Here is a 102,028-nt window from a genome sequence, read left to right on the forward strand (position 1 = left end):
TAGAAAGATTGTGCAAAGAAGAATGGTCAAAGATCCCTCTCTCTGTGTTCTCCAATCTTGTGAAATGTTATAGGAGGAGATTAAGTGCTGTCTTGTTGGCAAAAGGGGGTTGTACAAAGAATTAACATCAGGGGTGCCAATAATTGTGGGACACATGATTTCAAGTTTTAGTTTTTTTCTAAATGTGTGATTTTTTTTTACCACCAAAGTAATGTAATAAAATGAAAGGTTGGATTTTTGTCTTTTTTTGCATTTGGGTTCTATGTTGTTTAAAAAAAAGGAGAATTTTTAGAAGTCCACGACCACATCTTAAACAGGGGTGCCAATAATTGTGGAGGGCACTGTATATCCGAGTGAGCTTCTCAATAGCTTCTCAACAGCTTGAAAAAATGTATTTTCAGTCGGAATTGAATGGATCATTGGATTGTGCTTTGCTATTGCTGTGATCTTGTGTAAGTGACAGGTTGTCCCATCCTCACGCCAGTAAACACGTCATCAGAGAAGAGAGAAAAAAACTATATACGGTATATAGTTGTGGTCAGAATGTTGATACCCCTCATAAATATGACTGAAAAAATAAATCTGTTTATCCCTTTGATATTTCATTCAAAAAAATTGCAAAAATCTAACCTTTCATTGAAGTAAAATAATTGCAAATTATTGTGAAAAGCGCTATAAAATAAATGTGAAATTGAATTGAGCTCATTTTAATGGATAGTTCACAAAACGTAAATTCTCATCAGTAGAAGTCAGTGGGCTTCAAAATATCCTCTTTTATGTTACACAGCAGAAAGTAAGTCACACAGGTTTGTAATAACATGATGGTGAGTAAACGATTACAGAATTTTCATTATTGGGTGAACTATCCTTTTAATTTTAAATTCTAATCCATGACCCTGATGTCAGCAGCACCCATCCGTATGCAGAAAAAGTGTTTTGTTTGTGTCCTCCCTCCCACATAGTTATGCATAATTTCTTTCATTTGGATATGTGCAACAATAAAAAAAAAAGTGTTCTGAAATAATCCGGGGGAAAAAAGTGTTTATATAAAACAAAGTTCTGATCATTAAAGAAAAAATCTTTATTAACATCAATTATCCAATATTAACCATTCTTATTTAAACATGGTCCCTGAGATGAGAACAGAAGTACATCATAAATAGAGGAGAACACAAGGGTGGAACCAAGAGAGTGCGAGAGAGACAGAAGGAGAGAGTAAAAGAAAAGAGGTGGGGGTGGATGCGAGTGGAGCGGAGTGTTTGGCTGTTGTCCATATGTGCAGCAGGGGAGTTAAAGCAGTCAGGAGGGGAGAGAGGGCTGGCACGTGGAAGGACAGTATTTCATAGAGCCGGTAGAGACAGAGAGAGAGAGAGAGGGGAAAGGGAAGAGGCTTCTTCTCATTAGAGGAGGTGTAAGCTCTCCAAGATCAGCGCGCTTGTTGTCTCACACACATAGTGTTATGAGTTTGAGGAATCATCGGCTGTGGTTAGAGTGACAGGAACAGTCAGCCAGGATTGAGTCACAGCCTTACACTCGGTTTAGACACTTTTCTTCACGCTGGAATCCACAGAAGCATCTCAAAGCCACACTCGCACACCCTAAGCGTCAATGAAGTGAAGTCAGCACACTTCTCTGATGACAGCTTACTAATTCTCTTCTTTAACCGGTAATTCAATCAGTCAGTGGATGGAGGCTGCTCGTGGTGGATCGTAAGGAGTCAGTGTGAAACATTTAAGAGGAGTGTGTGAGGATGGCATGGGGTGTGTGGACCTTCATGCTTTGCATGACACTATGGATCAGCACGGCAACTCAATCAGCAAAGAGTGTGTATCCAAGATTACGACTATCTCACAAAGGTAAGGCAACAGGTGTGTGGGTGGGTGTCTGTGCAATGCTTGCACATAAAGTTAACTTAAATTAAAGCTGAAACTAATTATTGGTCATCATTTTAGACTAAAGTTTTTAGATGAACATCCCAATATACAGCTCTTACTTTTTACAGGTTAATGCATGTTGATCTTTGGACTTTACCACTTTCCCCCCACAGTTAAAATGTACAATTATATAAATGTCATAACTATTTTTTAATTGCTGTAGTTATTACACCACACTCTCAAAGCAATTCATAAATTGGTCGTGAATTTATATGATATTTTTCAATCTCATTTGTACAATTTCTTTCGTGCAATCTCTTTTGTATGATATGCTTACCCCACTGATGGTTAGGTTTAGGAGTGAACCTTCATGGTTAGTTTTTCTTCTGTAAATCTCAATTAAAATCGTGCAAATTCACACACATTTGCCACCGATTTGTCAAAACGTAATATACATAAAACAATATTTTTTCAGCTTTTTTATTTTATTTTATTATTTTATTTTAGAGTCTAATTCACAGTTGATTATGGACGTGTGGATGATTTGGATGAAGTCACTTGCACTGCCATAAATACATCTGGATTCTCTTTTATTTGTGTTTTTCCTCACCGTTATGGTGGTTGAGTTTCTACAATGTGGTTTTCTGTCAGCTTAAGCGGTTCAGTGAAGGAATGTCAACTGTTCTTTTTACAATGCTGGTCTCTCATTGGCATGTTTACAATGAAATTCAGGGATAAATGGGGGCATCCTTTGTAGATGAACACCCTAGCCTGAAGGAAATAGCCCATGCCACTCTCAGTCTTCCTCTTTGATCAAAATGCTGTGGAAACTGTGTCATATAAAAATCCACACCCCAGCGTTGGTCATGGTTGAGAGTCCATGTGGAATTTCAGTTGACATAAATCAAACCAGTACCGTCTATGAGCTAACTGTAAAATCATGGAAACAACACTTTTTTTTCCTTTGACACCTTTTCCTTTGAGAAAGACATTGAAACTGTGAGCTGGCCAAAGGTTTTAGATTGAGTGGCTTTTCTCATCAAATGTGTCATAATATTGATTTGGACTGTCATATTCAGTGGGTTGTGTGCATAGCTGCTGGCAAACTCAAGCAAATTGTGATTGACGTATGGCGAAGAAACTGGCTGGCTCCAGAGGAAATGTCCCTAGGCAAAGATAAAATGTGGAATTTCTTTCCCAATGCTCTCATTGCCTCTTATTCTCCTTGTGCCTTGTTTTCTTTCTTTTTTTCTTATTTTTTTTTACTTGGTAGAATTATTATTTTATTTTTTTTACATTTATAGAGCTATTTCTACCTGATCTTACCTAAGATCGGGTTGATTTAGTTCATATAAATATATTTAAAGGTATTTCACCCCAAAATGAAAATGTCATCATTTACTCACCCTCAAGTTGCTCCAAACCTTTTATGAATTTCTTGCTTCTGTTGAACACAAAAGAAGATGGGGCCCATTGACTTCCATATAATTTTTTTCTCCGTACTATGGAAGTCAATGGGACCCATCAACTGTTTGGTTACCCATATTCTTCAAAATATCTTCCTTTGTGTTCAGCAGAAGAAATAAATTCATAAAGGTTTGGACTTGAAGGTGAGTAAATGATGACAGAATGTTCATTTTTGTATATCAGAGTAGAGATATGTTGAAGTATAACTTTAGATTGTGAAATTGTTTACAGTAAACTTATTTTTTATCAGTTTACTAGCTATTTACAGTTCCTCTCAATGTCCATCTCTGTCTTTCAGGGGGTTTTTTTTTCATTCTTGTGCTTTCTGTCATTCACTTGTGCTCTGCGTGTCTAGACTGATAACATTTTCTCTACTCAGCTGAAGAAGCATTTTTTTCTTGTATCCTATCATTATGGAATGAAAAACATGTACACTCTTTCAAATTTGAATAGCACGAAAACCTCAGAGGTAGCCAAGGCATTTATGTAGACCTTGGAGGCAATCACAGGAGGTTGACTTGTGGTTAAACCCATTGGGATTCTCTTCCTAAATTTGTAAGATGTCATAAATTACATCTGGAATCAAAACCAGGTTTTGATTTTATTTAATCCTGCCCTAATCTGTCAGCACGTGTTATGTCCTAAGTGGGATCTTTTTTGCCTACCAGAAACCGTTCTTGTCCAATTTACCAGATCCTTATTTTAAAAATGGAATACAATTGAATCTGAGCCACAGTTTTTTTTTTTAGGCCACAGTTCAAAGTTTTAGCCTAAATGGGTAATAGCTAGGTAAATAAGAGTAACAAAGTACAGCAAACTATTTGCGCTACAAACCAGTGTACTTATAATTATGACAATACATTAAATTAATAGATAAGAAATACCAGTTTTCTGTCACTTTAATCTCTAATGACAATAATACACTTACGATGCACGATAGGTTACGCACCCATATACTACAGTTATTGATTAATACAGTAAAATTGGGGTAACTTTGTGGTATTAGCCATTTTTTTCAAATGTAGTGTTTCTGGACTTGTGAATTATCTCAGCAATGGCTTGTAGCAACCTGTGTGTGCTTGAGTAAACATATTTGACATGCTTATCAATATCTATAGAGCTTGAGTTTGTCTCCTCTGTGGATTTTCTGAATGCTCCTTTGTTTCCTACTTTGACTAGAACATGTGGTTCTGGATATTACATTTGAGTTTAGCTAAATAGCAGCATAGTGCTCATTTTTTTAAATAGATCAGTTGTGTAAGCAGGAAAGTTTCAGTGGGATTTTCTTCAAGCTTCTAAATTAGTTTTAGTAAGCATATCAACCCTCGTTTAGGGCTTGACTCTAATAAAATGACAAATTTGAAGATTGAATTTATTATATTCCTGTGTTTTTCAGGTTTGCGTGAAGCTAACCAAGTGGAAAATGCTGTCCAAAGGGAAATAACCAATTAAAATTAGTTTAAGCACAAAGCTTGAAACTGCTGCTCTGCATGCTATCATTTAGCTAGGCCTTGCTTAAAGAAATGAATATTAGCTACAGCAAATGTTAATTACATGTAAAGGAAGCTTATTTCAAAATAAACTTGCGCCTTGAAATGTTTTGGCTTCATTGTCTAACAGCTGAAGCAACAACACGTTCAACTGGTTTGTAGGTGTTTGGGTGGAATTGTGTAGGTGGGTGCACATATTTGATATTTATTTTTAAGTGGCTTTGAAGGTTTAATGAGGGTAAAAACAACTAAAGTGAGAGTTAAGGGATTGCTGTTGAAATTGGCGTAATTTAATAGGAGCTGCAACTTGGCACAATTGTTTGTTTTTGAGGGAAAATAACGCTGCCGTGATTTCAGACATGAAAATTGCCACGTTTCTTAAGCAATATCCCAACTGTGCATTCTGAGCCTGACAGGCATCTTCATTATATGCAGGTATTTTTGAAAGTATCGTATAGTGAGGCTGAATTATTTAGCGGTGCGACTGTACATCCTTCACTACCGCAGGGTCCAGGGGGCAACACGTTGAGCACAAGATCTGCAAGAGTTGTATATTTATTCGAGAGTGAATTCAGTTTCAATCTACTCTAAACATTATTTCAAAACACTTCCAACTGGTTCTGGAGTGTCCGACCCCAGTTTGAGGTGATGTCACGCTGTTAAGACAGAGTTTGAGTTTCGTGCATTAACTTGTATAAATAAACCTTGCTGGTTTCGGAGTGGTATTACTGAACAGTTACCCCTTGCAAAATTTCAACAAGGAGCCCCCCAAAGGCTCTCCAGGGCTTTTAGCCCTTGTCCCAGCTACTTATAAAGAGTGTCAGTTTCTTATCCTGAATCTATAGACGTTCAAACATACAAATCCTCACGGACCTCCAGTTGGTCCCAGCTATCATCACGTAAATGGATGTTCGTGAACGTTTTTATGAGGTTTGTTGAAACAATCCAAACATATAACATGGTTACCCCCTACATCAATATGAATGTGAGAAAAGAGACATATTTGAGCTCTCTGACACGTCAGTACAGTCAAATAGGTAGCATACTTTAGTTTAGGCCAGTTACATGGTCTATAATAACAAGCTATCGTAGCTTTTCCATCGTCAGTCATCACTAAATGACTAATGACAGTTGAGCACTATAAATCGGTTTTTCATCACCCTGCCTTCAGTGGAGAACATTATCTTTAAAATTTGAATTCAGCCTTGGGATTTGTTTTACAGACCTTTCGGCTCTTAGTGAGGAAGACAAAAGTCTGTGTTTAATTTTTATATTCCATTTTAAATTGACAGTATAACAGCCCATTAGCCAGCTCATGTTGCATTTAGGCTCGGGTTATAATCACTAACGTGCTGCTCGAGTCTCTGCTGTAATTTTAAACCTACCTCTGTGCAGACAACAAGGCTCATCTATGATTCACATTACTTTAAAAGAGTCTGCCCAGGGTTATTTTCTTTTCGGTGAATAGGGGGATTTCAGTCCCACACAGCAGACTGTTTTTGTAACATTTAGAGTAAAATATAATTTTCAAATTTAATATTTTACCATCATACATTATTTCATGTGAAGGTTTTCATTGCTTTCATCTGGCCAAAAGTTTTGGCAGTGACACATTTTGTTTTGCAAAGTTTGCTGCTTCAGTATTTGTAGATTATATTCTCTCATCTTTCTATGGTATACTGGACAACAATGATAAGCATTTTTATGGCCTTTATTGGCAAAAACATTCAATACCCCATGTGGTTCGCTCTGGCATGCTGGATATCAGCTTTTGGGCCAAATCCTGACGGATGCTGATCTATTTTTGCCCTATTAGTGCTCAGAGTTGATCACAATTTGTGGGCTTCTGCTTCTCCACTCTGCCTTTGAGGATTGACCACAGGTTCTCTATGGCAGGGGTTTTCAAACTTTTTGTGTGTGTGGACCACTATTTGTAATCAAAAAAATTTGCGGACCACCTCATAACACACATAATAAAATATGTCTACACACAGACCTACCTGAATTAATCCGCACCTCTAAATAGGCGTACTAGCACTAAAACTATAACTAGTCATCACATCAGTACAACAGGCTTGTTAAAAGAAAGTTTACTGCACACAACGGCTGCCACATATTTAATTTATAAATATGATGCTCATAGAATCTGGCTCATAGATGCATCCGACTCACTGTCAATCTCTTCATTTTGTAACTTCTGCCTCTGTCTCTTTTCTCTTCAGAGAACCTGTTGCTATCCACCGATCCATAACAGCACTGAACTTGAACGTCACGGCCGAGCGCCACTAGCCTATTTTAGTAATCGCACAATAACTTGACAATTTAATATAAATGTTATATCAATATAGGCCTACATATTCTTTTTACTTTTTATTTTTTTATGGGAAATTTCCTGGTAAAATTAATGAAAATGATTTTATTATATTTTGCCTTTCCACGGACCACCTGCAGTACCCTCACGGACCACTAGTGGTCCGCGGACCACAGTTTGGGAATGACTGCTCTATGGGATTAAGTTCCGAAAAGTTGCCTGGCCACGTATCCAAAGTTTCAATGTAATGCTCTCCGAGCCACTTCATTATCACTCTTGCCTTGTTGACATAGTCCTCCATCATGCTGGAAAATTCATGGATCATCACCATATTGCTCATGGATCATTGGGAGAAGTTGCTTTTGCAGGACGTTTTGATACCATTCTTCATTCATGGCAGTGTTTTTGGGCAGAATTGTGAGAGAGCCCACGCCCTTGAATGAAAAGCAATCCCACACATAGATGATCTCAGGATGCTTTACTGTTGTCTTGACAATGGACTCATGATAACATTCAGCTTTTCTTCTCTGGACAATCGAATTTCCAGATGTCCCAAACAGTTGGAAGGGGGCTTCATCATCAGAGAAAATATCTTGCGCCAATCTTCTGCTGTTCAATCTTTTTATTTCCTACAGAATTTCAGTCTGTCCTTGATGTTTTTCTTGGAGAGAAGTGTCTTCTTTGCTGCCCTTCTTGACACCAGTCCAAAAGTCTTGGCCTCACTATGCGTGCAGATTCACTCACACCCACCTTCTACCAATATCGAACAAGCTCTGCAATGGTGGTGACACAGTTCTATTGATGACTCCCCAGGAGGAGATGGTTCTGGTGATGGCGGGAGACTCTAGGATGCCCTGAAGCCTTCTTAAATGTAGTTGAACCTATCTCCTTGAAGTTTTTGATGATCCAGTAAATGGTTTGTTTAGGTGCAATATTCTTTGCAGCAATTTCCTTGCATGCGAGGCCATTTTGATGCCATTTTTAGCTGGTCTTTTAGTGCCAGGGCCACAAAAAAAAAAAAACAGGAACATTTGTATTTTTATAATAGTTGGTTTGACCAATGATGTCTTTTGAAATTATTTAAAATGCAGCTAATCATGTATGTGAATTAACAACTGAAGTAGCAAACTTGTCTGGTCTGGGACAAATTCTGACCACATTTAAAGGGATTGTTCACCCCAAAATACAAATTCTGTCATAATGTACTCACCTTTATGTTGTTCCAAACCTGTATGACCTTCTGAATATTCTGTTCTGCTGAAGAAAGAAGATATTCTAAATATTTGAATAACATTGGGTCTTATTTAATATAATATCATAATATATAATATCTTTATGTTCCACAGAAGAAAATTGTTATGAAGCTTTGGAACAACTTGAGGGTCAGTAAATTACAGATTTTTTTAAAATGTCTCTCCCCAAAGAGAACCCTTTAAATGGATATATGTCAACTTTTTGGTTACTGACATTCTTTGAAATCTCTTCTTTTGTGTTCAACATAAGAAAGAAACTCAAACAGGGAACAACATGAGAGTAAGTAAAGGATGACAGAATTTAAATTTTTGGGTGAACTATCCCTTTAAAAAAATGTCTCTATACTTCTAGTCCCTATTACCATCATTTTATTGTGGGGATTTTTAATGGAAAATGACAGAAAGCATTTGAATATATATTTATTTATTCATTTAGATGATGGAACAATGTATGTGTGATCTGAATCAAATGTATTGGAATGAAAGTGTATATTCAATATGGCTACCACAAAAATATGCTATCCAAAACTATCCAAAATTCTATGCAATGTGAAACATGATGTTTAATTCCAGGCGTAATGACCTATTTGTCATTCTAAAGACAGGTTTAGCTTTGAGTCCACAGCACATGAAAGGAGAAGGACTTGTACAAGCAAACCTCCTGTTGTTTCATTACCCAGTCAATGTATCCAGATGTGATTAGTCGCAGCCCGCGGGTCATTGCGTAATTAATGATGTTCTTGGGAGAGTTCGTTACTGCTTCGGTCTGTTTCTGCCTCTTCCTACCTCTCACTGTGTCTTTCTCAGTATCTCTCTTGACAGTCCCGAAAGGTCTGTTTACCCAATAAACCCATAATTTACTTTGAAACGAGGCATCTGAAAGGTCGTCATGGAGACGGGTTCTTCAGAGACAGCAAGACGGGAAGGAAGAAATCCTGGTTTTTAATAAACTTCACAGTCAGTACAATCAGCGCAGGACAGCAGACCCACAAATGGTGTCCGAAAACAAGGGTTTCCTTGACTTACAGTGGCTTCAATGAATGCACATTGTTCTCTGGTCAGTGAAAGATCTCCAAGGTCAGGTAATTCACAATGTATCCATCAATCAGCTTGTTTCCCCACTTCAAACAACCATTTCAAATAAAACAATAGCCTGGAATTTCATCAAAGATCCAAGCGTTGAAGGATAGCGGTCCATGTGATGTCCTCTGTGATATATTGTACTCCAGTAAGGCAGTTGGTGGTTTTCTTATAGATGTTCTCTGTCCTCTACCTTCAGCTAATGATCGTAGCATTAATTTACTCGCTTTGTGTCCATGTGACGTTCATTTTAGAGGTCAAAGATTAATCATGCAACAGTCTACACAACACAATGGATTTGTAAAGGTGTAATTTTCTCTCATCTTGAAGAGATTTTAAACTAACCATAGGGTCGATAAATGGTTTTATACTCCTGAACTTTGGTTGAAAATTCTATAAATAATTTTTTGATACCCAGTATTTCTCTATAGACTTGTCTCCTGAGGTATTCATGGCAGTTCTTGTGGGAGGACGTTTGAGTAGAGCTAATCGTCTTATTCTTGTAAGTGAATTATGATGTGACATAACTCAAACAATATACCTAGTCAGGTTTAATCTACTCCGACTGACACTCCAAGAATTATGATGCATAAATGTCAAGGTTTATTTTTATTTAATTCAGTGAGTAGTAAATCTATATTTCTCTCTCACACTGTCCAAGGCTCTGTCAAGGTTAAATAAGAGAAAAAATGGGTAACACTTTAGTATGGGGAACACGTATTCACTAATATCTACGAATTTTGCCTCAACTCCTAAATTACTACTTATTATTAGTTAGTAAGGTTGTTTTTGTAGTGGGTAGGATTAAGGGATGTAGAATAAGGTCATGCAGAATAAGGCATTAATATGTGCTTTATAAGTACTAATAAACAGCCAAAATCCTAGTAATATGCATGCTAATAAGCAACTAGTAAATAGCGAGAATTTATGAACTAAATTATTTGTCATCTTTCAACCCATCTGATTTGTGTGTTGAAAGGCTGTTTTGTCCATGAGGTGAGAGTGCGACAGGCCTTACTGTATTCAACACTTGCGTGTTTTGAGACTTTTTCAGCTCTTAAACATGAGCGGTTATTCCAGGTGGGAGAAAATTATAGGGAATAAATCCATGGAAATCCCCTCAGTTCCTTTTCAAAGGATACCACTTAAAAATGTGTGTTTGTCTCTGTACATGCCAAGACATTGAACTGAAAGAATATCTTTATTCAGCATTCAGATGTTTGAGGTTGAAAAGTGAAAAAGCTCATAAATATAATATGATGAGCTGAGTGTTAAAATGCTGAGAGGGGTTTGTTATAATCACATACGTATTTTAATGTACCAAGGCTGATTCACCTAGAAGATTTTCTAAATGATTATTATTAGTTTTTTTTTTTTTGTATGTGTCTTCAAAATGTCCTAAAATTAAAACTTTAATAGCAGGTAATAATTATATAAACTTGCTCAATAATCATTTTGAGCATGTATACTGCATGGACAGTTATCTTGCTAGAAATTTCCAGTTCCACAAAGTTGAGTTCATGTTTTTATAAAGGACTTTTTTTCTGGCAAACTTGAATGCAGTATTAGGAACATTTTAAACTAAAAGGATGCTATTGGAATCAATCAGTCACCACAAAATAACACATGACAAGGAATATACTGTTTATAGCAATGCTTCCATGTGTCTCTCCTCGAGCCTCATGCAGTCCACAGCATGTTCCATCCGTAGGACCTGACCTCTGTCTCTCTAGCTCCGCCTCCTGAATGATTGACATGCATTCTGTGTTTGTGTATTTGGTAGTTTGCTATGATCTACACATCACTTGTCCTAGCTGGTAATTGAAGTTTATCTCATAGCCACTGTGGAATCGCCAGTAGCATGTTGTTTCAGTCAGCGCTCATGTTAGAAATCAAAATACCTGTCTGTCTTTGTTAACTTGATTGACAGCTCAGAAAGACCCTGGCCCATGAAAGGGGAGCAGATGGTTAGTAAGCTAGTTGTTAAGTTTAGGAATTGGGTAGGAATAAGAGATGTAGAATATGATCATGCTGAATAAGGCATTAATATGTGCTTTACAAGTACTAAAAAACAGCCAATCTCCTAGTAATATGCATGCTAATAAGCAACTAGTTAATAGTGAGAATTGTACCATAAATTAAAGTGTTGCCAACGTTTTTTATTTATTTTGGGGTCAGATTTTGGCATCACTGAAAGCTTCGACACAAGGGTATGCCGTTTTGGCTGCTCGCTCATGTTTTGCCCAAGCATCACTGAGATTGTTTATGGAAATAGTCTTTATCGAAGTTCTCCCCATCTCATATCTTCACCCTTAACTGAGCGTTGCATCTAAATGTGGAGACCCTTTCAAATCAATGTGCCACTGTTGCTTTAAATGCTTTAATCTTGACCTACGTGCTATAAAACACAGACAAAACACTTCTTTGCCATGTGCCATATCTCTGAAGAGCCATTGTTTCATCATAGAGATGAAATGAGAATATGGAATTATCTTGGATATTTCCCATAATATATTTAACTGATAAAAAGTCCAGATAAATTGCAATATTTGTAAACAAACAAACACATTATGTAAAAAGGTTCACATGTTAAAAAAAAAAAATCTAAATGTGTGTGTTCATGTTTTTCTATCCCGGTGGGGACTTCAACCTGACTGCACACTGACTTGTGTCACTAAATTGAGGTCCCCATGAGGAAACAAGCAAAACAAATTTTGGAAATGTAAAACTGCAGAAAGTTTTGTGTGATGGGTATCTTTTAGGGGTAGGGTTAGTGTAAGGAGATGGAATATACAGTTTGTACAGTATAAAAGCCCCCACAAAGATAGTGAACCTGTGTGTGTGTGTGTGTGTGTGTGTGTGCGCGTGTGTAAATGTTTCAGCTTTAGCCTGATATCGGTTTCAGTTGCATCACTTACTTAGGGTTCAGTTTTGATACCTAGTGCACCAGTATGATATCCGGGGATCTTGTGGTGTTGTGGTGCTTATATGGGCAAACAGAGTTTGAATCTGGCTTATTTCACTTCTATATTTCCTCATGCTTTCATGTTTTCAGTCTCCTGAGGGGAGGGGCAGGTTGATGTTAGCCAGCTTCACTTCCTCTGAACTGGTTCATTGAAGTATGACAGCTGCAATTTAGCATTGGTTGAAAGTACAAATAACATGAGTCAGAGCAAATCATACATGCACAATACACAATGCAGTCAGAACCCTCTTAATGTTATTTGAGGCCCCAGGTCGCACCACCTCTACAAGGCCACACCTAAATGTGGGCCCCAGGTCAGGCACATCTCCCTGCCAGCCCGCCCACAAGAAGCAAACCCCCCTGGGCTTCATATCTAAACTAAAAACCTTCACCATTCCAGATCAGCAGAGGCACATGTTTACCAAGCTGTCGAGATTGTTCAGGGAGAAATATTTCAAGGGTGGTGGATTGGATTATGTTCAGGCTGCAAACGTTTATATTGTTATGCCTTTGTGTTAATACAGGTGTTGTATAATAGCTATCTGGTACAAATGGCGAAACACAAAATTTAGGGCTATTTACTTTTTTTATTATTATTATTTCTGTGACAAGCTTCACTTCCAATGAGCACATTATTACATTAATTACTGTACATTACTGTAATTTTAAAATGCTAATACATGCTAAAATGGTGTAAAAATGATAAATATTGCACTGACAGAGCTGTACTTGTGAAGAATATGTAGCCTAACCCAGACATGTAGTCTGTCTGCAAGAAGGTGAAGATCATATTCCCAAATACACGATAACCCTTGCGATAATTACTAGGGTTAGCAGGTTAACACAGTCAATATGTCGTGTTAGAGGACAGAGTCTCTCTTAAACAAAGTCTCTCAGTCTTCTCTGCTCAGAATCAGATCTTTTATAGTAATTAGTTTTGGCTTCCTGCCTCCTTTAAAGTCTTGTTGATTGAAATAAAATGGACCCGTTCATAGAAACAAGCTTGCTTTATACTACAGTGAGAGAAATCTGATTTATGAGAAGTTCATCCATCAGGGGGTCTACAAAAAGATATTTCCTGTTAGACAAAAGATGGAGAACTCACAGTGACAGATGAAAGAAGGAAGTTCTTTTCCTTCCCAGGATGAAAGCGCTTCCCTATCTCCGATAGCCGATAGCCCCTCAGCAAAGGGAGTAGACATCCACATCCGCAATCAGCCTATTAGCGCTCTTTAAATCTGGAATCTTCAGCCCTCCACAGTCCTCTTTAGGGAGAACCGGCACTTCCTTAGACCTGCTCACCCCAGCTGAGGTTCAGATGCCTTAGGAAACAGGTCTTTAGTTTGGCTTATGGGGAAATACAGCCTGTTCAGCATATGGGGATTTGGATTAGAGAGGGGTTTGGGGTCATTTCCCTTTCAATAACCGCTTTTTCAATTTTATTAGCTGACAGGTCTGAGAATGGGATTGACAATGTTTCCTGTGAGCAAATGCAGTCACTTACTGTGTTACAAGCATTGGGGCGCCCATTAAAAAGTACTTTCACTTACAATTGGAATGAATAAATATGTTGCCCGTCGATACACAAGTTGTTCCAAACCTGTATGAGTTTCTTTGTTCTGCTGAACACAAAAGAAGCTATTTTGAAGAATGTTTGTAACCAAGCAGATAGAGCAACTATTGACTACCATAGTAGGGAAAACAAATACTGTGGTAGTCAATGGTTGCTCCATCTGCTTGGTTACAAACATTCTTCCAATTTTCTTCTTTTGTGTTCAGCAGAACAAAGAAACTCATACAGGTTTGGAACAACTTGAGGGTGAGTAAATGATGACAGAATTTTTATTTTTGGGTGAACTATCCCTTTAATTGGCCAATCAAGACCGAAACCTTGAACAGCCAATCAGAATCTTTTAGACTTAAAAGACCTTGGGCATTTAAGTCAGCAGATGAGACAACTACAATTTATAATTTATTTACGCATTTATAATATACAGAATGTTTGTGTGGATTGGTGTGGACACTATGTAGTTAATGCTACATTATTGTCTGAATGGGCCTTGGTCTATTTTTGCTCCATCAACAAACAAAATAAAGTCAAAGCTTGAGCAACCGCCGTGTGTCAAACGCTGTGTGAACAACACACAGTTGTAGCGTTATTGAATGAACAGGGATTTTTAATGAATTGGTTGCACAAATGATTCAATGACTCACTCGAAAGGACTTAAATATTTAAATATTTTAAGTAGTGGAAATGTAGCTAGCTAAAACTAGCTAATTAATTTTAGTTTACTGTGTAATTAGAATAATCATTTAGACTATAGTTATAGGCGACACTTGACTAATAGGGAAAACTGTGTCTAAAATGCCAAGTTACCCAGTATCATAATCACACTTACACATATTGTGTATAGTAGGAGTACATTACAGTACTGTTATTAAAGGGTAACTAAACCCTAAACCAACTTTTTTTAGTTAAAGGGTAACTTCAGTGATTTAGCATTAAGCTTTGTATTTAAACTGGGTCATTTATGCAGTAGAAATGTGAAATTATTTTTGAATTTGGTGCCTTCTAGACTGAGAAAAGACAGAAAATGTATTTTTGTCTCATGTGGATGAAAGACAACTCCCAGAATGCACTTGCTTCGCTGCCCTACGAGGCCACTATGTACACCGTCGTTTTGATCTTCATAGTAATAAAATAATTTCGTTCAGTTAGAGAATAAACACTACAATTAAAAACTGAACGTGTCTTTTCAATAAAGTGTGAGTGAACCGAACGAACGTCATGTCACAGACGCACCAGTGTCAGATTTCATTCTTCACGAAGAGCTGAGAGGAGCTGAGGTAAGCGCCAGTCTGGCACGTTTTCAGATCGCATATGGAAGCTAAACTATCACAGGAATTCATTAAAAAGTTGAAACACTCACTTTACTCTGCACCGCGCAATGAATGAAAATACATTGTATCTGATCTATTTTTAGTGGCATTCAGTGTAAGGATTTGACTGTTCATAGATTAGGTCAGTTCTCTTGCGCTGCTGCTTCACTAGCATCGTCGGCATCGGGAGTTAATGCAGTTTGAGCCAGCGGCTCGCATTGATAAGGCTCTGGGTCTGTGTCTACAGACAATTCACCCTCCTCCACTTCAGGTGAAGGTAGGAGAATGACCGCTCTGTTGCAAAGCTACTGCCGTCACTCCAGTCATTCTCCATCTTTGTGACTCGCGAGTCAGACAGCTGTCAATGAATCCGTCACTGCGGGTCTCAGGTGCACGCCCTCTGCTCAGTCCCGCCCTCGGTTCATCCCCTCTGTCTCCGCTGGGCTCTGCTCACTTTACCAGCATTTTTCAAATATTGCCAGTGGGTGGAGTTAAGCTCTGAGCTGAGGTTTAGTTACCCTTTAACTTATTATTTTTACAATCCACGCCTGTCCTGGACTGTTTCCCTTGATCCTCCTTGTCTCACACCTGAACTCACTCCGTCATCATCTCTCCCGCACTCCCCGGATTCCCTGCACCTGGTCTTCGTCGTTTGCACTCCCTTCATATTGGACTCACGTCCCTGCACTCCTTGTCCGTTGTTATGTTTGTTATTATTACTTATGGTGTTTGGTTGCTGTTTTTGTTCCCGTGTCTAATAAACCCGAAGTCCGATTCTGCCTCATCCCTGCTGCAACCTACATCTGTGACAATTATAGCAAACGGTTCTCTTTTTCACATGATTTCCTCCCCCGCCCCTCCACTGAAGAGACTAATAGTACGACCCTTGCCCGGTCAAGGGCACCGAGTTAGTAACGGTGAAGGGTTAAAATTCTCGTTGCCTCTGGGGGCATTCAGGATATTTTTTTTGGCATGTGTTGGGATATTTGCAATTTGCTGTTCGTTCTAGATACAAGGTCTCTCTATAAACATTATGATGCCATATGCCTTTTCATTGTGGTCTCCGCTAATAAATGCAGTATATTAAATAAATATTTAGTATATATAAGAGTGGACAAACCCTCCCTGTGAAACATCACATAGAGAGGCCAGCTAAATCATGAGCTAAGTCTGGTTTTATTTATTTCTTTTATCTTTCTCATTTATCTTCATGAACAAGAGGCCAAACATATAGATTTAGACCGAGACAGAAGCTCATAATCAAATCAAATGAAAGAGGCCTAGTGGAATTGATTTCATACATTGAACATAAATAAAACAAAATGACAGGTCAAATAAACATCAATAGGGTGGAGACCTTGAATTAATAAGAGTATGGTTAGGGAACTGGAAAATATTCCTGACTTTTAGACCCCACTATATCTGCAAAACAGCAGTGTGGTATTAGATTGACTTTCGAATGAACTTGAAAACTGCGGGTGTGTGTTTGTGTGTGAGTGTTAGTTGTTTTCATGTTTCTGAGTATCCCAAGGCAATTCTATTAACCGAAAGACTCATAAACATAATTAAAGACACATTGAGTGTCTTTCAGAAGAACTGCTCTCAGACACTAAAAATTGATCAAAGTCTGCCACTTTAAATGTCTGTCTTTTGACCTTGTCTTTCTCTTTCCACTTTCTTCATGTCTGTTTATCCCTCTCGCTTATCATTTCAGTAATCCAGTTTTATTCCTTATCTGTCTGTCTGCTTCCCTTATCTTCTTTCCATACATGCTTTTACCCTTCAACTTTCTAAGTAGCTCTTTTAAAGTATTACTATGTGCAAAATTGAGAATGGACTCCCCCTCATTTCATTCCAAACCTCTATGACAGAAATGTTGGTCTCTTTTTTTTCCCCCATGCAATTATAATAAATGGGGACTGAAGTTTTTAAGCTTCTAAAAGGACACAAAAAGCAGTGCATATGACTCAAACTATACTCTTCTGAAGTGATATGAAAGACTCAATAGTGATCTTCCCTTCCAATGAGCTACAGTATTAACTACTTATTAACTAATTCGCTTCTGCTATTAGCCTCAATTTCAGTATGTTTCATTATGGTTCATATGAACCCTTTTTATGACATTTTTAAGACTCTTTTATGGTGCTTTTTGGAGATGAAAGCCTCATGCATTTTCATTATATCAAAATAATGGTCAAGATATTCCCGAAAAATAAACATTTTAATGAAAACAAGAAAGTTATAAGGGTTTGGAAATTACAGTAAAGTGCCCCTATTATGCTATTTTAAAGGCTCCTGATTTTGTTCTGGAGGTCTCCAATAACAGGTTTACATGCATCAAAGGTCAAAAAATGAATTGGCTAATTAGCATCACCACAATGTTCAATGATTCTCAAACAACTCGTTGGATGAATCAGTCTCTCTAAATCGCTCCTTTCCGTGAGACTACTCTGTTCTGAATGGTCAGATGGCTCAGTCTGTTGGGATTGGTCTACCGCGTACAGCGCACGTCAGAAAAAAAACGGCCATTACTATGAACTTCAGCTCCGTGCGGAGGTTTCCTAAAGCTCAGCGATTGTACACACTGTAAAGACAGTAATTATGGCGTTGATTTTACCATATCAATTCGAGCGTGAGTCCGATAATGACTCACATTGGAAGAACTAGTTATTCAACCTGAACCCGACTTGAGCAGGACGTTTCTTAGTGATACGCTAGTCAGTTTGAGGGACATTATGAGATGTTGCAGCTGTAATTCCTCACCATCAGCATTAACATGTGTATGTCAATCAACAAACCTATGTGTGTATTTAATTTATTGCGGTGCACATTCGGGAACTGTTTCAATAACGGTGCATATGTTAGCCAAGCAACGTGAATGACTGCTGTAACATAAAAGTTTGCCAAACAAATCTTGCTCCATCCTTTATCTTTACTCAAAGTAGTAAGAACGACAGACAATCTGCATTAATAGACACAGTTTTAGGTAATAGTGGCCCACAGCTGATTTGCAGTAGTATTTCAGTAAGACACTAATAACATGAGTTAGCCAGTTAGCCGTTAACTTACACAATATAAAACACAAAACGACATATTTTGAACACCCGGTAAAAACTATATACATCAATAATTAATAATACTTACAGGTTGTGATTCTGAGGAGCAAGCCGGTCCAAATAAACTGGATACTGCGTTTTGCGAATCTCGCTTTGAATTCTGAGATTTGAGAAGCAGTCGTCACTAAAATTATGTATTTGAAGTTGGGACAAGTTGTTTGCGGGCAAGCATTATGTAAATATAATTTCTAGTGACGTAGAACTGTCACGCAGTAAGATTCAAACAAAAAACGACTTGTTAAGGCGGCTCAGAGTCGATTTTTTCTTTTGTGAGACAATAACTTTATTTATCGTGCACTTTCGATTTTACAACTTTGCAGAATGTTTACATTCACAAACAGCTATATTACACACTGCATGAAAGTCAATTTTCAAAAAAACATAATAGTTCTGCCAGAAAGACTCGGGAGAATAAATACTGTGACAATTATCCATTTATTAACAACCCAGCAAGCAATAAAGTATATTGGCATAGGCCCCGTCCGTAGCTCGCAATCTGAGGGTCCGGACTCTGCATATCCTGCCTGAAGACGAAGGCAGAGGCGCAGCCGACCCCCACGTGAGGTATGGAAGGGACCATCCTGGTGGTGGTGGGGTGGATGTAGGGAAGGATTTGACTTGGAGGTGGTGGGGAGGATGGCGGTGAATGGGAGCGTCAGCATCTGCGAACTCAGACATGAGTAAGTACCGATCTTTTATACCCAGGTATTTAGCATGTGATTGGATAGATAAAATTAAAGTGACATGACAATTAAGTCTTCCTGGCAGAACTTACGCTAAAGCTTCCATGGGCACTTTAAAGCGAGTAAATAATGACAGAATTATTAATTATTGGCTGAATTATTCCTATTAATATATTTAAAAATATTAAAAGGAACAATTCAGAAAAAAAGGAATAATGTTGTCATTATTCACTGACCTTTTTTAGATTTTTTTTTAGATTTATTGTCAAATGTGGTACTGAATTCAACCAGCATCCAGTGGTATATTTGTGTGTATCCACTTATTGAAGGATCTGCCTGCATCTGTGTGTGTTGGGACACTGCCATTTTTCAGCCTAAAGCAACCAGAGAGCATTTAAAATGAAAAACACATTTTGTCATTGGGTGTGTATGACTGGAGGGCCAACTCACACACGCTGAATAAATCAGAAGGTCAAGACCATTACGAGGGCAACTCCCCATGGAGCAACCCAACACACACGCAAACACACTCAGGATATCTGTCATAAGTCATTGACACTGCATACTTTGATTAATCATATAATCCAATTTCTCTCATATCACGATTCACTGAAGCAGTGCATCTTTCTCTGATTTTGGTTATATATGTGGTCTGTTTAATCCTGTTCCAGCTGCCTGACTTCACTCTGTGGTGGAAAGAATTCAACAGAGAGATTGGAGTCATGAGCTTTATAACGGTTCAACATACACTAGTTCAAAAGTTTGGCGTCAGACAGAGTTTTCTTTTTTAAGAAATAAATACGTTTATTCAGCAAGGATAGATTAATCTTAACTGTCACTGTCCGGCTGGCGGGACGTTTGGCGCTCTTTTTTTTAATTGCCATATATTTTAGTAATTATCATAAATTAGGTATCATTCATATCATATTTTTGGTATTACGTCTAAAGAAATCTCATGGGAACTTCAATTTTTGTGATATCAACTTCAAATTTGGAACACAACTCGGGTAGACATATGGCTTTGATTTTATAGTCATTTTAGAGAAAATGTTTTTGTAAAATATGTATTTTATATAAAATAATAAATATTTAGTACTGTACATTTAGTTTACAGTGAATTTAAACTTCCATAATTTTTTCATACTTAGTTTGAAGTGCTTCAAATATCTGCTGAGTGTCTTCTTAAAAACAAGATCAAACTTAGGTCTGTATTCCAAAGCATTCTTGAATTACCACCATTTAAGTTTGGATAGTGCATTTGTCACATCTATTCTCAAAAAGGGGAATGACAGTTAAGGGGTTACATTAATAAAAAAGTATGGTAGTGGAGATGTTTATAATGTTACAAAAAAAATTGTTTTAAATAAATGCCATTCTTTTATACTTTCTTTTCAAAGAATCCTGAAGAAAGGTAGTGTGGTTTCCACAAAATATCAAGCAGCACAACTGTTTTCAACATTGATAATAATAAAACATTTGTCTTGAGTACCAAATCATCATATCAGAATGGTTTCTGAAGGATCATGTGACACTAAAGACTGGAGTAATGATGCTGAAAATTCCACTTTGCCATCACATGTATGTAATAAATGTATTAAAATAGAAAGCAGTTATTTGAAATTGTAATAGTATTTCACAATATTGAGGGTTTATTTTATTGTTTATTCAAATAAATGCAACCTTGGTGAACATAAGAGGCTTCTTTAAAAAAAACATTACCAAATATATCGCTACTAAAAAAAACTCAAATCATTCAGGCTGGTTTGTGAACTTGATCGACAAATTCATTGAAAAATAATTTGAATGATTAATTCACAAAAGGGCTTTTGAGCTATAGGGCAAGTGTCTTGATTATTAGTAAATAATAAATAACCTTTTTTCTTATGGAAGTCTTGGATTCTCATGCACCAATAAATTCCTAAGTATTAAAGTTTCTAAGTATTAAAATCTTCCCACGCAGTTTGTGTTTTGGATATGAATGGTGTGTCAAATCATGTAGACTTTCTAATTGCTTGTGTGTTTGTAGAGTTATGGCAGCTGAACAGGACGTGGCTGTTCCAGGCCGAAGAGGGGCGTCTGCCACACTACAGTATATTACTGGACGAGACTCAGGAAAGGCTAATTGTTGGTGGAAAAGACATCCTGTACTCTCTCAATCTGGAGCGCATCACTGCCCCTCACAAAGAGGTACATGCATTTACGTACATGTTCTCAAGATTTGGGCAACATGTCTGTCCAGCGTTGTCATCTGAGAGTGTGTGTGTGTGTGTGCATGTGTGGTAAAGTTTATCAGCTCATCTGGCATTTGAGTGTCTGTTGCTAAATAAATCTTAGCAAAACTACACACATACTTATTAAATAATTAAAATAAGCACTCATGCAAATAGAACACAGAGATGGATTGCAACCATCTGCTCCCTTACAATTCACGGATATTTACTAATCCTTGTGCCTGTTTTTCAGTTGTTGCATTGAAACTGTTTGTTTATGTTGCACTTATTGTCGTGGATGCAGCCTCACACGAAAGTAGACATTTTTGGTTTTCAAATTCATTGTAAAAATACAAACATTTGTCAAGCAGTTGCATACAATCTGTAAACAATTCCTGTGTTCTGCAACTCTAAATGATCTTCAAAATAGCTTTGAATATTATCACTTGATACTATAACGTTTATATGCAAGTTGATGAGGCTACCAGGAACATACATCTGCATATAAAATATCAATAAGGGTCTTTCTCCTCTTCCTGTCTAGTTGGTTAACTATGCCTGTCTTTTGTGATCAGATTAAGTTAGGGGCCATATCTTCATTGTGATTGGTTGATCAGAGACCAATCAGTGACCAGGCATTACTCATATTATAAAAACATAATCTGAATGGGTTAAGTAGAGAAATACTTAGTGGACTTGGAAAAGCCCGTTTTATAATTATTATAATAAAGCTAGGATTATAATTAGTGGGTTGTAAAGAGTTATAATTAAACTGTAGTGGGCTTGCATTTGGAAGACGCTTTATCCAAAGTGACATTGCAATCAAGGGATAGCTACATTTTATCAGTTAATGCATTCCCTGGGAATCAAACCCATGACCCTGGAATGTAGGAATAAAGACAGCTTTTTCATGGAACCACAGGTCAAAAAATATAACTGTGACAGTTTTTTAGCCAAGGAGAGCAAAAGCATTTCTGTGCCAGAACAACATTACCAGAACTAATCTGCCCGTCTCTCTGTTTTAGATTCACTGGGCGAGCTCTGAGGAGCAGGTGGGGGATTGTTTAATGCAGGGCAGAGAGAAGGTAAATCTGTTATGCATCCTATATATGTGACAGTGTGGTATCCTGTTACATGACTACAATCTTTGATGAATTTAAAAACATTCTTAAAGCTTTTTTCCCTCTATCTCTTCATCTTCCTCTTTGTCCCTCTCTCTTAGCCGGAGTGTGCAAACTACATTAAGCTGGTGCAGCATTATAACAGCACCCACCTGTTAGCGTGTGGGACTGGAGCCTTCAGCCCAATGTGTGCCTATATCAGAGTGGGTCAGGGAACACAGGTAAATCTTATAGGAAGTTGGCATGTGCCGGTTTCATGTTGCGATTAATTGCTGAAGCTTTTATCACGTTAAACGGTATTAACACGATATTGAAATTTGTTGCAAAAAAAGTGTTGTCATACTATAACAGGTTTAAAGTTTATGTTTAAAAGGTTTATGTTAGTATGATTTTTACACTTATTTAGAAATAAAAGGCATTTTTCCTACCCTGATTTTAGCCTCTGATTTGAACGCTCTGTTTGAAGGGGCGTGTCTGCTGTGAGTGTTCTTTGATCGCTTTCTATATATAATTTAATCACAGTTTAAATAACATATAACTTTCATCCTCCTAAGAGAAACAATGTGGAATTGACCGTTGAGTCACTGGTTTGATTTACTGACACATAGAACATCTGACTGTACATGAATCATTAGTTATCAGAAATCACTGGTCACAGATCAAGCATTAGAATTAACACAGTTACTTCCATGTTGTTGTATTGCTCTTGAGTCCATATCATAAAAGTCTGTTTGCAAAGTCTGCGCCAAAATTGCGACTGATTCATCAAAGAATCCACAGTGAAATGTATCATACAAAAAAATAATGCTCAACTGAGACATTCATTGTTGAAAATAAATAACCACATTCCTAGCATTAGGATCCTTTGGATGGTAAAGTTATTTTTAGTCCAGTGATCCTGTGTCGCTCTTGTCTCCTCGTCATCTCACTAACACGCCAGTGGGCTGGGCCAAAGTTGCAATGACGCAGAAGAAATTTGTTAATGGCAGTTAAACTTTGTAATTTCTCTCTCTCTCTCTCTCTCTCTTTCCCCAACAATTTCCTGTCCTTCTCTCAGTATCTCTCTAATTAGGAGGGAAAATCCTATCATGTAAACGAATGTAAAAGTGACAGAAAGTAGTTCTGACAGCTCTTTCTTTCTGAGGCGACTTTAACACTCTCTTCAACTGCCTGGTCTCCAGAGAGACAGAGTTTGTTTTAGTGTGTATGACAGGAAGTTTTATCATTCTCATTCTGTTAGACTCTTTTCACAGCAAATCGTTCTCTGGGCTTCGTTACAATAAAAGTTGTTTTTGGACTTGCAAGGAAGTTTTCAGTTTTGAAACGTATAGGATATTCTTATAATATGATGACCTCTAATATGTCAAAAGCTCAAGGAAAATTCTATTTCTCAGTTCATGACCCCTTTAAAAAATATTGAAATGTGATTAATTGCAACACATTAAATCAATTGGCACATTGTGTGATTCATTTAACATTTTGAATTAACTTACATTGAAACATTGGGATTTATATTTAATCTTTAAGCTAATTTTTGGCAATGTGTTATGAATGATTTATTCTCCAATTACACAATTTTTAAATTAATCTTATTTTAAGGATGTTATCAGCATATTAGAATATTTCTGAAAGATCATGTGACACTGAAGACTGGAGTAATGGTGCTGAAAATTCAGCTTTACCATCACAGGGATAAATTACATTTTAAAATATATTCAAAATAGAACAGTTATTTTAATTAGTAATATTATTTCACAATATTACTGTGTTTACTGGATTTTTGATTAAATTAATGCAGACTTGATGGTGGGCATAAGAGAATGTTTGGACACATTGTAATTTATATTGTGGCCACGAATTAAGAATTAGTTCACTCATTTTACTAATTTGTTCCCTTGTTTTGCTTCAACTTTAAACAAGGGAACAAATTATTATAATGTGGCTAACGATGTAGTAATACAAGGGAATGAATTAGTAAATCGTGGCCATGGGGCTCTGTAGTTTGAAAAACACTCTGGCCTCTTTTATTGTTGAAACCTTTTTTGTTTTTCAAAGTTAGAAGGTGAATGAACACAATGACATTGGCATGTTTTAACCATAATGCGAGTCACAGTTGTTGACAACAAATGCCTCAGTGACCACAGCCTCTTTGAAGGTTTTTATTGTATCGGATGCAGACTGAGGTCGTCAAAAGTGCTCCGGTGTCGCCTTGTCCTTCTATACACTTTCTGACTTATATTCCAGAAAACATGTCTTGAGGAGGTCCTGTTTGCCTTCTGAGGAATGTGTTGTAGTGACTCACAGATGAATTGTGTCCAGTGTTGTGCTGTTGTTTGTCACTAGAGACTCTGGTGGAAACTACCCCTGTAGTCTGTGACTGTCACTCTCACTGTGTTCCACACATGAGGGAGTCATGCAGAGACTCTAACGATAATTGAAACCAGTCAGAGTGGTAACAAGTTAAAGCATTTAACATCTAAAGACACTAAAACATTGATCATGTTATGAGTTCTGAAATCTTTGATTGTAAAAAGATCCAGATGCTGTGTGTCACCGTGAGGTTTAGGAGCACATTTCAGTTTGGAGGGCTGTTTGATAACATGATGGCTGGTATTCAGCTTGCTGAAAGTTTGCATTTGAAAGGAAAGAAATACATAAAGCATATGGAATTGTATTATCGTTTAAGGAATGTTAAAAATCTGGTGGTTTAGAGAATAAGAATGTGACCTACAGCTTCACTGCTGTGTGGAAAAGTTGAAGGTTTTCATGCTTCGCATGAACCTGCTAATATTAATACATCATACACTCTAAAAAATGCTGGGTTAAAAATAACCCAAGTTGGGTTGAAAATGGACTAACCCAGCAAATGAATTGTTTTAACCCAGCATTTGGGTTGTTTTAACCCAGCGGTTGGGTTAAATGTTTGCTTAAAACAACCCAATTGCTGGGTTAAAACAACCCAATCCCTGGGTTAAAACAACCCAAATGCTGGGTTAGTCCATTTTCAACCCAACTTGGGTTATTTTTAACCCAGCATTTTTTAGAGTGTATATTGTTAATTTGTACTTTGTCTTTTTATTTTCAGATCTATTTTATGTCCACAGCAGTGTTAACTAAACAAACTACATTTGTTTTTAATGTTTTCGTTAATTTAAATAAAGCTGAAATAACAATATAAATATTATATTTATATTTATATATACTTTTTTAACTTACAAGACCTAAACTTAGAATTGCCTTAACAAATAGTTGAAGTACTGAAATGAATAAAAACTGAAATGGAAATAAATTAAACCTAAATTAAAATAAATAAAAAAAAAAGACAAAATTACTAAAACTAAAATTGAAAAGAAAACTGAAAATGAAATCTTCAAAATCTTAATGAATACTATAATCGTATAGAAGTAATACTAAAGTGACACTGGTCCAAAGATCCATAATTTAATAAAATATACTCTTTTTCTATACTATATTATATACTATATATCTCACTTATTATACTCTCTCTCTCTCTCTCTCTCTCTCTCTCTCTCTCTCTCTCTCTCTCTCTCTCTCTCCCCAACAATTTCCTGTCATTCTCTCCAGTATCTCTCTAATTAGGAGGCAAAATCCTTTCAATACTAATGTAAAAGTGACAGAAAGTAGTTCTGACAGTGCTTTCTTTCTGAAGCGACTTTAACACTCTCTTCAACTGTCTAGTCTCCAGAGAGACAGACAGAGTTTGTTTTAGTGTGTATTACAGGAAGTTTTATCATTCTCACTCTGTTAAAATCTCCAACCAAACATCCAGACAAGCGAAAACAAACATCTCCATCCTCCCAGGAGAGCCCCAGTCAAATTACAGAGCGGCTAATCATAGAGAAGTGAGGAACAGGCTAGAAGAAAAGAGCAAAGAGGAGACTTATATTTGAAGGAAACTGAGAATCTGGATTTTCTCCGGTGCCGCATTGTGGCAGTCAGCCTTCAGACTTTATTTCCCTCTACACAGTTTCTGGCAGGTTTCAGAACAGAGACTTATGAAATCCATTAAAATTTTTCCCAGGTTCCGTTATAATTTTTCTGGACACATTGGTTGCATTTAATTTTAAAAAAGCATTAATTGAAATCATGAAATGTATACAATTTAAAGGGGTGGTAAACCACGATTTCACTATTCTAACTTTAGCTAACGTGTAATGTTGCTGCTTGAGCATAAACAACATCTGCAAAGTTACAACGTTCAAAGTTTAAAGCAAAGGGAGATATTTGCTTTTAAAGAAATCAGTTTCTAAGAACTACAGCAAACGGCCAGTAGGCGACTACACACATTCCTCCAGGGTTGGTGACATCAACAGGCTCAATATTTACATAAACCCCTCCTCCGAGAATATTAAATAAGGGGGGGTGAGGCCATTTTGTATCGCGGCGCTGTTGTGGTATAACGTTAGTTAGGCTGGAGTGTTGTTGCCGCGATGCCAAGGAAACGCTGTTATTTTCATCCGGATTGCAGGTCTGGGGTACTTGCTCTGTTCAGCCTTCCTTGGGACGGGGGTGCGTTGCAGAGCGTTTAACATACAGCATGTTATATGCACGTGTGTTTGAGTCAGCGGGGAATCAGGCACGCGCAGGGCTCCCTGCAGCACATCTAACAGAGGAAAACATCCACCGTCTTCGCGATTTCAATGCCAGATTTGCACAACGTCAGCTGCGTGAAAAAAACACTGCCGGTGCGTGGATGCACGACGCGCGCGCTGCACATTTCACGGAGGACAACACAAACTTCCACAAACTTCGCGAGTTCAATACAGGATATGCACAACGGCTTGTCCTGAAAGCTGGATTTACAAACAGAAGCTGTTCACGGGCCACAACCTGTAAGTCTGATTTATTTTTCATCGATGTGTTTTCCTGTAATAGGTTGTAGCAAGGAAGTAAACAGATGACAACGCTGTTCTGCAAACCAGTCTGTTAAATGCTCATTCATACTTAACGTTATCCGACGAACACCTAACGTTACAAACACTAACGTTAAAATCTCAACAGCGAACCTGGCATTAGTGTAAATGATTCTTTGATTAGAGCTTTTATGTATTGTTTATCTACAGGCATGCTAAACATGGTTCTGTGTGTGATTTGGCTAACTTACTAGTTAAAGCCAGTGCTTAGTGTTTGTTTTGGGTTAGTTCTTGCGACAGATATTTGGCTATAATCGTTCTAAAAATACAAAAGTTAAAGTGCCATTCAATAGCGATCATTATAGATCCGCAGTCTTTACTCTTGAGGACTGAACAGGTTCTGCTCGATCATCTTCACTCAAATGTTCTGGGTCTGATTCGGGCTCAGATTGGTATGGTTTTATTGACGCCGTTGTTTCTAACACTGACCAAAGCACAGCCTCCGGTAAGGGGCGTGACGTTTCCGACGTGCACTAGGCGTTTAGCGAATCACAACACACTGGGCCAGCTAACCAATCTGAGCCCATCGCGTATTTTTGAGGGACTGGCTTCATACAACCCGGAAAGCATCAGACCGTTTTACAAGGAGGGACAGAGCAGTGTAGAATAAAGGTCAAATATATGAAAAATAAGGCAATTTTTTTTAAAACGAAGCATGAACATATGTTACAGTGCACCCCACAAACACAGTCAAGCCTTCAAAAGAATGTGTTTTACCACCCCTTTAACATCAATTTATGTAAAATTTAACAAAAAGTATATTTTTTAGGGCCATACAGAATGTACAAAATACATTACATTTTTTAATAAAAAATTTTAATTTTCTGTTTTAATTTTCTATTTTGAGATTCTATTTTAATCGTTTAATTTAGTTGTAACAATCAAAAAACATGTCTAATTAATTGGATTAAAAAACAACTTTAAACCACTTAAGGACATTTTATGAAATTGTGTTTTATTTTTGCTGGATTTATGTTTAATACAAATTTATTATCAAACATGGTGGTAATAAAATGAATGCATAAACCATTATCAATTTAAAAAATCTTTTAAAATGTAATAAAATGAAATTTTCATAGCTTTTTTGCAGACAAAGTGCTGCACAAAAGATAAAACATAAAAAAAATTAAAAAATAAAACGTGGGACAAAAGATTTATTCCTTAAATAAAGTTTTCTGAATTGTATTATTATTATTATTATTATCATTATTATTATTACTTTGACAACTACATTCTACACTGTACATTAGTAATATATTTCTGTCACAATTTCTTTAAATTAAACCAAACTTTTATTTTGACTGCAAAGACCTTTTGAGTTTCTTTATTTATATATACTGTATGTATGTATGTATGTGTATAATATATATATATATATATACAGTAAAGGTGAAATGCTGATGAAGTGACTCTCAGAGCAGCTCTGGAGATGAAGTTCATGTCGAGTGTCCTGGCAGATGTCGAAAACCTGTGCCTGAGTATATGTAAACGAAACCGTGCATTTTGTCCACACAGAGACACAGAACTTGCAGACTTCATATTTAAATAGTCTTGTGCGGTTTAATATTCACAGACACTAGTCCATATCGTGATTTGATTAAGTGTACAACCCTACTTTTGAATTATTCATCCATGACATTTTTTAAATGACTGGATTCAGTGGTTCCATCCGCATTTCCCACATCACAGTAATCATAGGTCCTTAGAATTCCTTTCATTCCCTCATTCGTGCTTTTTATCTCAACCAGGTTCAGAGATCAGAACTCATGGCTGGGAATAGGAAGCACTTCTGGCTCCCTGACCCTCCGGCAGAGGTGAAGGAGAGAGCCACAGGCGTTGTGGGAGCCATAGGCAGGAGATCAGAGAGGGTTTAATTAGAGGAGACAGGCTTCAGCAGGGTGCCTGATAACTCCAGCACCGGAGCTGCAGGCCGCCAGCACACGCCTCGGTCTGGAACAGCTACACCCTAAACACTCATAGACATTAATGAGATGCATACGAGGCACATATGCATCTGAGCACAGAAGAGATGGGCTTAGCATTCATATATACACACTACGACCAAGATGGATACAGATACCTGCACAATTATACACATACTCGGCCCTGGAGTGCTGGGATGATATGATGCAGATGTAGCTATGATGACAGCAAAGACTGATAAAGCTACTGAGACACAGACCAGAACCGGAGAGAGAGCGGGTGAGAGGAGCATACACGTACATGCAGGCGAACGCCCCTGCACACATTCCTTCCCTAACATCAGGAATCTAAGCACCGTTTCGGCCCTTTGCACCCATACGCACATCACCTGACACATCACAGCACACCGTTCCCTCTCGCTGTCTTCTCTTACACCGGAACCCTGTGTTTTCTCATGGGCTTTACACATACTTATACTGTATACTGATACACCCACATCATACCTCACTAACACCTTGCCAGAATAAACACATAGAAATCTGTTTCAAAACCTGTTGAGCCTATTGAATATAATTAATAAAATATAACATAGACCTAATATAATATAATATAATATTAATCACGGTTAAAGGGTTAGTTCACCCAAAAATGAAATTTCTGTCATTAATTACACACCCTCATGTCGTTCCAAACCCGTAAGACCTTCGTTTATCTTCGGAACACAAATTAAGATATTTTTGATCAAATCCGAGAGCTCTCTGACCCCTCCATAGACAGCAATTTAATTAACACTTTCAAGGCCCAGAAAGGTAGTAAAGACATTGTTAAATTAGTCCATATGACTACAGTGGTTCAACCTTAATTTTATGAAGCGAGGAGAATACTTTTTGTGCGCCAAAAACAAACAAAAATAACGACTTTATTCAACAATTTCTTCTCGTCTGTGTCAGTCTTCTATGCAGTTTACATTGGCCAGCTCCTCCTTCAGCATCACACGCATGCGTCATGGTGCTCATGTGAACAGCTTCGGCCAATGGTAAGTCGGCGTTCTGCCGTAGCTCTAGCGTAACTCGAAAGCACTGGACTGTATTTTACTTTGTAAGAGCGTTGAAAAATTGTTGAATAAAGTAATTATATTTGTGTGTTAATTGCACACAAAAAATATTCTTGATGCTTCATAAAATTAAGGTTGAACCACTGGAGTCACATGGACTATTTCAACAATGTTTTTAATATTTGTATGGGCCTTGAAGGTGTTAATTAAATTGCTGTCTATGGAGGGGTCCAAAAGCTCTCAGATTTCCTCAAAAATATCTTAATTTGTTTTCCGCAGATGAACGGAGGTCTTACGGGTTTGGAACGACATGAGGGTGAGTAATTAATGAAAGAATTTTCATTTAAATGAAAATGTGGTTCTATTTTAAATTTAAAATGAACATTCTTTTATTAACATCTTTTATATGTAATTTCAGAATGTAGCGAGGTATGTACGTTCGGGGAAGAAGGAGGCGGGAACCGGCGAACAATAGAACATACTTTAATCAAAAAGAATACAAACAAAGTGAAAGTAAAAGCGGCAGCCCCTCACGGACGACTGCCGCACACACATAACAAAACATAAATAAAACACAAATTAAAATCCAGGCCTGGTCCTCTCTCGTCCTTCACTGTCTTCACTCCTCCGCGAGAGACGAGGCCAATGCGGCACGCAGCTGGCGCTCATCATCATAATAATGACCGCGGCCTCGTCCTGCTCTCACGGTCCCTCAGCCTCGCTGCTCGCTACACAGAATAACTTATATTGTCTTTGAAATATGGTTAATGTTTTACTGCTGAATGTACAGACAAGCATTTATGGTAAACTAAAATATACTTTTAATGTAATTTCCTGAAACATTCAGACACACTTCGTTCACACGGATCTGCGAAATTGATTAAAAACACTGTATTATTCATGCCAGGCCAGTAGTTGGCAATGTCACTTTGTAAAGAAAAACTATGCGACTATAGATGTTGGCATTTTCAAGCCCCCAAAACGCCATTGTTGTGTAAATGAACGGCCAAAACATACATTTTGAAAATGGTGTGATGTAAATGCCCCCTCAATGTCTTGGCTGGGAGGATACAATCATGCTTAAATAAACACACGACTGCGACAATATCTTTGTTCTGTATTCTGTGTTCTTCAAGCCATCTCGAGTATTTTTATAATAAAATATATTTATAATGCAATGCTAATCGACAGCATTAATTACAATATAGAATACTACAAAATAATATACTGTTTGCCTCAGATGGAAGTTATTGCAAACACTTGACTGACGTTATGAAGTGAGTTTGGAGTAAAAAATCTCACAGCGCTTACAGAGACCATTTACTGAACCGGTCAATCATCATTTTAGTCTTGAAATAGTTCAACTAGTTACAAGTTTATCTAACAATAACATGTTAACACGTTAAATTTCTCATCTCCGCTGAATCAATCGCATTCTTCTTCTTCTGAGGTAAATTCAAGGCTTATTTCTCATGGCACATCTTCCAAACTCGATGAGGAATGACGAAGCTTGATGCTTTGTTTATCGAGGTGATGGGGGCGTTTACTGGTTCGCGTGGCTAACATGGGCGATTACCGTGTGAATAGCCTGTGCAGTGTGTGGGTGTGGTCACATTAAAAAAAAATTATGTCAGATGGAGAAGTTGGTTTCATACAGATTACATAAACAGAGAATATTTATTTTTGATGTGACTTAATTAAACCGTAGACTTCAAGCTTTCTAAAGACATATCTCTCATGTTTGTGTGGCAAGTATTTCCTGAGTTTCGGTTAATTTTTTTAACGCGTTTCAGAAAGTATTTTACCGATTTTACTGCTATTTGGAAAAAAATTCATGCAAACACATGTTCATCGACCCCAGAGGGTTAAAAGGCATACCATTAATAGTAATTCCACCAATTTGTAATTCCACCAACTCTTAGTATGAACTTTCAGTATTCTTCAGATGTAAGTTTCATGTGATCTCTCACCTAACATTTCAATCCTCCTAACTATACGCAACACGATCGCTAAATCATGTGCTTGTGATTTTTTTGTATGTGTGCATGACTTAATCAGCCTTAAGGTGTGCTGATTATCATGTGAATCTTGTACCATTTCATCTCATCTACGCCACAAATGTTACTTCAGGCACATCATCTGGTTAAACAAGCAGATATGCACACCCACAACCATGTGTATAAGCCACAAGGGCTGATGCTATCAGTCTGGTAATCACAAGACTGTGTTAAGTAATAATTGAACATTTACAAAGGACATTATGGCCCCTTGACGTATACCCTACGTAGACCATAACCAACCTTTACGATTTATACCCTTAATTCTCCCATGTAACAGCACGCTTCATAAAGTAAATCTGAAGTTATGGGTTTGGCTAAGGATTTATTTCCATTCCAGTTTTGTATGAAGTTAGAGGAGCGAATGATCGGAAAAACATCTACCTGCTGAAAGAGTAGAATGATCTAAAGACAGGAAATGATGGATGGACTGGTGTTACATGTCTGGTGTTTGTTTCTCCAGGATCACACGGAGTGAGAACACATAAATCAAGCTTGTGAAAGCCTGTTCTGCGACACATGTTGCACAGCTTATACCGTCACCTTCTGGTTAAAAGTGAGCTTTGCAGTAACAGTAGAGAAAAAGTGATTCTTCAAAGGGCTTTTCATGTGAGGAAGGACTTGGATGTGTGCACTCGAATCTCATTTTACCCTTCATTGCTTTACCTGGATGGTATATTTCCCCTGAGACTGCAGGAAATGCAGTGAAGGCCTGTGTGTTTTATGATGAAAAGCCACTGTAATATACAGTGATACTGATGTGTTAATACATTATACTCAGTGATACAAATCGCCCGAAGGCTAACTGGCTATTTTTGTGCGGTGTTTTCTTCTTCTTGCTGCAGTGCTAAGAACTGCAGTGTCAGATTTCTGTTTTGTCTACCCTTCTGAAAATACCAGCTTAGACCAGCACGTCTTTCCTTGCTGTTCGCCAGCAAAACTACTGGAGCTAGTCGGCCAGCAGGATCTTTCTGCTGAAGCTGGTTTACCAACTCTTGCTGGTTAGGTTTTAAGAACGTAGAGGGGATGCCAGCATCTTGTGCTGGGGACCAGCATACCAAATACAATATATTCTGGTGACCAGATGGTATTTTAAGTGAGGATTGTGTCATGAGAAAAATATTTTGAGAAAAGTTTCCTCCAGATGGAGATACTTTAATTTTTTGTGTTAAAGTGTTTTTAATAATAATTTGGACCCACTTTATATTAGGTGGCCTTAACTACTATGTACTAACATTTAAATTAATAATTTGTAACTATGCACTTGTTGTGTACATACATGTTTTTACATTGTACTTACATTTTAAAAATTATCTGCATGTTATTACATCTGTAATTAATTTATGTAGTTACATTTATAATTACACTGACTGTTGACACTTCTCTTACACCTAACCCTACCCTTAAACTTACACATACCACCACACCTGTCCCTAACTTTACCCGTATCCCACCTCAATATCAGCAAAAATGTTTTGTAATACAATATGAACACAATTAGTACATTGTACTTATTTTTGGATGTAAGTACATCATAGTTAAGGCCACTTAATATAAAGTGTATATTAAGTGTACAATCATTTATTAATAGTAGTAGTATATTAGAAACATTCACACCAAGGTTCAAAGGTTTGGGGTCAGTAAGATAAAAAAAAGGAAATTCATTATTTTATTCAGCAAAAATGCATTAAATGATCAAATAAATATTAAGTAGCACACCTGTTTTCAACATTGATAATTAAAATAAATGGTTCTTGATCACCAAATCAGCATCTTATAATGAATTATGAAGGATTATATGATACTGACTGAACACTGTAGTAATGGCTGATGAAAATTCTGCTTTTCCATCACAGAAATAAAATGCATTTTAAAATAAATTAAAATAGAAAACAGTTATTTAAGTTGCAATAATGTTTCACATTTTTCTGTATTTTTGATCAAATAAATGCAGTCTTGGTGAGTATAAGAAAACATAAAAATCTTACTGACCCTAGACTTTTGAATAATAATAGTTTATGACTTTTACATGCACTTTTTCTATTATATTTAGCATTTTGTAAAAATGGTAACACTTAATTTTAAGGTGACATAGTTACATGTTACTATATGTACTTACTATAGTAATAACAGTAAATGATGCATAATAACAAGTAACTAACCCTAAAACAAACCCTAACCGTAACTCTATAGTAAGTACATGTAGTTAATTCATATTAATCAGTACTTATTTTAATAAGTACAATGTAACAATGTCACCTTAAAATAAAGTGTAACCGTAAAAAATACCACGCTAGTCCACATAAGTTGTTAACTATGTGTTTGTGTGTTCCAGCAGGAGCAAGGGTTCAGGTTGGAGTCTGATCACATTGAGAGTGGCAAAGGAAGATGCCCATTCCATCCCAACAGCCCTTTAGCATCCACTGTGTACCGTAAGTATTCATCCATTCTTTCAGCTTCAGTCCTCCGTCTTTTCATCTATTTAATATTCTCAGCCTTTGCCCTCCTTTCGTTTATAGCCAAATACCTTTCATTCCTTCATGTCTTTATTTATCTAGCTTCCCTCTTCTCCTTTCCAGCGTGATGTTCAGAATGTGTGTATTCTTGCATTGTGAAAGGAAAGAGAGTGCATTTTGAGCCAGGGGCCACTGAGCACAAAAGCTCTTCAATAACACACTTCAGCTCGAATCCTTCAGAGCGCTCATTCACATGGCGACAGGGGATCTGATTGAGAGATGAATTTGATGACTTCCTTTCTGACAGCAGCTGCAGACTTTATTCAGCTGAGCTTTTAATTTAGACTCTCCCAGTCGGCAGCAGCATCAGGATCGTTCATTATAAAGAATGTTTAGATGCTAAATTGATATTGCCCTGTAGATCATTACTTCTTGACTTACTGCAGGATTTATTACACACACTGGAGAAATAGAGGCAATTATTTACCAGTGTCTGCAGTGCCACCTAGTGGTGTCCAAATGTATGATAAACAGAACACCAAAACTATTATGCATTAATGTTTAGGGATCACCATTGTCAGTAAATGTTGAGGTATAGGCCTACTATATTAAAATGTTGTGTTGAATCATAGTATCATTGAATTGATTTAGGACTCGCCTCTCTTGAGAGATAGTTAATAAAGTTATCACTTTAGAATAGGGTCCAATTCTCACTATTAAAGGGTTAGTTCACCCAAAAATGAAAATAATGTAATTTATTAGTCACCCTCATGCCATTCCACACCCGTAAGACCTCCGTTCATCTTCAGAACACAAATTCAGATATTTTTGTTGAAATCCGATGGCTCAGTGAGGCCTGCATAGCCAGCAATGACATTTCCTCTCTCAAGATCCATTAATGTACTACAAAAATATTTAAATCAGTTCATGTGAGTACAGTGGTTCAATATTAATATTATAAAGTGATGAGAATATTTTTGGTGCACCAAAAAAAACGAAATAACGACTTATATAGTGATGGCCGATTTCAAAACACTGCTTCATGAAGCTTCGGAGCTTATGAATCAGTCACGTGATTTCAGCAGTTTGGCGGTTTGACACGCGATCTGAATTATGATTCAACATGCTGATTTATAACACTCCGAAGCTTCATGAAGCAGTGTTTTGAAATCGGCCATCACTATATAAGTCGTTATTTCGTTTTTTTTGGCGCACCAAAAATATTCTCATCGCTTTATAATATTAATATTGAACCACTGTACTCACATGAACTGATTTAAATATGTATTTTTAGTACATTAATGGATCTTGAGAGAGGAAATGTCATTGCTGGCTGTGCAGGCCTCACTGAGCCTTCAAATTTCAACAAAAATATCTTCATTTGTGTTCCGAAGATAAACGGAGGTCTAACAGGTGTGAAACGGCATGAGGGTGAGTAATAAATGACATTATTTTAATTTTTGGGTGAACTAACCCTTTAACTAACTATTAACTAAACGACTTTTGCCACAATAAACTCCTAATTAATGCTTATTAATAGTTAGTAAGGTAGTGGGTAAGTGTATGTACTGTATTGGTGATGTAGAATATGTTTGTGCAGAGTAACGCATTAAAATGTGTTTTACAAGTACTAATAAACAGCCAATATTTAATATGCATGCTAATACGCAACTAGTGAGAATTGGACCCTAAACTAGAGTTTTACCAAGTTATACATTGTTAAATAACTGCTTAAACAATAATAAATAAATAAAAAACGCTTTACATATTAAATACAGCAAGACTTTCTTGATTTCATTCCATAATACTAATTGTTGTTTTTCTCTCTCTCATTTAATTCATGTTCTATTGACAGGAGGGGAGTTGTTTGTGGGCCTGTACACCGATTATTGGGAGAATGATGCAGCTCTGTATCGTCTAGGCAACCACAGCTTCATTAGGACTGAAGTGGGTGACAGACAGCAGCTGAATGGTGAGAGAAACCCAAAACTTAACTTCGAAATCCCTGTTGAAAATATGCATGGATGATGGTGGCCTGGTGTCCTCAAGAGTTTTTGACAACCTACAAGCCACATATAATTTGAACCACAGTCAATTTAACCTGTTAGCCAGCACCCCCGCTTTTTTAAAAAATCCCAAGCAATGGCATACCCAGACTAAAACGGATACAGTTCACGAATCATTTGCACTAAAAGCATAAGTGTGGTCTCATTTGAAAGCAGACACTTGGCAGTTTACTGTTAATTATTTTCATAGTGAAAAATAGCTATAATAAGCTTCAAAGTTTTGTAAAGTTATTAGACATTTATTTTTATGAAATATCTTTATGAAAATAAAATTGAAGTTGGCCTTGTTGCAATATATAAATGCACTGCAGCTGAAGCCAAATGTCTGACCATGTTATATTTCAAATCTGAAGATGACAAGTCGAAAACTCTGAAATGTATAAAATGTTTCATGTCATGTCATGTGATTTTATTTTGAGAAGACTCTAAAATGCTAACTGATGTTTATTGTCATCTTCTAAGCTTCCATTCAGTGTATTGTCTCTATTGTTTTGTGGTGCAAACTAGCCAATCAGTTTCAGTCTCCCCAGCACACATTCACACCTCTCCGGTGTGGTTATGGCTCTAATTATTATTCTTTTGTCTTCATTGTAAGTACTGACGACTCTCTATTCAAACTGTTCTATTCAAACCTAATTTATTTGATCAAACTTCTCACTTCACCTTCTAAACTGTATCAAATGCCCTTCTTGAAAATGGAAACATTTCAATGAGTTTTACTATTCAAACTTATTCATAAAAGTATTTGCTCAGGTGGCAGGTGCATCTTAGGGCTAGCTAGTATGTTAGCTTAGCACACCATCAATACACAACAATTTATGAGATTAAACCCATGTTTTTACTCCAAACATACTTTATGTCACAAGTCGAATGTTTTAAATAACCTTCTGTGATCTCATGTGGCTTCGGGTCAAAAAAACAGACAGAAAATATATAATTTTACAGTATTCTGCACAATGATAAAAGCTACTGTTTGTCGAATAGCATTGCATTATAAATATAATCTATTATGAAAACACCCAACATGGTATGAAGAACACAGATAAACCATATATCGTCGCGATTGTGTGTTTATAGTCTTCAAGAGTCTCTATCTGCATGTACTAACGTACATAACGTTATAGCGATCTCTGGAAGCTTTGTTTATGTCAGGGAGTTCCTGGAATGTCGCATTATCTGCCTCTTCATTGTGTGTGCCATATATGGACTAAATGTGCACAGAGCGCCAGTATGAACTGAAAACCGAAATCAGAGTATCCAGCGCTCACAATGATTACATCTGCGCATTTTGGGTAAAAATTCCTCTGCACAGAAATTTGACACAAACATATGAGAATCTATCAATATTTCTCCACATCTGCACACTTTTGAACTAAAAGCCCTGTGGGATGTTGTTTTGTCGAGAGTCTTCATTAAGAGCATAGAAGTGATTTTTCTGAATGGGAGTGGCTGATGCTCATATTTCAATCAAAAGGTACCAATGCCGATTTTCATATTCATAACTCCTGACACATATTAACAAATATGTGCACATATTTGGTCACATAAATAATTACGGTCACCATAATATTTTGAGAATAAAACAGAGGTAAAAAATTATACTTACTACTTATCCTACTTTAATGATGTATAGTTTGTCAAGGTAATTACTTACACCCAACAGTAATTTTGAGCTAATTTAAAGAATGCTTCAGTGCGTCGGCATCCGACAGCTTAACAGGCACTATATGTAAGATTTTTTCATTCAAATATCCCAAAACTACTAGGTCAGTGTTATATAGTTTGTTCACTTGTGTATTTACATTATCCCAAATGTTTTCAACAATGTTTAAATACTGAGAAATTCTCAACTTTATCCAGTGTAATGTCCTGTCAATTGCGTCATGTCCGCGTTATCCTCGGTTTCCACCTTTACTTGCATAGAAACCATGGCAACACAGTGAGTCTCCTGGAAAAACGTGGAAGTAGTAGCGTCTAGTATGTTGTTTCGCACAGTCATCATGGACCACAATTATTTGTTATCGTTGGCAGCATATTCTGTCACCAAAGATAACCGCAAGAAAACGTAAACCTTGAGGTGAATCAAATGGCCCAAGAAGAGTTTGGGACAATAGAAAAATAAAACAAGGATCAATATCAGTGTAGCATTTCCTAGATGGAGTGAGCTTAAGTAATTGGTAACAGGCAGTGTAATTAAATACAGTATGAGTTTGTGAATCCCATCAGATTGATTTCCATTGGTCATCAAGCTACGCCTTTGTTATTGTTTTGAATATGCAACCGCTAGCGGCGAAACTTACTTACTGTCCCTTTAATAGTTACCTACACCAGGGGTTTTCATCCTTTTAGATATTTGGATCCCCAGATATGATCACGCTAAAATTTAGAATGAAGATATATTTTTACATGTATGAAGTCCTAATTTATACTGTGAAAAATGTATATGATTAATAAGTGTAAAATATTATTTTTCTACTACTGTATAGTTCATGATGTACAGGCTGCCCTGTGTGTGGTGTCGAGAAGCATGTGGCATCCTGCTGTGTGCTGGTTGAATGTTTCGCTTTGCTGTATATCTCATCCTGCAGCCATACGGGAGCTCTGGCCTTCAGCCCAGATAGCTACGTCTGAGCCCATGATGATGCTTTTACCATGCGTATAACTGTAGCAAGGCTTGTGCCCTCATCGTGGGTGCAGTTAGCACATCAGCTCCACGCCAAAAGATAGATTCAGAATGGTGTACTACAATACTACTTCTACTACTATTTTTGCCATATGTACAGTGTACTCTGCACAGAATTCAAGTGTTCTGTATAGATGGAATACATACTGGATCTTCAACAATTGCCAGAATGTGCATTTAAGTACAGATAGTTTTGTCTTTTAAGTTCTAATTGGATGATGCATTAATGAAGCTTTTGTACAACGCAGATAAATGCATAATTGAGACGGCCCTTTAGAGTTGCAATGCAAAAACAGCTTATGTTAGCAATGTATTATAGTGATAATTACCAGGCCTGTGTACACATTTCAGAGTGTATTAAATGTGCTGGAAGAATATATTATTTAACATTTGTAAAATGTGATTTTAAGATTAATCACAAATAATCACATCTAACATATATATAATACATGCGTGTGTGTGAAATGTGAAAAAAAAAAATAATAAAAAAAAAAAAAAAAATTATATATATATATATATATATATATATATATATATATATATATATATATATATATATATATATATATATATATATATATATATATATATATATATATATATATATATATATACATCTTTTTTTAGAAGAAATATGCTCTCGTATGCTCACCAAGGCTGCATTTATTTTATAAAAAAAAACTCAAATATTGAAAATATTATTCAAATGTTAAATAACTGTTTTCTATTTGAATCTATTTTCAATTTTAATTTATTTCTGTGATGTAAAGCTGAATTTTCAGCATCACTAATCCAGTCTTCAGTGTCACATGATCCTTAATTTATATTTAAACAAACAAATGTGTGTGTTTACTAATTTTTATGTTAGATTGCGATTTATCGATTTGACAGTGCTAATATTTACTGTCTTTTCTGTCTTTTTACAGTCTTTACTGTTTTCTCTTATATTACCTTTTATTATTACTGATTGAAAATATTTCAAGGACTCATCTCAAATAGCAAAATTGAAAAAAGGTTAAAACAATAATAATAAAAAGGAGAAAATGGATAAATAAGTTGTATATCGTAAATATAATACACATATAAATAACACAGAATAGTGACTTTTATTTACAAAACATTTGATTAAATGCAAAATATTAAAGGGATGGTTCACCCAAAAATGAACATTCTGTCATCATTTACTAACCCTCAATTTGTTCCAAACCTGTAGGAATTTCTTTGTTCTGCTGAACACAAAGGAATATATTTGGAAGAATGTTCGTAACCGAGCAGATCTCACCCCCCATTAACTATCATAGTAGGAAAATACTATGGTAGTACAATGGGGGCGAGATCTTTTCCAAATATCGTCCTTTGTGTTCAGCAGAACAAAGAAATTTAGACAGGTTGGAACAACTTTAGGGTGAGAAAATGATGACAGAATTTTCATTTTTGGGTGAACTATCCCTTTAATTCATAAACTGTATTATAACAGCTACTTGCTGAATTGAACATGCAATGTATTGATACTATATGAAACACATCATTGCATACTGTATTCTGTTTCACATACTATTTTTGCACAGTATGAGTATGCAGAAATAAGTATGCTAGTATTCATTCTAAAGATTGTACATTCTTGTGTGCATTCTCAGACAGATGATGAGTCTGTGCTAAGAATACAGTGTCGTCTCACGCTTCTCACATATGATTCAGACCCCTGCTGTGATTAATCATACAGAGAAAAAGAGAGCGAGGTGTTTGACACATACCATCCATCTCTGTGAGACCTATTCACATCCATTCAGACATAATAAAACTCGGTCAAATACTATCACATCCTAAGGTCATCTGCTCGATAACATAAAGGTGCTTAATGCAGAGCACAAAACCATGGAGACTTTCACGTTTTCTGTGTGCACTCGATAGTCTGAGGTTGAGATCTGTTCATGTTTGGAATGGTGTTAACTGATGTTAAGTGTCCTCGCTTCTGACTCACAGAGCGCTGAAGATCTAATCATGCTTACTGCACAATGCTGTAGCGGCCCGACATGCAGATCACACTGCATAATAAGATTTATTATTGGATTATATAGGACAAATGCATTTTGCACATAAAATGACAGATAGCACCGGTCTATAATTGCAGGATAAAGAATCTTCAACATGCAAAACAACATGTGTGATATATACGTCTGAGTAAATACACTACTAGTCAATATTTTGGATAATTAATCTTTTAAGTTTTTTGATAAAAGTCTCTTATGCTCGCATTGCTGCATTTATTTGATCAAAATACATTAACATTGTGAAATATTATTACAATTTAAAGTAACTGTTTTCTCTTTTAAAATATAATGTATTCCTGATGGCAAAGCTGAATTTTCAGCATCATTACACCAGTAACAAATCAAAGCAGCAAATCAGCATATAGAATGATTTCTGAAGGATCATGTGGCACTGAAGACTGGAGTAATGATGCTGAAAATTCAGCTTTGCCATCACAGGAATAAACAAAATTTTAGAATATAAATTGTAATACAGGGTTCCCACATGTCCTTGAAATCATTGAAAGCTTGTGAATCTAAATGTCAAGACCCTGGAAAGTCCTTGAAAGTGCTTGAATTTATTTTGTGCAATAAGTTTTCTGGAAAAAAATTCCATGTTATTACCTATGGTCCACTAATGTGTTATCTAGTCAATATTTCAAGGCCTACTAGCTTGCTTGATTTACATTGGTTACGTGCATTTACGTTTTACGTTAAGTGTTTTCCGCATGAGGTACTTTGTGTTGTACGTTGCCATGACGTTTACGGCACACAAAAATACTACGATTGTACCTCAACGTTTTCAGTGCTTACACCGAACCCAAATATGTTCAGTCAATGACTGTATATTGGGTTCATTAAACATAAAACATTTGTGATAATCTGTTTGCTTTGCTTGTTAAGATATTGTAAACCCATGAGGCAAGAAAAACTTAAAAGCATATTCATCTATCTTAAAACTTCTGGTTACATGAGCCTAAGATCTTTTGAATAAGATCCATGCAAAAGTTAATATCAGATCAGTTTAGAATACAGTATAGGATGTACCAAATATTCTTCAGTTTTATGCAACACAGAAATACGACAAATAGAATATCAGATCTCTGTCATATGGCCAAAAATAAATGCAAAAAAAACCCCTGCATATTTGTGTTTGACACATGAAAACTGTAACAATGTATCTTACAAGATAACACGATGTAACCTTGTTCTCACTTGAAATGTGTCCCCATATTAAGTCCTTGAATTTGAACCTGGAAAGTCCTTGAAAGGTCCTTGAATTTGAAGTTAACCTAGGGGGAACCCTGGTAATAATATTTCACAATATTACTGTTTTTACTGTATTTTTGATCAAACAAATGAATTGGTGAGCATAAGAAACTTTGAACAAAAACATTTAAAAAAAAGGTTCCAAACTTTTGAACGGTAGTGTAGGCCTATGTTTCTCACTCTCAGAAAAAAAAAGGTATAAAAGCTGTGACTGGGGTGGTACCTTTTCAAAAGGTACACTTTTGTTTATTTTAGGTACTAATATGAACACTTTATGTAATATGTACCTTTAAAGGGTTAGTTCACCCAAAAATGAAAATTCTGTCATTAATTACTCACCCTCATGTCGTTGGACACCCGTAAGACCTCCGTTCATATTCGGAACACAAATGAAGATATTTTAGTTGAAAGCTGATGGCTGAGAAAAGCTTCACACAGGCCTCCATTGGCATTCAGTACATTGACACTTCCAAGATCCATGAAAGGCACTTAAAACGTCGTTACAAAGTCTATCTCACCACAGTGGCTCTACAATAATCATACAATGCGACGACAATAGTTTTTGTGCGCAAAAAAAAATCAAAATAACACCTTTATCCAACTTGTTCTCGACTTCCGTGTGCGCCTCCACGACGCATGCGCGAGAATATGACGCAGATCCGGCGTTCGGACATATGACCCAGAAGCGATTTGTTTACGAGCAGAGGAAGACGCGCGTGTCTAAGCTGTTGGATTCTACATTGATCGTGCTTTAGGTCTCGGCGTAGTTCTCAAAATGGGGCTTAAGTGTGTATTTCATCGATTCCCGAACACCGGCGCTACGTCATATTCTCGCGCATGCGTCGTGGAGGCGCACACGGAAGACAAGAACAAGTTGGATAAAGGTGTTATTTTGATTTTTTTTTGCGCACAAAAACTATTGTCGTCGCATTGTATGATTATTGTAGAGCCACTGTGGTGAGATAGACTTTGTAACGACGTTTTAAGTGCCTTTCATGGATCTTGGAAGTGTCAATGTACTGAATGCCAATGGAGGCCTGTGTGAAGCCTTTCTCAGCCATCAGCTTTCAACTAAAATATCTTCATTTGTGTTCCGAATATGAACGGAGGTCTTACGGGTGTCCAACGACATGAGGGTGAGTAATTAATGACAGAATTTTCATTTTTGGGTGAACTAACCCTTTAAGGTACCAATATGCACCTTTTGAAAAGGTACCGCCCCAGTGACAGCTTTTGTACCTTTTTTTTTCCTGAGAGTGCATGTAATTCTAACCATATATCTTTGTATATCTTTTTCTTTCCTAGAGCCCAAGTTTGTAGGTTCAGCAGTGATCCCTGACAATGATGATCCTGCTGACGATAAGGTCTACTACTTCTTCACGGAACGAGTGGCCAACATGGAGGGAGGAAACAAAGCCGTCTACACCAGAGTGGGCAGAGTCTGTGCGGTACGACATGTCAAAAAACATTCAAAATCTTAACCTATAATAGTTAGAGAAAGCTTTCTTTTTAGCATTCTCAATAGCATCTGGTCAGCTGTCCAGACTTCTTTTACTCATTACATCAAATACAACAGAGAGGGAAAATATAAGCTACTTTCTCTTGCAAAACATTATAATATGATAAAATGCTTTTTGAATGGCTGTCAGTGGAGAAAGAGGCTTTTTGCCACCATAATGGGGCAATATTTTATCGGCATCATGGTGACATACATTTCCAAAGCTACCCAACCAAGCATTGACCAATTACTTTTGTCTTTGTCAAGATGTTGTGCTGCACCACCCACAGGTCAGGTGAAAGTAAGTGTCTTTTTATCTCTTCCCCTCTGTCAGAATGACCAGGGTGGTCAGAGAATGCTGGTAAACAGATGGAGCTCTTTCCTGAAGACTCGTTTGATCTGCTCAGTGGCTGGACCCAACGGCATTGACACACACTTTGATGAGCTCGGTAGGGGACGTACTACTTTCTGTCCTCCTCTCTGGTGGTCTTTTTCATGCCTGTCTTAAAACATGGAAGTATTCACCTTTTTCTGGCATTTTGGCCAGTAATCCTAAACATATGCATGTTATGGGATGAAACCTAATTCGTTTACTTTCACTCCACATGAAAACTTTGTAGCTTGTTTATGATGCAAAGAAAATATTACACTGGTATGCCAATACTAGGACACACAAAAATTGTGTTTTTGATGTAAGCATTTGAATATAAGTGTTACTGTTTAAGATAAGTCGATTAAAAATGTAATGCATTTTAAAACTTTCTCTTTGCATTCCTTGCTATATTTATACAGCGGAAAAAGGAGAATTTCTCAAACCTGTCTTATTCTGTAGTGCAAGAAATTGTTTGTACTGTTAGCCCATAAATCTTGTATATATATACTTCCATAAAATCAACCGGAAACAGTATGTCATCTAGTTAACATTGACATATTTGGGGCGCAATACCCTAATCTTGCAAACTATGCAACTTTTGATTTGGTTCTCGTCTTGGTAATATTCAGAGGAAGTCACTGTCATGCTCTGAGCAATATCTGTTAATCATTGACACCGGATACATCAAGATGGTCCACTTGACCAAAATAGGCACAATAGCACAGAAAGAAGAAATGAAAAAAAAAGAACTGCATTTTTTTTTTAGCTTCAGTGATGAGCCGTTTCTTCCAACTCAGTGATTCTATTCATCAGATGCCTCAGAGCAAAACTGCTGATAAATCAGTTTTTGCTTTTGCACATTTTGCCTTTCGCTATAGAGATTTCATCAAGTATCCATCTGTCCATCTGGATAAATTTGCAATAGATCTCCATGTCTTCACAGTATTTATCACTTTGAGTTTAAGCCAGCTGTGTGAATTGAAAATCCAAATCTGTTTCACCAGATGTGTTGCTTAACTATCTCCAAACTTGGTAATCTTAAGAAGGATCTCGCTGATGAAAGCTCATTTGTTTTTTTTCACTGACATCATATTAATCACCTAATCTGTTCCAAATATCATCAGAGATTTTGACACTGTCTTTTTGGCTGTCGTTGTTTATATTTTATATAATTAATCGCACTTTCCTTATGTTTATTATTTTATAATTAAAAAGGTGCTGATTTGCATTGATAGGAAATGTAAAGACACTGGAAAGCAGTTTTATATTATTAATCCTCGAGTGTAAATTCTCTAATCACATTTTTTCATCCCCACTATGCCTTTTGTTATTTGTATTGTTGGATTATTTGTTGTTTTATCATATGAGTGATACTCTAATTGGAGATACATTTTGCATTTCCAAAAAAAAGGGAAAAACTGTTCACTAACAGATATTCTTTCCTGTATTCTCATTGTAAACATATTCAATTGTAATTATTCACTGCCAAACACATTACTTCCTTTTTCTTTTCTTTTTTTTTAACTTTTAACGGAAAAGTAATTTCTTTATAGTATTGTTTGTCAACTCTGTTACAGACAAATTAGGCAATTTTTAAAGAACATTTCTACACATTTATTAATTTGTCTGTAACAGAGTTGACAAACAATACTATAAATAAATAACTTTTTCGTAAAAAAAAAAAAAAGGCAGCAGTGTAACAGTGGCAAGCACTGAATTATTAAAATGTTTTCAATTAAAAATTATTCTACACATTGCCTAATTTTTCTGTAACAGAGTTGACAAACAGTACTATAAAAAAAAAAAAAAAAAAAAAAGGTCAAACAATTTGGGCAATATTTAGAAATAACAACGGTAACAGATTTTGACGGTAACAGGATTGACATTTTTAAAATTTTTAGCCAAAAACTCCACTTGCTAGCATAAATGCTAAGAGCACATGGCACTTATTATATCATGATTAAAAGACTTTTAAACAACCCACAGTGTGATCAGTGATGTATTCTGTTTTCCTTTTGATTTTGCGGGAACCAATCACAGACTGGCTTATCCACATGGCGCGCTATTGGCAGGTTTAACACGATGGCGGATAGAGAAGCGATGGATCTATGCCCCTTGATCACGCCTCTTGTGGTCTGATTGGTTGAAGGACTATCCAATTGCGTACAGAGTCATTTGAATTATGCTTTTTTATCACGCCTCTTGTGCAGTAGAAAATACCTAGCAGACTCCCCAAACCAATGTTCAATCTTAAATTGAGCTTGGTCTGGTGATAGCCAGACAACACATACTTTTCAGTGCTTCAGATCTTATCAGTGAGGGAAAGTGACATCCTTTTTCCTTTATCTTACATAGTTGTGGGAGATAATTCCCCCAATTTAAAGGCAAAGTGTGGTACGGTAATAGAATTGACGGAAGATTTATGGACACACATTTTTAAAGATACAATTTAATATGGTAGAATTAGGAAAACTATTTAGGGCTTTTATAAATAAAATAAATGAAATATTACCAAAAGAAAAGTAAAATAAAATATTTAGATTACACAATGATACATAAAGGAAAAATACACTGACTAAGTACAAGGACAAGAAAATACACTTTTTACAGAAAATATTATATTGTTATGACCTGTAACATCTTGTGATCCATGACAATGAGTAAGAAATTATTAAAACAATTAAACATATAAAGATTTGAAAAAAAGCTGGTTTTTTTTGACACAATGTACCTGCAATTATAGAATCACCCATATATTATAATTTTGTTTGTTCAGTGCTTATAAAAACGTCAGAGAACTGTGAACATATGAATGTGTTTTTAAATGATTTAAATGATTGAAATATATATTCAAGTAAATATTTCAGGACAAAGGGGTTCAGGTGACAAAAAAGTTGGGGGATTTCTGCTGTAGGAAATTCATTTCAAATTCCGGTTCATTTACATCATTTAATGTAACCCTTACTCTAAATCAGAGGGCACAGACTGATTAATGATGTTGTTCCAGGACCAACAAATTCAACAGTATTTGATGACGATACATTTTTGTGTGCATCTTTGTGTTGTTTTAGAGGATGTGTTTGTGCTGCGGAAGAAAGATGAGAAAAATCCAGAGATCTTTGGTCTGTTCAGCACCACCAGGTGGGTGAGATCACATGTGTCACTCATATATTCTGTTTATTTTAACAAACAGCAGTCTGGACACTTACCTGCATCTGTTTTTTTCACTCAGTGCCGTGTTTAAAGGATACGCCGTGTGCATGTATAACATGGAAGACATCCGTGCAGCGTTTAACGGGCCTTTTGCACACCGGGAACGGTCTGACCACCACTGGAAGGTGTACGATGGCAGGGTCCCCTACCCGCGACCTGGATCGGTGAGTAATATAAGCTTGTATATTGGGTCCATCAGTCACTTTGTGTCATAACCTTTTTCAGAAATCCCTGTGTACAAAATGTCACAATATGTTGCATTTACACCTCTGACACACTCTGTCCTTTGACGGCCCACTTGAGTGAATGTTGAATTTTGTATCTCATTTCTTCAGACACACAGAATCTCGCATGGCAGATAGGTCTATTTTCAGCATGACTGTGCACATCACTATTCTCCTCAAGCGTGTCATGCCAATTCTTTAACGTTAATGTGTGAAACCAAGTACTTGCAGCATTGCCGTGGCCTGAATTATAATTATATCTGATATGTGCTGATTAATGTCCTTCTCTGGCTATTTATCTCCAGACGATAAAAGAGTCAGATTGGTTTCCAATAGTTAGTAATGGCTGGTAATTCACAGTCATTTTCCCTGGTGCATTATGTCTTGTCTCATATTGAAGGATCAGGGTTTTTCCATTGTTCACATCTCAAAATTAGTCTCATTTCTTTGGTAGGTGCAGGTATTCTTGGGAAAAGCCTACGAAGAAAAAAAAAAAGTATGTCTCTGACAGCTGACCTTTTAAAAGGCAATTTGGTGGCTTGAGTCATGCACTGCTGGATTTCTGATTAGTCTCTTGTTCTAAAAGGTTATTGCAGCGAGAAGGCAGCTCAAACAAAATGAAAGACCAAAATGGCTTTCGTGACTTGGTGAACTGTGTTTACGAGTATATTCATATTCACCGCTTTTTGTCTCTAACAGTGTGCCAGTAAAATAAACGGAGGCCAGTTCTCCAGTTCTAAGGCGTATCCGGATGAGGTTCTTCGTTTTGCACGTTCCCATCCCCTCATGTTCCAGGCAGTGCAGCCCGTTCACAGACGGCCCATTCTGCTGGACACCGAAGGAGGACGTAAACTCACACAGCTGGCGGTGGACCGGGTGGAAGCTGAGGACGGACACTACAATGTTCTCTTCATAGGGACTGGTACTCAATTTTAGTACCTATCTTGTAAGCCTAGATCTGCACTATCATATGGGCTTTATGTAATGATTGTAGCTTGTGTCATACTATATATTTGCAGCAGCTTAATTTAATGTCTTGCTTTTTAGAAGAACATCACAATATTCCTTTACTTATCCTTGATCTCTAGTCTACAAACCCCCAGAAATGATTGTTTTGTGAATTTAAGGCCAACCGCAAGTTAGCGTATTGCTAATAAGTTGGCAAAATTATCTTTTAGCAGATATACACTTCCATTCAAAAGTTTGGGGTCAGATTTTTTGGTAACACTTTATTTTAAGGTGTCATTGTTAAGGCCTGTTCACACCGGGACGGATGATTTTCGCGTGCATTTATAGCCGACGTTTAACGCCTCGTGACTAAACAAAGGGCGCCAATGTGAGTGTGCACAACGACACGCAAAACGTCAGGTGTAAAAGCATAAAAAAAAAAACGCCTTGGGTTCGTTTTTTTGACGCACGTGCCTGGAGCTGCTGAAGTTACAGTAAAACACGGCTTGGTGGCGCTCAAGCACAAAACGATATTGCCGAGCACACATTGATATGACGAAGAGGAAGTAAGTAGACGAAGGTTGAATCCAAAAATCGCCCCCTTAACCCTCATTCACTATTTCCTACGTTAGTCCACTAATACAGTTCATTTGAAGGAGTGAATGAAAACGAGCGAGTGAATTCGGAACAGCCGTTGTGTGTACATCGGCTGTACACTCGTTATTGCAGTGAAATGTGGGATTGAATGAGTGCACTCAATAACTATGGCACCGTCCACTATGGTTTCGGACACTACTACAAATGGTGGTTCCCTCAATTAGTATAGGGGGCGATTTTGGATTCAGCCAAAGAAGAATATGAGCTGCTAATACTGCTTGCCAGTTAGCAAAACGTGTGTGAATGGTTTTGGCAAGCACGTAAATACCATAGACAGTAAAAGAAATGGACAGAGCGAGCCCATAGACTTCAACGGAGATAATTGAAGTCAGATAGAAGCATCCACTTCCTGATGGCTGAGCGTACTGCGCAGCCTCAGACTGAGCTTGACGACGTAGATGTGACGTGAGCAACCTGTCCGATAGTGGCAAGTCTTCTAGTAGTTTTGCAACGTAAATCTGAATCACCGAATCTTGCAGAGACCGAGAGGGTGAGCAGGAGCAACTTTTGATGAAGGAAGCAGGATCTGCAACATCTCTATCTGCGTTTATGCCTCCACGTCCCCCCGATTGCCTCATAGACAGTAAAAGATTGCCTAAGAGCTTCTCCTCGAGTCTATACGGTAATTTGCTCAACAGCGCGACACAGTCGCGTGGTTATGACGCAATCGTTAGCCTATATTTTACAAAAACAGCTTCAACGGGCGATAGTGTAAGATACAAGGTAATGGAGCCTTTTATACATTGTTGTGTTTGTTTAGAAATAAACAATGGACGAATAGAGTCTTTAAACGCCTCAGATGTAAAGATATTCACTATCAAAGTGAGGCCAAAATGAATGGGAGTCAATGGGATGCTAACAGCAGGTGATGGCTTAGTTAGCAATGGCCGCGCCTACGGAAGGTACGGTTTCCGGGGGCTGGATTACCCCCTTGGTAAATACTGTCTCTCTTCTTCTTCTGTGTGACAAGCGAGTGTTAGAATAGTAAAGTGGCGCAGCGCCACCTTGTGTACCGGGAGCGCCATCTACTGAATTTGCACGTTAACTTGGCGCATCGCCAGTGAAAACTGTGTGAACACAAAGACGCCCCAAAAAACGCTGGCGATAAGCGAGCAATTATCGTCCCGGTGTGCAAAGGCCTTTACAGTGTAATTATACAATTAAGTACTAAGTAATAGTAATTAACTTACATGTACTTACTATATAATTAGGGTTAAGGTTTGGTTTATGGTTAGTTGCATGTAACTATGCACTGTTGACTGTTATTAATATAGTAGATACATGTAAAATGTGTAACAGGGACATTGTAAAATAAAAGAGTTACCTTTTTTTTATTTTTTATATAAATTAATGCTTTGATTCAGCAAGGATGCATTATATTAATCAAAAGTGACAGTAAATATTTTTGAATGTTACAAAATATTTTCTTTTCAAATAAATGCTGTTCTTTTGAACTTTCCATTCATCAAAGAATCGTAAAAAGAGATCTAGTTCCCAATTTCTTTTTTAGCAGTTTTCAACATTGATAATAATAAGAAATGTTTCATAATAAGAAATGCTAATAGTAAGAAAGCAGCAAATCAGACATATTAGAATGATTTCTGAAGGATCATGTGACACTGTATTTTTTATCGAATAAATGCAGCCTTGGTGTGCATAAGAGACTTAAATATTATAATAATGTCTCTGAGAAACATATACAGGGCTTATTATAGCAATAATATAAAAATATTACATAAAATGTATTTTATCAGTAAATAATTCACTTCCTCTCTCTCTTGAACTCAGATAATTCTGCAGTATTAAAAATGATCACAATCTACAACAAAGAAGCCGACGCAGTTGAAGAGGTTCTTCTGGAGGAACTGCAGGTTTTCAAGGTAATCAAAAGTCCTTTGGGTGACATTTTATCTTTTATATTGAAACCATTTCAGTTCTTTTAGATTCAATCTTTACACTAAATATTTTTTTTCTCATCCTAGGTCCCTGTTCCTATTACAGAGATCCTTGTCTCTACCAAAAGAGTAAGACTCACAGACACTCTAGTTTTCCACCTGGAGATGGTGATATTGAGTAAACTTTTCATGCATAAGTGATCACCATTACAGTCTTGATACCTATAACAAAAACAGCATTCATAACAAGACATATGCTTAGTAGTATATAAGCTGAAAATCATTACTAAATACTATGAATCAAATATGAGCTTATTTTGTTGTTTGTTATTCCTAATATATATAGAATACACACAAATAATGCCTAATTCAGTGGAATGATTTGATCTTCATCATTATGCTAATGTGCTGATTTGGACACAATGGCATTCATCACATGTAACAAAGCAGTTGACAGCAGTGTGTTTATATCTCCATAGCAACAGCTATACGTGGGCTCTGAGCTGGGTGTAACGCAAGTCCGTATGCATCAGTGTGGGTTGTACGGTTCCGCCTGCTCAGACTGCTGCCTGGCCAGAGACCCCTACTGTGCCTGGGACGGGTTCACATGTTCCCGGTACTACCCCGCAGGCCTGTATACCAAAAGGTACCATTTCACTCAGATGTATAGAAAAAAATATAACTTGTATTTACCGTAGTCAAGTCAGATTTATTAGTATAGCACTTTTTCTAGCACAAATTCTCCTCAAGTTCACCCATTTGTCCATCACATTAAAGGGATAGTTCACCCAAAAATGAAAATTAGCCGATAATTTACTCACCCTCAAGTCATCCTAGGCGTATATGACATTCTTCTTTCAGACACATAAAATCGGAGTTATATTACAAAAGTCTAGGCTAATCCAAGCATTAGAATTTGATTCATAGTTGCTCTGTTTTTGAAGTCCATAAAAAGTGCGTCTGTCTGTCAAATAACGTGCTCCACGCGGCTCCGGGGTGTTAATAAAGGCCTTCTGAAGTGAATCGACGCGTTTGTGTAAGAAAAATATTCATATTTAAAACTTTATCAAGTAAACTTTTGGCCGACTGCCTTCCGTGGAAAAGTGTTGAATGTTGAAAGTGAAACTCAAGATGCCTTCGTGATGTCATGACGAGCGTACCTGGTTGCGTTAGTCTTTCGATCGGCAGGGGAACTTTCAAAAATGTTTCCATAAATTGAACAGGGAAGGAGGTTAACTTAACAGATTATAATGATGTATAACACTTGCCTGAATGATAAAAAAACGACAGAGTTATTTGAGTCTCTTTGGCACTGATAAGAAAAAAAGCGAGCCGATCGCGCTGGCGCGACGACCGACTCGAGGGTGCTCTGTGTAAATTTTAGACAGTGGGTAGTTGTCGAATTGCAAACACCCACCGCTCACTCCTCCCTTTTGAAGCACATAGAGAAGCTACGGTAGCTGACACAGGACAAAGATGTCATCATCTGAGACAGAAGAGAGTAGCTAGCAGTTTGTCCATTTAGGGATACTGTAGAAACATGGCGACTTCGGGACCTGCGGTGTATGTAGACTCATAGACTCTGTGTATGTGGCTCATTGTAAGGTAATAAAAACATAATGGTTCATTATGTAAGGTCTTTATACACCACTGAAAACATAGTTATATATATTATATTGCATTTCTGTCAATAGATCCTCATAAATACTACACACTGCACCTTTAAATTATAAGATCTACTGGTGTTAATGACGGACTTAACTATAAGGCTATGGGGGTGGGGGGAGTAATAGAGGCCTTCTGAAGTGTTTGTGTAAGAAAAATATCCATATTTAAAACTTTATAGAATAAAATAACTAACTTCCGACGGTCAGTGGTATGCACGTCGATTTATGGGTGAAAGAGTAACCCTTGAACCCTTGACGCATGCATATTGACAAATGCAGAAGCGCAGAGGATAGAGCAAAACAAAACACCGGTCATGAATTAGAAGTCTAAAACGAGGATTCTTAAACAGAAATGGCGGAGAATTTCGGTATAAGAGAAGAAGGGCTTGAGTTTGTTGCCCAACCCTATCCGCGAGAGGCGTCAAAGCTTGTGATGCTCCTATGCATCGCTATCCCTTTAATGAACGATCCCCTTAATGTTCTCCAAGGGTCATTTCATCTTGTGCCTCTTTAAACACACTCAAATAACTCTGGCACATGACAGGGCTGATATTTGGAGGATATATAAAAATGCTCTGTAAATATCAGCCTCAGACTGGTAGTGCATATACTGAAAGTATGGAGACTATAGGTTGCTTTTATAATAAGATAAGGTTATAGACATAAGATGCCTTGACATTTGGTAGAGATTGGGTTTTATTTCAATGAACTTTGCATTCATTGGATATTAATGAATCTCTTGATTAAGTTCTACAGTTTCTTTCCCACTAAAGTTTTAGTATGTGAGAATGTGTATGTATGTAAAATCTTTGGGTTCGGGTTCCTGCCCGGTGTTTCCATTAGTTGAAATCACAGAATGTGTGTTCTTGTGAGAGCTCTTTTGATGTTTCATTCAGCCGCAGGGTAGCGCGTGTGTGCGTGTGTGTTGAGCATATCGGAGCAAAGGGTGAGTGGGAGTGTTTGCTTAATCCCGATTCAAAAGCTTGTCAGCTGTCTCAGTGTGGTCATCAGTTTGAGCTTGTTAGCGATTGATGCTAACACCTATTGCCATATTAATACTCATCACACGCTCACTTTGTATGCAAAGCCAGACAAGTCGCACACAATCGGCACCAAATGCCTGTCAGAGTCATTACTCAGAGTACCAACAAAAACCGGAGCGAGTCTGATTGAATTCCTGTCACCTCCCTGTGCTGTTACAAACCTTGGGCGGCAGGATGATATTATGACAATTGCAGGCAGACAGGCAGGCTGTGTCTGGGTTATGACAATGTCTCATTTTTCTCTTTTATTCTTTAGGCGCTTCAGACGGCAAGACGTCCGCCATGGCAACGCGGTTCAGCAGTGCAATGGGCTTCAGCTTAGTGGTACGTTCTGGCTATAGTCTGATCAATAGAGGATATTAGAGTCTTAGGAGCTTTATAAGGAAAAATGAGGCGGATGAGATCTGTGAAAGTTGAAGAGGTCACTGTACATTTAATGAGTCTCTGACTCTTTATGCACAGATGGTGCTTTTACTTTAGCAATATTACTATAGAGCGTGACAGTGACCGCTCAGTTCTTATGCTGCCTTGTTCTGGAAGTCATTTCCCCATTCTTTTTTCTTCTTAGGCATTTCAGCTTAAATCAAACCAACTTCTAATATAAGCTCTGATATTAAACATTACAAGATTCAATTTGAAGCGAAAATATGAAATGAAGTATAAGGTCTAAACTATAATGCAAATGGAATGGAATCAAAACAACATGTTTTATATTTTTTGGTAGCAAAATATTCAGATAAACACTACCATTCAAATGTTTTGGATCAGTACCCTTTCTTTCTTTCTTTCTTTCTTTCTTTCTTTCTTTCTTTCTTTCTTTCTTTCTTTCTTTCTTTCTTTCTTTCTTTCTTTCTTTCTTTCTTTCTTTCTTTCTTTCTTTCTTTCTTTCTTTCTTTCTTTCTTTCTTTCTTTCTTTTAAAGAAATTAACACTTTTATTCAGCAAGGACACATTCAATTGATCAAACATTCAAAAAGACAAAAAGACTTTTACATTTGTTCCAGAAGATTTCCATTTCATTTCCAGAACTGTACTGTTAAGCTCTATTGCAGAACATAATATAAAAATGTATATCCCTTAAATACTGACAGTATCTGTTCTCAAGATGCTTAAATATACAGATTGTGTCCTTAGATACCTTCAAGATACATGCACCAGCCATGAGCACAATATATGGATTTTTTTTGTGTTTGCTATGGAAGCTTGTTTCCGCCATGGAATAAAAAATAAAAAGGTTATTGCGACTTTTATCTCACAATTCGGACTTAATTTTTTGTGAGATATAAACTCGCAATTGAAAGAAAAAATCTGAATTTACATCTCACAATTCTGAATTTATTTCTCGCAATTACGAGTTTATATCTCGCAATTCTGAGGGGGCAAAAAGTCAGAATTGTGAGAAGTCACATTTACCCTTTTTATTTTTATTTTATTCTGTGGTGGAAACAAGCTTCCATAGTTTACAGAGAAATATCAAGAAATTTAGTTGCAAGATGTTGAATGTGTTCAGTGGTGAAAAGATCTTCATATAATGAATTCATTTGAATAGGCTGTTTAGTATGTGGGTGTGCGTGTGTTACAGAAGAACAAAGCATCTCGGAAAAGCTGGTATATGGTGTGGAGAACAACAGTACTCTACTGGAGTGCAGACCACGATCACTGCAGGCGTCTGTAATGTGGTACATTCAACATGGCGTGGACATGGAGGAGGTAAAAACACATCTACAAGAGACTAACATCTGTCTCCTTAACACAACTTCTGAATGCAATAATATAGATTTTACTTCAAACATGCAACCTACATTTAAACATGCAGAGTTTACTTGGATGATATAGAAGTAAAGTTCACATGGTCAGGCTCAGAAATTACAGTATTTTATCACAAGCAATGGTCTTTGAACCCCTGGTGAGAGACGGCTGTTAAATATAGATTAAAGCTTCATTGAACCATTCCAACCACAGGGAGGCTGGGTAATATAGCCCCCAGTGATTCATCTTAAATGGAAAAGAATAATGACATCGGCTTTGTCACTGACCATCTCTCTGCTAAGACATTTCTCTGCAGAAAAACGATAGACTTTCACTATGGCACATGTATTAGTAGTATTAGCTAAAGTGAGCATCACTATTACTATTGCTCTCACTTGAGGTTTTGGATTAGAACAGACCACTGAAAGTATTATATTTGAAACGTAGCTCATAATTATTCCTCAAATCATGTGAGTTGAGGAGAAGTGCATTGCTATTCTTCAGACCAATCAGATTTATGATTTTCGCCAGGCAAATGATAAAAAAAATGCATTAAAGTGCCCCTATTATGGTATTTTTAAGGGTTCCTAATTTTGTTTTGGCAATCTCTTGCAATAGGGTTACATGAATCCAAGGTCAATAAACACTTTAATTTCCTCATAATCAGGGCTTGATATTAACACATGCCAAATGCACACTCATTCCCGCAGATTTTGTGCTCACACCCTTTGTTATTTTCAGCTGGTTATTGTGCTTAAGCTGTCAAATACACACAAAATAATGTCAAAATTCTGGTCTTGGCGAGTATTCACATAAACACAGTAAGTTATGGTTTAAAACGTAAACAGTTGATGAATGTCAATGAATGAATGAATGAGGTATTTATATAGTGCATTTCCTATATACTACTGTATACCCAAAGCATTATACTGTTACAGTATGTGTAACAGTATAATGGATCTGTGCGTCAGGTGACAGCAGCAGGTATATTAGGATAATATTATGAGAATTATGAAAAATTTAGATAATATTAAAAATATCTATATGGCAGTTTTTCCCTATGGGATTGATGTCAAAATTGTGGCTGGTGAGCAAAAAGTTAATGTCAAGCCCTTTTCATAATATACATTGCACATCAGCCCATTTCTTAAAAAAAAAAAAAAAAAGTCTGAAAACGTTTCATTCAAAGATTCAGTCTCTCTATAACCCTCCGTTCCGCCCAGCCTACTCTGCTCTGATTGGTCGGACGACCCAGTCCGTTGGTCTGCTGCTTACAGTGGGTGTCGTAAACTAAATGTATAGACATAGACCATATCTGAATTTCAGCTCCAGAGGCTTTCTCAGCGCTTGATACACTGTAATACAAACAGTAATGATGGCGTCGGTTTTTCCATATCGATTCCAGCTCGAGTCCTCATCCTTTTGTCGTAGCAACCAGCCAGAACACCCTAGCAACCACACATCAACACACTTTTAACTGGCGACAAACCACCAAAACAAGCTACATAAAATCGATATTGTCCTTTGTTCTTCCTCCCTCTCTCAGGTGAAAGGTGATGATCGTGTGATTCAAGCCCCCTATGGCCTGTTGCTTCTTAAAATAGTAAAGGGAGACGCAGGAGTCTATGTGTGCCAGTCCACAGAGCACGGCTTTGTCCAGACGGTGGTACGTGTCACTTTGGAGGTGCTGGATGAGGCCAAAGTCGAGGGTCTAATCCATAAAGGGGAGGAGGAGGAGGAAGTCGATTCTCTGCACAGACCTCCGCCCTGCTCCTTTCCCAGCCTACCCTCTGCCTCCTCAAAGCTCTGGTACAAGGATTTCATGCAGCTGATTGGCTACAGCAACTTTCAGCGGGTGGAGCAGTACTGTGAGAAGGTGTGGTGCGTATCCGACAGGAAGAGGAAGAAACTCAAGGGAATAGCACCCAAATGGCGGTACCCACCCGGGTCAGAGCAACGGGCGAGAGCACGGGCACCTCGACACACAGAGTAAAGACCGTTAGATGGGACAACAAACCATTTAAACGCATGCTCAGTGCAGATGATAAAATATATATTATTATTATTATAAAAAAAGAATGAATGACATTTAAAAAACTGTCTTACCGTTGCGTCATTCAATCTAAAAAACCATTACACTACAGTCAACATGCCAGATAGTTAAAGGTACACTGAGTAATTCTCTCATAGACTTCATGGACGTGGCCATTTTTTCTGATTAAATATTTTTAGTCAGCATTGAAGCATTATAATGATCAAAAAGTGACAGTAAAGATGTTTACACTGTTACAAAAGATTTATATTTCAAATAAATTAGGTTCTTTTGGACTTTCTGTTCATCAAATAATATTTTTTTTCTGCAAAAGTGCTGAGCAGAATGATAATATTTCAATATTGATAATAATAGTAAATGTTTATTGAGCACCAAAATCAGCATATTAGAATACTTAATGATGGAATACTTAATGATATTTCACAATATTACTGTTTCACTGAATTTTTGATCAAGTAAATGCAGCCTTGGTGAGTATAAGAGACTTCTGTAAAAAAAAAATCCGTGAATGACAACCTGTTTTTGGAAATAAAATGTTTGTTTTACATTTTTAATTCAGTTTAATGTTAATATCAGTTTGGTCAAATCATTATTAAAACAATCAAAATTAAAAAAAAATATTTGGAAATATTTTGGAAATAAGTTTGAAGTATTGTATTATGGGAAATAGTGTTCTTTAAAGTGCTGTATACTACACACACAAGTGTAATGGTCATCTGGCTTGTCCAAGCATACCGAAAATTAGTCAAAGATACATACTGCATGCATACTGCAGTAGTAAAAGTAGTATGGTAGCATGCTGTTCCAAACATAGCCATGTGATTACTTGGTGTACCTTTTTAAATAGAAAGAGGAAGAAAATGTGTAATTGATTTGAATGTTTGTACAGGGTTCTTGTGTAAAATTTGAGGAACATGCAGTTCTACCTGACTGACTGGGCCGTTAAAAGACAAGGGGTTGAAAGACCCTCTCAGGATCTGACAAATTTCCTCTTGGACTGCTCCGAACAATGACGAATGGCAGAGACAAGTTGTCCTCTTGTCAACAATGTGAGATTTCCATTGAAGATTTATGGAATGACTTTTCCACTGTTGACGATCTGAATTCAACAGTTCCCGAGTGTCAACCTTGCGCACATAGTAGTATATTTATCTGTATTTTCGTTATTTTATAAATTATTTTAGTTGGTGTAAGATTTGATAGTGTTTTTCTAGTGGTTTTAGATGTGCTCATAGTTTTAACTGGACATGTATTACTGCAATCCAATTTTGTATAGGCATTTACATCATTAATCATAATGAATTTATAGTGTTCACATCTTCAGCATTTAAATCTCCATCATCTTCCTTGTTTAGTATTTTAAGACAAGCAACAATATTTTTGCTGTGAACTGCTAAGTTAGAACCAAATGATCATGGTATTCCAGTGAGGTCAACCGTTTTGCTGTGTATCATGATGTTTCAAAGTATGTAAAATCTGTTGTGTAATAAATACCATAAATCCACACAGGGTATAGCTGGTTAGCATGGCACTGTTAACCCTGTAACTACACCTTTCCCAGCTGCTGTTGAGATGAATGGGTATTACTAACGGACAAGTTTCAGTATCATTAACCTTCTTAGTACTCACACTGCAGTATGAAATACACTACTGTTCAAAAGTTTGGGGTCGGTAATTAATAAAAGTCTTATTTAATGCCTTATTTTATGAAAAATATATTAAACACTAATATTCTTAAATATTAATACAATTTAAAAGAACTGTTAAAAAACTTAAATTATTCCTGTGACGGCAAAGCTGATTTTTTTGCAGCCATTAAGGCCAATGCAGTCGAAAGCACAGCCTTGCAAAGTATACTACTCGTGTACATACACAGATGTTCGACGAATGCACAGTTTTGATTTCTCGCCATGAGTTACAACCCATGTAAATACTGGCAAAAAAATGAATGCGCATGTGCGACTGGCGCATACAAAGTACATGCGGTTACAAAAATCTGGCGGTGCGTACTCTTCTTATGACAAAACTTGCGTCATGTGCACTGTGCACTGACCCTCACGTACGCGTAAAAAGTGAGGTATACTTTGGCCTTGTCTCCAGTCTTCAGTGTCACATGATCCTTCAGAAATCATTGTACTATGCTGATTTGAAACATCAAGAAACATTGTATACATCATACACAGACTCGTTGGGCATGGGAACAATATCGTCATGATGAAATTACAGTATATGTTGGGTTATGATTTTGCCATTATGACATGTTGGAGTGTGATTCTCAATTTAATCAGCCAGCATACTTATATTTACATTTATTTACACTATTTAGACATGTTTGAACATTTAACCCAACCCCATCCCTAAACCTACCCATTTGTGTATTATATGAAATAAAAATACAGGATATAACAGGCAGATACGACTGCATGCACAATTTATTCAAAAAGTACAAATATTCCAAGTGTTCTGAGGCCAAACGATTGATTTGTGTGAAGAAAATCCCCAAAAGCGATCAGCGTCTCCATCCGCCGAAGTTCATGCACGCATTCAAATTTCAAAAATTGCCGCCTGAAGCAAGTGTGGGTAACTGCAGCTTGGAGTACTGGGCGTGCCGGACGGTAGGGGCGTGCCGGACGGTAGGGGGCGTGCCGGACGGTCACTCATTGGTCGGACGGTATGGGGCGTGCCGGACGGTAGGGGGCGTGCCAGACGGTCACTCATTGGTCGGACGGTATGGGTCGTGCCAGACGGTTTCTCATTGGTCGCGAAAACTGCCTGTTCTTATACTCTTAAAAGGAAGCAATAAATCAAACCGAATCCCATTAAAACAAATTCCATTCTTTTAAAATAAAAACAACGTTAATGATATGAAGAATATTCGATTAAAAAAAAATTATATATATACTTTCAACAGTACAATCGGAACTTCTGCATGGTGCGGATTACTGACGTCATCATATGGCGCAGATTACTGACGTCATCAAAGCGAGTTTGGGTCGAAGTTCATTAACCATCAAAATTAATGATGAAAAAAATTTTCTTTGTTAATGTTAAATTCAACTAACTAATACACATTAAAATTATTTACTGAACATGAACAGCTGTATTTGTTTTACCTAATACCAACAAAGATTAATAAATAGGCTACTGTATCAAATGTATTGCTCAGTTACATTAAACCTTGTTAAGCGTTACCCTAAAAACAATTTTGTCTGATTCTGAGACAAATTATATGGTTGATAAAAAAGAAAAAGTGTGAGTGAGTGAGTGAGTGACATTTAGCAACACAGACAGCTTTATCCAATAAAACATTTATTCCGTTTTTAAATCAATTTAATTTTAAGCTTGGGTTCAAAAGTAGAAAGAAAGAGAGAAAGAGAGAAAGAACCCACACAAATCTCTTTTTTCATCCATCCATTCATTCATTCATGCTGTAGTAGCAGTCCATAGAACAGAATCCAGCAAAATCTCTGTCTGAATAGAAAGCTCTGAAGATCCCCTTCTTTCCATTGCCACAGTATCCAGTGGTGTTTTTGTAGAGGCACCCACAGCCATCGCACCTTGTGAGCTCGAACTCCACTCTGTACATCTTCCTCACATCTGGACTGACAGACTTCCAGTCAACAATACCTACACAAGAAATTAATGCAATAAACTATCTAAATATTTAAAATAAAATGAGTGATAACGTTTTGTTTTTCACTTGGTCTATAAACATTGGTGGCACAAAACGGACACCGGTACAAACTGCCAACTCTGTAGGCCTCGTCTTCGATGCACACGTGGTCATCCTCGCGTCTCACAGTAACATGCGTCTGTTAAACAACAATTAAGTAATTACTAAAGCTGCAAGATATAACCGCAAAAGAAATAAATGATGATCGTTTTTTTTAATAAGCTATTGTAATATACATATCTACGATATATAAAGCTTCAATCTCATATATAAAAGTATGACTATCTATGACGATTTAAACCACATCTTACCGCCGCCATCTTCAGGAAATTACGTCAATGTATGGTTATCGCTGATTGGCCAACACGGTTGCCAGAAAGAAACTCCTTTCACCAATGAGATACCGTCCGGCACGCCCCCTACCGTCCGGCACCCCCCTACCGTCCGGCACGCCCAGTACTCCAAGCTGCAGTTACCCCTGTCTCGCCTGAAGAAATGTTACATCAGATTTCATAGTGAAATTGCATTGGCTCTCGTATGTCTCGTGAACAATTGCGTCATTACGTCAGCTTTAGGCTTGTTTGAGATGAGCGAAATCTGCACAGAACCGATCACCGGTGATCAGCGCGAGATGCATTCTGGTTAGAAAAGTGTCCAAGGGCGGTCCGCCTTGCTCTGATGTCATGCTGACGTATGTCAAAAAACTCTCGCGAGCGAAAGGCGGATGTGTCGGAGTCTGCAGTTGCTCTTCACCGACTGCGCTGATCAAAAGCATGATGGGAAACGACTTGCTGACGACACAGCTTAATGCTTATTGGTTTAGACAACCGTGATGCATGGTTTTTTAAAAAAAAATGTTTTAATCATGTTTTTATGTGAATATTCCCAAACTCTCTAACAAAGGCGATCTCTCTGTGGCTTATGTGATTGTTGTCATATTTATAAAATATATAATATATATATATATATAAACATGTATGTAGGCCTAATTAAAGTCAAAATGATTGATAAACACGTCTTTCGAATGGAAATAAATAACAAAAACTTTGGGTGTCTTGTTCACAATATTTATTTTCATATAAAAGTAACAGAACTTAAATTACATCCAGTTTATCAGCAACAAAGCGCACGAGTGTGAATCCCGCGATATCCGCCTTTGATCTCGCAGGTGTCTGATCCACTACGAGAAGAGAGAACTGTCCGGCTTGCCTGCACTTTTTTCACTCCTCCCCTCACTGCAGCCGCCTAGTCTCGGCTGAACTGCAGGCGAGGCGAGGCGCATCTCAAAGCCTTTTGATTGCAAAATATCATTGGCTCTCGTGTGTCTTGTGAACGATCGCGTCATGCTAAAGAGTCGTGTATCATTTGAATGAGATATGACTGACTGAGTATGTGCATTCACGCAGCGGCGGGGATCATCATTTCAGCGATTAAAAGATTAAGATCAACTCTGTTCTTTACATGAAGATATCGTATGACTTCGAAAGATAGATAGATAGATAGATAGATAGATAGATAGATAGATAGATAGATAGATAGATAGATAGATAGATAGATAGATAGATAGATAGATAGATAGATAGATAGATAGATAGATAGATAGATAGATAGATAGATAGATAGATAGATAGATAGATAGATAGATAGATAGATAGATAGATAGATAGATAGATAGATAGATGATAGATAAACAAGACAAGCAGCCCAAAACGATATTATTACCTGCTTACAAGGATGAATTAAAAAGTCGTATCGCCTGAGGAACAAAAGATGTCCTCAGTCTGTCTTTAGACCAGGACAGGGACAGCATCCTGTTGCTGAATATGCTCCTCTGCTTAGAGATGAATTGAATTAATTTGTTACATTTATAAAGCGCTTTTCTAGGCACTCAAAGCGCTTTACATAGAAGGGGGGAATCTCTTCAACCACCACCAATGTGCAGCATCCACCTGGATGATGCGACGGCAGCCATATTGCGCCAGTACGCCCACCACACACCAGCTGATTGGTGGAGAGGAGACAGAGTGATGATACCAATCGTAGATATATGGGGATGATTAGGAGGCCATGATAGACAGGGGCCAATGGGCAAATTTGGCCAGGAGTTAAAATTTTTGCCGGGGTTAACCCCTACTCTTTATCGATGGGCATCCTGGGATTTTTAATGACCACAGAGAGTCAGGACCTCGGTTTAACGTCTCATCCGAAGGACGGGTGGTACTATGGTGATGGTACTAAGCAGTGGGTGATGGACAAAAGCTTGCTTGGAAGAAGACTTGGAATGCAACATGAGTTAATACTTTTATACTGTTTTGTTCAGTTTTTGCTATAAATACTTGTGACTATACTTTTATTTGCCTGTTACGTGTTTTATATTGTTTATAAGTGGGTAGGTTTAGGGATGGAGTTGGGTTAGTTGCTCCAAAATATAAAAGTAGCCTATAAATATTCATAAAATCATGTCTGCTTTTACAAATGCAAATAATTAAACGTGTCTTGATCTGAAGCATTGGGCAAACAACTGAAATCAATGGAGCACCCTGCGTATCGAAATAGTGATGCCTAGGGGGCACCTTTAGCATCTTCATTTTGACGCAGAAGGCACTTGACCATGCTTCAGATTTCTTTCAAATCAAAATCATTTTCATTATGAAGGTTTTTACTGCTAGCCTGGTTTTACCAGACTCTCGTACATTTCATTTGTACATAGAGTCTGGCCACTCTCCATTGACAAGCGTTTACTTCCTTGAAGGCGGGAACTCTGTTGAAGTTTAAAACTATTGGATCTGCCAAGAGTCACTCTGATCTGCCTAACCAATCGCTAACGTTTGGTCGTGATGTATGTCTCGCGCCGTTCGCCTTTGATTCTCACATTAACACACCACCTCAGTCAGTGTCAGTGATAAAACCTTGTGCATTCGGATTGTTATTTATTCACGGTGGAGAAGAGAGTTTTGTGATCGGAACGGGTGCATATCTCGTGCAATCATAACATGATTGTATGCTGTAAATAAAATGTCATATGCTTGCATGATAAGAATAAATGCTGCCGTGAATAACAGCCTAATTCAAATGTTTACGTGCTTTTCTTCTTTTATTTTTTGAGCGGTGATGAAATATTTTGCTCTTGTAAACACTTGCCAGTATTTAAAGAAATACAAGTCTAGAAATGCAAATTACAGCTCACGCAACAGTACGGTGCTCTGAAGGGGTCTATAAAGGATATAAACAGTGAGTTTTGAAGTGATATATTCTTGAAAACTCAGAGATGTGGATTCGGACAGCAATTACATTACCACATGACCTTGGTGTTTGTCAAAAGCAGTCGATAATTCAGCCTGGGTTTTTCTCGCGGGTGGTGGGAGACTGACGGCTTCAGCAACTCCTTCACCACTAATGGAGCGAGCTGAAAAAGACTTTTCCCGGACCACAACATCAGCAGTACAGCAGTGATTGTTCTTGCTCCGTGTAACGGGAGTTCGTTTGTTCAGGGAAGAAGGAGGCGGGAACCGGCGAACGTTTAACAACTTTTAATCAAATAATAAACACAAAATGAAAGTAAAAGCGGCAGCCCCTCGCGGACTGCCGCGCACAAACATAACAAAACACAACTTAAAATCCAGGCCTGGTCCTCTCTCGTCCTTCACTCGTGACGCTCGTCCTTATATGCCTCCATGCTCCCTCATGAGAGGAATCGAGACCAGTGTGTCTCAATCACCCACACCGGTCTCGCTCGCTCGTCCACCTCGCCACACTCCGGTTTTAACTTCTGGACATTCGTCAGCGCTGCCACACACTCGCATCTTTCACCGCCGCCATTACTGAACTACAACTCAAACTAGCGCACAACATCGTTCTCAGCCACTCCCTCTGTTCGCTGATTGGACCGGTAAAAAATTGTTCAGGCGAAAACCTAAAGGCCTGTTCACACCGGGACGATTTTCGCACGCGTTTATCGCCGACGTTTAACGCCTCGGGACTAAACAATGGGCGCCAATGTGAGTGTGCACACCGACGCGCAAAACGCCAGGCGTAAAAGCGTCATTTTAAAAAAAACGCCTCGGGTTCGTTTTTTTATTTTGACGCGGCGCGTAAAAAACTGTCCGACCAATGAGATCGGCGCTTTTGTTCACGTGCCTGGAGCTGCTGAAGTGACAGTAAAACACGACTTGGTGGCGCTCGAGCACAAAACGGTCTTGCCGAGCACACATTGATACGACGAAGAAGTAGTAAGTAGACAAAGAAGATGGGCTGCTAATGCTGCTTGCCAGTTAGCAAAAAGTGTGTGAATGGTTTTGTCCATATACATAATATGTCTATGGTTTTGGCAAGCACGTAAATACTGTCTCTCTTCTCCTTCTGTGTGACAAGCGAGTGTCAGAGGCTTAAAGTGCCGCAGCACCACCTTGTGTACCGGGAGCGCATCGACTGAATGTGCGCGTTCACTCAGCGCAGCGCCAGTGAAAATCGTTTGGGTGTGAACACTCAAGACGCGCCGAAAAACGGCACGAAAAACGCTGGCGATAAGCGCGCGCGATATTCGTCCCGGTGTGTACAGGCCTTAAGAATATACAGCAGTCCCAGACATAGTACTGAAGGAAAATGAAAATTGAGCGGAAGTACGTAGGAGGGCGGAGCCAGGCTATTTTACTGCCCCTTTGCTGAATAAAAGTTTTAATTTCTTTCCACCAATCTTGACCCCAAACTTTTGAACAGTAGTGTATTTCTTTCATGACAACTCTCTGAGAGATTGCCATGGTAATTGAAATGGCAATGTTAATGTATTTGGTCTTGGCAGAATAGATCTGCTACACTGCTGCTGTTGATTATTGCTGCTGCTGTAGAGCATGTACAGAGACTTGCTACTGCAATACATTCACAGACATACTGCTGCTGCACATATAACATACATGAAATAACCCCCATAGCATATCAACAGTGAAGTGCGCTACAGACTGCGAACAGAAAACAAGCAAAGTAAATGTTGAGCAGCAAGCTCATTGGCTGCTGATGCAACAGCAACCAATCAGCTGCGCTATGTTAACAATGTGATCACTAACAAATTGAGTTAAGGAGCCTGCACCATCTAGTTTCATGACTGAACTTTGTATATATTATGTAAATTACGTTGTATTCATTTTCTTGTTTGATACAAAGTATGCCTTGCTTTGGAACTAAGAGTAGCCTATGATGGGAAGAACTATATTGTTTTTGACATGATGGATGGATGCAGTTTGTGTGCATTGAGGTCCATAACATGCAGTATTAATATTCAGAGTCTGGATCACCAGACCTTGCTGTCTAGCTGCGTCGGAAAACACATACTATATTGAGTAGGAACTTGTTTTGAATAATTACTTTGTGAGCATTAAAAAAGTATGTTCTATATAGTTTGAATATAATCTGGACTTACTACATTAGCCATGTTGTCATTGTCATATGACCTACCAGCGTCAGGTGTGTCACTTTTGCGTGACTGCCTTTCACAAATTCTCTCCAGTGGCCTCATGGGATATTAAAGAGTCCATCGTATGCGCACTTCAGTATCTCGCCAGAGGAAGTAGGTCATCCGGGTATTGTGAAATTGGACATACTTTTTTTGTCACATACTGTTTTTAACCTACTATATAGTAGAAGCTGCATTTGAAATTGCATACTTCCCTGTCTTTAGCCTTGACGCTTTCCACCACAGCAGTTCTCCTGCTCTTTCTTCTCATCTCTACTTATTGCAGATGGGCCTCCTAATTAGCAATATGAACGCCAGTCTGCAATGGAAATGATGCATTTCATTTATGAGTGAGAGAGTCGGCCGAGCATATCGCTGATAATGCCTCACCATAAACATGCGGCAGACCCCTTGCTGATTCATTATAATGAAGATTGCTTCCTCAGTCCTTCATTTTTCTCACATTCAAAACATTTCAACATAACACAGAGTACAAGAACCTTTTGCTCATGTTCAAATTCTGTACTTAATGTTTTATTATATTGAAATGATTACGATTGATGTGCATCAGCCTGTGATATCTCAGCCTAAACCATTTCATCTCGTTTTCTTTCAGTTGTTATCTAACCAGGATCTAAAATATTTGCTAGAAAATAATTGAGAAAATGTGCCATCTATTTAAACCATTAGTTCACCCAAAATGAAATTTCTCTCTTTTACTCACCTTCATGACTGACTTTTTTCTGTGGAACAAAAAAAGGAGATATTCTGAAAACTGTGCCTTTCCATACAGTTCCATTGTACAAGTGTTGGAGGTTTCAATACGTTATATTTATTTAGCATTATATTATTCATATTTTATTACCCAGCAAATTTATTTAGCAAAAATGGTTGACAAACAAGTACTATCTCACTTTACTTAACATACACACGCATTGTAAAAATATCAGTCACACTTTAGATTAGGGTCCAGTTCTCACTATTAACTAACTATTAACTACAACTTTTGCCTCCATTAACTCCTAAGTTCAGCTTATTAATAGTTAATAAGGTGGTTAAATTTAGATATTGGGTAGGATTAAGGGATGAAGAATATGGTCGTGCAGAATAAGGCATTAATATGTGCTTTATAAGTACTAATAAACAGCCAACATCCTAGTAATATGCATGTTACCAACTAGTTAATAGTGAGAATTGGACCTTAAACTAAAGTGTTACCAGAATATAACTAATGCTGATGAATAAATTGTATATATTAAGACTATAGCGGTCCCAAACTAGCTTTTGTTAATAAAGTTAGTAAGTTGGTATGAGCCACCACATTCATTTAACAATATACAAAGTAACAAAAAGTGAACAGAGGGGGATTTTTGGGCTTACGGAAACAACACTTAATCATGGTAAATACACAATAGCAACATGAAATTGAAGATTGTGCGGTACTAGCACAGTATAATGGCTGACAGGACAAGAAAGTTAGTTTTTCTGAGGTGAGAGACATTACAATAACGTCAGGATGATGACACTGATGTATAGCCTGACAACATCTCATCTGAATGTAGATACTGAATCCGGAAAACACTTTTTTCGAATGCCTCTTAAACTGCCTCTGGCAGAAGTTTCAACAGCTTTCATGCACGTTTTTCAAAATAAAGCCTCATATCAGAAAACAGAATTACGTGTGTTATTGTCGCGACCCACCAGATGAGAAACATTGCCTGAAAGCATTCTATCAACCTAGCATTGCAGCTGATTGGCTTTGCAATTACCGTGGGAGTCAAAGGGGAATGGAACCTGACACTCCTGCAGTATTCACCACAACCACCACAGACCTCCATCATCATGGCCACCACACCAGAGTCCTCTGCCATTATGGCAGCCATGCCAGAGTCCTTGGACATCATGGCCACCATGCCAGTGGTGGTCCCAAGTACAGTGCTTCCTAATCCGGTGGTCCCATTATCCCACTGTCCATGCATTTGGTAATGGTCACTGCTATTCTGTGTGTTTGGTCACACACACTTCTCTCGAGGTGGCGCAGCGGCGTCTCCCGAGGTGGCGGTATCCACTACAGCCCCCTCTGAGCCATTTGCCAGCTCTGTCACGGCCATGGATGCCATCCCTTCCCGCTCTGTCACAGCTTTGAAAGCTGCACCATGGCTTCCTAATCCCCAGTGGCATTTGGCTCCATCTGCTCCACCCTGGAGGTCTTCTTCTCCGCCATGGTGGTCTTTGGCTCCGTTTTCTCTGCCTTGGAGTTCTTCTACTCTGCCGTGTCTTTGGCTCCATCTGCTTCGCCGTGATGGTCTTTGGCAAAGTCTCTTCAGCCTTAGAGGTCTTCTGCTCCATCATGGTAGTCTTCGCCTCTGCCTGCTCTGGCTTGTTGGTCTCCTACTCCACCTGGGCGGTCCTCTGCTCCATCAGTTCCGTCCTGGTGTCCCCCTGCTCTGCAGGCTCCACTCTGGCTCCCTGCTCTGCTGGCTTCGATCTGGCTTCCTGCTCTGCTGACTCCACCCTGGCTCCATGCTCTGCCGGCTCAGTCCTGGCTTGTCGCTCCACCCTCCACCCTGCTCCTAAACCCCTTTTGTTTCATTGGTTCTCTTGATTGTATCCGCAGGTGTCTTTTGTTTCCTTGTTATTTTGTTTGTTAGCTTTCCTGCGTAAATATGTCTCTATGCTTTAGTCAGTCTTGGTCAGTTGTTGTCTTTGCATATTTTGTAAAGCTGTTTCGTTCTCGTTATGTTTGGATTACCTTTGTGTATTTTGAACAAACTACGCTGCACTTGGATCCTTACCCCCCACTTCCATGCCACTACGCAACAAAGATCCTGGTTGTAGCACTTTTATAAACAAGTGGTCATAATGTCTTTCTTTCATTTTAACACAGTGAATTGCAAGAACCTTGTGACCTGATGGTCAGTTTGTCATTGAGTCTTTATCACCAGAAGTTGAAAATAAAAAGGAGGCACCAAAGCTGAAAGTTATCTATGAATCATTTTCTGAAGGTACATAAGAACTTCATTTCTTACTGAGCACTTCTTTTCATTCCGTTGGTATAGATTTAGGCTAATTTTAGATTCTTGAAAGGAAAACTAGTCACTCTCATAAGCAGGGATGTATGCTCAGTTTCATTCAGAGCAAGTTGTATTGAACTCATTCGTCTCATGAGAAGAACACCTCTCACAGCCGGCTTCCTGTCTTTAGCTTTACTCACCTCGCCCACAGACTTCTTTTTATAAACGATTCCTGAAAAAGTGTGTAAATGTGGTGTGCTTGTGGATGAAAGGCTTCCGTTGACTGTGCAACAGCGTTTTGTGTTTTATCTCTTCTTATCACACAGATACCCCTTAATATTCAGCATAGTCACCAAGCATTTTTCCTTTCTGCATGTGATGATCTACTCTTTACCTGTGAGTGATGAAGCCCTTTAAATAATGAATTATGTTTTAAATTCATCTTGCTTCTATACTTTGATGTACTTTTAAAGATACTTCAGAGACTTTATTTTATCCATTAGGAATTGATTGGATTTTGAGAAGTGGCATACCTTAATAGAGCCGGAAAGAATGTGAGTTTGCTAAAGCAATGTTATATAGCACTGAAGAATCTGCAGCAACATGCATGCGGTATGATAATTAATATAGTCCATTATTATTTCATGTTGACGTTAAGGAATTATTCCACCGTAAAAATTCTCACCATCGTGTTGTTCCAAAACCTGTATGATTGTAACGTGGATCCACTGGAGGCAAGTTGCTGAACCCATGTGCAGTTCTTTATTTATCATAAACAAAACTTAAAACAAAGACTTGGCTTAACTTGGCAAAACAAAAAACAAAGTCATGGCCAAACAAAACTCACCAACAGCAGGTTACAACAATCAATATCAGACAAAGACACATGGCAAACATGAGGGCTTAAATACACACACACTAATGACAAGACAAGTGACACCTGTGAACAGTGATTGAACAATGAACCAATGACAGGACAAGACACCAGATCACATGAGGGCATGGGAGTCACATGACACTGGAACATGACAAAACCAGGAAGTGCATGACAAGACTGTGAACATGACAAATTCAAACATAACCATGAACATGATAACCAAAACAGAACCAAGAACAATGAACATGAACCATCACCAAAACACCCTGTGACAGATCCCCCGCTCTATGGGCGGCCCCTGACGCCCAAACAACACCAAACACCCATGGCCTAACCGAGAGTCTTAACAAAAAGTCTTGGGGGGGCGGTCTTGGGGGAGGGATGGTGGGCCAGGCCCGTGCAGGGGCACCGGACCCAGACATGACCTGGACGGGCCTGGGAGCGTGGGCGGACCTGGACCCTGTGGCGTGGGCGGACCTGGACCCTGAGGGGTGGGCGGACCTGGACCCTGAGGGGTGGGCGGACCTGGACCCTGAGGCGTGGGCGGACCTGGACCCTGAGGCGTGGGCGGACCTGGACCCTGAGGCGTGGGCGGACCTGGACCCTGAGGCGTGGGCGGACCTGGACCCTGAGGCGTGGGCGGACCTGGACCCTGTGGCGTGGGCGGACCTGGACCCTGTGGCGTGGGCGGACCTGGACCCTGTGGCGTGGGCGGACCTGGACCCTGTGGCGTGGGCGGACCTGGACCCTGTGGCGTGGGCGGACCTGGACCCTGTGGCGTGGGCGGACCTGGACCCTGTGGCGTGGGAGGACCTGGACCCTCAGGCGTGGGAGGCCATGGCGGCAACGGCAGTTCAACAGGCCATGGCGGCAACGGCAGTTCACCAGGCCATGGCGGCAACGGCAGTTCACCAGGCCATGGCGGCAACGGCAGTTCAACAGGCCATGGCGGCAACGGCAGTTCAACAGGCCATGGCGGCAACGGCAGTTCAACAGGCCATGGCGGCAACGGCAGTTCAACAGGCCATGGCGGCAACGGCAGTTCAACAGGCCATGGCGGCAACGGCAGTTCAACAGGCCATGGCGGTAATGGCGGTTCAGGGGGCCACAGAGGCGTGGCCTTCATGGCCTCCATGTACCCCTTGCCCCCCCCAAAAATTTTCTTGGGCGGGACAGCGGGCTCGTGGGCTGGAGCCTGGACGGGGCCGTGGGCTGGAGCCTGGACGGGGCCGTGGGCTGGAGCCTGGACGGGGCCGTGGGCTGGAGCCTGGACGGGGCCGTGGGCTGGAGCCTGGACGTGGGCTGGAGCCTGGACGTGGGCTGGAGCCTGGACGTGGGCTGGAGCATGGACGTGGGCTGGAGCATGGACGTGGGCTGGAGCATGGACGTGGGCTGGAGCATGGACGTGGGCTGGAGCATGGACGTGGGCTGGAGCATGGACGTGGGCTGGGGTGGAGAGTACTGTGGGACAGTGGAGCTCCTCATCCTCTGTTCCCACAGTAAAGGCCGAGCCGCCCAACAAAAGGGCCTGGTCTATATATTGGGCCAGGGTAAAATGGATCTTCCCCCCTGGCATCTGTGATCGGACCGATTCGTTAAGCCCAAATCTAAAAATGTCCTTAAGGGCCACATCATTAAAATCTACTTGGTAGGAAAGTCCACAGAACTCCTGAACATAATTTTCCAGGGGACGATTCCCCTGGCGTAAACGCAGCAGAGCAACTGCTGGGTCCATTTTGTTGGTCTGATATTCTGTAACGTGGATCCACTTGCTGAACCCATGTGCAGTTCTTTATTTATCATAAACAAAACTTAAAACAAAGACTTGGCTTAACTTGGCAAAACAAAAAACAAAGTCATGGCATGGCCAAACAAAACTCACCAACAGCAGGTTACAACAATCAATATCAGACAAAGACACATGGCAAACATGAGGGCTTAAATACACACACACTAATGACAAGACAAGTGACACCTGTGAACAGTGATTGAACAATGAACCAATGACAGGACAAGACACCAGATCACATGAGGGCATGGGAGTCACATGACACTGGAACATGACAAAACCAGGAAGTGCATGACAAGACTGTGAACATGACAAACTCAAACATAACCATGAACATGATAACCAAAACAGAACCAAGAACAATGAACATGAACCATCACCAAAACACCCTGTGACAATGATTTTGTTTCTTCCATGGAACCCAATAATAGATGTTTAGCGTGATGTTCACATTGTTTTTTCATGACTGTGATTTGTAAACAAAAAAGCACCATAAATATAAGCCATTTAACTCATGCACTGCATTTCAAGTCTTTTGAATACAGTAAATGGTTAGTTACCAAAAAATGTTGCCTTCCATTGTAGCTCTCAAGAACCAGTGAAGTTGGATGTGATGGATTTTAAAGGTCAGTAATTGATGACTGAATGTATCTGTTTGGGTGAACTAATCCTTTAAAGATAAAAAGGAAACTATAAATGTAAAATACTATTAGTGTATACATCTAAGGGAACTGACTGCAGTTTTAACTAAATCCAATTACTGCACCAGGTGAGTTAGGCTACCGTATTAATAATCCATCAAACACAATGTAAGTACTAATAATTATTTGTAATCTTTGCTGACATTCTCTTTCAGCTTTACTCTGGCACTCTCAGACATGTTAAATCCTTTGAAAGGCTTTCATGTGATGCTCCGGTGCTGATATCATCACAGAGCACAGCTTAGTCCCACTGTTCTTTATCAAAGTTCATCAGCTCTCAAATAAACACTTGTCTCTGACTTCAGAATGACGCCAAAGGAAGCTGAGTAAACATGTTATCTAAAACCCCGGGCTGATTTTCACAGCTTCCATTAAAAAGCAGATTTCCAAATATTGCAACTTAGTTCAGGATAAATCCCAAATCAGTTTCTCACAAATCTAACAGCAAGAATTACTTGTAATGTCGGTGTAAATAAAGGCATATTCAACCATTATTTTAACATTTCATAGGCATATAAATGTAACCGTTCATGACAACTGAGTGTTTGGCTTGGTAATGGATAATGACAATGGCATGACAATGTTAATATGCTTGATTTTGACAGAATAGATCTGATACACTGCTGCTGTTAATTGCGTCACAGTTGCTGAGTTGAACACTTAAGAAGACAAAGGAGTAGCATTCCAAGAGTCTATTTTAAATCCAATAACAGAAATCCAGCCTGGTCTCATTGTTAAAACGTAGGTATTAATACGGAACTTCAAAGAGACAAAATTACAATTTTAGGCTAACAATATGACTTTAAATAGATATTTTGAACGGCTAAACCTGCCCATAACCATTTATTAAAACTACGTACTGTTATAAATAAAAGCATAACAGACAGACAAGTGTAATCACAATATTTATTTATTGTGTATTTATTGCGAAAATGTCTAAAGCGGTACCAAAAGTAGTTCAAATGACGATGTGTTGGAGTCGCAGTCCTCTCTGGTGATATACAATAGTTTTGTATGAGGTACAGAGCAGAATTTAAATTATTAATCAATGAAAATATTAATCCGGCTTCACTCCATGAAGGTGCATGTTTCCCCATTTCAAATACACACAGACTGAAACACGGCATGTCACAATCTGTGACGAAGCAGGTGAGAGCCAATGAGCGTTCGATACCACTGCCGTAAATCATGTCGTAATGCTTCATTAGGGCATAATTTTTGAATATGAATTCATCATAACGAGCGCGGGATTTGAAGTTTATGGTCGCTGCTGAGAATGGAGATGATCACTGGATAAAGGGCTGAATTTTGTTCTTCGCAAACATAAGGATTCTAAAGATTTGGATCACAGCGAATTAATAAAATGTATGTGTTTTGTGAATTTATGTTGTGTTTTGGTGTATCTTATTGTCAGTTGCTGAATAGGAGAAAACGCCTTTTTTGTCTCAAGGCAAACAAACTAAATAGCCTACTATATAGAAATGCTATTCATCTTAAGGTTTTAAAATGCAATCTTCTTTAACATTATCTAATCATCCAAAATGAGTTTGCAGCAGGGATCACGAACAAAAGCAAAATGTTATTTTATGTTAAGTAGATTAGTAAAATGCATTTAATAAATGACAACATGTATTGATATGACAATAGAAAACGTCTCGGTTACGTATGGTAACCCTCGTTCCCTGAAGGAGGGAACGGAGACGTACGTCGGACGTACCGACGAATTGGGATCACTTCTGGGAGCCCCTATCAGCTTCGAGCTATCTAGAACCGGCCAATGAACAATTGGCGTGCGAGATTTGCATCTCGCGCCCCGCCCCGCGGGTATAAACAGGAAGCGAGAGCGAATGCACGCTGTTTTTCACTGAGGAGCCACACGTAATGGCTCAACCTGCAGTGATGGTACAGCAACTGTGGCGACGGGACGTACGTCTCCGTTCCCTCCTTCAGGGAACGAGGGTTACCATACGTAACCGAGACGTTCCCATTCAGTCGGTCACGCTCGACGTACGTCGGACGTACCGACGAATTGGGATCCCCTATGGAAAACGCCATAGTTACTACCACTTCCAGCGCCCAGCGATGAGCCCCTCAGACCCCGATCTGATGCGGGCGGGAAAGTTCACGCAGGGAGAGTCCAAGCTGCTGTTCCGCAAGACCCATTCAGCTGACTGTATTGGATAACGCTGGGAAAGCGTGCCTGTGAAGGCAGCTGCGGAAGCCACATCATGCCCAGAGGGAATTAACATGTGGAGAATACACGTATGGGCTGGCCGTGGGCAGCACAACATACGGAAGTCCCAGGGGTGGCCCCGGCCAATTAGAGGAGGGGGACAACACGCACCTGGGACGGCAGAGGAGACTCTGCCGAGGGAAAGACACGGGCTCGCCGTAGGGAGCCGTACCGTGGAAGAATACACATATGGGACCGCCGTGGGGGTCACTACATATGGAACCCAGCCTAACACAAGTTCCACCAATGCATACGAGTGTTAGACCTGGCGTCGAACGCTCCGCCACGTCCGACTGCCGTGGGTTGCGGAGGACTCAACAGGGTTCGCCGATCCGGGGAACTCGACTGGAGCAGAATAAGCGCACGCATCCGTCTACCATAGGGGAGGGAATGGCGCAGCAAGCCGACTTCGGTGTTACTGACTATGGGAAGTGAGCACACAGGAAGAAACCGGCTCTACATGGAGGCTATAGAATCTAGCGAACGTGTTAGGTGTCGCCCAGCCCGCAGCTCTACAAATATCTGTCAGCGAGGCGCCACGAGCCAGCGCCCAGGAAGAGGCAACACCCCTAGTGGAGTGGGCTCTTAACCCGAGCGGGCAGGGCACGTCTTGGGACTGATAAGCCAAGACGATGGCATCCACTATCCAGTGGGCCATCCTCTGCTTGGAGACAGCCTTTCCCTTCTGCTGTCCTCCGTAACAGACGAAGAGCTGCTCTAAGGTCCTGAAGCTTTGCGTTCTGTCCACGTAAGTCCGGAGAGCACGGACGGGACAGAGAAAAGCTAGGGCTGGGTCTGCCTCCTCCGAAGGCAGCGCTTGCAGGCTCACCACTTGGTCCCGGAAGGGAGTAGTGGGAACCTTGGTCACATATCCAGGCCGGGGTCTCATTATCACATGAGAGTTACCGGGCCCGAATTCCAGGCACGATTCGTCGACCGAAAATGCCTGCAGGTCCCCTACCCTCTTGATGGAGGCCAACGCAGTCAGGAGTATTGTCTTTAACGACAGAACTTTCAACTCAGCTGACTGCAGAGGCTCAAAAGGTTCTCTCTGTAGTGCAGTTAGCACCAGAGTTAAGTCCCAAGAGGGTATGGAGGGAGGACGAGGTGGATTTAATCTCCTCGCTCCCCTAAGGAACGGAGTGCCTGGACACTTGTTCTAGGGGAACTCCCGCCCGGAGAAACAAAGGGTCCGACCACGGGCCGAAGGTTTGGCGGCACCTCGGAGTCACTTGGACACGGAGGGAACCGCTGTGCCACGGCCATCTCGGGACTCGATCGTGTAGCCAGCGTTGAAGCGGCCTCATATGAAGCAATCCGAGCGGCGTTACTGCGGCTGCGGATGCCATATGCCCCAGGAGCCTCTGGAAATGTTTCAGTGGTACCGCTGTCCTGCCTTTGAACGAATTCAAGCAGTTCAACACTGACTGGACGCGCTCCTCGGTGAGGCGCGCTGTCATGGCGACCGAGTCTATCTCCATACCAAGAAAAGAGATCCTCTGTGTGGGACAGAGTTTGCTCTTCTCCCAGTTGACCCGAAGTCCCAACTGGCTGAGGTGACTGAGCACCTTGTCCCTGTGTTCGCACAACTGCTCCCGCGACTGGGCAAGGATCAGCCAGTCATCGAGGTAGTTGAGGATGCGAACGCCATGCTCTCTCATGGGAACAATGGCCGCCTCCGCAACCTTCGTAAAGACGCGGGGCGACAGGGACAGGCCAAAGGGTAAGACGCGGTACTGATATGCCCGTCCCTCGAACGCGAAGCGCAGAAAGGGCCGGTGTCGAGGGAGAATCGAGACATGAAAGTACGCGTCCTTCAGGTCGATCGCTGCAAACCAATCTCGGGGACGGATGCACCTGAAGATGCGCTTCTGCGTTAACATCGTGAACGGCAGCCTGTGAAGGGACCGGTTCAGGAATCGCAGGTCCAAGATCGGTCGTAACCCGCCGCCTTTTTTGGGTACAATGAAGTACGGGCTGTAGAACCCGGACCTCATATCGGCTTGAGGGACCGGCTCTATCGCGTCCTTCGCCAGTAGGACAGCGATCTCCGCCCTGAGCACGGGGGCGTTTGCCTCCACTACAGTCGTGAAGTGAACGCCCCTGAACTTGGGGGGACGCCGGGCGAACTGAATCGCATAGCCGAGTCTGATGGTACGGAGGAGCCACCGAAACGGGCTGGGAAGCGCTAGCCAGGCTCCCAGACTCCGAGCAAGGGGGATCATCGGCACCACAGACGTACCCGCAGCAGGGCAGCGAGGCGGAACGCAGGGATCCGGCTCGGACGGCATGGGAGCGGCCCGGAGCGGGATCTGAGTGTGCTGTGCAACACTTACCTGCATCCGCGGAGGGGACGTGCGAGTGTGGGGAGGCCGCTTGTGTGCGTCCCGACAGCCGCCGTCCCCTGCTGGCGAAGGGAGAGGTACTTGAGGGTGGCGAGGCATGGGAGCATCGACCACCGCCAAGCGAGCACTCTTGGCACCCAGAGATATTGGAAACTGCTCTTTTATTGAAGGTTTGGGTGCCGCTGGCACTGGGGCCAGCGGCGGAACAGACAAACAAAAGATTTTCCCCCGGCCCTCCTCCGGGGGAAGGAGTGGTTCTGCAGCCATCTCCCTCAGAGCAGTTTCCTCCATCTCTGGGTGGCCCGTCTCAGGGCGGCTTGCGACGACGCTTGCCACCTGGCTTGGCAGCGGCCTGAGCGGGCTGGACGTCCTTCCCACGGCCGGCCCCACGCCGACGGCTGGTGGAAGGCTGCTGCGGCGCCTTGGCGGGGGCGGAGGCGGCCGCCGGGGCAGGATGTGTTTGATCGCCTCCGTCTGCTTCTGGGTGGCCGAGAACTGCTGGGCAAAGCTCTCGACCGCGTCGCCGAATAACCCAGCTGACGAGATGGGGGAGTCCAGGAACCGATATTTATCGGTCTCCCTCATGTCAGCCAGGTTCAACCAGAGATGACGCTCCTGGACCACAAGCGTTGACATCGCCTGACTGATGGCACGGGCGGTGACTTTCGTCGCCCGGAGGGCGAGGTCCGTCGCCGTCCGGAGCTCCCGGAGGAGCTCTGGGTCAGGCCTACCCTCGTGCATGTCAAGGAGTGCCTGGGCCTGGTGGACCTGCAGCAACGCCATGCCATGCAAGGCGGACGCAGCCTGTCCGCAAGCCTTGTAAGCCTTCCCGGTCAGACCGGAAGAGAACTTACAGGCCCGGGACGGGAGACGTGGGTCACCGCGCCAGTTAGAGGCGGTCGCCGGACACAGTTGCATCGCGACGGCGCGCTCCACTGGCGGGATCCCCACGTAACCCTTGGCTGGCCCACCGTCGAGGGTAGTGAGGGGGGAGGAGTCACTCGGCCGGTTTCTGGCAGAAAAAGGTGCCGTCCACGACCTCGTGAGCTCCTCATGCACCTCCGGGAAGAAAGGTGTCGGGGCAGGACGCTGAGAACCAGCGCGACCCACCCCGAGGAACCAATCGTCCAACCTAGAGGGTTCGGGACACGGTGGAGGGTTCCACTCGAGCCCAACCCTTTCGGGGGCCCGGGCAAGCATAGCAGCCATCTCAGGGTCCGGGGCAGCCGTTGCCACTCTCCCAGAGGGAGGCAGTACAACTGACCCTTCATCCCCCGAGGACTGAAACTCCCCCTCCGATGCAGCGATCGACCTCTGTTCGTCCGCTGGAGCTCCAAAAGTCACCACTGGTCTCCCGTGGGAGGGTCCAGCGGGTTCTCTCGGAGGCTCAACCGGCTGCGGAGCTGAGGGATTAGGGGCCTGCGGAGGATCGCTCGGCGGGTTTGCCCTAAACGTAATCCTCAGATCACCCTGGCCATCCAAAGAAGCAGGTCCACCCGGGTTAGGGGTAGACCTTGTTCGTGGGATGGGTAAGGGGACTCCCCCAGCCCGGAGGTAGGAGAGTCTCGATCTAAGCTCTAGGGCTGTCAACGAATATTCTAAATTCGAATATATATTCGAATAGTTTTAAAAAAACGAATTTCGAAGGTGAAAATTAATATTCGAATAAATAAAAAAATGTGGGGGAAAAAACGCCCGCGGTAGTAGAGGCGTGGCTGTCTGCTTTGCGAGTGGGCGCTAGCGCGCCTGAAGCCTTGTGTACTTTGGCCCGTCTCCAGAGCGCGAGCCCACGCTGACTGCGCGCGCTCCTCCCCAAAACGGACGAGGCGTTTATATTTGACGCGCTCTGCGTTGTGCTTTTCTTTGAAACGACAGATGGCGACTCGGAGTAATTATTCTATAAACTATCAGGAAAAGCGTTGAGAAGAAGTGGGCTAATGTACACAGGTGACGATATTTATTTTAGTACACTTCACCGAAAACCACACTACAAAAGAATCATGTAAAACAGATCAAAATAAACCTTGATACTACTTGTGACATGAGAACAAAATGTATGTAGAAATGTAACGTTAACTTATACAACTCAATGTATGATATCTAAATGTTTCCTAATTTCACTAAACACTTTAGTGAGTTTTCACTTAGTTTCGTGAACTTTTCTTTATTAAACGGGCTTTTTTATGCTTTTGTAGGCTCGTTTTGTAAATATAAGCAACTAATTTGTATGTGCAAACTGGACCACCCTTACTTTGCATCGCCCGCCACAAGCTCTCTGTCTGCAACACGACAAGAGGCCATAACGGAGAAATTCATTTTGTTCATTTGTAAGGACATGAGAGCGATCAGTGTCGTGGATGGGGCAGGCTTCAGGGAGTTCTGTCAAGCAATGGAACCGAGGTACTGACTGAATAGATATTGCATGAATGAAGGATAAATGCACTGCTTCCACTGGTTTGATTATTTGCCGTTTCATGTCAAGGAAAAGTTCCATGTTTACCACAGCACAGCTCGCTCGGAGCGTTCAATAATATGCTGTAAAACTTATATTAATATTTGTTTCAATCACTGAATGAAGCCTGCTATATTTGGGACAAGAGTCGCGACCTTAAAGTGCTTGCACAAAACTCTTGATCAGCTCTCAAAATGTGTTTGTTCATTTAAGCCGTTATGAGCAGAGAGCGTTAGGGCGAGAGAGAGTGAGGTGTGCGGTCTTTAGCCATTAGTTGATTTACTTGTTTTTGTGTAGGTAATACGTTGTCAAATATGTTTAAACTTAAATAGACTACCTATGTAAGTAGTTATGTGTCTTTGTATTCATTTGTCCTGTTATTGACGTAATGCGCGTCATTGATAAAATGCGCAACCAGATGTTCGAATAGTTCGAATATTCGTGCTTTTTTTAGAGGGAATATTCGAACGTCATTTTTGAGCAATTTTGACAGCCCTACTAAGCTCCGAGATAGTCATGTTCCCGCAGTGGGAACATGAACTATCCACAAACGCCGCCTCAGTGTGCTGTGTGCCCAAACACGTGAGACAGCGATTGTGACCGTCAGCAGGGGACAGGGAACGTCCGCATCCAGAAACGCCCGGGTGGTAAGACATCTTGAAAAAGACGTCACGTCACCCGTGAAGCTCTTTTTGTGAGGAAACGCTCTGTGCTGAAGCACTCAGGGGAACCGTGACAGCGCACGGGATTGTAGTGCAGCCCGTGCCTGTACTCAAACAGGAAAACGCCCTACCCAGACCAACGGGGTTGCTGTGATAACAGCAGTTTTCTCTGTTTTCTCAGAGGCAGCTCGATGAGTCAGCGCGGTCCCGCTGAAAGGTGCCGTTCCTCCAACACGCGACCTCCTCTGGTTCTCTCCGGTCCTTTGTAGATCTCTTGCTTGATAGCAGCGAAAATACTCGTCTGTGAAGATGAGTGAGTCCTTCATATGCCTGTGTGGCTCCGAAGTGAATGACAGCGTGCATTCGCTCTCGCTTCCTGTTTATACCCGCGGCGCGGGGCGGGGCGCGAGATGCAAATCTCGCACGCCAATTGTTCATTGGCCGGTTCTAGATAGCTCGAAGCTGATAGGGGCTCCCAGAAGTGATCCCAATTCGTCGGTACGTCCGACGTACGTCGAACGTGACCGACTGAATGGGAACAATAGAAACAAAACATCAATGCCGCGATTTTAATATTGATACATGGGAATTGGTACATGTTCACACTTGGACATTTTAGTGCTGTCAATATGTCAGTATTGTACTTTTAGTGTGTATGAAAACGTAAGTAAATGTACGTGTGGTAGAAACACACTTCACGTAAAAATACACACGTATTCCCATGAGATCACAGGGGAAACAATACCACACAACAACTAAAATCTGACTAACACCAGACAACGAGCATACCAAAACTGAGGATATAAATAGAGAACAAACGCAACAGCAATCAAATGAGGAACACCTGAACTGAATTAATCAAACAATGTGTAACCATGAGAACAAACAGGCAGGGAACAGAGAGAGCAGAACTAATTAACATACTATAAAACTCATTATGAAACTCAGGCATGAATAGAACATAAACACATGACAAAAACAAACTCATAATGTGACGCATTGCTGCTGTGAGCAAGTAAGACATGCTGCTGCTGTACAATATTGCATACATTAATTACCCATAGCAGATCTATACAGGGGGAGCTGGGGAAGGTGGAGGGTTTCTGAAAGCGCGCAGCAACTGCTGACTATTTGTTGACGGTTGAGCAACAAGCTCATTGGCTACTGATACAGCAGGAACCAATCAGCTCTGCCCTATAGAAAAGGATGGCATTGCAAGCAGATTGAGTTAAGGACCTGTGTCGTCTAGAGTTTAATGACAGGACTTTGTATTTCTGATCGAATAAATGCAGCCTCGTTGAACATTTTTAACAAGAGACTATTTAAAATAAAATAAAATCTTACCGACCCCAAACTTTTGAATGTTGGTGTATAATAAAATTGTCATTAAAATGTTAATGATGATGCCTCGTTTTTTTGGTGAAATATAGCCTGAACATGTTCTTTACCAGTTAACTGAAGACAGAAAATTGCTTTAGGGTAACCCTGAAAATGTTCTATTTTTAAGGAAAGCAGTAGCTGCTGTTGTCGGCGTTAAGATCAGAGGTCACATAGGATAGCCATCAGTCCCCGCTCGGCAGAGCACAGTACAATACATCACATACAGGCACGCAAACACGCTTGATGCTCACACACTCAAGGCTCCGCTTTACTCATACTGCCTGAGGCACAGTTATGGAGGAGGACAGCGAGGGAGTGGAAGTAATACCCACAATTCATCAGCCTGTGTGACACTTCACCCACTACGATTCAGCGTGAGCATGCAGACACAGTGACTCAGAGAGATAGAGAAGAGAGGTACTGGCACCAAAACAGACAGAAGGGATAGAAATTAAAAGCAACTTTAACTTCATCAGCACTGAAGAAAAGAGAGGAATGTCATGAACATTTATTATGGATACAAATCATGTACATTACTACCAAATTTTAATATTGCAAAAGGAATATTGCTAATATTCCTTCCATAGAGCAAAAATATAAAACAGGCTCATGTGAGTACTGTTATATGCTTTCAGCAAAGCAAAGAAAACTGAAGGCATGCATTGGAGAGAACTGAGTAACTTGGTGGACAGAATATTAAGGGGCTGAATACAGATTCCTCCGGGACATTCATGGAGAAAGTGTAATGCAATGTGTGTGGGTCATACAATGCAGTGTTGCCAAGTCTGAGGTTTTCCTATAGAATAATAGGCTACTTTCAACCCCTTAACTGTCATCAGAACTTGGCACTCTTTTTTTATTGTCTTTATTCGTATCACATATTTTACATTAGGTATCATTCGAAAGCTTACAAAATCGAAATTCATCCTGTGAAAAACGTTTTGAAATCGGACGTTGTTTTACCATGGAAACTGTACTTTAAATTATTTTAGCGGGCTCCTCCCCTAGTGGGTGGTGTCAAGTTTATAATATAATAAACCTGACACCACCTAAATAATTATAATCAAATTTATAATAAAAACCTTTTCTAATATTGACAAAACGCATATAGTTGGAAAGGTTCAATATTTGGTGTATGATAGAAGTGATATTTGGACAGAAATGTTTTCATTTGTTATAGGAGCGCCAAAACAAAATCGCCTTGGAAGGAACTTCAGTTTTTGTGATATAACTTCAAATTTGGAACACAACTTGGTTAGATATATGGCTTTGATCTTATAGTAATTTTATATAAATTTATAAAAAACATTATATAAAAATATATATTAATATATCAAATATTTTATATAAAATATTTTTTTTAGTACAGTACATGTGGTTTACAGTAAAGTTAAATTTCATACTTTCATTTTTTCACTCAGCAATAATCTGCCGAGTTTCTTCTTTACCAACCATAGGTCTTTTATTAATGTTTTCTAAGACTTCTACTTTAATCTAAGATGTTGTATTTGCTTTGTAAGCTGTATTTTGAGTTTTAGTTTTGGGCTAGTTTTGATTAGATTTGGTGATCTTTGTCCTGCAGCTCTGGAAAGCCATATACAGAATGCCATTGGTGAGAACATTGTGACATTGACTGATGAGTCCAGAGCATTCCAGGGCTTTAATACAAAAGAGAGAAAGAACATTTCTGACATCAGAGGGGCCAAAACTGAAATTATGAATAATATAAAAAGCTCTGAAATGTTTATATTAAAATATGTTGGGTCAAAACCAGTAGTCTTCAAATAGAAGGACAAGCACCATTGCTCTTGCAGGATAAAATATCGTCCTCTGAATTGTGTGCCTTGACTGTCTACATGACCCCTGTCCTGTTACACTGAAGAATTTAACCAACCGCTGTCAGGATGGAATGTGTTTAATCTGAGAGTTATAACCCTCCATGTGGATGTTCATGTCTTCATTTCCGCACTGTAATCTCGCATACTTGTGTACGCACATTACATAATCACAACCTTTGCTCTGTAAAAACATAACATCTGTTACTCGGGCAGCAAACACATGCTAACAGCTCAAAATATACAAGAAGACACACTGCAGGAACTATTTATTTTTAAATCAATAGAATTGACTTGTAGGTCTGCATGGCTTGTACACCTCGACACATCGTGTCATAAATCACAATTACAGTTGAAATTGGACTTTGTCACCAAGACATCGGGTCTTATTTTATAATAATGTATACTTAGGTGTGTTCATTTTTGTGGCAACAAAGTATGCCTGTGTCTTCAGTTTGGCTCCGTAATCAATATTTGGCCGAGAACTATTTGAAAATCTGGAATCTGAGGGTGCAAAAAAAAATGGCCTTTAAAGTCCTTAGCAATGCATATCACTACTTCTAATATTTTTTCATATATATTTACAGTAGAACATTTTACAAAATATCTTCATGGAACATGATTTTTACTTAATATCCTAATGATTTTTGGCATAAAAGAAAAATCTATAATTTTGACCCATACAACGCATTGTTGACTATTAGCACAAATATACCCATGCGACTTTTGTGGTCCAGGGTCACATACTGTATATAACTATAAAACAAAAAAGCCTTGTTTTATATTATACTTTATTATATTAGTCATAAATGTTGAACAATTTAAGTGATGAATCATGATTTCTGCATGGAAATAATTGCACACAGGTTTTATGCATAAATATGTTTGTGCTCACAGTCCTCACCCACTGTGTTTTTACGTCATCTCTTACATCCCACCAGTTGGTCAGCTCAAACTCTAAAGCTTTAATCCGTGAGTGTCGGATATCAAGTGATACAAGTGATGAAAAGCGTTTGGCTAAGATGTGTGAGGCCTGAGCAAAATGAGTTTGCACAGAGACAGTGTCTCATTACTTCAGCTTTAGTCATCTAACACAAGAGGCTGTATTCTGTGTTAGAAAATATGGTTCGCTGCAGCCTTGCATCAAGTCATCTGACAGTCGAATCTTGGAAGTCACAAGCAATGGCACTATTCTCATTGCATTCATTTCCTTTCTTACAGGTGCTCTCTTAAATTCAGATAACCCAACATGTTATTCATACAGACTTTGTCCTTTGGAAACCTGCTGAAGTGACGAATGTAATGTATATTTTTATTGCTGTATTATGTGATCGCATCAGTGTGGTGACTGACAGGTAGGCTCTCATTGACCACGGGCCAGCTAGCGTGTGTTTGGACAGTAGAAGCGGCAACAGCTGTGAGGCAGTGACGGCCTATAAATATTTGAGAAGAGACTCGATCTCTCAGTGTAGCACTGGATTACAGTAACCTCCCTAACTTTACGCCCCCATGGGCATGCAGAGCCAGTGAAGGTGATATTGAAGTATAACTTCTCTCCTGGTCATGAAAGTTACACCTGAAAAGTGATGCTATTTTTCTTCTGTGTTCCCTTCCACAACAACCAGGACATGAAACTCAAGGTCATCGAGTTCAGTTGCTTTGAGATGTGACGAGAAGGCCAAGGACTTTCATTAGAAACGTAGGCTCATTGGGAAAATTGGCCTCTATCTGCATTTTTTGCAAAATTACCTATACAGGCAATTCACTCGAGGCAGTAAAACGCCAACCATTTGAATTCCTTACACAATTAGGATTACAGGGGCAGATTTAGATTAATGGGATAGTTCACCCAAAAATGTAAATCACCCCATGATTTACTCACCCTCAATCCATCCTAGGTGTATATGACATTCTTGTTTCAAACGAATACAATCGGAGTTATATAAAAAAAATATCCTGGCTCTTCCAGTCTTTATAATGGCAGTGAATGGCTGCCCAAAATTTGAAGACCAAAAAAGTGCATCCATCCATTATAAAAGTAACCCACACGGCTCCGGGGGTTAATAAAAGCCTTCTGAAGCGAATTGATGGCTTTGTGTAAGAAAAATATCCGGTAACACTTTACAATAAGGATGTATTAGTTAACATTAGTTAATGCATTAGTTAATAGAAACTAACCATGAACAACACCTCTGTTCAGCATCAGTTAATCTTTGTTAACGTTAGTTCATAAAAATCCAGCTGTTCATGGTTTGTTCATGTTAGTTCACAGTGCATTAACTAATGTTAACAAGATTTTAATAAAGTATTAGTAAATATAAAAATTAACATTAACAAAGATTAATAAATGCTTTATAAGTGCAGTTCATTATTGGTTCATGTTAAGTAATGTAGTTAGCTAATGAACCTTATTGTAAAGTGTTACCAAATATCCATATTTAAAACGTTATAAAGTCAAATATCTAGCTTCCGCCAGACCGCCTTCCATATTCAAATTACGAAGAACGTGTAAAACCTCTCGCAGTTCAAAATGCTTACGCTACGTCCGACATCATCGTCAAGTTGAATACGGAAGGCAGTCCGTCTGAAGCTAGATAGTTTACTTTGTGAATGTTAAATATGGATATTTCTTCTTATTGCTTTTATAATGGATGGATGCACTTTTTTGGGCTTCAAATTTTGGGCTGCCATTATAAAGCTTGTATTATCCAGGACATTTTTTTTATATAACTCCGATTGTATTCGTCTGAAAGAAGAATGTCATATACACCTAGGATGGCTTGAGGGTTATTATGGGATAATTTTCATTTTTGGGTGAACTATCCCTTTTAAAACACTTTTACCATAGCACATTATTTGTTAACTAGTACATTTTGATGTTTTCATCACATATTCAGCTCTATATGTATGTCTTTTCTGACAGAGTAAATTTACTCGGTAGCTCACCTGACACAGTATTGCACTTACAATACAAAGTGCTCGGATACGAGTCCTGTGACCATGAGTCAAAAGGCCATTTAGTGACCAAACTAAAATGGCATTGTTGCTTTAGCAAATGCATTTTTATCTTGCGTTTGCTTTTATTTTATTGGTTAGATTTAGATGAGGTGGTACATTATTTTCACTCACTGGACATTTCACTTTTGCAAGAAACATAATATAATTTTTGCAGAGATGTCACGTATTTGATAGGCATTGTGTCATGGCACGTATTTCCAAATTATCCTGTGTTGTTATAGTGTATCATCAAAGAGTCTGATGGTATGTTGTTTTAGTAAATGAAAATATATGTTTGTGCTACCACTGCTTGTTTAATATTTTGTGGTATTTTTTATAATTGTATCACAGCTGAAATGTGCCAGAACATTAACGTTAACCGCTATGCAATTTTACAGTGAATTTAAGGGGGAAAGCAAGTGTTTACAAACATGTGTTTCTGATAGTTTTGAAGTTAAATAGGTAACTCTGAATCCAGCATGAGAAAAAGCAAAATGTTCACCCATTCGTTCTTTGTGATGGCTGCAGTTGTCAGTCCTGTCACATAAAAGCGTTCAGCTTTGCAGATGTTAACCCGGCACTCCATATGCTGGGAATAGTGTCATTACGCACCTGCCTTTGTTATTCCACATCATAGAGAGGGAAACAATCATGAACTTCTAAGCAACGTCTCAGTACTGCACAACTAGAAAATGCCAATATTTAAGCATCAACAAAGCCTATGCTGCATAAATATCTGAACACCAAAAGTAGTGGATGTCAAACTATTCCAAGATGTAAATAAATTGCAAGTATTATTGTGAAGGTTTACAATGTACAATATCCTTGATAATTTCAGTTGTGGCACATTTCAGCTCCGATTGTTTTGATGCCGATTTTTCAAAAATACTGCTATTAAGGCACCAATTAAACTGGACTCAACAACAAACCCACAACCTGTAAGTATTCACTATGAGTACATGAGCACATAGTCTTGAATGAACAGTACAAAAAAAACATCCTATTTAATTCTAATGGTTAGCAAAAGGGTGGAAAATGGCCATGAGATGTAATTTTGTAGCAAAAAAGCTATAACTCACTATTGTAATTGCACATCAGATGAAAAAAAAATGATTTGATTTAAAGCAATAATGAAATCTCAATGACTTTTCATTTGTAACCATGAATAGGATCATTCAAATGTCAAGCGCACAGTGCAGCAGATGGTCTCTGAATGTTTGCTTTCAGCTTGAAGACATGTTGGGGTCTGTGGTATCCACCATGTTCCCAAAAGCAAACATTTACTAAATGATATGCCTGAGGTCTGGAGAGAGTGTGACTCATTAAAACAACATTGAGAGTCGAGGGCAAGACTTTTGAGATAGGTTTTATGCCCATCTTGTTTTACACTTCGTCAATTATACAGTGCTTAGTGTCTAGACCTTGCTATTGCGTTACTCCATCAAGGACGGCATGTGGCAGGAAGATTCAACTTGGGTAAGCACCTCATGTAAAACCCATCAACAAACAATGCCAGTCAAGCCTTCATGGCTTGAACATACTCTCGCTCTGTGATTCATCTCAACAACACCCCCCCCCCCAACTTTTTTTTATTATATTATAAGCCTACAATTATATTTGATTGCGTAAGCTGTCAATCTATATGTGCACTGAAAGTGATATAGTTGAGGGTGACGAAGAAAGAGGAAACAGATTTTGTGGTCACAGAAAATGCATTTGAAACGAACGTTAATACCAATGTGTCTTGGCTGACCACTTGTGATCAGTTCACAGGCTTTCTCTCTCACTCGCTCAATTCCGGGTATATTTCATATAATTTGTGGTGTCAAGGAGCCGCTATCAATATGCGGGAGACTCCCAGACCTTCGGGGAGAAGTGGGAATGTTTGTATAATATAATATCATTTAATAATATAAGGAATAATTGATGTCGGGCCATTGAATTATTAGAAAATAATGCACACCCGAGGTGGTAATCCGTTACATGTGAATATCAAGACATTTGTCAGGTTTTTGTCCTTAAAACAGGGGGGGACTAATTACTTACACATCTCATCCCACACCTCTGTTGTTATTTACTAAATGTAATTTTAGAGATATTAACGGAGGCTTGAGCCATTGATAGCAGACTAATGCAGTTATTAATGCAGTTTATTCTTAGGACAAGGTGTCTTTATAAACATGTATGTAACTATGCCCTTTGCTCTTTTAAAGCTACACTATGTAACTTTTCCGTCCACGTTAGGGGCGGCAGTGGCTCAGTGGTTCGTGTAGGTTGTCTACAAACTGGAAGGTTGGTGGTTCGATCCCCGGTTCCACCTGACCAAGTGCCAATAAAATGGCGCCTTGCATGGCTGACACCGCCGTCGGTGTGTGAATGAGTGTATGAGTGTATGAATGGGTGAATGTGAGGCAAATGTAAAGCGCTTTGGATGGCTGTAGGTCTGTTAAAAGCGCTATATAAATGCAGTCCATTTACCATTTTTTACTAGAGGTCCCCTGTTCAAAACAAAGGCGTAGTTTGATGACGACACGTTTGAGCGCAGAATCTTGGGACGTGGTCTTCACCTCACAGCCGGTGGAAAAGAGTCAGGACAGGACTCGGGCAGAAATCATGTTCATGGATACGATTATTAACATAACTGTAGTATGAAACAGAGCAGGACCGAGTGTTGTGGAGCTGAGCAAGGCCGCGGGAGCAATTGAAGAGCGGGACTGTTATTATGGTATAGTCGCTGGTGGGACTTTTATTATGACACGGTCGTCGGCGCCACTTGCTCTTTTCCAGTCATGAGTATGAGGTAACGCAACTCTGTTTATCGTATTAGATATATCTGAGTGTGTTGAAAAGGAAGTTATGACGTTCTCTCGGTGGCTGCTATGACACTTGTTCACACTGCAGTGAGAGTAAAGCGTTTCTGCTAATAAAAAATATATAAATAATATAATAATAAAACAGATATGACGCAATCGACAGGCGACTCCCTCAAACGCATAGCTCACACGTCCCGGTTCCTTGGTTAAAATAGCAATTTCTCACGATTTACAAATAGTTGGAAACATTTAGGATATTCTAAGTAATCAACTGAACAAAATATATAACACTGGCCTAGTGGTTTTTGGATATTTTACTGCAAAAATCTTACATAGTTCACCTTTAATAGGTTGTTGTGGCTGTTATCTATTTATTAGAATTTTGGTGTTTTGTGTGATTCCATTGTCTGAACCTGTTTGGTGTTGTGTGAGCTACCTGAGGATTGAATTTCCATAAAGGGGTGAATAAAGTAGTCATGATCATCATCATCTTCATCGTTAGAGAGAGACCGAGAGATTTAGCATGTGTGAATTACCTGAGTCTGTGTGTCTCTCAACAGTGTTCGACAGCAGAGTTAGCACAACTGCAAGTTTATCTGCTTCAAGAACAGTGTCGTTATTACCTTGCTACTGAGAAATGTTATGTAGCTTTTAAGTTGATAACTATTTTACTGATAAAATCATCAGAGCAGCGCTGACAACACATTTCTGTGTGAGCGTGTCTGTACTGTATGTGAGTGTGTTTGAGAGAGAGAGGGGGGGGGGGGGGGACAAAGAGTATGTACATAGTAAAACGTAATTTTGTGGCAAATAAAAACATGAAAATAACGTTTTTATCCTATTGTGTAGGCTACTATATTTATTTGCTTGGTCGGTGTCGTTGTGGGTTTTGGTTCTTTTGCTGTTGTAGGCTGTAAGGACCTTTGAAATAACTGAAATCTTTTGGCGAAGTGATGTGGACATGTAATGCAGTCAAGACCAACCAATCAGGTTCAAGCATTAAACAGCCCAGTAGTATAAATATAGTACAAGTATATAATAATATAATATAAAACTGTATTATATAAAGATATGTATAGTAGCTGCAGTTTATAGTGCTTTCTGTAACATAAGCTGAACCAGTAATGGCAAAAACCCATCCACTTCATCCTCAAAACCTTCCTATACCAGGCAGGATCTTTTAAGTACATAATCTCCTGCTGCTGATTATTGTCTATGCTCCCTCTATATCTATTATCCACAGCTGCCTATTTCTATCTCACTCCTGCTCTCTCGCTACACATCACTACTGATTTCCTGCCTGCTCCTGATTGGTGCATATGAGCAGGAGGAGATTAGGGCAGTCCCTAGTCAGCTGGAAGGGTGTCCAAAGAGCTCGAGGATAGAGAGAGAGATGCTGTCTCTTTAAGAGTATTTTTAGGCTGATAGTTGATGATGGTCAGTGGTGGGGAAAATCAGAGTTAGTGGCGGCAGTGCAGTGGCAGCCTGTGAACATGGATGACAAGGGGAGACGCTGATGTACTGTGGATTTAACAGCTTTTTAAGGAAATTCACACAGACTAACACCATTAAACACACTGGACTTGGGTTATTTGTATGTGTTCAACCTTAATTTGTTGGGGCTAAAATTAGGTAAGTGGTGGCAATCATGTATTTTCATTATTATTTTATTTTTAACCCTTAAAGGGGCAAGCATAAATAAATTTGATGGAAAAATGATTCATTGCTATTTTTGGATGTATCTAGACTAAAATGACACAGTTCATACATTTTTTTCAAAATATGACCTTTATTTTCAAAGTTACAGTCTGTATCTCCCAGGATACATTGCCCATTTAGGGTTACATTGTAACATGTATTTTTTTTTATTATAGTTCATATGAAAACTTTTAAAACATTGAATGAACAATTATTTAGCTAAATTTTTTCATGTTATCCATGCAACATTAGAAAAATTGGAAAAAACTGAACTTTTTCTCCCAAGATGCCTATGCAGGGTATACATTTGTGTCTGAGTGTGTGTGTATGTGCGTGCGTGCGTGCGTGTGTGTGTGCATGTGTATGTGTGTGTGTGCGCGCTTGTGTGTGCGTGTGTGTGCGTGTGTGTGCGAGTGTGTGTGTGTGTGCGAGTGTGTGTGTGTGCGAGTGTGTGTGTGTGCGAGTGTGTGTGCGAGTGTGTGTGTGTGTGTGTGTGTGAAATAAAGTATTGGGAAGGGGGGTTCCTTCCCTCTTCCCTCCACTCATTTACTAACATTTAGGCCTCAAAACATAAGAATATCTGTGAGTGATCAGCCCTGTTAAATACCCTTATATGGGCAATGTATCCCCCAGGATACAGACATTCAATGGCTGATAATCAAAGTTGTGAGACGATTATTTTAAAAATATGCACAAGAACATGTAAAACTATCCTTAAAAAACTATTTTCTAAAACAAAATCACTCTAAAATATCATAATTGTGAAAATATAAAAACACTAACCTCATGGCCAGTGTCTTTGTCCACGTATGCTGCCATTTTGGATTTTGATACAAATGTTTGGAATGTTGGCATAAAGTCACATGACCCTGATTACATGACCCATCCTCCCATTAGTGTTTCTCATCAACTGCAACCACATAATGCCCATCCCCCCATGGCCCTTACCCCTACAGCCTGTTAAATGTCTGTATCCTCCAAGATACAGAAACTCTTTAAGGGTTAATAATATAGAAAAGTTATTTTTTTGCTAGACATGCATGGCTTCATATGTATATATTCAACCGTACATGTAACTGTACTCTTTCATACATGCAAGCTTTACATCATGCTTGGCTTGCAGATATGAAATGATGCTATTATGGAGGATGGGGGTTTGTTGACCAGTGTGAACTAGCCGTCAAGCTATTTTGTTTCTGGCTGGACAACCCAGTCCATCTTATTCCTCTCTGAGGCAGATATTTAAATTTAATGAAACTGGCGAACAGAGTGTGATCAAGTTACAGTATTGATTACAGCCTGACCCTCTGCTGTACTCCACATGCAGAGAGATTTGTGTGCATGTTTGCCTTTGTTTGTGTGTGTGTGTGGTCCAGATAAACCCTGCGTTATGAGGACAAAATGTCCCCACGAAGATGGCAATATCGGAAATCCTTGTCTGTGTGAGGACATTTTTGGTCCCCATGAGGAAAACGGCTTTTAAATCAGACTAAATGATGTTTTTTGAAAATGCAGAAAGTTTTCTCTGATGGGTAGGTTTAGAGTTAGGGGATAGAATATACAGTTTGTACCAAATCCCCATAAAACGTGAAAACACAACATTTGTGTGAGTATGTAGATTATAACATCCAATTAATAATACCAGCATGTGTGCTTCAAATATACTCATATTACATGAATAAATACTGCTGAGATAAAGCCAAAATATGCGAGACCTTGTGTGACGAGTGCACGTGTGACTGTGTATTTTTCAACGTCAGCTTGTCCATCTGTTTGTGTCCTCGTGTTTTTGTATTTTGTTTTTTGCAGTGTTAACACATGCTTGCATCCTTTTCTATAACTATGTTTGCCGCATGAGAAGCTGAGACACTTAAAGAGGCTGAAAGAGAGAAAGTTTGTGTCAGGATATGAAAAAATGTCAAAAGGTTTAGGCATGCTTGATGGAACAGCATGTCAGGGCCAGTGAAGCAGCAGAGCTTACCGAAAACAGGAGCGAAGACTTGCTCCTACATCCCCAGACATCAATCAAACAAGCACACACGCAAACAAACAGAAGAGCTATACATTGCCAGAAGAGCAATACATATGCATTGAGCTTTACATTGATTTTTAAGGACCTCCTAATGATCTTCTTACAACATAAATAAATAAGGGCAGCTCTATTATAGTGTGTGAGTAAATATTACGTGTGATACTATAAAGACATGTTTACTTTAAGTTAAAGCCACAATATGTAATTTTCCGTAGCTATATCGCATATTCAAAACAAAGGCATAGCTTGATGACGCCTTGATTTTGCAGAGCTTTTATTATGCCGCAGACGACCGCTTCAGGTTTTTCCGCTCATGCGTATGTGAGTTAACGCAGCGCTGTTTTATCATATTAGATACATTATTTGAGTGTGTTGAAAGTTATGTTATAATGCTACTCTGTGCATTCGCTCTGTGGCTACTACTTGTTGCACACTGCAGTAAGCTAGATCGATATAAGGCATGGTAAAACCTGGTATCGCGGTAAATCAAGAAAACTAAATGTAAACAATAAGACTAACTGTGTTGAGCTCTATAACAATGATTATTTTTTGTCGCTGTGTGTTTCCAAACAGTTGCTCACCTGTCTAATAAAACACATAATATATTAAAGCACCTTTGAGAAATCGAGGGTAACGCGGGTATGATGTCATTGACAGGCGACGCACGGACATGGTCCGTGTCCTGGTTAAAATTGTAACATTCTTGGAAACATTTCGGATAATGTAAGTACAAAAGTCAACAAAATATATAAAACATTGTTCTAGTGGTTTTTGGATATTTTAATTAAAAAATCTTACATATTATACCTTTAATGTTGCCCTAAATTAAATGATTGACTTTTATATTGTAATTTTACTAAAGAAAATAAATATAATATTATCTGGAAAATACTGCATATATTTACATTTCATCATCGATATTATATGGTATTTCAGTAAATGTAGGCTAAATAGTTACTGTAGCCTACTTAAGTATATTTTTGGCTACTTTGCACTTTGATTGAGTATCAAAGATATTAGCAACTCTCTATTTTTCTACATTTTTGAATAAGCATATGCACTCTTTATTCCCATACATATCCTGTGCGTTTTGCCTTTACGCACCCAAACTTTTCAAACAGGCTACAGTAGCGAATTAGCTCTGAGGGGAAATTGTAATAATTATTCATAACTCATTATGATTAATTATGAATATTTGAATCAGTTGAATAGATTAACTTGATGTAGCTACATTAACATTACAATCAATCAATCAGTTCCTCCTATGAACGTTCAGTATTAATTATTAATTAATTTTAAGAAAATGATATTTTTCATGGTTACAGAAAAATTATTATTTCTTTGAATTTACGTAAGCGCTTAGAGCGCATAACAAGATCGATCATTTAAGGTACAATTTGTTTGCAGGCAGGAAGTCAGGACCAAACATATATTGTGCACAAACTTTAATAACTAAATCATGGAACAAGACTAAAACTAACATGAAACATACATACACAAAACATGTACATGACAAGATGTAAGGTTAAAGTGGTTGGAGGAAAAAGGGTCAGAACAGATGAATGAAGTTATGCAACGAGTCGAAACCTTGGGAATAACCATCTTTACCGTTTACAGTTTTGTTAACTACACAGCGACTTGTATTTCTTAGTACATTACTTGCATTTGCCCGGGAAGGCGTCCAGAGAGAAAGTCTTGATGGTTCCGTCCGAGGGTTTTGCAGTAGCGATCATTTCCTTCCGTGTTGAGCGAAGGAATGACGGTGAACTTGCATAGACTCATATGGTCGAAGAAGGTTGCACAAGCAGTGAGTTGGGCCTGCTGGCCCAACTGGCTGAGTAGTGGCATCTGGTTTCCTGTCCCCCACACACACACACACACACACACACACACACACACACACACACACACGTGAGGCTGTGTGTGGAGGCCTTATCTGGCCGGCCAAGCGACATCGGTGAACAAGACACTTGTGTGTATTTGACACTTTAAACACAACAAAAAATGTGAAAGAGAAGTTACTCATGAGACTTGACGTCTGACAGCCAGTTGTCTGTGTACGCTTCAGATAAGTGTTCTCAGAAAATGATCCATTAGAAGTTTAAACTAATATAGCTTTAAAACGAGTGGAAATGTTAAACTTTAATGATGAAAGAAGAACTATGCTATCCGTGAGAGTGATCGAGATTTAGATGATAATAAAAACCAAGCTGATGTCTTGTTGGTGTTTGGCAGAGATCTGATTGAGGCGGGAACTGTGTGGAGAAGGGGCGGCACATAGCAGCTCATTTGCATTTAAAGGCACATGCACGAAAACAGCCACTGTTCTTGACTGTAGGCAGAAATTGGTATTTACAACATGGATTTATAAATGATTTGTGAGGCATTTTAAGCTGAAACTTCACAGACACATTCTGGGGACACCTGAAACTTAAATTACATCTTGTAAAAATGGGCATAATAGGTCCCCTTTAAACATGTGATTTCTCTCCAAATCAACTGTTTCTTATTATTAAGAAACATTAAGTATTAACATTAAGTGGCATGACAACTTACGCACAGAAGCCAAGCACATGCCATTTTGCTAAGGGTGCGTTCACACTTGTCATGTTTGGTTCGATTAAAACAAACCCTGTTGCGATTGCTCGGTTAGTGCGGTTCATTTGAACATATGTGAACGCTGCCATACGAACCCTGGTGCACACCAAACAAGCGGATCGAGACCGCTAAAAAGATGGGTCTCGGTCCGCTTCCAAACGAACTCTGGTGCGTTTCGATTGATATATGAACGCAACACGGACCAAAGACATGTAAACGAACCAAAAACAGGACGTGCTGTCACAAGATGCGACGCTACAAGTCAGCTGATTTGACGACGCAGAAAGATCGGTGTATCCAAAATGAGTAGAGGGCAAACGTGGAGCAACGAGGAGGTAAAGTGCCTCATCAATATATGCAGATTTTCGTTTCTGCATACAACGGAGGAAATCCTGGTGCTGTTTTGAATGTTTTGAACATTTTATGAGCTCTTCGTGAGTTCTGTACACGCATAAAATTATTGTGTTTAATCCAGCACACAGCATTGTTGAATGAATGTTCGGTAAGCAAGCTCCATCGCAAAATATACGTCATAAAAGCCGACCAATCAGTATCATAGGGCATAGGGACCTATGCCAAAGGCATAGGGACCGTATCCCTATGCCTTTGGTTTGGTAACTTTAGGTTCGCTGTTAAAAATGCCAGTGTGAGCGCTAAGCGGACCAGGACTATATGTTTTGTTTTTGTTTTTTGGTCCGGACCAAACGAACCAAACTACAAGTGTGAAGTGGCACATCCGGTGGCACATCTGGTTTTCATTGGCATGTTCCAGCAGATAGTGGCATGTGCCACTTAAACATGTGATGTGCTGATGGACTGCGTCTTGTGCCACTGACAATGTTGCGGAACATGTCATCGTATGTTGTGGTACCTCCAGTAGTGGCTGACAGATGAGTTGAGCAGCAATACTGACGTAATTGTGGCACAAAATCTTAAATTATTAGCCTAATTTAGTGATTTAAAAAAAAACGTTTTTATGAATCTGTAATATTTTTCAAACATGTAGTCAGTTTGTGGTAGTTTGTAACTACTGTATGTTGTTGATCACGCAAACTGCACATTCTAGAAAACACACAAGATAAATGTATCATAGGTCATTCATTATGAATACCGCATTTGCAGTCGTAAAGCAATCCTTTATTTTTGTAGGATTCTGCATGCATGGCGATAGTTAGTCAGTCTAAATAAGTGCAACATTGGCCAGCGCAAGATAAATCAAAACTTACGACAGTTGAGGAAGATCCACGGGTGATGTATTTGTTATTTGTTTGTGAGTTAGACAGTATCAAAAACAAAAAGTTTTTATTTATTTATAAATGAAAGTATAAATGTAGATATAATTTAATATGTGGTTAGTGGTTCTCATCTAAGCTTTAATATTGTGCAGATAATGTTATGGAATTATGTAATAATAAATAAAACAATTTTTTAACAATGCGAACATGCATTTTTTGAAGATGCCTGTATTTTACTTGCTGTAGCCACATTATAATACGCATTTAATATCCAGAGACCTACATTACTCTGCATTGTGAAGAGCCAGTCAAGGTCCAGCACACTTTAAGAATGGTTGGTGCCAGTTTTCATAATGCATTTCCGAATGGCAGGTGTCACTTTATAATGGTTTGTGGCATTTTCTCTCATGGTAGTTTACAGCATGAAATACCTGATTAGTATGTGTCAATTTATGGTGGCACATACCCCTGCCAGTTTCATTTTTTTTAGTTGTGGTCACCTATCTAAATAGTCTATATTCTTTTATAATTACAAATGACACAGCTTAACTGTCAATACTATGCAAAAAGGAAAAAAATGCGTTGAGTTATCAAAAAAACTGTGTATTTACAATAGGGCCTATGTATTTAAATGCATTGTAAAAAAAGAAAAAAGAAAAATTGCATTATAATACATATAATAAACACATACAACTGGACACAGAGGCCTATAAATATAAATATGGAGAAGTCTAACTCTGGGATATAATAAACCCTATGTTTGAAAGCAACTTGTTATTAAATAAACATCTACATAACGCATGGGAGAAAGCAACATGTGTCTTTAGGCTATTGGAGGTCACAAGTTTTAGTAGCATATGCCAATGACAACCGGATGTGACACTAAGCATAGCAGCATGTGCCAATGGCTTCTGTGCATTAAATGCCATGCAATTTAGTCTTAATACTGCCCCTCTGTTTTTCACTAGCATGTTGAGGAATAGTGCATCCTTGAGCCTACATTCAGTATGAGTAAAATACTTAAATACTGTTAAAATCAGATACTCTAGACCACGTTCACACAGCAGAAGAATAGGCTTACGGTTGTCAGTCCTGTATTTGAGTCTTTAATACGGTTACGTTCACACACAGCACGATAATTTATGGGAGTGGCAACCGCATTCTATAACCAAATTCACAGCCGTAAATTCTCAGGACTCACAACCGCTTGCATTTTCAGGAAAACCTGTGCTGTGTGAATACTTCTGGCCAACTAGTTGTCTGTCAACTACAGTGTGAGAGAGCCGCTCTGCTAAGTGGTTTTGTGTGTGGTTTCGCTTTCGTCTGAGCTATAAACTGACCCATCTGAAGGGTCTAGATCCAGTCACTGTTCTCCACCAGAGCGGCTCCCGTCAGTTTTGCATCCTATGCATGACTCAAATGCCGTGTCATGCGCGAGGCGCTGCAAAGGACATGACTACAGACACATCAGCACACCCGCCATCTTGGAATAGTCAGTGTGTCGTCACTCACAATAGGAATCAATGATGCCACAGCATTGCGCATGTTTCTGGTTGTGAAACCGCCAAGATTTAAATTCCTGAAAAAATTGGATAACCTAGCTTTCACAGGTGAAAATGTGTTGCTTTGGTTTTTAAATGTTTTAAATATTAACATTTACAGGTTTTTACTATGGTCCATTTTTTACAGGTTTTTACTATGGTACATTTGAATGTTTTTTTAGCTGATGCCTTCAACTTTTTGTATTGTGTTAATTTAGCAAAACCATCTTCTGAAATATATTGCTGATATAGATATTCCGGTTGCAGACACTCACGAGTCCGAAATTGCATACTATGCGAGTAGGTTCTACATTTGAATTTGAACTTACTTCGCAATTGTTAAAAAAGTACTATGAATACTATAATTTCAGACATACTACTCTGTTGGCGTACTGTTTTTACACATACTATATAGTAGGGAAGTATTCGATTTTGGACGCAACGTCAGTCAACTTGCTTTCGCATGTTATGTATAGTGGCCCAAAGAAACAGATGCTAATGAGGCATCTATGTGTGTGTGTGTGTATATATATATATATATATATATATATATATATATATATATATATATATATATATGGGTTACTGGCAAGAGGATATAGGCTTGACTCTCGTTGCACGTTCATACAGACACTATTCGAGATGCTACTGTAAGTTGCTGTGTGAACGGGACATTTCGAGACCTGTAAGTAAATGCAGTTATCAATCCCAATCCCCGTAGCCATGGGCCACATACACACTGCAGATAAATTCGATTGTCAGTTCACCTTTTAGTGCCTAATCGTGTTTTGTACACACACAATTCAGTAATTTACGGGAGTGACAACCGCATTCTACAACTGAATTAACTAGAGTTGTTCCGATTCCGATACTTTTATCGGAAATATCACCGATACCACAACAAATTCTGGCATCGGTATCGGCGAGTACTCGAACCCATGTACTGATCCGATACCATTTTCTTAAACAAGACGTAGTTATTATGACCGCTAGCTTTGCCTAACCGCTGAACGGTTCTTCTTCGCTGCTCTGAATGCATTGCAAACACAGGAAGTTGTGCTGTGTTGCCAAAAGCAACAACTGTTTAGAGCAGTGAAGAAGAAATGAAAAAGCGTTAGCAGTATGTCGTCTCTGTGTGGATGGCAGGTGGGCGCCCGCGCACACACACGCGCGTGACACTCGCTCACTGTCTTTGTCCTCCCCCAGTTTCTACCTCTACGTGCATTTTTACTGTCTATGGTCACTATATGAGGACATGAACGCATAAACCGTCACTTCATGAGAATTTACTGTGTCATATAATGAACACAGACACTCAAAGGTGTTCACGGCTACCCGTCAAAATAAAAGTTTGGTTTAACGTGAAGAAATGGACAGAATATATTAGGCTACTGTTATAGCCTACAGTAGATTTAGCTACGTCTCTATGCAATAATAATACGTCTCTACTACTAATAATAATTATGCCTAGATGGTTGTAAAGAGATTATTTTCTGATTAATATATCATTTTTAATATTCCTACATTTATTTGTTGCACTGTTTTTTATACAGTTATATTGTAAAACTAAAATGTTCAGTTTGCGTTGTTAGATTTGTGGCTGCATTTGAAGTTCTTTTTCGCTTAAGAAAAATAAATAATATTACTGTCAAATGCATGTCAGATAATAAAAATGCTGTAATAAATACAGTAGTTCACTGTATGTATTTGTTCATGTTTTATTAAGGGATTCTGAAGCACACCATAAAATAAGTAAGTTTGAGTAAGATTTTCTTATAAAGAATTAAATTGGATGCATTCAATTGATCAAAAGTGACAATAAATACATTTATAATGTTACAAATGATTTCAATTTCAAATAAATGAACTTTATATTAATCAAAGAATCCTGAAATAAAAAAATAAATAGATGCAGCCTAGGTGAGTGTAAGATACTTATTTGAAAAACATCTTACCAACCTAGACCGGTAGTGCATAGTCTATAAACGTAGCTGTAATACAATGTATATGTATAATTTAAATGGTAAACTTTGAAGTTTCTTGGAGTTCATTACAAATATAAGAATATGGTCTTTATTCAGCACTATGGTATTAACATCTAATGCCATAATGTCTTTAGAGATTTAGATGAGAACTCAACAATGTCTCAAACTGTATTCAGACTTGCTGAGATAGCAAAGTCTGCAATCAAAAATCTCAATGTAAACTCAAATATTTCTCATTATTCTTCCTTCTTTTGTACTCTCAATGTGTTAACACATCTAATTTGTGTCTATTTTTTCTCATATACATATCAGAGACAAAGTTGATATTTGATTTTGATATTTTTATGACACAAATGAAAAACCCTTTCGGTCTTCTGAGCTTTGACAGGGCGATATCTGAGCAATCAGATGGGTGAGAATAGTGCTGTTACAATGTCTAGAGGAATATTCAGCCCAATCTGGCCGTGTGTACCCACACAGA

At 39.1% G+C, this 102,028-nt stretch overlaps 2 protein-coding genes across 2 annotated transcripts in view; both read left to right on the top strand.

Annotated features, from left to right (window-relative positions):
• The first annotated feature begins 1,406 nt into the window (after positions 1 to 1,406).
• Positions 1,407 to 59,746, top strand: sema3e (sema domain, immunoglobulin domain (Ig), short basic domain, secreted, (semaphorin) 3E). The gene is made up of 17 exons (XM_079825491.1): positions 1,407 to 1,856; positions 21,146 to 21,306; positions 22,355 to 22,414; positions 22,552 to 22,671; positions 34,754 to 34,850; positions 36,730 to 36,846; positions 44,228 to 44,370; positions 44,755 to 44,869; positions 47,865 to 47,934; positions 48,026 to 48,170; positions 48,930 to 49,152; positions 51,624 to 51,715; positions 51,818 to 51,859; positions 52,210 to 52,376; positions 54,697 to 54,764; positions 56,022 to 56,149; positions 57,735 to 59,746. Exons 1-17 carry the CDS (start codon positions 1,751 to 1,753, stop codon positions 58,179 to 58,181), a joined length of 2,301 nt encoding a protein of 766 aa, XP_079681617.1. The 5' UTR covers positions 1,407 to 1,750; the 3' UTR covers positions 58,182 to 59,746.
• Positions 59,747 to 91,876: 32,130 nt separating this feature from the next.
• pclob (piccolo presynaptic cytomatrix protein b) overlaps positions 91,877 to 102,028 on the top strand; it is a 123,504-nt gene continuing 113,352 nt past the window's right edge. Inside the window, exon 1 of the mRNA XM_079826153.1 lies at positions 91,877 to 92,090. The gene's annotated coding sequence lies outside the window, so the exon portion shown is untranslated. The remainder of the gene's footprint in view (positions 92,091 to 102,028) is intronic.

The sequence above is a fragment of the Gobio gobio genome (assembly GCF_949357685.1).
Source record: "Gobio gobio genome assembly, chromosome: 9".
Lineage (NCBI taxonomy): Eukaryota > Metazoa > Chordata > Actinopteri > Cypriniformes > Gobionidae > Gobio > Gobio gobio.

Excerpts from the sequence above, each read along its gene's own strand:
- sema3e (XM_079825491.1), top strand. The coding sequence starts at position 1,751 with ATGGCATGGGGTGTGTGGACCTTCATGCTTTGCATGACACTATGGATC. Across the intron at positions 34,851-36,729 it reads TTTAGCATCCACTGTGTACC|GAGGGGAGTTGTTTGTGGGC; the intron begins GTAAGTATTCAT and ends TTCTATTGACAG. Across the intron at positions 44,371-44,754 it reads GAGTGGGCAGAGTCTGTGCG|AATGACCAGGGTGGTCAGAG; the intron begins GTACGACATGTC and ends CCCCTCTGTCAG.